Source organism: Pristiophorus japonicus, chromosome 6 (assembly GCF_044704955.1).
Source record: "Pristiophorus japonicus isolate sPriJap1 chromosome 6, sPriJap1.hap1, whole genome shotgun sequence".
In the NCBI taxonomy this organism is placed as follows: Eukaryota; Metazoa; Chordata; class Chondrichthyes; family Pristiophoridae; genus Pristiophorus; species Pristiophorus japonicus.
The window spans coordinates 247,583,353-247,686,079 of NC_091982.1; the positions used below are offsets into that span (position 1 = coordinate 247,583,353).

General features: G+C 47.1%; 1 protein-coding gene and 1 pseudogene across 4 annotated transcripts; one reads left to right on the forward strand and one right to left on the reverse strand.

Annotated features, from left to right (window-relative positions):
- Positions 1–2,858: 2,858 nt before the first annotated feature.
- On the forward strand, positions 2,859–3,096 carry LOC139266416 (U2 spliceosomal RNA; annotated as a pseudogene).
- Positions 3,097–12,091: 8,995 nt separating this feature from the next.
- LOC139266027 (membrane-spanning 4-domains subfamily A member 8-like) lies at positions 12,092–77,305 on the reverse strand. Of its 4 annotated transcripts, none has more exons than XM_070883798.1 (8): positions 77,209–77,305; positions 55,132–55,181; positions 52,733–52,942; positions 47,831–47,950; positions 30,656–30,712; positions 17,597–17,722; positions 17,388–17,507; positions 12,092–15,024 (listed from the first exon to the last, which is right to left on the reverse strand). In XM_070883798.1, exons 2-8 carry the CDS (start codon positions 55,135–55,137, stop codon positions 14,893–14,895), a joined length of 771 nt encoding a protein of 256 aa, XP_070739899.1. In that variant the 5' UTR covers positions 55,138–55,181; positions 77,209–77,305; the 3' UTR covers positions 12,092–14,892. The 4 variants fall into 4 exon arrangements, with proteins under 4 accessions (XP_070739899.1, XP_070739900.1, XP_070739901.1 ...); XM_070883799.1 differs by lacking the exon at positions 77,209–77,305 and adding an exon at positions 56,792–56,815; XM_070883800.1 differs by lacking the exons at positions 55,132–55,181; positions 77,209–77,305 and adding an exon at positions 54,911–55,003.
- Between the last annotated feature and the right edge of the window lie 25,422 nt (positions 77,306–102,727).

A 102,727-nucleotide genomic window follows, 5' to 3' on the forward strand; every position in this document is an offset into this window, starting at 1 on the left:
ATATAACATTTTCTTTTCCCATATGAGACTCCTGAAACCCGGCAGCTCTCGGGGGTTGAGGACAGATTGGGGGGAAAGGTAATTGCCCTTACAGCACTGATGGTGGGCCAGCAGGAGCAGCAGTGCATTCTCCCAGTCTACCAAGTTACCTGCCTCCCTGGCATTAGAACCCCCTACCCCACCATTGCAACCCCCGACCCCACCATTGCAACACCCTACCCCACCATCGCAACACTCTACCCCACCATCGAACACCCTACCCCACCATCGCATCTCCCTACCCCACCATCGCATCCCCCTACCCCACCATCGCAGCCCCCTACCCCACCGTCGCAACACCCCACCCCACCCCACCATCGGAACACCCTAGCTCACCGTCGCAGCCCCCTACCCTACCATCGCAACACCCTACACCACCATCGCAACATCCTATCCCACCATCGCAGCCCAATACCCCACCGTCGCAACATCCTACCCCACCATCGGAACACCCTACCCCAGCATCGCAACACCCTACCCCACCATCGCAGCCCCCTACCCCACCATCGCAGCCCCCTACCCCACCATCGCAACACCCTACCCCACCATCGCAACATCCTACCCCACCATCGCAGCCCCCTACCCCACCATCGGAACATCCTACCCCACCGTCACAACATCCTACCCCACCGTCACAACATCCTACCCCACCGTCGCAACATCCTACCCCACCGTCGCAACATCCTACCCCACCTTCGCAACATCCTACCCTACCATCGCAACACCCTACACCACCATCGCAACATCCTACCCCACCATCGCAGCCCAATACCCCACCGTTGCAACATCCTACCCCACCGTCGCAACACCCTACCCCACCATCGCAGCCCCCTACCCCACCGTTGCAACATCCTACCCCACCATCGGAACCCCTTACCCTACCATCGCAACATCCTACCCTACCATCGCAACATCCTACCCTACCATCACATCACCCTACCCCACCATCGCAACCCCTTACCCCACCATCAGAACCCCTTACACTACCATTGCAACACCCTACCCTACCATCGCATCACCCTACCCCACCATCGCATCACCCTACCCCACCATCGCAACCCCCTACCCACCATCGCAACCCCCTACCCCACCATCGCAACCCCCTACCCCACCATCGGAACCCCCTACCCCACCATCGGAACCCCCTACCCCACCATCGGAACACCCTACACCACCATCACAACACCTTACGCCACCATTGGCTTCTGGGCGGGGATCCTGTTTAATAAAAAGATGCATGCTGTGAAAAACATGGTCTTCTCCACCTCCCTTCTTTACACAACCCGTCTTAGAAAATATTGCGGCCATTGTCTCTGATTTCCAGGTGCTGATTGTCAGATGAGCCACATGCTGAATAGAAGAAACCCTCAGTGGTGAGGGGTCTCGGGGGGAAATTTCACCAATTGATTATAGATTTTTAAAAATTTGTTTACGGGATGTGGGTGTCACTGACAAGGCCGGCATTTATTGGCCATCCCTAATTGCCCTTGAGAAGGTGGTGGTGAGCCGCCTTCTTGAACCACTGCAGTCCGTGTGGCGAAGGTGATCCCACAGTGCTGTTAGGGAGGGAGTTCCAGGATTTTGACCCAGCGACGATGAAGGAACGGTGATATATTTGCAAGTCAGGATGGTGTGTGACTTGGAGTGGAATTTGCAGGAGGCGATGTTCCCATGCGCCTGCTGCCCTTGTCCTTCTAAGCGGTTACAGGTTTGGGAGGTGCTGCTGAAGAAGCCTTGGCGAGTTGCTGCAGTGCATTTGTAGGTGATACGCACTGCAGCCACGGTGCGCCGGTGGTGGAGGGAGTGAATGTTTGAGGTGGTGGATGGGGTGCCAGTTAAGCAGGTTACTTTGTCCTGGATGTTGTCGAGCTTCTTGAGTGTTGTTGAAGCTGCGCTCATCCAGGCAAGTGGAGAATATTCCATCACCCTCCTGACTTGTGCCTTGTAGATGGTGGAAAGGCTTTGGAGAGTCAGGAGATGAGACACTGACCGCAGAATACATCGGTGAGCGGGTGCTTGGTGAGTAAGTGCCACTTGATAGCACTGTCGACGACACCTTCCATCACTTTGCTCATGATTGAGAGCAGACTGATGGGACGGTAATTGGCTGGATTGGATTTGGCCCGCCTTTTGTGGACAGGACATATCTGGGCAATTTTCCACATTGTCGGATAGATACCAGCATTTTAGCAGTATTTGAACAGTTTGGCTAGAGGCGCGGCTCGTTCTGGAGCACAAGACTTCAGCACGATAGCCGGGATGTTGTTGGGGCCCATAGCCTTTGCTGTATCCAGTACGCTCAGTCACTTCTTGATATCATGTGGAATGAATTGGATTGGATGAAGACTAGCTTCTGTGATGGTGGGAACCTCAGAAGGAGGTTAAAATGGATCATCCACTCGGCACTTCCAGTTGAAGGTGGTTGAGAATGCTTCAGCCTTGTCTTCTGCACTTGCGTGCTGGACTCTGCTATCATTGAGGATGGGGATATTTACGGAGCCTCCTCCTCCCGTTAAGTGTCCACAATCATTCACGACTAACTGTGGCAGAACTGCAGAGCTTTGATCAGGTGGGCAGAACAGTAGCAAATGGAATTTAATCCAGAGAAGTGTGACGTAATGCATTTGGGGAGGGCTAACAAGGCAAGGGAATACACATTAAATGGTAGGACATTGAGAAGTGTAAAGGAATAAAGGAACCTGGGATTGCATGTCCGCAGAACCCTGAAGATAGCAGGCCAGGTGGATAAGGTGGTTAAGGAGGCATACGGAATGCTTGCCTTTATTAGCTGAGGCATAGAATATAAGAGCAAGTGGGTATCCGCTTCTCAGCCTTTTGGCTAAGATCATGCGTAACTGACCTGACAGGGGAGTAACCACCATGACCCCAAGGTGGTTCTCCCTGGATCAGGAAGGTATATGGTTGCTTTTTGGAAACAGGAGGTGGGTGGGGTGGCTTGACCCATCCACCTCCACGGAGGTGTGTGGGGGGCCTGACCCATCCACCTCCATGGCACGAACCTGGTATTGCAGTACTTCCAGGAACGGTGCAGTGGCTCTAGGCCTTTTGGCTAAGAGCATTGGCGCAGAGTGATCCTTGATGTGTGCAAGGTGACCTCTAGCGTTTGTGATTTGACAAAGAATTGGAACGATTGGCTACGAATTAAAAAAAAAGTGGGTTATGCTTGAACTGTATAAAACACTGGTTAGGCCACAGCTGGAGTACTGCATTCGGTTCTGGTCATTGCATTACAAGAAGGATGTGATTGCACTGGAGAGGGTACAGAGGAGATTTGCGAGGATGTTGCCGGGAGTGGAAAATCTTAGCTTTGAGGACAGATTGGATAGGCTGGGTTTGTTTTCTTTGGAACAGAGGAGCTGAGGGTAGACCTCATTGAGGTGTATAACGTTATGAGGGGCCTAGATATAGTGGATAGAAAGGGCCTATTTCCCTTAGCAGAGGAGTCAACAACCAGGGGGCATAGATTTAAAGTAATTGGGGGAGGTTTAGAGGGGATTTGAGGGGAAATTTCTTCACCTAGAGGGTGGTGGGGGTCTGGAATTCACTGCCTGAAAGGGTGGTAGAGGCAGAAACCCTCACCACATTTAAAAAGTACTTGGCTGTGCACTCGAAGTGCCAGGGTTACGGACTTAGAGCTGGAAAGTGGGATTAGGCTGGATAGCTCTTTGTTGACCAGCGTGGACACGATGGGCCGAAATGGCCTCCTTCCGTGCTGTAAATTTCTATGGTTCTATGATCTGATCCATTGGTTGTGGGATCACTTAGCTCTGTTTATAGCATGCTGCTCCCGCTGTTTAGAATGCTGTGTAGAGGCAGAACTTTTCTATGTTGATGCTGCAGTAACTTGCTGCTCCAGGCACAATTACACCAGGTTTTGCCTGTAGGCTTGGTACTGAACCCTGGCAAAGTGTTGGTTCTTGACTTTTGTCATTATTTATTTCAGCTTCCAAAGGGCCTTTCCAATCCAGATCCCATTTATGATAGCCTGATTCTCCAAGATACGACCTACACGCCCATGAGTGCTGTTAAAAAGCTGGAAATTTCAACAGTTGCAAAATGAAGAGTACGTAAGAAGAAGAAAAGAAAGACTCGCATTGCTAAAGCGCCTTTCCTGCCTGTAGGATGTCCCAAAGCGCTTTACAGCCAGTGAAGTACTTCTGAAGTCTACTCCCTCTTGTGCTGTAGGAAATGTGGCAGGCAGTTTGTGCACAACAAGCTCCCACAAACAACAATGTTTTAGTGATGTTGGTTGAGGTATAAACATTGGCCAGGACACTGCAGAGATCATCCCTGCTCTTTTAAATAGTGCGCTGCGATCTTTTCCGTCCACCAGAGAGGCCCAGACTTAACTTCACATCCAAAAGATGATGCAACAGACAGTGCAGGACTCCCCCAGTACTGCACTGGAGAGTCAGCCTAGATTTTGTGTCCTGGAGTGGGACCTGAACCCACAACCTTCTGACCCAACAGTATAGAAAGCTAGCCGCTGAGCCACGGCTGACAAGATACAGCTGCCGTCTTTACTATGGCTGTCTTTGCTGACTTCACTCAGCAAATACACGCTATATAAAAGCAGCAATGTTAAAGCCAAGATATTGCTCAGCAGGTCTTAGAAACATAGAAACATAGAAAATAGGTGCAGGAGTAGGCTATTCGGCCCTTTGAGCCTGCACCACCATTCAATAAGATCATGGCTGATCATGCAACTTCAGTACCCCTTTCCTGCTTTCTCTCCATACCCCTTGATCCCTTAAGCCATAAAGACCACATCTAACTCCCTTTTAAATATATGTAATGAACTGGCCTCAACAACTTTCTGTGGTGGAGAATTCCACAGGTTTACAACTCTCTGAGTGAAGACGTTTCTCCTCATCTCAGTCCTAAATGGCTTACCCCTTATCCTTAGACTGTGTCCCCTGCTTTCGGACTTCCCCAACATCAGTAACATTCTTCCTGCATCTAACCTGTCCAATCCCGTCAGAATTTTATATGTTTCGATGAGATCCCCTCTAATTCTTCGAAATTCCAGTGAATATAAGCCTAGTCGACCCAGTCTTTCTTCATATGTCAGTCCTGCCATCCCTGGAATTAGTCTGGTGAACCTTTGCTGCACTCCCTCAATAGCAAGAACGCCCTTCCTCAGATTCGGAGACCAAATTGAACACAATATTCCAGGTGAGACCTCACCAAGGCCCTGTACAACTGCAGTAAGACCTCCCTTCTCCTATACTCAAATTCCCTAGCTATGAAGGCCAACATGCCATGTGCCTTCTTCATCACCTGCTGTACCTGCATGCCAACTTTCAATGACTGATGTACCATGACACCCAGGTCTCGTTGCACCTCCCCTTTTCCTAATCTGCCGCCATTCAGATAATATTCTGCCTTATTACTCGTTGGAATTCAGAAGGATGAGGGGAGATCTTATAGAAACATTTAAAATAATGAAAGGGATAGACAAGATAGAGGCAGAGAGGTTGTTTCCACTGGTCAGGGAGACTAGAACTAGGGGGCACAGCCTCAAAATACGGGGGAGCCAATTTAAAACCGAGTTGAGAAGGAATTTCTTCTCCCAGAGGGTTGTGAATCTGTGGAATTCTCTGCCCAAGGAAGCAGTTAAGGCTAGCTCATTGAATGTATTCCAATCACAGATAGATAGATTTTTAACCAATAAGGGAATTAAGAGTTACGGGGAGCGGGCGCGTAAGTGGAGCTGAGTCCACGGCCAGATCAGTCATGATCTTGTTGAATGGCGGAGCAGGCTCGAGGGGCTAGATGGCTTCCTCCTGTTCCTAATTCTTATGTTCTTATGTTCTTATGCCTTCGTGTTTTTGCCACCAAAGTGGATAACCTCACATTTATCCACATTATACTGCATCTGCCATGGATTTGCCCACTCACCTAACCTGTCCAAGTCACCCTGCAGCTTCTTAGCATCCTCCTCACAGCTCACACCGCCACCCAGCTTAGTGTCATATACAAACTTGGAGATATTATACTCAATTCTTTCATCTAAATCATTGATGTATATTGTAAATAGCTGGGGCCCCAGCACTGAGCCCTGCGGCACCGCACTAGTCACTGCCTGCCATTCTGAAAAGGACCCGTTTATCCCGACTCTCTGCTTCCTGTCTGCCAACCAGTTCTCTATCCACGTTAATACATTACCCCCAATACCATGTGCTTTAATGTTGCACACCAATCTCTTGTATGGGACCTTGTCAAAAGCCTTTTGAAATCCAAATACACCACATCTGCTGGTTCTCCCTTGTCCACTCCACTAGTTACATCCTCAAAAAATTCTAGAAGATTTGTCAAGCATGATTTCCCTTTCATAAATCCACGCTGACTTGGACCGATCCTGCCACTGCTTTCCAAATGCGCTGCTATTTCATCTTTAATAATTGATTTGAACATTTTCCCTACTACTGATGTCAGGCTAACTGGTCTATAATTCCCTGTTTTCTCTCTCCCTCCTTTTTTAAAAAGTGGTGTTACATTAGCTACTCTCCAGTCCATAGGAATTGATCCAGAGTCGATAGACTGTTGGAAAATGATCACCAATGCATCCACTATTTCTAGGGCCACTTCCTTAAGTACTCTGGGATGCAGCCTATGAGTCCCTGGGGATTTATCGGCCTTCAATCCCATCAATTTCCCTAACACAATTTCCCGACTAATAAGGTTATCCTTCAGTTACTCCTTCTCACTAGACCCTCGGTCCCCTAGTATTTCCGGAAGGTTATTTGTGTCTTCCTTCGTGAAGACAGAACCAAAGTGTTTGTTCAACTGGTCTGCCATTTCTTTGTTCCCCATTATAAATTCATCTGATTCTGACTGCAAGGGACCTACGTTTGTCATCACTAATCTTTTTCTCTTCACATATTTATAGAAGCTTTTGCAGTCAGTTTTTATGTTCTCTGCAAGCTTCCTCTCATACTCTATTTTCCCCCTCCTAATTAAACCCTTTGTCCTCCTCTGATGAATTCTAATTTTCTCCCAGTCCTCAGGTTTGCTGATTTTTCTGGACAATTTATATGCCTCTTCCTTGTGTTTAACACTATCCTTAATTTCTCTTGTTAGCCACAGTTGAGCCACCTTCCCCATTTTATTTTTACTCCAGACAGGGATGTACAATTGTTGAAGTTCATCCATGTGATCTGTAAATGTTTTCCATTGGCTATCCACCGCCAACCCTTTAAGTATCATTCGCCAGTCTATCCTAACCAACTCACGTCTCATACCATCGAAGTTACCTTTCCTTAAGTTCAGGACCCTAGTCTCTGAATTAACTGAATGGTGGAAATAGTTGTTTTAACCATTTTTCGGGAGGATCCGGGAGGATCCACTGATCTCTTGCTGGACAATGCCAATGGAATTTGCAAGGCTGCTCAACAAAAGCAGAGCAGCGATCAGTAAAGCAACTGTTAATGTTGGCGATTGAGCTGCGAAGTGGGACAATAGGTCACACTGGACATATCAGACATGGAATAAAGGGTTAAAGTGTGTATGTGCAGAACCAGGGCAGCCATTACAAACTAAACACATAAAGCCAAGGATTAGGTTGAGAACTGTACATCTGTATTTTGTTTGAAAGTTGCTTTTCAGTATATCTTGTCCTAACAGGAGAGGTAAATGGGGGATGGTATGACTCAAACTGACACATCAGTGAAAACAGTACCCAGTACAAGCAACGGTCAAATTGGAGCCAGGCACATAAGTGATAAGATAACATTCCAAGGGATCCTGAGACACAGTAAAATGGAAAGGTACCAGGAAAGGCGGGATAGAAATCATCTTTGCTTTGAGTGACAATGGCTTTTGACCATTCGAACCAATGTATGTATGTCACATGTATTGAATGTCCTGCCATTATAGGCCGAGTAACTGTATAAAAACCCTGTGTGTTCTTTGATCAGAGAGAAACGGGTACAGAGAGTTCAGTAGGGACTGACATATGGCCTGTTTTCTCCCTTGCAAGTAAAACAAACTGACTTGAGTTTGATTCCTAACAGACGCTGTCGGGGTTATTTATTTAATCTCCACTTCAAGCTGCATAGCCAAAACAGTAGATGGTATGTCACAGGAGATAGTGAGCAAACTTCCCACTGCTCTAGTCAGACCGCACCTCAAGTATTGTGTCCAGTTCTGGTCCCAAGAGACAAGAGAGACATTCAAGTACTGGAGGCAGTGCAGAGAAGAGCAACACAGCTGATTGTAAGAATAAAAGAGAATAAAAGTGTTTAGTAATGATAAAATTGATTCTGTTTATATATATGTAAGTGTAGATTATACAAAAAGACAAGTTTGAAGAGACCTTCCCCAAGTTCATGTTTCCTGGCTGGGCAGAGCTCAAGTTACAAAGAAGCATGGCTTTGAAACTCAGCAAACTGGAAAAGATGTTAATTGGAAAGCCATTAACCTAATCAAGGAATGGCACCAGCCCTCCAGACGGACACATGTATGAGGAGAAGCTGGAGTGTCCCCCAGATCGGGGGGCACTTGATTTAATGTTTATTTTTGTCCCCAAAAAAGAGTTGTATGAGGAGAAGCCAATCAGGAACGGCCCTGGAACCAAAACCCAATCCTGAGGCTTTCTGAGAAACTATGGCCTGAAGAGGTATAAAAACTCAACCCATAGATTGCTGTTTTTTTCTTAAGCACGTGGCAAAGCAGGACCTCCCTCTACAGACAAAGGAGCAGGCTGTGTGCTTTGCCAGAGGGAAGTAAAGTATACCTTTTTATACCTTTTTTATTGTAACATCATTGTATCTGTTGTAATTAAGTAGAGTCCGTGGGATAGAACATAAGAACATAAGAATTAGGAACAGGAGTAGGCCATCTAGCCCCTCGAGCCTGCTCCGCCATTCAACAAGATCATGGCTGATCTGGCCGTGGACTCAGCTCCACTTACCCGCCCGCTCCCCGTAACCCTTAATTCCCTGATTGGTTAAAAATCTATCTATCTGTGACTTGAATACATTCAATGAGCTAGCCTCAACTGCTTCCTTGGGCAGAGAATTCCACAGATTCACAACCCTCTGGGAGAAGAAATTCCTTCTCAACTCGGTTTTAAATTGGCTCCCCCGTATTTTGAGGCTGTACCCCCTAGTTCTAGTCTCCCCGACCAGTGGAAACAACCTCTCTGCCTCTATCTTGTCTATTTGCTATTTGCATGTGCGTGTGTTTAATAAACTTATTCCAAATTGTAATAAAAGAATTGGTCGTGCTGTCAATTTAATGCCAGAGATTTAGAAATCTTACATGATTCCTAATGTCTGAGTAAAAGAAAGAAAAACCTATATTTATCTATGAGCCTTGCATGTCCTCAGGATGTTTCAACGTACTTTACAGTTAATTAAGTACGTTTGAATTTTAGTCAGTATTGTAATGTAGGAAACACAGTAGCCAATTTGCGCACAGCAAGCTCCTACAAGCAGCAATGTCATAACAACCAGATGATCTGTTTTAGTGATGTTGGTTGAGGGTGAGAGATGAGGTAGGATACTGGTGAGAACTCCCCTGCTTTTCTTCAATTAGTGCCATGGGATTTTTTTATATCGACCTGAGAGGACAGTCCGGGCCTCAGTTTAACATTTCATCTGAAAGGACGGCACCTCTGACAGCGCAGCACTCCCTCAGTACTGCACTAGGAGTGGTCAGCCTAGATTTTGTGCTCAAGTGTCTGGAGTGGACTTGAACCCACAACCTTCTGTCCTCTGAGGCAAGAGTGCTACCCACTGAGCCACAGCTGACACTTACTGGGGAGCTATGAGGAAAGACTGGAGAAACGTGGGCTTTTCAGCCTGGAAAAGATGTATCTTGGGGCTGATCTTAAGAACGTAAGAATTAGGAGCATTTGGCCCCTTGAGTCTGCTCCGCCATTCAATAAGTTTGTGCCTGATCTTCAATCTCAACTCCACTTTCCCGCCCGATCCCCATATCCCTTGATAACCCTAATCTTATGGAGGTAGACAGGATTGTAGGGGTATAGATAAAGTTAACCCAGAATATTACTTTATTTTAAACTTTGGAGTAGAAATGGACACAGGCTGAAACTAGTAAAAGTAACCTCACTACTGACCTCAGGAACTTTTTGTTCACTCAAAAACGAATCAACATGTGGAATAAACATCCAGATAAAGGGTAGCGGATGTAAAAAAAATCCTGGAATGGTTTAAGAAACAACTGGATGCCACAATGGGGGATGTTAGGATCTCTCTGGATGGATCAACTAAGATGGCCAAATGGACTCTTCGCAATTCATAATTACTTTGTGGTCTTTGGTGTTTAGAAGTAAAGTGGGACGAGCCTCGTGTGGAGCATAAATACCAGCACAAATGGCCTGTTTCTGTGCTGTTAATTCTACCTGAATCACCAGAACATGATCGGGGATTAATGTCTTCTCCAACAATGCAGCACTCTCTCAGTATGGCACTGGCATGTTAACTCAGATTGCACAGGCAATCTAGGAAGAGCAGCGGGGAACTGAAGCATTGAATGGATTTCAGGTGCTGGATACCAGCTAAAGTGCTGTGGGAATAAGGCTGAAATGAGTAAGCAAACATCGCAGATACTAAATGAGTGCACAGATATAGGAAAGGAAACTGGTGCAACCTCTGGACAGAGATAAGGTGAACAGTACAATGATTTATGTCCCCTTGTACCCAAATCTAATCAACCATCAATCACCACTCGCTGAAATTCTGGGGTTTTGTTCAGTACTTTCAAAATACAACAAATGAACTTTGTAGCTTTGAATAGATTTATTATGCAGCAAAGCAATACAGTTACATTAGAAAACCACAAATTTAAGTTGTGTAGGGCTAGATCTAGGTTAGCTGTCAGAAGGTGGTTCTTTTCACAGAGAATAATAGGCCTCTGAAACAAGCTGCTGTCTCATCTGGTGGATGCAGACTCACTGAATTCCTTCAAGCAAAAGATGGATTTGTTTCTGGCTACAAAGGAGATCACCTCTTGCAGAAGGCAGGTACTGCAGGGAATTTAATGGCCAGAGTGATCTGGACCAGTTTCGATCGCCTAGATGGGTCGGAGAGGAATTTCGCAGATTTTTTTCCCCAAGTTGGCCTGGGTTTATTATCTGTTTTTTTGCCTCTCCCAGGAGATCACATGGTTTGGGGGTGGGGTGGAGTGTATATGTTTTGATACACAAGGTGTCACCATTGTGTGAGACAGGTTGAATGGACCAGAGGGTCTTTACCTGTCTGTCTATGTTCGTATGTAACCCTTGACTACCTAATACATAGAGGTAATCTATTGAAGAGGAGGCTCACCATTGGTCTCTATTTTACAATTTGAGACGATTGAAAATAACATTCATTTTTAAACCCTTCCTTTCTCATTTTCCACCTCTGAATACTTTGTCCTTGAAGGGCCGAATCATGATAATGTGGCAAGGTGACGTGAGTTCGGAAGCTAGTGAATCTCAACACTAGCAATCTAATTGATAAATTCACTGAAAAACTCTAGGGTAAAATAACCCGCGTGTAAAGCTCTTCCTGTCTGGTTTATATTCGATTGATTTAATTCACTTGATACACGTCTCCCTGCACTATTTGTTAATGTGCCCATGAAACTGATCTGTGCTGCATTTATTAACATGCTCACATGATTTTGTGTATTATTTACTGACATACTCCGATGATATTTATTAACATCTTCAGATGATTGTAATATGTGGTCGGCGGCAAAGCGAAGGCTTTCGTCGCTGGCCCCGAAGTAAGCTCTGCACAAAGATTTCATGATCCCTGTGGCGAGGATTTCAGACGCATAATTGAAATCAGTGCAAATTAATGGGAATTCCCAGCAAATCAAAAGCAAATCTAAGCAGCCAACCAAAAGGCAGAATTCTCACAGTCAGGGAAACAGGAAGTGGGTAATTCCTGTGATTCTAACTTAAAAAAACAATTGGTTAGAGAGAGCAAAAGAAAGATGGGGGCTCTCACATGGGGAAAAGGCAAACCTGAAATTAAGATGGGGTGGGGGTAAAGGGGTAGGGTGGCAGTAGGTGGTGGCGGGGGGCTGAGCACAGCGCAGCCAGTATTGGTCATTGAAAGACCGCAACTTCAGGATTTCCGTGTTAGCCTGCGTATGCGGCAAATCCTGATGTTGCGGTCAGTTTCAAAGACGAAATGATGGCGAATGCTGCCCAGTTCGCCGCCTTCAGGACCGCAAGTTCCGGGATTCGTTACTTGGGTGCTGTTGGATTTTATATTTGCAGTGTGTTTGGGTGACATTCTGCTATTTGTTGGTGTGTTGAGCTGTCACTGTGTGCCATTCGGCTGAAATTTGTCTGTTACCACAAGTGAGTGAAATCGCTTTTGTGTTATTTCTCAATACATGTGGGTGACCTTAAAATGTGTGCTTTTTTTAAACTTGTTTGCATACCATTTCAGTCTGCTGTTTGCTAACACATTAGCTTTTAATTCCTCACTGATAAAATGTTCAGCTGGCATTTCTGTTGATGCAATTTCTTAACACCTGAGAGTGAAATTGTTGGTACACAATTTTCAACAGACCGCCCTGGAGATGGAAATGAGAATTGGACCGTTTCTGTAATGGATGGCTGATCTTCAGCGCCAGTGTGCCGGACATTGATACTTATTTTGTAACATGGCTAATCAAGTTTAAACAGATTAATAATGGTTCCAAGACGCAGAACTGTCACCTTTAAACATCGGGGTAGACTCTCTTGATTTTGATCTTGATTTTGTGGGACAGTGTGAAACCAGCGATATCGAGCTGGAAGCCCGTTTTACATCTCTCCTGATTTTTATTTCCACTGACTTTGAATCGGGAGAGAAGTAACACAGGCTGCCGACCTGCTATCATTCCGGTGTACACCCCGGTGGAAGACCATCCTAAGTGGAGGAAGAGCATCCAGGAGGGCGCTGAGCACCTCAAGTCTCGTCGCCGAGAGCATGCTGAAAACAAGCGCAGGCAGCGGAAGGAGCGTGCGGCAAACCTGTCCCACCCACCCTTTCCTTCAACCACTGTCTGTCCCACCTGTGACAGAGACTATAATTCCCGTATTGTTCTGTTCAGTCACCTGAGAACTCACTTTTAGAGCGGAAGCAAGTCTTCCTCGATTTCGAGGGACTGCCTACGAAGATGATGATGATGTACACTATCCCAAAGAATCTAGCTCCAAGAGTTAGTGCTCCAGGCATGGGGGTTTGCTCGACTGGTAGACACATGAGACAACCAGGCACGGGTACCAGTAATGCTTTGGATCTGGGCCTGAATTTAACATTCCAGCATGGAAAGTTGCGGAACTGAATTGAATAAATCGAGCAACGAGTGGATTGTCGCCAGAAATAAATCGGCATCTGATGGTTAGAACAGTGCAACTGGTACACTCAGAGAGCCTGCCACGCCTACTTGGTATAGCTGACACGGGACTCTTGACGACTGTAGGTGGTTCACTCTCAATGCCCTCCGAAGCAGCCTCGAATAGAAAAACCATTGCCACCTTCTCAAGGCAATTGGAGTTTGGGCAATAGATTGGGCAATTGGCACCTGTAGGTGAGGGGAGATGAGCATAGCACAGCCAGTGTTGGAGCTGTCATTGACCGACCGCAACTTCAGGATTTCCGCGTTCTGCTGTGTATGCGGCAAATCCTGATGTTGCGGTCAGTTTCAAAAGCGAAATGACGGCAGCCCAAGAACAAAATGAACAGAAAAGATCTGAATCTTTCCAGGCGAACCAGTAATATTGGGCCAAGTTCTGAAAGACAAACACAATTAATTTTTCCGAAGTAGAATTTCAACAGAAAGCCTTTCCATGTCCAAGCAAAGGTAAATGATAGACGGCTGTTTTAGTGAGTGTAATGGCTGTGTCCAGTGGGGTTCCACAGGGCTCAGTGCTGGGTCCCTTGCTTTTTGTGGTATATATCAATGATCTAGACCTCAATGTAAGGGGCATGATTAAGAAGTTTGCAGATGATACAAAAATGGGACGTGTGGTTGATAGTGAGGAATTAAACTGTAGATTGCAGGAGGATATCAATGAACTGGTCAGGTGAGTGGAACAGTGGCAAATGGAATTCAATCCAGAGATGTGTGAAGTAATGCATTAGTGGAGGGCTAACAAGGCAAGGGAATACACAATAAATGGTAAGTCACTGAGAAGTGTAGAGGAACAGAGGGGCCTTGGAGTGCATGTCCACAGATCCCTGAAGGTAGCAGGGCAGGTAAATAAGATGGTTCAGAAGGCATACGGAATACTTATATCCGATTATACTCGGCTAATAAAGACAAGAGCAGGGAGGTTATGCTAGAACTGCAAAAAACACTAGTTAGGCTACAGCTAGAGTACTGCGTACATTTCTGGTCACCACATGACAGGAAAGATGTGATTGCGCTAGAGAGGGTACAGAGGAGATGTACGATGTTGCTAGGACTGGAGAATTTTAGCTACGAGCAAAGATTGGATAAGCTGGGGTTGTTTTCATTGGAACAGAGGAGGCTGAGGGGAATTTAATTCAGGTGTATAAAATTGGAGGGTCCTGGATAGAGTGGATTTCCCTTATCAGAGAAGTCGATCACCAAGGTACATAGAAGAAGGATTAGAGGGGAGTTGAGGAGAATTTTTTTCACCCAGAGAGGGGTGGGGGTGTCGAACCCACTGCCCAAAAGATTGGTAGAGGCAGAAAGTCTCATCGCATTTGAAAAATACTTGGATGTGCCTTGAAGTGCTGTAACCTCGAGGGCTATGGACTAAGAGCTGGAAAGTGGGATTAGGCTGGATAGCTCTTTTTCAGTCAGCACAGACGCGATGGGTCGAATGGCCTCTTCCTGTGCCGTAAACCTCTATGATTCTATAACTTTTTGATACGTATGTTCCATCACTGTCAATGTCACATCATAGGGAGTAGCATTGTCATTGGCCTGAAGGGAGGGATTTGGTTGTGCAGATGGATTGTTGTACACCACAATGATCGGCTGAAACAAAAAGCAATTATATGAATAAATAGGAGCCGAAATTGTCCCTTTCCTTAAGGATTCTTACCCCCCGAAAATCAGCGGCCACGCTGCGGAGTGGCGTGTCCACCGACTTTTCATGGAATGGCTGCTGATAGCCCAACTGCCCTCCCGAGTTTTCCTGGTGATACCCCAAACCCCCCCTGCTGCTGATCATCACCATGTCCTCACCGTGCACACCGCCGATCTACCCCCCCCCCCCCCGCCGACGGCGACATTCCCCTCGGAAAATCTTCAGCCCACCCAGTGGCCCAGTGAGGCTGTGGCCTTCTGCAGTGGCGGTGTGGCTTCCCTTAAAGGGAAGGGCGCACTGCTGCGGCCGCCATGTTTTTTTTTGTCGGCTGACGGTCATGTTGGCCTGACAATTATGCCCCTGGGCCCCCTCCTGGATGCCAGGCCACTGGCCTGGCCGAAACCCTCCCTGGTGGCCCAGTGGCCCGAAGTTTTAAAAGCGCGGAGGCTCTCCCCTTTAAGTGAGAGCCGCGGTGACGTGGCGCCGAGATGATGCCATCGCGGCAGTGACTCCGCTCCGCCCCCAACTTCCGCCCCTCGGGTGTAGTCACCGCTCCCATTTACACCGACATCCGGATCAAAACAAAAAAAACAAAGAGCCGAATGTCACGCAAGAGGCGACCTGACCGCAGCTGCGGTAAAAACCACTGACACGGGGGTGGGGGCGCCCCGTTTCGGGCGGGGGGCAATTTGCACCCCATAGAATTTTTTAAGTTTTAGCGCCGAAGGAGGCCATTCAGCACATCGTGCTCTGCCTCCTATCTGAAACAGTTGGACCCATTCCCCTGTCACTTTCCCCATTTGGACCCTAACGCCTGTGCTGGCTCTCAGCCAGAGCTATCAATATTTGTCCCTCAACTAACATCACCAGATGTCAGATGATCTGGTCATTATCACATTGCCGTTTGTGGGAGCTATCTGTGCGCAAATTGGCTGCCGCTTTTCCTACATTACTGTCGTGACCATACTTCAAAATTGGCTATAATGCGCTTTGGGTCATCCATAGGTCAAGAAACGTGTGAGAGAATTGCAAGTCTTTCTTTAGCTCCATCCTCCTGCCTTTATTCCCTCAAGTATTTATCCATACTCCATTTAAAATATGACCTGGACTCTGCTTCCACCATTGCGTTCGTGGCCTAATAACCAGCTGTGTAAAATAATATCCCAAAGTTCCCCCTTCATTCCTGGTGCTCTACAACTTATGCCCTTTAAGGAGTTACTGACAGTGGAAATCATTTTCCCCAATTTACCTCATCAAAACCCCACACCATTTTGAACATTGCCATCAAAGTTCCTCTTAAACTTCTCCAATATGTGACACTAATTAAAGAGCTCTCGGGTTCAAGGAAGTCTATAGTCTCGGGGAAGGTACTGAAAACTTGAACTATCCAGCGCATAGCAACACCCACAGATAAACACAAAGCCAGTTACATAGTCACAGAAGAAGCAAAATACACATAACTCAGTGAATAGCAACCAGAAGTGGAGAGGTCAGAAAAACATACTTGCATAGGAATTCTGCGCTTAGAAACCATTGTTGATTTCCTTTACAAGGGAATTGGAAAGAAAAAGAAATAACTTGCATTTATATAGTGCCTTTCACAACCTCAGGACATTCCAAAGCACTGATTTGTGCACAGCAAGGTCCCACAAACAGCAATGTGATAATGACCAGCTAACCTGTTTTTGTGATAATCATTAAAGGATAAATATTGGCCAGGACACCGGGGATAACCCCCACCCTGCTCTTCTTCAAAATAGTGCCACGAGATCTTTTACATCCTCCCGAGAGAGCAGACGGTGCCTCGGTTTAACGTCTCATCTGAAAAGACGGCACTTCCAACAGTGCAGCACTCCCTCAGCATTGCATTAGAGTGTCAGCCTAAATTTTGTCCTCAAGTCTCTGGATTGGGGCTTGAACATACACCTTTATGGCTCAGAGAGCAAGAGTGCTACCAACTGAGGCACAGCTAACACCTGAGACTGCGATTTGCAAAACGGGAATATTGCTGAGTATTTGGACCGAGTGGGATTAGACAATGGGAGACAATAAAAATGATGGGAGGTTAATTTGAACTATTCGTGCCGGGCGGAAAGCGAGCACAACACATTGGCTGGTTGTTTCATGCCCTGCCTGGTTTGCCATTCCATTGACTCCAGTCGGGTGGGGCATAAAACAGGTGTCGACACCCTGATGCCCAACAGTTAAAATCGGCCCATGCATGCTTTTCTAAAATTGGAAAGAGAGCTAATATACATGTGTACATACACAGTGGTGATAGAGTCAAAGATCAGTTCATTATTTAGCTTACCACTGGTGATGCATTGCAACAAGTCACAGCTTTACAGTTAAAGCTTGAAATTGCAATGGATATCGCCCCGTTAAGCAGTGCCAGCACTAGAAGTATGGCCAAACATGGAACTGTGCCACTCTGTAAAGTGGAAAACACAAATAAATTACAGAAAGCGTTTAAAAATATTGCTTAGTTATGGCTCGACATCAACATCATTTGACACTCACCTGATCATAGTAGTTTGGCCGTTCATAATAGCAACATGGTTGCATGGAAATGTTTATAGAATACATTATTACAGCTGGTAAGCAGAAAATGGCACTGATGATATTCATCGATAGACAACCTTTGATCTGGAGATAGAAACATTACAGAACACATGAGAAAACATAGAAAGAAAAAGGGCCATTTGGCCCATCAAGCCTACTCCTACTCCAGCCTATTTACAATCTACCCCGATCATTGAACATACACAAACCCATTCAATGTCATACTTAAGGAAAGATGTCAAAGGTTTTGAAAGGCTGCAGAAGAGATTTACCCGAGTGGACTGAGGGACTTCAGTTACAGACTGGAGAAACTGGGGTCGTTCTCCTTGGAGCAGAGAGCTTCAAGGGAGATTTGATAGAGGTGCTTAAAATCAAGAAGGGTTTTGATAGAGTAAATGAGGGGAAACTGTTCCCAATGGCAGAAGGGTTGGAAGCAGAGGGCACAGATTTTGGGTGATTGGCAAACAAATCAGAGGCGACATGAGGAAACATTTCTTTACACAGAGGGTTGTTATGATCTGGAATGCACTGCCTAAAGGGCGGTGGAAGCAGATTCAATAGTGACTTTCACAAGGGAATTGGATAAATACTTGAAGAAAAAATATTGCAGGGATATGGGGAAAGAGCGGGGGGTGGTGGGGGAGGGGGTAGAGTGGGACTGACTGGATTACTCTTCAAAAGAGCCAGCGCTGACTCGATGGGCCAAATGGCCTCCTCCTGTGCTGTACTAGAATTATAGATGTTAGAAGGAATAAATACTGTGAAATTTTGTTTGACTGCCATTGGGGACAGGGGAATATACCTGAAGAGCTTTCCCTCAGGACATAGAATGACATAACCCAGAAGGAGGCCATTCGGCCTATCGTGCCTGTGCTGGCCCTATGAAAGAGCGATCCCATTAGTCTCACATCCTCACTCCGTGTGCACCTAGGCAGGACTGGAACCAATGTCCGAGGAGGAGTGTTTGCTAGTGCTGTTGGAGAGGAGTTAAACTAATATGGCAGGGGGATGGGAACCAATGCAGGGAGACAGAGGGAAACAAAATGGAGACAGAAGCAAAGGACAGAAAGGAGATGAGTAAAAGTGGAGGGCAGAGAAACCCAAGGCAAAAAACAAACAGGGCCACTTTGCAGCAAAATTCTAAAGGGTCAAAGTGTGTTAAAAAGGCAAGTCTGAAGGCTCTGTGCCTCAATGTGAGGAGTATTCGGAATAAGGTGGATAAATTAACTGTGCAGATAGCAGTTAACAGATACGATGTGGTTGGCATCACAGAGACATGACCAAGGCTGGGAACTCAACATCCAGGGGTATTCAATATTTAGGAAGGATAGACAGAAAGGAAAAGGAGGCGGGGTGGCGTTGCTGGTTAAAGAGGAAATTAATGCAATTGTAAGGAAAGACATTAGCTTGGATGATGTGGAATCGGTATGGGTGGAGCTACGGAATGCCAAGGGGCAGAAAACGCTAGTGGGAGTTGTATACAGACCTCCAAACAGTAGTAGTGATGTTGGGGAGGGCATCAACAAGGAAATTAGGGGTGCATGCAATAAAGGTGCAACAGTTATCATGGGTGACTTTAATATGCATATAGATTGGGCTAACCAAACTGAAAACAATACAGTGGAGGAGGATTTCCTGGAGTGCATAAGAGATGGTTTTCTAGACCAATATGTCGAGGAACCAACTAGGGGGAGGCCATCTTAGACTGGGTGTTGTGTAATGAGAGAGGATTACTTAGCAATCTCGTTGTGCGAGGCCCCTTGGGGAAGAGTGAGCATAATATGGTGGAATTCCATATTAGGATGGAGAATGAAGCAGTTAATTCAGAGACCATGGTCCAGAACTTAAAGAAGGGTAACTTTGAAGTTATGAGATGTGAATCAGCTAGGATAGATTGGCGAATGATACTTAAGGGGTTGACAGTGGATGGACAATGGCAGACATTTAGAGACCGCATGGATGAACTACAACAATTGTACATCCCTGTCTGGCGTAAAAATAAAAAAGGGAAGGTGGCTCAACTGTGGCTATCAAGGGAAATCAGGGATAGTATTAAAGCCAAGGAAGTGGCATACAAATTGGCCAGAAATAGCAGCGAATCCGGGAACTGGGAGAAATTTAGAACTCAGCAAAAGAGGACAAAGGGTTTGATTAGGGCACGGAAAATAGAGTACGAGAGGAAGCTTGCAGGGAACTTTAAAATGGACTGCAAAAGCTTCTATAGATATGTAAAGAGAAAAAGGTTAGTAAAGACAAACGTAGGTCCCCTGCAGTCAGAATCAGGGGAAGTCATAATGGGGAACAAAGAAATGGCAGACCAATTGAACAAGTACTTTGGTTCGGTATTCACTAAGGAGGACACAAACAACCTTCCGGATATAAGAGGGGTCAGAGTGTCTAGTAAGAAGGAGGAACTGAGGGAAATCCTTATTAGTCGGGAAATTGTATTGGGGAAATTCATGGGATTGAAGGCCGATAAATCCCCAGGGCCTGATGGTCTGCATCCTAGAGTACTTAAGGAGGTGGCCTTGGAAATAGCGGATGCATTGACAGTCATTTTACAACATTCCATAAACTCTGGATCAGTTCCTATGGAGTAGAGGGTAGCCAATGTAACCCCATTTTTAAAAAAAGGAGGGAGAGAGAAAACAGGGAATTATAGACCGGTCAGCCTGACATCGGTAGTGGGTAAAATGATGGAATCAATTATTAAGGATGTCATAGCAGAGCATTTGGAAAGAGGTGACATGATAGGTCCAAGTCAGCATGGATTTGTGAAAGGGAAATCATGCTTGACAAATCTTCTGGAATTTTTTGAGGATGTTTCCAGTAGAGTGGACAAGGGAGAACCAGTTGATGTGGTGTATTTGGACTTTCAGAAGGCTTTCGACAAGGTCCCACACAAGAGATTAGTGTGCAAAGTTAAAGCACATGGGATTGGGGTAGTGTGCTGACGTGGATTGAGAACTGGTTGGCAGACAGGAAGCAAAGAGTAGGAATAAATGGGTACTTTTCAGAATGGCAGGCAGTGACTAATGGGGTACCGCAAGGTTCTGTGCTGGGGCCCCAGCTGTTTACATTGTACATTAATGATTTAGATGAGGGGATTAAATGTAGTATCTCCAAATTTGCGGATGACACTAAGTTGGGTGGCAGTGTGAGCTGCGAGGAGGATGCTATGAGGCTGCAGAGTGACTTGGATAGGTTAGGTGAGTGGGCAAATGCATAGCAGATGAAGTATAATGTGGTTAAATGTGAGGTTATCCACTTTGGTGGTAAAAACAGAGAGACAGACTATGAATGGTGACAGATTCGGAAAAGGGGAGGTGCAACGAGACCTGGGTGTCATGGTACATCAGTCATTGAAGGTTGGCATGCAGGTACAGCAGGCGGTTAAGAAAGCAAATGGCATGTTTGCCTTCATAGCGAGGGGATTTGAGTACAGCAGCAGGGAAGTGTTACTACAGTTGTACAGGGCCATGGTGAGTCCACACTTGGAGTATTGTGTACAGTTGTGGTCTCCTAACTTGAGGAAGGACGTTCTTGCTATTGAGAGAGTGCAGCGAAGGTTCACCAGACTGATTCCCGGGATGGCGGGACTCACATATCAAGAAAGACTGGATCTACTGGGCTTGTATTCACTGGAGTTCAGAAGAATGAGAGGGGATCTCATAGAAACGTTTAAAATTCTGACGGGTTTAGACAGGTTAGATGCAGGAAGAATGTTCCCAATGTTGGGGAAGTCCAGAACCAGGGATCACAGTCTAAGGATAAGGGGTAAGCCATTTAGGACCAAGATGAGGAGAAACTTCTTCACCCAGAGAGTGGTGAACCTGTGGAATTCGCTACCACAGAAAATTGTTGAGGCCAATTCACTAAATATATTCAAAAAGGAGTTAGATGTAGTCCTTACTACTAGGGGGATCAAGGGGTATGGCGAGAAAGCAGGAATGGGGTACTGAAGTTGCATGTTCAGCCATGAACTCATTGAATGGCGGTGCAGGCTAGAAGCGCCGAATGGCCTGCTCCTGCACCTATTTTCTATGTTTCTATGTTTCTATGTTACTATTCTGTGATTGTATGATTAAAATTGCACAGAATTTTAAAGGAACATGTTAACCTGTACAGTACCAAAGGAAAACAGACAATTGCTGAGGGATCATGATTAGTGTCTGTGAAACACACTTGACTGTTAGGACGAATAAATACTGTGAAATTTTGTTTGACTGCCTTTGGGGACAGGGGAGTATATATGAAGAGCTTTCCATCAGGACAACGCACCAAGGCCACAGAACGTGACGGGACGGAGATGCGGTCGTTTCAGGGACTCTTGAACTACTTTGGTAACTTCTTACCGGGTCTCAGCATCCTACTAGAACCACTACATGTCTTACTACAAAAAGTGGGCGAATGGGTTTGGGGCAAAATCGAAGAAAATGCCTTTGTAAAAGCGAGAAAATTGTTATGCTCAAACAAATTGCTTGAGTTGTATGATCCATGTAAGCGTTTGGTACTAGCATGTGATGCGTCATCATATGGCGTCGGGTGTGTATTGCAACAAGCTAATAATTTCGGGAAACTGCAACTGGTTGATTTTGCATCCAGGAGTCTGTCTAAGGCCGAGAGAGCCCACAGCATGATTGAAAAAGCGTTAGCGTGTGTCTATGGGGTAAAGAAATTGCATCAATACCTGTTTGTGCTAAAATTCGAATTGGAAACTAACTATGAGCCACTTATATTCCTGTTTTCCGATAAATACCAATGCATCGGCCCGCATCCAGAGAGGAGCGTTCACATTGTCCACATACAACTATGCCATCTGCCACAGGCCAGGCACAGAAACTGTGCCGATGCTCTCAGTAGGCTGCCATTGCCCACCACGGAGGTGGAAATGGCACAGCCCACAGATCTAGCCATGGTTATGGAAGCATTTGAGAGTGAGCAATCACCCGTCACTGCCCGGCAGATCAAAACCTGGACAAGCCAGGACCCCTTATTATCTCTAGTCAAAAGCTGTGTGCTTCATGGGAGCTGGTCCAGTGTCCCAGTGGAAATGCAGGAAGAGATAAAGCCGTTCCAGCGGCGCAAAGATGAAATGTCTATGCAGGCAGATTGTCTTCTGTGGGGCAATCGAGTAGTGGTCCCCAAGAAGGGCAGAGACACCTCCATCAATGACCTCCACAGTACCCACCCAGGCATCATAATGATGAAAGCGATAGCCAGATCCCACGTGTGGTGGCCCGGTATCGATGCGGACTTAGAGTCCTGCGTTCACAGATGTAATACATGCTCGCAGTTAAGCAATGTACCCAGGGAGGCGCCGCTAAGTTTATGGTCTTGGCCCTCCAAACCATGGTCTAGGGTACACGTCGACCATGCAGGCCCGAGCTTGGGTAAAATGTTCCTTGTGGTTGTAGACGCTTCAAGTGGATTGAATGTGAGATAATGTCGGCTAGCACGTCCGCTGCCACTACTGAAAGCCTGAGGGCCATGTTTCCCACTCACGGCTTACCCGATGTTCTGGTGAGCGACAACGGGCCATGTTTTACCAGTGCTGAGTTGAAAGAATTCATGACCTGTAACGGGATCAAACATGACACATCTGCCCCGTTTAAACCAGCGTCCAATGGTCAGGCAGAGAGAGCAGTGCAAACCATCAAGCAAGGCTTGAAGAGGGTATCTGAAGGCTCACTGCAGACTCGCCTAACCCGAGTCCTGCTTAGCTACCGCACGAGACCCCACTCACTCACTGGGATCCCAACTGCTCATGAAAAGAGTACTTAAGACAAGACTCTCATAAGTTCACCCTGATCTACATGAACAGGTAGTGAGCAGGCGGCTTCAACAAAGTGCATACCATGATAGCGCAAATGTGTCACGCGAGATTGAAGTCAACGATCCTGTATTTGTATTAAATTATGGACAAGGTCCCAAGTGGCTTCCCGGCACTGTCATGGCCAAAGAGGGGTGCAGGGTGTTTCGGGTCAAACTTTCAAATGGACTAATTCACTGGAAACACTTGGACCAAATCAAACTCAGATTCACGGACTACCCTGAGCAATCCACCTTGGACCCTACCTTTTTTGATCCCCCAACATACACACCAGCGGCAACCAGCACCACGGTTGACCACGAAGCAGAACCCATCATCCACAGCAGCCCTGCAGGGCCCAACACACCAGGCAGCCCAGCAAGGCCAGCTGCACAGCAGCCCAGCGAGGGCCCAACAAATGATTCAACAACACCAGCTTTCACACCGAGACGATCAACCAGGGCAAGAAGGGCCCCAGATCGACTCACATTGTAAATAGTTACACTATTTACTTTGAGGTGGAATGTTGTTATATGTGAGGACTTGTATTTACTCTATACAGCCACCAGAGGGCTCATTCCCCAGAGTCCCAAGGGACCCCATAATCCCTTGGGAGCACAGGTATTTAAGAAGGCTTCACAGGTTGGAGAGGCACTCTGGAGACCTGCAATAAAAGACTAAGGTCACACTTTACTTTGAGCTCACAGTGTTCACTCTGACTCTTTCTCCATACACTACAGAGAGCATGCAGAAACCAAGCGCAGGCAGCAGAAAGAGCATGCGGCAAACCTGTCCCACACTCCCTTACCCTCAACAACTGTCTGTCCCACCTGTAGCAGGGACTGCGGTTCTTGTATTGGACTGTTCAGCCACCAAAGGACTCATTCCAAGAGTGGAAGCAAGTCTTCCTCGATTCCGAGGGACTGCCTATGATGATGATGACCCCGAAAATTACCCGTTTATTCCTATTCTCTGTTTTCTGTCCCTTAACCAATTCTCAATCCATGCTAATATATCATCCCCAATCGCATGAGCCCTAACTTTTTGTGTAATAACCTATTTTGTGGAACCTTATCGAATGCTTTTTGAAAATCCAAATACACCGCATCCACTGGCTCCCCCCTAATTACTCTGCTAGTTACAACCTCACAAAACTCGAACCGCTTTGTCAAACACAATTTCCCTTTCAGAAATCTGTGCTGACTCTGCCCAATCATATTGTGATTTTCTGAGTGCTCTGTTACCGCATACCTAATAATAGATTCTGACATTTTCCCTCATATTGATATCAGACTAACTGGTCTATTGTTCCCTGTTTTCTCTCTCCCTCCTTTCTTGAATAACATCTTTATGTTTGCTACCTGGGCGGTTCCCCTCCTGCCGGCGAGACGCCTAGAGGAAACTGTCACCGAGGGGAGACCGCCTGAAAAACTCGGCGGCAGCCAGCGGCAGTGGGCGGTATGGCCACCAAATTCGGGCCCATAGGATTCCACAAATATACGGCGCAGATACAGGCCATTCGGCCCAACCAGTCCATGCTGTGATTGATGCTCCACTCGAGCCTCCTACCGTCTTTCCTCAGCTAAATCTATCAGCATAACCCACTATTCCCTTCTCCCTCATGCGCTGATCTAGCCTCCCCTTAAATGCAAAGGGACATTTCCAGAATCTAGGGAATTCTGGAACTTCAAAACAAATACATCCACTTTGTAGCTATGTCTTTTAAACCCTAGGATGTAGACCATCAGGTCCAAGGGATTTGTTGGCTTTTAGATCCAATAATTTCTCCAGCACTATTTCTTTACCAATAATAATTTCTTTAAGTTCTTCATTCTCACTAGACTCTTGGATCATACTATTTCTGGAACATTATGTGTGTCTTCCACCGTGTAGACACACAAATAGGACCCGAACTTGGTGAAAGCTAAAGCCCGCCCAAGTGCCACAACGGACCGCCGAGAGACCGAGCGGTACTTTGCCAGGAAGATTCCTCGAAAAGAGATGGCAGTACTACCCGGCGGCAAAAAACCGACTCACGCCGTGAATCTGGGCGGCAGCGGGCGGGAGCTCCCAATCTCGGTGGCAAATGCGATTCTCACCAAAGTGCCACCGAGGATTGAGACGGGCCCAGGGAGGGGGGAGCAGCTAAAATAAAAATTTACACATAAAAAAAACCCAACTGGAACATCTTCAAGGGGACTCCATCCACATAAACCACTGAAGGAAAAAAATTAAAGAAGTTCACTGACCTTTTATTGCAGGTTTTCTTACTTACCGTTGGGGTTAGACCTGCCTCCACACAGCAGTCCTTCTCCCTGCTGCCACCGACTCCCACCTGCACCAAACTAGCAGCTCAGTGGGTGGGAGGTCACTTACACCAGCGGCCGTCAGTGGGCGGTTCCCAGCGGTACACCCCTCCCACCGGCGAGACGCCTAGAGGAAACTCACCAAGGGGAGACCGCCCGAAAAACTTGGCGGCAGCCAGCGGCAGTGGGCGGTATGGCCACCAAGTTCGGGCCCATAGGATTCCACAGGATATATAGCACAGAAACAGGCCATTCGGCCCAACCAGTCCATGCTGCTATTGATGCTCCACTCAAGCCTCCTCCCGTCTTTCCTCATCTAAAACTATCAGCATAACTCTCTATTCCCTTCTCCCTCATGTGCTGATCTAGCCTCCCCTTAAATGCATCTATGCTATTCACTTCAACCGTTCCCTGTGGTAGCGAGTTCCACATTATCATCACTCTCTGGGTAAAGAAGTTTCTTCTGAAATATTTGTTTAATGTCTGCCATTTCCTTATTCCCCAATATAATTTCTCCTGTCTCTGCCTTAAAGGGATCCACGTTTGCTTTCGCTAATCTCTTCCTTTTTACATATCTAAAGAAGCTTTTAAAATCTGTTTTGTGTCTCTTGCTAGTTTACTCTTACATTCTTTTTTCTCTTTCTTTATCAATTTCTTGGTTATTCTTTGCTTCATTCTAAAATCCTCCCAGTCCCCAGGCTTACTACTCTTTTGGCAACATTATAAGCCTCTTCCTTTAATCTAATACTATCTTTAACTTCTCTTGTTAGCCATGGTTGGACCACTAATCCTGTACAGATAAATGATGGAGCTCCTCATCTCACACAACCTCAGGCATGTGACACCTGCCGAGTCAGGATAAATGACAATTGCACATAAAGACACTGTACAAGGAGATGTGTTTCAAGCAAAGTGATCAATATGCCATCAAACATTTGTTGAAGAGAACTTTGAGTTGGGAATGGCTTTGACTAACTGAGCTCCTAACCCCAATGTTTGAGTGTGTAGACATAACGCTTGCTTGTATTACTCGTGTGGGCTGGTTAATAAAATCTTTGCCTAGTTAAGCCAATGCCAAGCTTTCAAACCTTTATTTGTGGAGTGCGGATCACTCCACATTGCAATCATCTCATCCAAGTTTATACATTTCCTTTGTCAATTTTGGAGGCTTCCTCTCTCCAGTGAGTGCTTCAAGAGGCGGTGTAAGGGGAGCCCTGTTATTAACTTTAATACATTGCTGTATAGAAACATAGAAAATAGGTGCAGGAGTAGGCCATTCGGCCCTTCGAACCTGCACCACCATTCAATAAAATCATGGCTGATCATTCCCTCAGTACCCCTTTCCTGCTTTCTCTCCATACCTCTTGATCCCCTTAGCCGTAAGGGCCATATATAACTCCCTCTTGAATATATCCAATGAACTGGCATCAACAACTCTCTGCGGCAGGGAATTCTACAGGTTAACAACTCTCTGAGTGAAGAAGTTTCTCCTCATCTCAGTCCTAAATGGCCTATCCCTTATCCTAAGACTGTGTCCGTTGGTTCTGGACATCCCCAACATCGGGAACATTCTATCCACATCTAACCTGTCCCATCCCGTCAGAATCTTATACGTTTCTATGAGATCCCCTCTCATCCTTCTAAACTTCAATGTATAAAGGCCCAGTTGATCCAATCTCTCCTCATATGTCAGTCCAGCCATCCCAGGAATCAACCTGGTGAACCTTCGCTGCACTCCCTCAATAGCAAGAACGTCCTTGCTCAGATTAGGAGACCAAAACTGAACACAATATTCCAGGTGAGGCCTCACCAAGGCCATGTACAACTGCAGTAAGACCTCCCTGCTCCTAAACTCAAATCCCCTAGCTATGAAGGCCAGCATACCATTTGCCTTCTTCACCGCCTGCTGTACCTGTATGCCAACTTTCAATGACTGATGTACCATGACACCCAGGTCTTGTTGCACCTCCCCTTTTCCTAATCTGCCACCATTCAGATAATATTCTGTCTTCGCGTTTTTGCCACCAAAGTGGATAACCTCACATTTAGCCACATTATACTGCATCTGCCATGCATTTGCCCACTCACCTAACCTGTCCAAGTCACCCTACAGCCTCTTAGCGTCCCCCTCACAGCTCACACCGCCACCCAGTTTAGTGTCATCTGCAAACTTGGAGATATTACACTCAATTCCTTCATCTAAATCATTGATCTATATTGTAAAGAGATGAGGTCCCAGCACTGAGCCCTGCGGCACTCCACTAGTCACTGCCTGCCATTCTGAAAATGACCCGTTTATCCCGACTCTCTGCTTCCTGTCTGCCAACCAGTTCTCTATCCATGTCAGTATATTGCCCCCAATACCATGTGCTTTGATTTTGCACACCAATCTCTTATTTGGGACCTTGTCAAAAGCCTTTTGAAAGTCCAAATACACCACACCCACTGGTTCTCCCTTGTCTACTCTACTAGTTACATCCTCAAAAAATTCCAGAAGATTTGTCAAGCATGATTTCCCCTTCATAAATCCATGCTGACTTGGACTGATCCTGGCACTGCTTTCCAAATGTACCTCCATTTCATCCTTAATAATTGATTCCAACATTGCCCCCACTACTGATATCAGGCTAACTGATCTATAATTATCCCTTTTTCTCTCCCTCCCCTTTTAAAAAGTGGTGTTACATTTGCTACCCTCCGGTCTATAGGAACTGATGCAGAGTCGATAAACTGTTGGAAAATGATTACCAATGCATCCACTATTTCTCGGGCCACTTCGTTAAGTACTAAGTACTCTGGGATGCAGACTATCAGGCCCCGGGGATTTATCAGCCTTCAATCCCATCAATTTCCCTAACACAATTTCCTGCCTAATAAGGATATCCTTCAGTTTCTCCTTCTCACTAGACCCTCGGTCCCCTAGTACTTCCGGAAGGTTATTTGTATCTTCCTTCGTGAAGACAGAACCAAAGTATTTGTTCAATTAGTCTGCCATTTCTTTGTTCCCCATTTCAATTCACCTGAATCTGACTGCAAGGGACCTACGTTTGTCTTCCCTAATCTTTTTCTCTTCACATATCTATAGAAGTTTTTACAGTCAGTTTTTATGTTCCCGGCAAGCTTCTTCTCTTATTCTCTATTTTCCCCCTCTTAATTAAATCCTTTGTCCTCCTCTGCTGAATTCTAAATGTCTCCCAGTATGCTGTAGAGTGAACTTTGCAGGCATGTCTGTCATTGGGTAACTAATCCTTGCAGCAGTGGTGCGCGATCCAGTTATGCTTCTTATATTGTATTTAACTGACCCTTAAAAGGCTTTTAAAATTACTTTTTACCTTTAACTTCATGGCCATGAGATCCATGCTGCTCAGGAAACCTGAGGCAGGACTTCATTGGCCATTGCTCCAGCTGATTACTTGACAGTTTCAAATGGAAAGTAAAAGCTCCCACCTGATAGATCATCACTGTCCTCAGCCACAAGCTGTTTCTCAGTCTATTTCCAGCACCGATTCTGCAGGCTTTCCACTCTCATCCATTCTCACCTCATTGGAAGAGCTCTCTCACCATTGACAGAATGCTTCTCTCATCTCTACTTCACCTGCCATCTATTCCATTCAGCAAAAGTGCCATTTATACTGTCTCACCTTAGAATCCAACCACGATTATCCCCAACACCAGCAGCACCAGGCTCACTAGCAACACCAACAACAACACCAGCCTTCTCCGCAATCACCTGATGCTGCACAGGACACAGGGCATCAGCACCCGACCACACTGCTGCCAGGGATGGCCTCACCATGGCCAGATTTACTTAATTTGACGCTATACAACCTGACTGCCACATGATGCGCCAGGTTGGCACCACCCCACACCAACACCACAAAGCATCTCGACAACGTCCAAGTCATTCCTTTCACATTCCCCACCATGGCGGAGGGTATCCTTATGTCTCACCATTCACTGCAACTCACTACGCAACTTCCAAAGATGCACACAAATCTGTCCAAGAATGGAAAGTGTTGAAAATAAAGGTTTTAATATTTGATAGAAATTTACATGAACATTAGCTAAAACACCCAAGTGGCTACCCTTGTGTGTTGTTAGTTGGTATGATTGCACTAGGATGAGGGTGAGTATGAGGGGTGACTCATGAGATAAGGATATGATAATGTAGATAGAGAGAGAGGTGGAGGTGCAAGGTCGGTTGGTGTGAGTAAGGATGTGCAGGAGTAGGATCGGGAAGGCAGAGTGATGGGGATGTGATGAGAAGCACTGCAGGATAAAGATGAGTGTGGCTTTGTACTAATGTTTCGTGATCTAATGAGATCATTGAAAGCTTTGCGCCACTGCACCCGATGGCATCCCTGATGTACCTTCCTCTGCCTTGTGCAACCAGGCTGTGTTGGTCACCTGGCAAGGTCTCTTCCATCCATGGGAAGGGAAGAGAACCTCCCTGCATGCTCCTACTCCCTCCATAAGCATTTGGAGGGAGCGATGGAGAACCTGGGTGCAGCCGTGCACCTTTGTGCAGTGTTTTCAGCAGCTCAGCAATCAAAATAAAGTTGCCCATTGTCTTTTTAAGGAAACTGGTTGATGACGTGTCATGAATGATGTCACCAGACCTGCTTCCTCTATTTGGGCTGAGAAATGTCCTAGGGAGGTTGAACAAGCCTCATCAATGTAAATTCATTTACCAGAGCAGGATAGAGGCAGCACTCGGGCTGTTACACGCCACTGACACCTGCCCCCCGCACCCCTCCACCCCTCCACACCTCCATCCTGATGAGGTCAGCAAAATCTTAGCCTGAGTGTGATTTAATAACCAATAACAACATCGTGCTAGTTTGTCATCTTGAGTGATGATACTGAATGTCAAGACCATCCTTTTGAGCAAGTACTTACCATACAATCAGTCGGTGACCTCTCAACAGCTACAGCAAGTGACCCTGCAATAATAAACTATAAAAACACATTTCACATTAGAGAGAAAACTTACAAGTGTTTAACAGCCATTGAAATATAGGATTTTTCTTTTCTAAATTCTCATCCCCTCAACATAAGAACATAAGAAATAGGAGCAGGAGTAGGCCACCTGGCCTCTTGAGCCTGCTCCGCCATTCAATAAGATTATAGCTGATCTGATCCTGCTGCTGCCTATGAGCTATGAGCTGATCTGATCTTGGATTCACTTCCCTGCCCGCTCCCCATAACCCTTTACTCCCTTATCGCTCAAAAATCTGTATGTCCCCGCCTTAAATATATTCAATGACCCAGCCTCCACAGCTCTCTGGGGCAGAGAATTCCACAGATTTACAACTCTCTGAGAGAAGAAATTCCTCCACATCTCAGTTTGAAATGGGCGGTCCCTTGTTCTGAGACTATGTCCACTAGTTTTAGTTCCACCTATGAGTGGAAATATCTTCTCTGCATCCACCTTGTCGAGCTCCCTCATTATCTTATATATTTCGATAAGATCACCTCTCATTCTTCTGAACTCCAATGAGTATAGGCCCAACCTACTCAACCTATCCTCATAAGTCAACCCCCTCAGCTCTAGAATCAACCTCGTGAGCCTTCTCTGAACAGTCTCTAATGCAAGTATATCTTTCCTTAAATACGGAGACCAAAACTGTACGCAGTGCTCCAAATGTGGCCTCACCAATACCCTGTACAGTTGTAGCAGGACTTCCCTGCTTTTATACTCCATCCCACTTGCCTTCCTGATCACTTGCTGTACCAGCATACTAACATTTTGTGTTTCATGCACAAGGACCCCCAGGTCCCTCTGTACTGCAGCACTTTGTAATTTTTCTCCATTTAAATTATAATTTGCTTTTCTATTTTTTCTGCCAAAGTGGATAACCTCACATTTTCCCACATTATACTTCATCTGCCAAATCAAGACTTTGGTTAGACTCTTTCTCCATACTCTCTCTCTGCCTCCCTCTGGTTCCACACTCAGATAGCCATTCTTCCTGTTTGAACGTTGAAAGCATGTGAATGGAGGCAATGAATTGGGCCATGGCTGTGGGGGACATCACAGCTGAGACTGACCCTGTTGGTACTTGAATATTTTTCCGGTTGGAGTCGATGAATAATGATCAGAAGGAGGAACCCAAAAGGGTACCTTGGCCAGTGATCAGCGTGTGTCCGCTGTGGCTCAGTGGGCAGCACTCTCATCTCTGTGTCAGAAGCTTGAGGGTTCAATTGCTACTCCTGAGACTTCAGCCCAAAAATCTAGGCTGACACTCAGTGCAGTGCTGAGGGAGCGCTGCACTGTCGGAGGTGCCGTCTTTCAAAGGAGACGTTAAACTGAGGCCACGACTGCTCTCTCAGGTGGATGTAAAAGATCCCATACCACTATTTTGAAGCAGAGCAGGGGAGTTCTCCCCGCTGTACTGGCCAATATTTATTCCTCAATCAACATACCAAAAACAGATTAGCTGGTCATTATCACTTTGCTGTCCGTGCGCAAGTTGGCTGCTGCGTTTCCCACTTTACAACAGTGACTACACTTCAAAAGTACTTTATTTGCTCTAAATCGCTTTGAGACATCCAATGGTCATGAAAGGCGCTATATAAATGCAAGTTTTTCCTTTTTAGATGAATTAATAGCGTAGATAGAAATAAGTGGAATTGATCTAATAGCCATCATGGTGACATGGTTGCAGAGTGACCAAGTTTGTGAGCTATATATTCTATAATTCTTGCCTTCCTTTTAGAAGAGATTGGCAAAATGGAAATGTTGAGGGGAGGGGAGGGGGGGGGGGGGGTTGGGTAGCCCTGATAATAAAAGATGGGATAAAAACAGTAGAGAGAAAGGATCTTTGCTCAGAAAATCAAGATGTACAATCAATTTGGGTGAGGCTAAGAAGCAACAGGGGGCGGAAAACAGTGGTGGGAATAGTTTGTAGGCCCCCTAACAGTAGTTATAGTGTTGGGCAGAGAATAAATCAGGTAATTAGAGGTGAACATAACAAGGGTCACTTGTCATGGGGGAACTAATCAAACCTGTAGTAATAGTGTGGATGAGGAGTTTGTGGAATGAATTTAAAATAGTTTCCTCGATCAGTATGTCGAAGAACCAACTAGAGAACAGACTAGTTTAGATCTAGTATTGTTGAATGAGAAAGGATTAATTAAGGTAGTAAAGGAGCCACTGAGTGCAGTGATCATAACATGATCGTATTTTATATGAGCTTGAGAGTGATTTAGTAAAGTCCAAAACTAGGGTCTTAAATCTGAACAAAGCAAACTACGTAGGTATGAGAGGCAAGTTTCCTAATGTAGATTTGGAAACTAGATTAAAAGATTCAATCATAGATAAGTAATGGCAAACGTTTAAAGAATTAATCTATAATTCGTAACAAATATATATTCCACTAAGGAATAAAAAAAAACATGGGTAAAGTGGTCCAACCGTGGCTAACAAGAGATGTTATAGTATTAAAGGAAAGGGCTTGTAATGGTGCGAAAAAGAGTAGTAAGCCTGAGAATTAGGAGGACTTTAGAATTCAACAAAGAATGACTAAGAAACTGATAAAGAGAAACTAGAATATGAGAGTAAATTAACAAGAGATATAAAAACAGATTGTAAAAGCTTCTATAGGTTTGTAAAAAGGAAAACATTAGTGAAAGTAAACACGGGTTCCTTAGAGGCAGGGACAGGAGAAATTTAAATGGGGAATAGGAAATGGCAGAGACATTGAACAAATACTTTGTATCTGTCTTCATGGTGAAAGGCCACTGCACCCAGAGGCTCTTTTACTACCTCAATACAAGGAGTCTAGGGAATAAGGCAGATGGGTTGAGGGCACAAATAGGCACATGGGAGTAGGATATTGTAGCTATTACTGAGACATAGCTGAAAGAAGGGCAGGAATGGCAGCACAACATTCCTGGTTACAGGGTTTTCAGACGGGATAGAGAGGGGGATAAAAAAGGAGGGTGGTTTGCAGTATTGATTAAAGAAACAATTACAGCTGTGAGGATGGATGATATGTTAGAGGGATCATCAAACGAGGCAATATGGGTTGAACTGAAGAACAAAAAAGAGACAATGACACTGCTGGGCGTGTACTACAGACCCCCAGTCAGAGGGAGATAGAAGAGCAAATGTGTAGACAAATTTATGAGACATGCGAAAACAATAGTAATAGTAGGGGATTTCAACTACCTGAATATTAACTTGGATAGAATTTAGTGAAAGCTATAGAGGGAGCAGAATTCTTACAATGCATTCAGGAAAACTTTTTTTAGCCAGTACGTAGCAAGCCCAACAAGGGAGGGGGCGGTTCTGGATTAGTTTTAAAGAATGAAGCTGGGCAGGTGGAAGGGGTATCAGTGGAAGAGTATTTTGGTGCAAGTGTTCAGAATTCAGTTAGATTTAGGGTAGTTATGGAAAAGGACAAAGTAATAAATAGACTGGGAGTAAAAGTTCTCAACTGGGGAAAAGTCAATTTTACTAAACTGAATTATAATGTAGCCAAAGTGGACTGGAAACAGCTACATGAAGGTAAATTATTGTCAGAGCAGTGGGAGGCATTGAAGGAGGAGATAGTATGGTCCCACAAAGAAAAAGGGCGGGACTAATAAATCTAGAGCCCCCAGGAAAAAGGCAAGGTTATGACAGATACCGAGGGCTCAATACGGCAGAAACCCGCGAGGAGTATAAAAAGTGCAGTGGTGAAATTAAAAAGGAAATGAGGAAAGCAAAGAGAGGGCATGAAAAAATATTGGAAAGTAAAGTCAAAGAAAATGTGATGATGTATTTCATTGGCTGTCAAGCGCTTTGCAACGTCCTGTGGTCGTAAAAGGCGCAATATAAATGCAAGTCTTTCTTTCCTTAAAACTGCCCTCTTTGACCCAGCCTTTGGACAGCTGTCCTTATATCTCCTTCTGTGGCTCGGTGGCAACCTGCTGAATGCTGTAGCAGTCTGCAAATGTTTAGTATTATTGTGAATGCGAGGGGTCGGATTGTGCTCCTGGGATGTTTTACGACATTAAAAAGGCACTATATAAATGCAAGTTGTTGTTGCTTGGCTCTCCTGATCGAACCAGCAGCAAAACGCGACTGAATAAATAAGTAAGTCATCATCATCATAGGCAGTCCCTCGAAGCGAGGATGACTTGCTTCCACGCCAAAAAGGAATGAGTTCACAGGTGTTTCAATGAAGGGCCTAATATTCCAGATCCCGAACTACATCCTGAAGGGTGGAAGATGCCTGTGAATGGATTTTTTTAACGTGTGGTGACCGTTGTACACCAGCCACCACACGGGCTTGACAGAGCTCGGCCTTTATCCAGTGGCAAGGATTACCCAAGATGACTGGAGACCACCTCTGCTGCACAGACCTAGTGCACACACATATCGCAGTGTGGACTGGCCCGTGCTGCTCCTGGACCCTCGGCTCTTCTGGGCCCCCAACTCACGCCTCTCCTGGGCCCCGATCATGTTACTCTACAATCTCTCACTGACACCGGATGAGCAGCAGCGGGGATAAAGGAGCCAGCCCAGCCCCAAGAAACAGCGCCGACCTCCCGACCTGTGAGGGAACACCAGCAGAGGAGCAGCGGGGCTAAGAGCAGCCAGGCCCCCCCACAGGGAGCAGCTCAGAGAGGGTGACAAAGGCAAAGAGAGCCATTCGACATCACAGGATAGCAGGTGAAGTGATTGGTTGGTGAGTTTCTCTCTCTTTTCTTGGGCATTGCTTTAAATTAAGGGTCGGGATTAAAAACTATATCTAATGAATTAAATACATTATAGATGGCGGGGCAGGCAATGTGTCACTGCTGCAATATGTGGAAGTGGTGGATACCATTGAGGTCCACGGCAACCACATCTGCAGCAAGTGTTTGCAGCTCGAAGAATTTTGGTTCCGTGTTGAAGAGCGAGAGTCCGAGCATCAAACACTGCGACACTCAGGGAGGGGGAGAGTTACCCGGATGCTGCATTCCAGGAGGCAGTCACACCCCTTAGATTAATTAATTCAAATTTGGTCCGTGGTCAGGTTCAGGAGGGTGTTAAAAAAACAAGCCTAAAGGCTTTGTGTCTTAATGCAAGGAGTATCCGCAATAAGGTGGATGAATTAACTGTGCAAATAGATGTTAACAAATATGATGTGATTGGGATTACGGAGACGTGGCTCCAGGATGATCAGGGCTGGGAACTCAACATCCAGGGGTATTCAACATTCAGGAAGGATAGAATAAAAGGAAAAGGAGGTGGGGTAGCATTGCTGGTTAAGGAGGAGATTAAGGCAATAGTTAGGAAGGACATTAGCTTGGATGATGTGGAATCTATATGGGTAGAGCTGCAGAACACCAAAGCGCAAAAAACGTTAGTGGGAGTTGTGTACAGACCTCCAAACAGTAGTAGTGATGTTGGGGAGGGCATCAAACATGAAATTAGGGGTGCGTGCAATAAAGGTGCAGCAGTTATAATGGGTGACTTTAATATGCACATAGATTGGGCTAACCAAACTGGAAGCAATACGGTGGAGGAGGATTTTCTGGAGTGCATAAGGGATGGTTTTTTAGACCAATATATCGAGGAACCAACTAGGGGGGAGGCCATCTTAGACTGGGTGTTATGTAATGAGAGAGGATTAATTAACAATCTCGTTGTGCGAGGCCCCTTGGGGAAGAGTGACCATAATATGGTGGAATTCTGCATTGGGATGGAGAATGAAACAGTTAATTCAGAGACCATGGTCCAGAACTTAAAGAAGGCTAACTTTGAAGGTATGAGGCGTGAATTGGCTGGGATGGATTGGCAAATGATACTTAAGGGGTTGACTGTGGATGGGCAATGGCAGACATTTAGAGACCGCATGGATGAACTACAACAATTGTACATTCCTGTCTGGCATAAAAATAAAAAAGGGAAGGTGGCTCAACCGTGGCTATCAAGGGAAATCAGGGATAGTATTAAAGCCAAGGAAGTGGCATACAAATTGGCCAGAAATAGCAGCGAACCTGTGGACTGGGAGAAATTTAGAACTCAGCAGAGGAGGACAAAGGGTTTGATTAGGGCAGGGAAAATGGAGTATGAGAAGAAGCTTGCAGGGAACATTAAGACGGATTGCAAAAGTTTCTATAGATATGTAAAGAGAAAAAGGTTAGTAAAGACAAACGTAGGTCCCCTGCAGTCAGAATCAGGGGAAGTCATAACGGGGAACAAAGAAATGGCGGACCAATTGAACAAGTACTTTGGTTCGGTATTCACGAAGGAGGACACGAACAACCTTCCGGTTATAAAAGGGGTCGGGGGGTCTAGTAAGGAGGAGGAACTGAGGGAAATCCTTATTAGCCGGGAAATTGTGTTGGGGAAATTGATGGGATTGAAGGCCGATAAATCCCCAGGGCCTGATGGACTGCATCCCAGAGTACTTAAGGAAGTGGCCTTGGAAATAGTGGATGCGTTGACAGTCATTTTCCAACATTCCATTGACTCTGGATCAGTTCCTATGGAATGGAGCGTAGCCAATGTAACCCCACTTTTTAAAAAAGGAGGGAGAGAGAAAACAGGGAATTATAGACCGGTCAGCCTGACATCGGTAGTGGGTAAAATGATGGAATCAATTATTAAGGATGTCATAGCAGTGCATTTGGAAAGAGGTGACATGATAGGTCCAAGTCAGCATGGATTTGTGAAAGGGAAATCATGCTTGACAAATCTTCTGGAATTTTTTGAGGATGTTTCCAGTAGAGTGGATAAGGGAGAACCAGTTGATGTGGTATATTTGGACTTTCAGAAGGCGTTCGACAAGGTCCCACACAAGAGATTGATGTGCAAAGTTAGAGCACATGGGATTGGGGGTAGTGTACTGACATGGATTGAGAACTGGTTGTCATACAGGAAGCAAAGAGTAGGAGTAAATGGGTACTTTTCAGAATGGCAGGCAGTGACTAGTGGGGTACCGCAAGGTTCTGTGCTGGGGCCCCAGCTGTTTACACTGTACATTAATGATTTAGACGAGGGGATTAAATGTAGTATCTCCAAATTTGCGGATGACACTAAGTTGGGTGGCAGTGTGAGCTGCAAGGAGGATGCTGTGAGGCTGCAGAGCGACTTGGATAGGTTAGGTGAGTGGGCAAATGCATGGCAGATGAAGTATAATGTGGATAAATGTGAGGTTATCCACTTTGGTGGTAAAAACAGAGAGACAGACTATTATCTGAATGGTGACAGATTAGGAAAAGGGGAGGTGCAAAGAGACCTGGGTGTCATGGTACATCAGTAATTGAAGGTTGGCATGCAGGTGCAGCAGGCGGTTAAGAAAGCAAATGGCATGTTGGCCTTCATAGCAAGGGGATTTGAGTACAGGGGCAGGGAGGTATTGCTACAGTTGTACAGGGCCTTGGTGAGGCCACACCTGGAGTATTGTGTACAGTTTTGGTCTCCTAACCTGAGGAAGGACATTCTTGCTATTGAGGCAGTGCAGCGAAGGTTCACCAGACTGATTCCCGGGATGGCGGGACTGACCTATCAAGAAAGACTGGATCAACTGGGCTTGTATTCACTGGAGTTCAGAAGAATGAGAGGGGACCTCATAGAAACGTTTAAAATTCTGATGGGGTTAGACAGGTTAGATGCAGGAAGAATGTTCCCAATGTTGTGGAAGTCCAGAACCAGAGGTCACAGTCTAAGGATAAGGGGTAAGCCATTTAGGACCGAGATGCGGAGGAACTTCTTCACCCAGAGAGTGGTGAACCTGTGGAATTCTCTACCACAGAAAGTTGTTGAGGCCAATTCACTAAATATATTCAAAAAGGAGTTAGATGAGGTCCTTACTACTAGGGGGATCAAGGGGTATGGCGAGAAAGCAGGAATGGGGTACTGAAGTTGAATGTTCAGCCATGAACTCATTGAATGGCGGTGCAGGCTAGAAGGGCCGAATGGCCTACTCCTGCACCTATTTTCTATGTTTCTATGTTTCTATGTGACTATGAGTGAGGCAAGTATGGGGACCCAGGAATTAGCATTGGAGGAACCTCAGCCTTGCAATTGTCTAACAGATACGAGATTCTTACTCCCTGTGTGGACGAGAGCAGGGACTGCAGGGAGGATGAGCAAACTGACCACAGTACCGTGGTACAGAGGGCAATTCAAGTGGGGGAGTAAAAAGAAATGCTGTAGTGGTAGGGGACAGTATCATTATGGGGATAGATACTGTTCTCTGCAGCCGAGAGCGTGAGTCCCGAAGGCTGTGTTGCCTGCCTGGTGCCAGGGTTAAGGACATCTCCTCGGGGCTGGAGAGGAACTTGGAATGGGAGGGGAAAGATCCAGTTGTCATGGTCCACGTGGGTACCAACGACATAGATAGGACAAAGACATAGGTTCTGCTGAGGAAGTATGAGCAGCTCGGGACCAAATTTTAAAAAAGCAGAACCACAAAGGTAATAATCTCTGGATTACTATCTGCGCCACGAGCAAATTTGCATAGGGTAAATAAACACGTGGCTCAAAGGCTGGTGTGGAAGAAATGGGTTTTGGTTCATGGGACACTGGCACCAGTACTGGGCCAAGAGTGAGCTGTTCTGTTGGGAAGGGCTCCACTTGAATCAGGCTGGGACTAGTGTCCTGGCGAACCGAATAACTAGGGCAGTAGATATGGATTCAAATAATTAGTGGGGGGGAGGTTTCAGGTGAGCGGGAATTCAAAAAGTCAAAGGGCAAGGAGAAGGAAACAGAGGGTAGCACTGGGGGAAATGATAACCAGAGCGTGACAGGAAGGGACAGAATGTATAAATATAAAAGTGTATCAGAAAGTGGGGTCAAAGCAGGAAAAAATGGTAAAAAAACAAAATTAAAAGCTCTTTATCTGAATGCAGGCAACACTTGTAACAAAATAGATGAGTTGACGGCACAAATAGATACAAATGGGTATGATCTGATAGCCATTACAGAGACGTGGTTGCAAGGTGACCAAGATTTGGAACTAAATATTCATGGGTATTTGACAATTCGGAAGGATAGATAGAAAGGAAAAGGAAGTGGGGTAGGTCTGTTAATAAAGGATGAGATCAGTGCATTAGTGAGAAATGATATTGGCTCAGAAGATCAAGATGTAGAATCAGTTTGGGTGGAGATAAGGAATAATAAGGGGAAAAAGTCACTGACGGGTCTAGTTTATACGCCCTCTAACAGTAGCTACACTGTTGGTCAGAGTACAAATCAGGAAATAATGGAGGATTATAAAAAAAGAACGGCAATAATCATGGGCGATTTTAATCTTCATATTGATTGGACAAATCAAATTGGTCAAGGTAGCCTTGACGAAGAGTTCATAGAGTGTATCCGGGATAGTTTCATTGAACAGTACATAGCGGAACATTGGTTGTAATCTACCAAAATTCCCTGGATTTTGGGGAGATCCCAGCGGATTGGAAAGCCACAAATGTAAAGCTCCTATTTAAAAAAGGAGGCAGACAAAAGCAAGAAACTATAGACCAGTTGCTATAGACATCTGCTGTTGGGAAAATGCTGGGTTTATTATTAAGGAAGTAGTAGCAGGACATTTGGAAAAGCATAATTCAGTCAAGCAGAGTCAGCATGGTTTTATGAAGGGTCAATCATGTTTGACAAATTTGATGCAGTTCTTTGAGGATGTAACGAGTAGGGTGGATAGGGGGGAACCAGTGGATGTGGTGTATTTGGATTTCCAGAAGGCATTCAATAAGGTGCCACATAAAAGGTTACTGCACAAGGTAAAAGTTCACGGGATTGGGGGTAATATATTAGCATGGATAGCGGATTGGCGAACTAACAAAAAACAGAGAGTCGTGATAAATGGGTCATTTGCCGGTTGGCAAACAGTAACTAGTGGGATGCCACAGGGATCGGTGCTGGGGCCTCAACTATTTACAATCTATATTAATGACTTGGATGAAGGGACCGAGTGTAATGTAGTCAAGTTTGCTGATGATGCCAAGATAGGTGGGATAGCAAGTTGTGAGGAGGACCCCAAAATCTGCAAAGGGATATAGACAGGCTATGTGAGTGGGCAAAAATTTGGCAGGTGGAGTATAATGTGGGAAAGTGTGAGGTCATCAAATTTGGCAGAGAAAATAAAAAAGCTACTATTATTTGAATGGAGAAAAATTACAAAATGCTGCAGTACAGAGGGACCTGGTGTCCTTGTGCATGAAACACAAAAAGTTAGTATGCAGGTACAGCAATAATCAGGAAGGCAATTGGAATGTTGGCCTTTATTGCAAGAGGGATAGAGTATAAAAGCAGAGATGTCCTGCTGCAACTGTACAAGGTATTGGTGAGGCCACACCTAGAATACTGCGCACAGTTTTGGTCTCCTTATTTAAGGAAGGATATATTTGTATTGGTGGCAGTTCAGAGAAGATTCACTCGGTTGATTCTGGAGATGAGGGGGTTGACTTATGAAGAAAGGTTGAGTAGGTTGGGTCTATACGCATTAGAGTTCAGAAGAATGAGAGCTGATCTTATTGAATCATGTAAGATAATGAGGGGACTCGACAAGGTAAATGCAGAGAGGATATTTCCATTCATGGGAGAATCTAGAACTAGGGGGCATAGTTTCAGAATAAGGGGTCACCCATTTAAAACTAAGATGAGGAGGAATTTCAGTGATCATAGTATCATAAGGTTTAGATTAGCTATGGAAAAGGACAGGGAGCAATTTAGAGTAAAAATACTTAATTGGAGAAAGGCAAATAGCATAGAAACATAGAAACATAGAAAATAGGAGTAGGCCATTCGGCCCTTCGAGTCTGCACCACTATTCAATAAGATCACGGCTGATCATTCACCTCAGTACCCCTTTCCTGTTTTTTCTCCATACCCCTTGATCCCTTTAGCCGTAAGGGTCACATCTAACTCCCTCTTGAATATATCCAATGAACTTGCATCAACAACTCTCTGCAGTAGGGAATTCCACAGGTTAACAACTCTCTGAGTGAAGAAGTTTCTCCTCATCTCAGTCCTAAATGGCTTACCCCTTATCCTTAGACTATGTCCTCTGGTTCTGGACTTCCCCGACATCGGGAACATTTTTCCTGCATCTAACCTGTCCAGTCCCATCAGAATTTTATATGTTTCTATGAGATCACCTCTCATCCTTCTAAACTCCAGTGAATACAGGCCCAGTCGATCCAGTCTCTCCTCATATGTCAGTCCTGCCATCCCGGGAATCAGTCTGGTGAACCTTCGCTGCACTCCCTCAATAGCAAGAACGTCCTTCCTCAGATTAGGAGACCAAAACTGAACACAATATTCCAGGTGAGGCCTCACCAAGGCCCTGTACAACTGCAGTAAGACCTCCCTGCTCCTATACTCAAATCCCCTAGCTATGAAGGCCAACATTTGTACCATTTGCCTTCTTCACCACCTGCTGTACCTGCATGCCAACTTTCAATGACTGATGTACCATGACACCCAGGTCTCCTTGCACCTCCCCTTTTCCTAATCTGCCGCCATTCAGATAACATTCTGCCTTCGTGTTTTTGCCACCAAAGTGGATAACCTCACATTTATCCACATTATACTGCATCTGCCACTCATTTGCCCACTCACCTAACCTGTCCAAGTCACCCTGCAGCCTTTTAGCATCCTCCTCACAGCTCACACCGCCACCCAGTTTAGTGTCATCTGCAAACTTGTAGATATTACACTCAATTCTCTCATCCAAATCATTAATGTATATTGTAAATAGCTGGGGTCCCAGCACTGAGCCATGCGGAACCCCACTAGTCACTGCCTGCCATTCTGAAAAGGACCCGTTTATCCCAACTAAACCAGTTGGATGAGTACGGATTTGGCCCGGGTAAACTGGAATCAAAGATTGGCAAAACTGTCGTGGAACAATGGGCTGCCTTTAAAGAGGAAATAGTTTGGGTACAGTCGAGGTACATTCCCACTAAAGGGAAAGGTAGGGCAACTAAAGTCACATCTCCCTGGATGACAAAAGAGATAGAGGGTAAGATGAGGCAGAAAAAGAGCTTATATGACAGATGTCAGGTCGAGAATACATCTGAGCATCAGGACAAATATAGAAAGTTCAGAGGCAAAGTGAAAAAGAAAATATGAGAGGCAAAGAGAGGGTATGGGAATAGAATGACTGATCTCATAAAAGGTAATCCAAAAGTCTTCTATAGGCATATAAATAGTAAATGGGTAGGTAGTAAGAGGAGGGTTGGGGCCAATTAGGGACCAAAAAGGAGACCTACACATGGAGGCAGAATGTATGGCTGAGGCACTAAATGAGTACTTTGCATCTGACTTCAGCAAGGAAGAAGATGTTGCCATAGACATAGTAAACGAGAAGGTAAAGGAGATACCGGTTGGGATAAGAATTGATAAAGACGAGGTACGAGAAAGGCTGGCCTCACTTAAAGTAGATAAGTCACCAGGACCGGATGGGATGCATCCAAGGACGCTGAGGGAAGTGAAGGAAGAAATCGCGGAGGTACTGGCCATAATCGTCCAATCCTCCTTTGGAGCAAGGGACTGGAGAATTGCAAGCATTACACACTTGTTCAAAAAAGGGTGTAAAGATAAACCCAGCAACTACAGACTGGTCAGTTTAACTTCAGTAGTGGGGAAGTATTTAGAAACAATAATCAGGGAAAAAGTTAATTGTCACTTGGACAAGTGTGGATTAATTAAGGAATGCCAGTGCGGATTTGTTAAAGGCAAACCGTGTTTAACCAACTTGATCAAGTTTTTTGATAGGAATCTTGTGCATAGCCTCAACAGATGGAAGGTAAGTGTAAAGACAGAAATAATGAAGGAAAACCATAAGCTTTCTTGCACATTACCACTTATAAACTTTTGTCTAAGCTGTTTATTTGCATGTGGATCACAGCCGAGCTTGATGGGATTTTCACGCGACATCCAACAGGGGTCAGTGAACAGCATTTAGGGAGCCAGACTGCTGAAGTAGTTTTCTCCCTCTCTTTCCACCCCCTCCCCTGTCCCCAACCTTGCGACACTAAAGATAATTGTAGGACCCTTACTGAGATCTACGACTTCAGTATAGTCCAGACCAGAGATCAAACCTGGTCTGTGTGGCTCAGTTGTTCATTTCCAAGAGCAGGGGAGCCAAACCTGATTTCCCTCCTCGGGTATGCAGTTATTAAATACCACACAGAATGCTATGTGACTTGGCGGAGTGCCAAGCTCTGGAGAGGATGTTGACCAAGAGTATCTGATATTCTTGGCAGCTCCCACTGCAGCAAATATGTTGATGCAAAATGTATGAATAAAAAAATTAAGGTGGGGAAACAGCCTCTGGAATTTTGCTGGCCAGCTTTCTATTTTTACTTCAATTGCCTCAACACTGGAATTCAAGGAATAAGTTGGCACTTGTGATTCCCTAATAAGTTGTCAAACTTCACCTATGTTGCTCAGGAGATGTGAAAAAGTAAATAAAACAAAGTTGTTAATTCAGCATCTGCACTTGACACCAGCTAAAATGTTTTCTGCGTATTATAAAAGAAAACTTTCATTTATACAGTGGCTATCATACTTAAAGCGCTTCACAAGCACCGAATTGCAGTGACTGTTATGTAGCCAAATTCAGCGGCTATTTTTCATATAGCAAGTTCGCACATCATCATCATAGGCAGTCCCTCGGAATCGAGGAAGACTTGCTTCCACTCTTAACATGAGTTCTTAGGTGGCTGTACAGTCCAATATGAGAACCACAGTCTCTGTCACAGGTGGGACAGATAGTCATTGAGGGAAGGGGTGGGTGCTCTTTCTGCTGCCTGCGCTTGATTTCTGCATGCTCTCGGCGACGAGACTCGAGGTGCTCAGCGCCCTCCCCGATGCACATACAGCAATTGAATGTCTAGCTCATCTATTGGGTGAGGGAGGACACCAGGAGAACTCCCTGTGCCACGGGATCTTTAATGTGTACCTGAGCCACAGGAGCAGGCAGATGGGGGCCGTCCAGTTTAGCGTCTTATCTGCAAGACGCACCTTCACTACCTCGCCACTACGCTACAGAAGCTGATGAGCTTGAATCAAGTCTTCTGGCTCCATGTCAGCATTCTTCCAACTGACCCAGCCTCATGCTTCTGGCATTGTGATAATCATCCCTTGCTCCACGTGGAAAACGTCTCCTCTGCTTTGGAATACAAAGTGGGGAAGTGTGAAGATATCAACTTTGGGAGGAAAAACAAAAAAAAAGCAGAATATTTTTTGAATGGCGAGAGAGTGGGAAATATTTGAATTCAGAGGGACCTGGGTGTCCTTGTGCATGAATCACAGAAAGTTAACATGCAGGTACAGCAAGCAATTAGGAAAGTAAATGGTATGTTGGCTTTTGTTACAAAAGGATTAGAGTATAAGCGTAAAGAAGTCTTACTGCAATTAAGCAGGGCATTGGTGAGGCCACACATGGAGTACTGTGTACAGTTCTGCTCTCCTCACTGAAGGAAAGACATACTTGCCTTAGAGGGAGTGCAACAAAGGTTCACTAGACTGGTTCCTGGGATGGGAGAATTGTCCTATGAGGAGAGATTGTGTAGAATAGGCCTATATTCCCTAGACTTTAGAAGAATGAGAGATGATCTAATTGAAACATATAAAATTCTTAAGGGACCTGACAGGGTTGATGTTGAGAAGATGTTTCCCTTGGCTGGAGAATCTAGAAGACGGGGGTCACAGTCTCAAAATAAAGGATCAGCCATTTAGAACTAAGATGAGGAGAAATCTCTTCAACCAAAGGGTTATGAATGTTTGGAATTCTGTACCTCAGAGAACTGTTGATGCTCAGTCATTGAGTACATTCAAGACAGAGGTCGATAATTTTTTGTGAACGAAGGGAATAAATGGATATGGGGTTAATGCGGGAAGGAGAGTTGAGGTCGAAGATCAGCCATGATCTTGTTGAATGGGGAGCAGGCTCGAGGGGCTCCTGTTTCTTATGTAACTGAGAGGTTTGATGAGGGCAATACAGTTGATGTGGTGTACATAGATATCCAAACAGTGTTTGATAAAGTGCCACATAATAGGCTTGCCAGCAAAGTTGAAGTCCATGGAATAAAAGTGGATACGAAATTAGCTAAGTGACAGGAAAGAGAGAGTAGTGGTGAACAGTTGTTTATCGGACTGGAGGAAGGTATATAGTGGTGTTGCCCAGGTGTCAGTACTAGGACCACTGCTTTTCTTGATATATACAAACTGACCCTGGCACCATGGTAAAGGGGATCATTCAAGTGGGGGAGAAGGAAGGAATTTGGCAGTGGTAGGGGACAGTACAGTCAGGGGGGTACTGTTCTCTGCAGCCTGAAAGAGCGTACCGAAGGCTGTGATGCCTGCCTGGTGCCAGGGTTAAGTCACGGCTGGAGAAGACGTTGGAGTGGGAGGTGGAGGATTCCGTTGTCGTGGTCCATGTAGGAACCAATGACATAGGTAGAATTAAGAATTAGGTTCTGCTGAGGGAGTTTGAGGAGCTAGGGTCTAAATTAATAAGCAGAACATCAAGGGCAATACATTCTGGATCACCACCTGAGCCTTGTACAATTTGGCAAAGGCTCAAGCAGATCAGAACGTTCAATGTGTGGCTCAAAGTGTAGAAAGAAAGGGTTTCAATTCATGGGGCACTGGTACCATTACTGGGGAAAGAGGGAGGTGTTCCGTCGGGACGGGCTCCACTTAAATCGGGCTGGGACCAGCGTCCCGGAAAATCGAATAATTAGGGCTGTAGCTCGGGCTTTTCTTCGTAGGACTGCTCCTGGGCACGGCCAAGGGGGCCATCAGCCGGCTCAGGCAGCGGGCAGTCGAGGGGGTCATTCAGCCCGACCGCCTGCCTCTCTTCCGCGGTTACATCCGAGCCAGGGTGTCCATGGAGATAGAGCACACGGTGTGCACCGGTACGCTCGCGGCTTTCCGCAAGAGGTGGGCGACGGAGGGACTGGAGTGCATCACCACCCCCGGCAACCAAATTTTAATTCGATTTTAATGTCTAAAGTTTCATTTGTTTAGGTTGTCGGTTTTAGTGCCCACCCCCCTGTTAGCCAGGAGGCATTTGTATAATTTGTGTTTCTAGCGCCCTCAAAAAACCCCAAGGAAAACAAAAAAAAACAAGGGAGCACTTGAAAAGTTTTTGGAGTGTACCAACCCCCCCCCCCCCGCCTTTAATCAGGGGGTACTTGATTACTGATACAACTTAAAATAGTTGTAGATAGGACTTTTCCTCGTAGGACTGCTCCTGGGCATGGCCAAGGGGGCCATCAACCGGTGCAGGCAGCGGGCGGTCGAGGAGGTCGTCCAGCCCAACTGCCTGCCTCTCTTCCATGGTTACATCCGAGCCAGGGTGTTCCGAGAGATGGAGCACGCGGTGTCCACCGGTACGCTCGCGGCCTTCCACGAGAGGTGGGTGCCGGAGGGACTGGAGTGCATCATCACCCCCAGCAACCAAATTTTGATTTGATTTAAGTTACTGCCAAAGTTTAACTTGTTTATTGTGTCGGGTCTAGTGCCCCCCCGCCTCCCGCCCCTCTTTTAGCCAGGGGGCATTGTATAATTTGAGTTTTTGGTGCCCTCAAAAAAAAAACAAGGGGGCACCGGAATGAAAGTTTCTCGAGTGTGAACCCCCTTTAATCAGGGGGCACTTGATTGGTTACAACTATTTTGTTGCAACCAATGGGCTTCGAGCCCCATTTGAATGTTTTCGCCGAGCGGCTAGCGCCTGAGGCGTCTGCAAGGGATTCGTTTCAGGCCTGTCTCGCTGGCAGAGACATTTAGGTAAGTCTCCGGGGGCAATGGGCGGGTGGCAAGGGTCATTAGGAGTGCTTCTGGAGCGAGGAGAAGCACTGCTGTTCCTCCTGGCTCTATGTTAAGCTACAAAAAAAATGCAATTACCATTTTTTGGTGGCAGTCGTTTGCTCGGCCGCATCGACGACAGGAAGACCTGCTCCAAAACAGGAGCAATGCACTCTCAGTACCATATGCAAGAGCTCTAAAACCTGTTTTACAGACTGACCATCCTTTGTGGAAAGTTGCTGACACATAATTGCTGCCAAATATTTCTACCGACGACATAGAAAGCCCTGAAATTTTCTGTTCTTGTATTCGTCAGTGGTACTTACCAGAACTCCATTCCACCAGGGTGCCCCTGATAGTATGGAAAAGGCATCATAACCTTCATCCAGGCTGACTTGTACTGTTCCAATGATTATGCTGATGATACCCGTCACGATCTCCGTTATCTGCAAGAAAGAGAAAATTGTGTCAAATTATAAGAAGGAAGGTGCGGTCGAGTTTCAACTTGTCACCTTGGCGTGAAACTACGGATCACCCCGCCCGTTCTCTACAGTCTGATTTTTACTTCCAATGATTCCAATCTGCGTGGTTTATCTTGCATGTTCACAACTTGCAAATCCTGAATTTGAAATGATAATGACGAAAGAAAGCAACAGAGCAGAATAATTCATGAATCACTTCCCTCCGTTACAATTAAAGTGCGAATGTAAAGTTAATGCTGTGGCAAAACTAGGAATAAATGTTTGGTAGCCGCTTTCGTTATGGAGGCGAAACTGATCTTTTCAACGAAAAATAAATGTTTGACTTTTCTGTGATACTGTCGCAGATGCTTAGCTTGGTGGAGTGTACAAAGGAAATTCAAGGAAGGAGGATCATACGGCGGTAACAGAACCTGCCTGATTCTCCTGCCATTGAAATTAATGCAAGAAAAATCTGCCAAGTTGTGAAGGGGATGTGTGAGTACACTACTAGGTGTGTTCTATAGGCCACCAAGTAGTGGCCAGGATATAGAGGAGCAAATTTTCAGGGAAATTACAGAGAGGTGCAAGATCTCTAGAGCAGTGATAATGGGGGATTTCAACTATCCTAATATTGACTGTGATTGTAATAATGTAAAGGATAGAGATGGGGAAGAATTTCTGAAGTGTGTTCAGGAGAACTTTCTTGATCAGTACGTTTCCAGTCCAACGAGGGGGGAGGCATTTCAGGATCTGGTTCTGGGGAATGATGTGGGTCAGGTGTCAGTAGGGGAACATTTAGGGAACAGTGATCATAGTATCACAAAGATTAGATTAGCTTTGGAAAAGGACATGGAGCAATCTAGAATAAAAATATTTAATTTGAGGAAGGCCAATTTCAGAGAACGGATCTGGCCCGGATAAATTGGAATCAAAGATTGTCAGGCAAACTGTAATGGAACAATGGGCTGCCTTTAAAGAGGAGATAGTTTAAAGTGGGTACAGTCGAGTTATGTTCCCATGAGGCAGAAAGGTAGGGCACCTAAAGTCAGAGCTCCCTGGATGACGAAAGTGAGAGAGAGTAAGATGAAACAGAATAAGAGTGTGTTTGACAGATGTCAGGTTGAGAATACAAGTGAGAACCTGGCTCAATACAGAAAGTTCAGAGGGGAAGTGAAAAATTAAATAAGGGGGCAGAGAGTATGAGAATAGATTGGAAGCTGACATAAAAGGGAAATTAAAAGTCTTCTATAGGCATATAAATAGTAAACAGGTTGTAAGATGAGGGGTGGGACCAAAAAGGAGACCTAGGCATGGAGGTAGAAGGCATGGCTGAGGTACTAAATGTGTATTTTGCCTCTGTCTTTACCAAGTAAGAGGATGCTGCCAAAGTCATAGAGAAAGAGGAGGTAGTGGAGATACTGGATCAGATAAAAATTGATAAAGAAGAGGTACTAGAAAGATTGGCAGTACTTAAAGTAGATAAGTCACCAGGACCAGATGGGATGCATCTGGGGAAGTTAAGGTGGTAATCGCAGAGGGACTGGCCATAATTTTTCAATCCTCCTTAGATATGGAGGTGGTGCCAGAGGACTGGAAAGTTGTAAATGTTACACCATTGTCCACAAAAGGGAGTAAGGATAAACGCAGCAACTACAGACCGGTCAGCTTAACCTTGGTAGCGGGGAAACTTTTAGAAACAATAATCAGCAACAAAATTAACAGTCATTTGGGCAAATGTGGATTAATTAAGGAAAGCCAGCATGGATTTGTTAAAGGCAAATCGTGTTTAACTCACTTGATCGCGTTTTTTGATGAGGTAACAGAGATGAGGGCAATGCGGTTGATGTGGTGCACATGGACGTCCAAAGAAGCCCATGGAATAAAAGCAACAGTGGCAGCATGGATATGAAATTGGCTAAGTGACAGGAAACAGAGAGTAGTGGCGAGCGGTTGTTTGTCAGACTGGAAGAAGGTATACAGTGGTGTTCCCCAGGGTTTAGAAGTATAATTAACAGTGAGGAGGATAGTGATAGACTTCAAGAGGACATAGAAATGCTGGTGAAATGGACGGACACATGGCAGATGAAATTTAACACAGAAAAGTGCAAAGTGATATATTTTGGTAGGAAGAAGGAGGAGAGGCGATATAAACTAAAGGGTATCATTTTAAATTAGTTGCACGAACAGAGAAACAGAGATTTGTGCACAAATCACCGAAGGTGGAAGGGCAGGTTGAGAAAGCGGTGAAAAAAACATATGGGATCCTGGGCTTCATAAACAGAGGCATTACAAAAGCAAGGAAGTTGTGGTGAGCCTTTATAAAGAACTGGTTCGACCTCAACTGAAGTATTGTGTCCAATTCTGTGCACCGCACTTGAGGAAGGATGTGAAGGCCTTACAGAAGGTGCAGAAGATTCACGAGAATTATTCCGGGGATGAGAGAATTCAATTACGTGGATGGATTGGAGAAGCTGGGGTTGTTCTCCTTACAGCAGAGAAGGTTGAGTGGAGATTTGATAGAGGGGTTCAAAATCATGAGCGGTCTAGACAGAGTAGATCGAGAGAAACTGTTCCCATTGGCAGAAGGGTCGAGAAAAAGTGATTGGCAAAAGAAGCGGAGGTAACATGAGGGAAAGAATTTTTATGCAGTGAGTTGTTAGGATCTGGATCTGGCACTGCCTGAAAGGGGGGTAGAAGTGGATTAATTTTGGCTTTCAGAAAGGAATTGGATAAGTACCTGAAGGAAAAAAAATTGAAGTTCTTCGGGGAAAGGACGGGAGAGTGGGACTAGCTGAAATGCTCTTGCAGAGAGCCGGCACAGGCTTGACGGGCTGAATGGCCGCCTTCTGTGCTGTAACCATTCTATGATTCTGTGATTCTCTCTACCAGGTTTTCCTGGCAATGTGTAATGCGCAGCTGGTAATGATGAACATTTGACTTACTGTGTGTTTTATTACAGAGTTATGGAGTCACAAAGCAACAGAAGGAGGCCATTCGGCCCATCGTGCCTGTGCCAACTCTTTGAAAGAGCGATCCAATTAGCCCCACTTGCCCAGCTCTTTCCCCTGCAATTTTTTTCATGTATATATCCAACTGTCTTTTCACATTAGTATTAAATTTCCTTCCACCGCCCTTTCAGGCAGTGCATTCCAGATTGTAACAAGATGTGAACACGTTAATGGGCTAGAATTTACGGTGGGTAATAACATCGAACAAACTGCGTTGTTACCCTTTTGAAACTGACCGCAACTTCAGAATGTAGCGCATGCGTATACAGGTTGAACCTCCCTTTTCTCGAACTCCCTTATGCAGAACCACCCCTCGTCCAGAACCATTCCCAGCCACCGGGTGGCGCATGCGCAGAACTCCGACATGAACAAATTGGAAGTCCTTCCTCGCTGCCAACTCACGCAATCACTGGCCTGAGCCCACGATCCACCGCCCCCCCCTCCACCCCCCACCCCATGATCTCTCTGCCATATTCCCCGCCCAAGCCAGCCAGCCCCGATATCTCAGTACCTGTACCATCCAATTTAATGTGACCACCCCTCATCCAGAAAAATCCCTTATCCAGAACGAGGGTTCCGGATAAGGGAGATTCAACCTGTACTAACGCGGAGATCCTGACGTTGCAATCAGTTATTCACTGCTCTGTCCCCCCCAGCCCCACCCCGCTCCACTGAGCCAGCAATCGGTTTAATCAGGGAAATCAGTGAAACAGATGGATGCTTTTCCGCGGTAATACCGCTGTTAAATACCCCATTAAATGTTAGACCTTGTTGGAATTGGTGTAACTGGGCCTGTAACAGTGTACTGACTGCTAAAGAAACTTTACGGATCTGAAAAACTAATTTTAATTTTGTGGAGTGTCAAAATTCTCCATAATGATGAAAATTACAATTCTTAAGAAACCTTAAAGAGTGTTATATTTTTAAAATGTTTGTTCATATTTATTTCAGGTTCACCATTTCCCCATGTGAGAGCTTTGATCTTTCTTTTGTTTTGTGGAACATTTTTTAAAAGTCTGAACATAAGCAACCTCTTCATTTCCTGGATCGCTGTCTTGGAGAATCCTGCATTGTGATTGGCTGCTTAGACAGCTTCTTGACGGCACAGTAGCTCACACGAGGGATTCCCCCACTATTCTACACTGGCCAGACTTGAACGTCGAGAAAGGCAAACTTCTCTGTGGCAGTTTTCTTTGGGGCCAGGGGCCAGCCAGAAATTCCATTCTAAGTTATATTGGAGATGCAAAATTTTGAAAATGTACTTGTCAGAATTTGGTTCTCTAATCTTCACTTCTTACAACACCCCAATTGACATTCATGTGATCCATGTGACTGCCCTTCATGTATCGAGCAAGACAGTAACTGAAGCCAAGCTATTCGCCCATGGTGGTGTCACAGCCAAGCCCAATCATGACTCTACATGCATATTGGCACATCTCAAAATGGCCACCTGGTTTTCTCTCTTAGCTGAGAATGTGTTGCCCTGTCAGAGCCTACCTGTTGCCATTCTAGCTGAGGACAGCTAACACATCATGGAGCACAGGTACCGAACCTGGAACCTTTCTGCTCTCTACAGCCGGGTAATGCCCTGTCTTACATCAAATAACAAATCCATCCAAATTACACCAGCCCTCTCTCTTATATTGCTACATTACCCCTTGTAATCGTTATTTGACTGCTTGGGTGGCCAATTTTTTTTTTTCTGAACTGTATTTAACTAAAATATAATCCATAGTTTCTATTTGGACAACACGCTTACACCCAGGGCCTTGAATTTTCCTTTAAGCATCTCCTGTACACCAGCCTTATTTTGAACAACGTTTGCAGCCATGTATTGGATCAGTTGGTCATTTCCCAAGTATTGCGTCATTCCCAAAATGCTGGGCAGCGGCTGTGGTGCTGGGAGCTGGTTTGGTGCAAGAGCAAGTCCACCATTCTTATTCAAGTCAGCCATTGTCGTTGCGATTGTCTGAAAGGCAAAACCGAGTAAAATGAGTTTTTTCTGATTTGTAAACCAATCACCTATTATAAATCTCAATTCACATTCGATAACTGCAGTAGTGACATCTTGTGCAATAATTGGTGTACAATATGTTTTTATATTCATTCTCAGGATGTGGGCATTGCTGGCAAGGCCGGCATTTATTGCCCATCTCTAATTGCTCTTGAGAAAGTGGTGGTGAGCCGCCTTCTTGAACCGCTGCAGTGCGTGTAGTGAAGGTGCTCCCATAGTGCGGTTACGAAGGGAGTTCCAAAAATTTGACCCAGTGACGCTGAAGGAATGACAATAAATTTCCAAATCAGGATGGTGTGCAACTGGAAGGGGAACTTGGAGGTGATCGTGTTCCCATATGCCTGCTGCCCTTGTTCTTCTAGGTGGTAGAGATAGTTGGTTTGGGAGGTGCTGTCAAAGAAGCCTTGGCGAGTTGCTGCAATGCATCTTGTAGATGGTACACACTGCAGCCACGGTGCGCCGGTGGTGGAGGGAGTGAATGTTGAAGGTGGTGGATGAGGTGCCAATCAAGCGGGCTGCTTTGTCTTGGATGGTGTCAAACTTCTTGAGTGTTGTTGGAGCTGCACTCACCCAGGCAAGTGGACAGTATTCCATCATACTCCTGACTCGTGCCTTGTAGATGGTGGAAAGACTTTGGGGAGTCAGGAGGTGCGACATTCACTACAGAATACCCAGCCTCTGACCTGCTCTTGTTGCCACAATATTTATATGGTTGGTCCAGTTGAGTTTCTGTTCAATGGTGACCCCCCAGGATGTTGATGGTGCATTACGTAGAGACCCTGGATCCAGGAGGTAGTTATAAAAGTCACTTACCTCCTGCATCCAGCATTCCCCACCTTGCTGTAAGTGCCCGTTTTATGAATTGTGTGAAACCCGTCCACATGCAGTTAAAAACAAAATGGTTTCCAGCATCATTATAATATTTAAATTGACATCCCGCCTCCTGGCAGCAGGTTGGCTGCCTGCATCATCCCGCCTCCGTTAAAACCGTAAGTGGGCAGGTTCAGATCGGAAATCCAATTTTTAAGAATTTTACTTACCCCACGCTCCAAACCCAGCCATTTCTTTTGCGTAATATTCCCCCCCCCCCACCAGCGTGTGGGCAGGACATTGGAACTCAATCCCTGGCCCCTCTTCACAGTGAACCTGGATCCTGTCCTCACTCTACATCTGCTCATTTGCTGCGTGTAAAGTATGCACCTGTGAGTATGCTCACGTGTTTGTAGACTTCTCCTGGGCATGGCCAAGGGGGCCATCAGCCGGATCAGGCAGCGGGCCGTCGAGGGGGTCATTCAGCCCGACTGCCTGCCTCTCTTCCGCGGCTACATCCGAGCCAGGGTATCCCTGGAGATGGAGCACGTGGTGTCCACCGGTACACTCGCAGCCTTCCACGAGAGGTGGGTGCTGGAGGGATTGAAGTGCATTATCACCCCCAGCAACTAAATTTTAATTTGCTTTTATGTCTAAATGTTAATTAGTTTAATTTGTCGGTTTTCGTCCCCCGCCCCCCACAGACACACACCTGTGGCCAGGGGGCACTTGTATAATTTCTATTTCAGTGCCCTCAAAAAAAAAAAACAGAACAAAAAAAAACAAGGGGGCTCTTGAAAAGCTTTTTTTTGGAGTGTGCCCCCCTCCCTCTCCCTTTAATCAGGGGGCACTTTTGATTACTGATACAACTCAAAATAGTTGCAGAGCTGTTGCATTGTGAGTGGCTTAGCCAGTCACGTGATGTTCACAAGACTCAATAAAACCCCAGTCAGTTGAGTCTTGGTCATTCACGATGAGGTATGCAGTTGTGAGCCCAGGGGATGAACTGTCAACGTGTAGTGTGATTGTTAAATCTTTGTTAAGAAACCAATAAGTTTTTAATAGCAATGCGCTGCTATTAATTCTTAAGCAAACAACCCATGAAGCAAATACATTACACAAGGGTCACTGTACGGCCATCGGAAGGGCAAACTCCCTCTGCCAGACGCAGTTAGTTACGCCAGTTGTAACGCCTCCTGCTGGCTGAAATGAGCTTGTTCCGCAAACTGGGACTGGATCTGATGAATTTCCTTTTGCCCAGCTACTCACTGGATCAATTTACATGTTGATAGCTTCATGCCAAAGACTTGAAATCAAACAGAAGGCTTACTGACCTTCATTGGATCTTATAATGACTGACAGCGTTCGAGTATCCTGGAGCGCTCTGCAGGTGAAATAAGATCATAAGAGAATAAGAATTAGGAGCAGGAGCATTCCAAACAACCCCTCAAGCCTGCTCCGCCATCCAATCTTGGCTTAACATCAATCTCAACTCCACTTTCCCGCCCAATCTCCATATCCCTTGATTCCCCTCGAGTCCAACAATCTATCTCAGATTGAATATACTCAAAGAGTTAGCATCCACAGCCCTCTGGGGTAGAGAATTTCAAAGACTCACCACCCTCTGAGTGAAGAAATTCGTCCTCATCTCAGTCCTAAATGGCCAACCCCTTATCCTGAGACTGAGCCCCCTAGTTCGAGACACCCCAGCCCAGGAAACAACCTCTCAGCATCGACCCTGTCAATCCCCTTCAGAATCTTTTATGTCTCATTCTTCTAATCTCCAGAGAGTATAGACCCAATCTGCTTAATCTCTCCTGATAGGACAACCCTCTCATCGCAGTAATAAATCTAGTGAATCTTTATTGCACCACCTCAAAGGCCAGTACATCCTTCCTTAGATAAGGAGACCGAAACTGTGCACAGTACTCCAGGTGTGGTCTCACGAAGGCCCTGTACAATTGTAGCAAGACTTCCTTACTCATATACTCCTACCCCTTGCAATAAAGGCCAACATGCCATTTGCCTCCCTTATTGCTTGGTGTACCTGCATGCTAACTTTCTGACTTTCTTGCATGAGGGCACCCAAATCTCTCTGAGCACCAACATTTAAAAGTTTGTCACCATTTAAAAAAATATTCTGATTTTCTAGTTTTCCTCCCAAAGTAAATAACCTCACATTTCCCTACAGTATACTCCATCTGCCACCTTACTGCCCACTCACTTAACCTGTCAATATCCTTTTGCAGGCTCTTTCTGACCTCTTCACAGCTTATAGTCCCACCTTGATTTGTATCATCTGCAAACTTGGATACATTACATTTGATCTCTTCATCTAGGTCATTAATATAGATTGAAAAAAGCTGAGGCCCCAGCACTCATTCTTACGGCACATCGTTTGTTACAGCCTGCAAACTGAAAAAGACCCCTTTATCCCTACTCTCTGTTTTCTGTCCAGTAACCAATCCTCTATCCATGCTATTATATTACACTCAACCCCATAAGCCCTTATTTTGAGTAATAACCTTTTATGTGGCACTGTATCGAATGCCTTTTGGAAAACCAGATATGCTACATCCACTGGTTCTCCTTTATCTACCCTGCTGGTTAAATCTTCAAAAATCTCTAATAAATTTGTCAAACACGATTCCCTTTTATAAGACCACGTTGACTCTGCCTAATCATGTTATGATTTTCTAAGTGTCCTGATACCATTTCTTTAGTAATGGATTCCAGTATTTTCCCAATGACTAACTGGTCTGTAGTTCCCTGTTTTCTCTCTCCCTCCTTTCTTGAATTTGCTACTTTCCAAACCGCTGGGACTGTTCTAGAATCTAGGGGATTTTGGAAGATTAAAATCAATGTATCTACTATCCACTGCAGCCACCTCTTTTAGAAACCTAGGATGTAGGCCATCAGGTCCAGGGGATTTTTCGTCTTTTAGTTTCTCTAGTGCTTTTTCTCTACTTATATTAATTACATTACGTTCCTCACCTTCATTAGCCCCTTGGTTCCCCATCATATTTAGAATGCTTTTTGTGTCTTCTACTGTGAAGACAGATACAAAATATTTGTTTAATGTTTCTACCATTCCCTTATTCCCCATAATAATTTCTCTTGTCTCAGCCTCTAAGGAACCAACAATTAATGTTGCCACTCTCTTCATTTTTATATATTTGTAGAAGCTCTTACAATCTGTTTTCATATTTCTTTCTAGTTTTCTCTCTGATTCTATTTTTTGCCCTTTTTATCAATTTTTGGTCATCCTTTGCTGATTTCTGAAACTCACGATCCTGAGGCTTACTACTATTCTTCATAACATTATAAGCTTCTTTCAATCTAATGCTATCTTTAATTTCTTTAGCCACGGATGGATCACTTTCCCTGTGAAGTTTCTGTTTCTCAATGGAATGTATTTTTGTTGAGAAATATGAAATATTTCTTTAACTGCTAGCCACTGCTTGTCTACCATCATAACTTTTAATCTATTTTTCCAAGCTACCTTGGCCAACTTGCCCCTCATCTATGAAATTGGCTTTATTTAAGTTTAAAACTCTAGTTTCAGACTTAGGCGAGTCACTCTGAAACTTAACATGAAATTCGAACATATTATGATTACTCTGCCTCACAGGAGCCTTTACTATGATATTGCTAATTAACCCTGTCTCATTACACAATATGAATCTTTCAATATATTTGATACATAACACAAGGAATTAAATTGTCCCTTTAGTTCTGGTGAATCATATAAAATTATTTGTGACTTCAGTAGATATGGGTTACATCAAGATTTGAGTCAGCGACCTCTCTCAACAGGAGCCGTTACCCGAGGCATTCCTCCATTGAGGTAAATGTGTCTCTGAAGGAAGCAGATCAAATTGGTTTGACACTTTTTTCTCTATTATTATGCAGAATGTTTAGTAGTAAAAGTGTCACATCCACTGACAGTTAAGTAAAATCCATGTGACATTGCTAACTGTGATCCACTCGTACATATTCTTCAGAATAAAGGGTAGCCCAAGTCCTATAGTTAACTAAATGCAATCCCCTTCCCACGACACCTTTCCGTGTAAGCGCAGAAGATGCAACACCTGCCCCTTTCACCTCCTCCCTTCCCACTTTCCAGGGCCCCAAATACTCCTTCCAGGTGAAACAACGATTTAGTTGTACCTCTTTCAATTTAGTACACTGTATTTGCTGCTCGCGATGTGGTCTCCTCTACATTGAGGAGACCAAAAGCAGATTGGTTGACCGGTTTGCAAAACACCTCCATTCAGTCCATTAGCATGACCCCGAGCTTCCAGTCGCCTGTAACTTTAAAGCTCAGGCGATATATTTCACAGAATCGTACAACACATAAGGAGGCCATTCGGCCCATTTTGCCTGTGCCGGCTCTTTGAAAGAGCGATCCAATTAGTGCTGCTCCCTCACTCTCTCCCCACTATCACTGGGAATACTGGCAGTGCATATTGGATGGAGGACTATATGATGGACATCTTCAGCATTCACTGGGAATAGGAAGATAGGAACATGGAAACAGGAGGAGGCCATTTAGCCACTCGGGCCTGCTCTGCCATTCAATTAGATCATGGCTGATCTGCACCTCAACTACATTTTCCCACCTTTGCTCCATATCCCTTGATACCTATGGCTACAAGAGCAGGTCAGAGGCTGGTTATTCTGCGACGAGTGTCTCACTTCATGACTCCTCAAAGCCTTTCCACCATCTACAAGGCACAAGTTAAGAGTGTGATGGAATACTCTCCACTTGCCTGGATGAGTACAGCTCCAACAACACTCAAGAAGCTCGACACCATCCAGGACAAAGCAGCCGGCTTGATTGGCACCCCATCCATCCTCTTAAATATTTACTCCCTCCACTACTGGTGCACTGTGGCTGCAGTGTGTACAATCAACTGCACTGCAGCAATTTGCCAAAGCTTCTTCGACAGCACCTCCCAAACCCACGACCTCTACCACCTAGAAGAACAAGAGCAGCAGACGCATGGGAACACCACCACCACCATGTCTCCCTTCAAGTCACACACCATCCTGACTTGGAAATATATCGGCCATTTCTTCATAGTTGTTGGGTTAAAATTCTTGAACTCCCTCCCTAATAGCACTGTGGGAGTACCTTCGCCACACGGACTGCTGCGGGTTTAAGAAGGTGGCTCACCACCATCTTCTCAAGGGTGATCATGGATGAGCAATAAATACTGGCCTTGCCAGCGATGCCCACATCCCAGGAATAAATAAAAATCAAAAATCTATCTATATCAGCCTGGAATGCACCAATTGACACAATGTAAAAAATCGTGGATTGGAAGAAGTCATAGATTGGAAGAAATAACTTGAGATATAAAAGTCTCTTCTGACTGGTGTTTGAATAACTGGATAGATGCTTAGAATTCACTTTTATATTTTTGATTCCCTGCAGATGTTAGAACATTCTGCACCATGGCGGTGACCTTGTTTCCAGGCTAGCTGTCTACTATTTGTGTGTTAGAAAGGTTGTTGACTGTATCTTTGATTTGGCCAACCTTGGTTGGATAAGCACGAGAGAGATAGTTGGAAATCTGAAGGATGAGCCTTCAGAAAGTATAAATAGGAAAGAAATGTGAAGGGGAGTGTTTTTCATCTCAAAGTTGAAACAAAGAACTCGACCTGCCATTGGGCACCTATTTTTAAGGGGAACCTCCATAGGTTTAATGATACTATCCATCTTCTACCATAGGCCCGCCCCTAAAAAGAGAATAACAAAAGATTTAGAGGGTGTTTTTGCACTGACAATGAATAAAAGAGCTGTTTGCGCATGCCAGCTGTCTGACCGATCGGGACCGATACCAGTTACTTGTCACAGTCATATGTCTACTATGTCTATGCTGATTTTGTGTTGTCTCTGACTATATTTGAACTAGCACTCCTTAATAAAAATGCCTTATGACTCCTAAGACGCTTTGGGTAATCTGTATGTGACCTGTGATCCAAATCTTACACCAGCATCCACAATTTATTAAGGGAAATAGTTCCAAAGTTCTACTGTCCCTTTTGTGAGAAAGTGCTTCCTGATTGAACTCTTGAATGGCCTAGCTCTAATCTTAACTTTGTCATCTTGATCTAGATCCACACCATGGGAAATAATTTTTCTGTATCTACCTTATCAAATCATTTTAACGTTTTAAACAATTTGATCAGATTATCCCTCAGTCTCCTATATTTCAAGGAATGAAAGCCCAGTTTATGCAACCTGTCCTGATAATCTAACCCTCTAACCCTGGTATCATTCTGATGAATCTGTGCAGCTCTCCTTCCAAGGCCAATATATTCTTCCTGAGAAGCAGTTCCCAACACTGAACACAGTATTGAAGATGGGGTCTGAGCAAGGCTCTATGTAACTGAAACATAACTTCCTCCCATTTGTATTCCAGCCCCATTGAGATAAAGGCCAACATTCCATTGACCATTTGATTGCTTTTTGTTCCCATCTCTGGAATTCTCTACCGCAGAGAGTTGCTGATGCCAGTTTGTTAGATATATTAAAGAGGGAGTTAGATTTGGCTCTGACGGCTAAAGGGATCAAGGGGTATGGAGAGAAAATAGGAAAGGGGTACTGAGGTGACTGATCAGCCATGATCTTATTGAATGGTGGTGCGGGCTCGAAGGGCCGAATGGCCTAATCCTACACCTATTTTCTATGTTTCTATGTTTTTATGTCTAGTGATTTTTAAAGGTCTGTGTACTTGGACTCCTGAACCTCTTTCCTCCTCTACAGATCCTAGTTACTCACCATTTAGAAAATACTCCAATTTATCTTTCTTGAGTCCAATGTGGATGACCTTACACTTCCCCACATTGAATTCCATTTGCCATAGTTTTACCTACTTGCTTAATCTGACTGTCCTTTTGCAACTTCCTACCTTTATTTGCATTACTTATTTCCCCTCCTAATTTAGTGCCATCTGCCAACTTGGATATACAACTCCCTATTCCTTCATCCAAATCATTAATAAATATGGTGAAAAGTTGAGGCCCCAGAATAGATCCCGGAGGAACTCCACTTGCCACATCCAGCCAATCAGAGTACCTACCCTTTCTCTCCAATCTCTGTCTTCTCCTTCCCAAGCAATTGTCAATCTAAATGTAAAGGCTCTCTCCAATTCTGTACAATCTCTTGCATGGAACCTTATCAACAGCCTACTGGAAGTCCATATAGATAACATCCATAGACACTTTCTTAGGAGAGTGCAGCCAGATCCAAGATCACAGCACCATGGGTGGCTCAGCTGTACAGTGGGGAGGAGCAAGGTCAAGAGAGCGATAGTTATAGGGGATTCTATAGTCAGGGGAGCAGACAAGCATTTCTGTAACTACAGTCATGATTCCAGGATGGTATGTTGCCTCCCTGGTGCCAGGGTCAAGGATATCACTGAGTGACTGCAAAACAGTCTAAAGGGGGAGGGGGAACAGCCAGAGGTCGTGGTCCATATCAGTCCGATGACATGGGTAGAAAGAGGGATGAGGTCCTTCAGGCAAATTTTAGGGAATTATGGAAGAGATTAAGAAGCAGGACTTCAAAGGTAGTAATCTCAGTGCCACGTGCTAGTGAGTACAGAAATAGGAGGATAAAGCAAATTAATGCGTAGCTGGAGAGATGATGCAGGAGGGAGGGCTTCAGCTTCAATGGGAGCACTGGGACTGATTCTGGGGAAGGTGGGACCTGTCCAAGCCAGATGAGTTGCACCTCAATAGGGCTGGGACCAATATCCTCATGAGGGCGGTTGCTAGTTGGAGAGGGTTTAAACTAGCTTGGCAGGGGGATGGGAAGCTGAGCATAGATTCAAATAGGGGAAAAACAGAGCTAGAGATGGAAGGTAGAAGAGTAGTAAGAGAGTTTGGAAGGCAGAGCAAACAAATGTTGGAAAATAGATAAAAACGGAGTTTGGGCTGTGTTTAATGGTATATACTATTTACAATCTATATTAACAACTTGGAAGATGGGACCGAGTGTAACGTAGCCAAGCTTGCTGACGATACAAAGATGGGAGGAAAAGCAATGTGTGAGGAGGACACAAAAAATCTGCATAAGGAAATAGACAAGCTAAGTGAGTGGGCAAAAATTTGGCAGATGGAGTATAATGTTGGAAAGTGTGAGATTATGCACTTTGGCAGAAAAAATTAAAGAGCAAGTTATTATTTAAATGGAGAAAGATTGCAAAGTGCTGCAGTACAGCAGGACCCGGGGGTAGTTGTGCATGAGGCACAAAAGATTAATGTGCAGGTACAGCAAGTGATCAGGTTGGCCTTTATTGCAAAGGGGATGGAGTATAAAAGCAGGGAAGTCTTGCTACAGCTATACAGGGTATTGGTGAGGCCACACCTAGAATACTGCGTGCAGTTTTGGTTTTCATATTTACGAAAGGATATACTTGCTTTGGAGGCAGTTCAGAGAAGGTTCACTCGGTTGATTCCGGGGATGAGGGGGTTGACTTATGAGGAAAGGTTGAGTAGGTTGGGCCTCTACTCATTGGAATTCAGAAGAATGAGAGGTGATTGTTAAGCTCATAATGAAATAATGTAACTGAGTATTGTAGACATGAGTAAGTGTGATCTTAGCTCCTTTATTCAAACTCCAGAGTGTTGGTACAGTGTAGGAGGCCTGCTTATATACAGTGCTCCCAAGGGATGCTGGGATCCCTTGGGACTCCAACAGGTATGCCCTCTGGTGGCGATATGATACAGGTTGCCTAAGGTTGCATACATAACATCCTTCCCTCCCAAATTCAATAGTACACTTATTTGCATTGTGAGACGATCTGGGGCTTTTCGTTCCCTTGTCGATCGTCTCGGTGCAAGTGCAGGTGTGGGTGAGTTGGTTGGTTCTTCGCTGGGCTGCTGGGCAGCTGGCCTTGCTGGGCTGCTGGGGATGATGAGGTCAGCTTCGTGGTCGACCGTGATGTCAGTTGCTACTTGTGTGTGTGTTGGAGGTCGAAGTTGGTGATGTCCTCTTCGGGTTGCTCGTGGCTGTTTGTGAATCGCAGTTTGGTTTGGTCCAAATGCTTTCTGCAAGTTAGTCCATTAGCAAGTTTGACCAGAAACACCCTACTCCCTTCTTTGGCTATGATGGTGCCAGCAAGCTATTTGAGATCGTGTCCATAGCTGAGTACACATACAGGGCCATTGACTTCAATATCGCGTGACAAGTTTGCGCGATCATGCTATATGCTTTGTTGATGCCGCCTGTCCTCAACGTGATCATGGAGATTAGGGTGGACAAGAGAGAGCCTTGTTTTGAGTGCCCTTTTCATGAGCAGCTCGGCTGGGCGAGCCCCGGTGAGCGAGTGGGGTATGGTGCAGTATCTGAGCAGGACTCGGGACAGGCTGGTCTGCAGGGAGCCTTCCAACACACGTTTCAAGCTTTGCTTCATGGTTTGAACTGCCCGTTCTGCCTGGCCGTTGAATGCGGGCTTGAATGGGGCTGATGTGACGTCCTTGATCCCATTGCGGGTCATGAATTCCTTGAATTCAGCACTGGTGAAGCACGGCCTATTGTCGCTGACAAGGACACCAGGCAGGCCGTGCGTGGCGAACATGGCTCGTAGGTTTTCGATGGTGGCAGTGGACATGCTTACAGCCATTATTACACACTGAATCCATTTTGAATAAGTATCCATAACAACCAAAAACATTTTGCCTAGAAACAGGCCCGCAAAGTCAATGTGGATCCTAGACTACGGTTTGGAGGGCCATGACCACAAACTTAGCGGTGCCTCTCTGGGTGCATTGCTCAGTTGAGAGCAAGAGTTGCATTGGTGCACGCATGACTCCACGTCTGAGTCGTTGCCGGGCCACCACACATGGGATCTGGCTATAGCTTTCATCATTACTATGACAGCGTGGGTACTGTGTAGGTCGCATATGAATGTTTCCCTGCCTTTCTTAGGCAAAACCACACGATTTCACCACAAAAGACAGTCCGCCTGTATGGACATTTTGTCTTTGCGCCGCTGGAACGGCTTGATCTCTTCATGCATCGCCGCTGGGACGCTGGACCAGCTCCCATGGAGGACACAGTTTTTTACAAGGGACAGTAAAGGATCCTGGCTGGTCCAGGTCCTGATCTGGTAGGCCGTAATGGGTGACTTTTTGTTTTCAAATGCATCCATCACCAAGAGCAAGTCTGCAGGCTGTGCCATTTCCACCCCAGTGGTGGGCAATGGTAGCCGACTGAGAGCATCAGCGCAGTTCTCTGTGCCTCGTCTGTGGCGGATTAAATAGTTATATGCAGACAACATGAGCGCCCATCTTTGGATGTGGGCAGAGGCATTGATAGTAATCCCTTTGCTCTCTGAGAATAGCGATATGAACGGCTTATGGTCAGTTTCTAGCTCAAACTTGAGACCAAACAGAAAGTGGTGCATTTTTTTCACCCCGTAAACACATGCCAGAGCTTCTTTTTTAATCATGCTGTAGGCCCTTTCGGCCTTGGACAAACTCCTGGATGCATAGGCGACCGGTTGCAATGTTCCCGATTCATTTGCTTATTTTAACACACACCCGACCCCGTATGAAGACGCATCGCAAGCTAGCATTAAACGTTTACATGGGTTATACAGAACATGCAGTTTGTTGGAACATAACAGATTTTTGGCTTTCTCAAAAGCAGCTTCTTGTGATTTCTCCCATATCCAGTCATCTCCCTTGCGTAGCAGCACATGTAGGGGTTCTAGAAAGGTGCTTAACCTGGGTAAGAAATTACCAAAATAGGTGAGGAGTCCCAGGAATGACCGCAGCTCCGTCACGTTCTGTGGTCTCAGCGCGTTCTTGATGGCCTCTGTCTTGGCGTCGATGGGTCTGATGCCATCTGCCGCGAATCTTCTCCCCAAGAACTCGACCTCTGGCGCCAGGAAAACATACTTCGAGCGTTTCAACCTGAGTCCCACGCGATCTAGCCGACTTAGAACCTCTTCCAGGTTCTTCAAGTGTTCGATGGTGTCCCGACCTATGACCAGAATGTCGTCCTGGAAAACCACAGTGCACGGAACCGACTTTAGCAGGCTCTCCATGTTCCTTTGAAAGATTGCCGCGGCTGATCGAATCCCAAATGGGCATCTATTGTAGATGAACAGACCTTTGTGCGTGTTGATGCAGGTGAGGCCTTTCAAAGATTCCTCCAGCTCCTGCGTCCTGTAGGCCGAGGTCAAGTCCAACTTGGCGAATGTCTTTCCTCCAGCCAGGGTCACAAATAGGTCGTCTGCCTTTGGTAGCGGGTACCGGTCCTGTAGCAAAAAACGGTTAATCGTTACTTTGTAGTCCCCATAAATTCTGACCGTGCCATCGCCTTTGAGAACCGGAACAATCAGACTGGCCCACTCGTTGAACTCCACCGGCGCGATGATGCTTTCTCGCTGCAGCCTGTTCAGCTCAATTTCCACTTTCTCTCGCATCATATGCCTTGTAGTGGATGGGTCATGTACCGGGAACCAAGTGGATCTCTACCTTTGCCGCCTAGAAACTTCCGATGCCTGGCTCAAACAACAATGGGAACTTGCTCAGAATCTGGGCACATTTAGCATTGTCGATGGACGAAAGCGCTCGGATGTCGTCCCAGTTCCAGCGGATCTTTCCCAGCCAGCTTCTGCCGAACAGTGTGGGGCCATCTCCTGGTACAATCCATAGTAGGAGCTCATGCACTACTCCATCATAGGAGACTTTTACTGCTGCGCTGCCAATAACAGGGATCAGCTCTTTAGTGTAAGTTCTTCGCTTGGTATGAATGGGGCTAAGCTTGGGCCTGTGTGCCTTATTGCACCACAGCCTGTCAAAGGCCTTTTTGCTCATGATAGACTGATTCGCACCTGTGTCCAGTTCCATGGATACTGGAATTCCGTCCAGTTCGACTTTTAGCATGATCGGTGGACATTTCGTGGTGAACCCCGTACACTTCTGCCTCCTCGGTTTGAGTCTCTAGTTCACAGCCTGATCCACCATGGATCGATTCTCCTCTGCAACATGGTGGTTTGCAGGGTTTGCAGCTTGTCTGCACATTCGCTGGAGGTGGCCCATTGTTCCGCAGTCTTTGCACACATAGTGTTTGAAGCAGCATTGATGGGCTCGATGATCACCTCCGCAGTGCCAAGAAGGTGTTAACTGCCTCGCATTAACATTTGATGGCAGACTCTAGGTCATCTGAGGTCATGCAGCTGCAGGTATATACGTTCTGCCATATGCATTCCTGCCTAAAAACGACATTACTTTGTGTACAGTACTTGCCGAAACCTCTTTATGCTGTGAAATTTGTTTGGTGTTATCGCTGGTGGACATAAATGCCTGGGCTATCGTTATGGCTTTGCTCAGGTTCGGTGTTTCAACAGTCAATAGTTTGCGAAGGATAACCTCATGGCCTATGCCAAGCACAAAGAAGTTTCTTAGCATTTATTCAAGGAATCTATCGAATTCGCAATGTTCTGCAAGGCGCCTTAGTTCGGCGACGTAGCTCGCCACTTCCTGGCCTTCAAACCGTTGACACTTGTAAAATCGATACCTTGCCATCAGAACGTTTTCCTTTGGATTTAGGTGCTCCCGGACCAGTGTACACAATTCTTCATACGATTTGGTTGTTGGTTTCACTGGAGCTAGAAGATTCTTCATGAGGCCATAGGTTGTTGCCCCACAGACGGTGAGGAGGATCGCCCTTTGTTTGGCAGTGTTCTCGTTGCCTTCAGCTCATTGGCCATGAAGTATTGGTCGAGTCACTTCACGAAGGCCTCCCAGTCGTCCTCTTGTGAGAATGTCTCCAGGATACCAACAATTCTCTGCATTTTTGCGTGATTGTTCATTATCTCATCGTCAGTTGTTAAGCCCATAATAAAGCAATGTAACTGAGTACTGTAGGCATGAGTAAGTGTGACCTTAGCTCCTTTATTCAAAACCAGAGTGTTGGTACAGAGTTGGAGGCCTGCTTATATACAGTGCTCCCAAGGGATGCTGGGATCCCTTGGGACTCCAACAGGTATGCTCTCTGGTGGCGGTATGATATAGGTTACCTAAGGTTGCATACATAACAGTGATCTTATCGAAACGTAAGACTATGAGGGGGCTTGACAAGGTGGAAGTTGAGAGGATGTTTCCACTGATGGGGGGGGGGGGGGGGGAACTAGAACTAGAGGGCATGATCTTAGAATAAGGGGTCGCCCATTTAAAACTGAGATGAGGAGAAATTTCTTCTCTGAGGGTTGTAAATCTGTGGAATTCGCTGCCTCAGAGAGCTGTGGAAGCTGGGACATTGTATAAATTTAAGACAGAAATAGACAGTTTCTTAAACGATAAGGGGATAAGGGGTTATGGGCAGCGGGCAGGGAAGTGGAGCTGAGTCCATGATTAGATCAGCCATAATCTTATTGAATGGTGGAGCAGGCTCATAGAAACATAGAAACATAGAAAATAGGTGCAGGAGTAGGCCATTCGGCCCTTTGAGTCTGCACCGCCATTCAACAAGATCATGGCTGAACACCCACCCCCGACCCCCCCAGCCGCAAGAACCATATCCAACTCCCTCCCGAACACATCCAATGAACTAGCATCAACAATTCTCCGGGGCAGGGAACCCCACAGGCCAACAACTCCCCGAATGAAGAAGTCTCTCCCCATCCCAGCCCCAAACTACCCATCCCCCATCCCAAGACAGTGCCCCCCCCCCCCTCCCCGCCCGGCTCCGGACCCACCCAACACCGGGAACACTCCCCTCTCACCCAACCAGCCCCGTCCTATCAGAATCCTTCCCAAATGCCGAACACCCCTGGATGTTGAGCCCCCAGTCCCGGCCACCCCGGAGCCACGCCCCCGCGACACCAACCACACCAATCCACCAACCGCCATCTGCGCAGTCAACCCGTCCACCCCACTCTGAACACTCCCCGCACCGAGGCACAGAGCCCCCAGGCCTACCCCTCCAACACACTTCGCCCCCCCCCCCCCCCCAGACCTCCGCTGCAATGTGGCCCCTCCCGTCCCCCGCCCTGGGTTTCTCCGCCCCCCACCTCCACCACTCTCCCCTCCATCCCCCGCCCCCGTCTCCCCTCCACTTCCCTTTGCCTCCCCGCACAGGCTCCCATCTTGGGGGCAGTAACCTTCTGGGGCTGGGAATTTTAGCCCCCAGCGTGGAAGTCCTGCTCCCGCCGCAGAATTGGCCTTACCACCCCTCAATGGAAGCGGAGTGCAATTTCCCACACTCCATTTCCTTTGGGGGCAGTTACCGGGGCATGACTGGATGCTCCTGTGACAGTTTGAACTGGTGCTCTCCACTCTTTGTCCTGTGACAGTTTGAACTGGTGCTCTCCACTTTCTCTCCTGTGACAGTTTGAACTGGTGCTCTCCACTCTCCCGTCCTGTGACAGTTTGAACTGGTGCTCTCCACTCTCCCGTCCTGTGACAGTGGGAACTGGTGCTCTCCACTCTCTGTCCTGTGACAGTTTGAACTGGTGTTCTCCACTCTCTGTCCTGTGACAGTGGGAACTGGTGCTCTCCACTCTCCCGTCCTGTGACAGTTTGAACTGGTGCTCTCCACTCTCTGTCCTGTGACAGTTTGAACTGGTGTTTTCCACTCTCTGTCCTGTGACAGTTTGAACTGGTGCTCTCCACTTTCTCTCCTGTGACAGTTTGAACTGGTGCTCTCCACTCTCCATATGCTCGAGGGGCCATATGGCCTACTCCTGTTCCTATTTCTTATGTTCTTATATTCTTATACCTAAATGCAAGGAGTATAGTGAATAAGGCAGATGAGCTGAGGGCACAGATAGACATGTGGAAGTATGATATCTTAGCGATTACTGAAACATGGCTTAAAGAGGGGCAGGACTGGCAGCTCAACGTTCCTGGTTATAGGGTATTCAGATGAAATAGAGAGAGGGTTAAAAAAGTAGGGGAATGGCAATATTGGTTAAAGAAACAATTATAGTTGTGGGAAGGGATGATATGTTAGAAGGATAATCAAATGAGGCCATATGGGTTGAAGTGAAGACCAAAAAAGGGGACATCACACTGCTGAGAGTGTATTATATACCCCCAAACAGTCTGAGGGAGATGGAAGAGCAAATTCTAAGCAAATTTCTGACACGTGCAAAAACAATAGGGCAGTAATAGTGGGGGATTTTAATTACTATAATATTAACTGGGATACAATCAGTATAAAAGTTATAGAGTGCATAGAATTTATAAATTGCATTCAGGCCAACATTTTTATCCAGTAAGTAGCAAGCCCAACAAGGGTGGGGGTGGTTTTGGATCTAGTTTCAGGGAATGAAACTGGGCAGGTGGAAGGAGTATCAGTGGGAGAGCATTTTTGTGGTAGTGATCATAATGCAGTTAGTTTCAGCATAGTTATGGATAAGGACAAAGATAAAAGGTACTAAATTGGAGGAAGGCCAATTTTACTAGGTTGAGAAGTGATTTAACAAAAGTGGACTGGAACCAGCTACATGTAGGTAAATCAGTGTCAGAGCAGTGGGAGGCATTCAAGAGGGAGGAACAAGATGTTCAGGGTTAACATGTTCCCACAAAAAAAGGGTAGAACTTCCAAATTTAGAGCTCACTGGATGATGACATGGTGCATACAGTGTAAGATAAGGCAAAAAAGGGAAGCTTATATCAGACATCAATATTGTAGCAAGCCTAGAAGAATATAGAAAGTGTAGGGGTGAAGTTAAAAAGGAAATTAGGAAAGCAAATAGAGGGCATGAAAACATTCTGGCAATTAGAATCAAAGAAAACCCAAAGATGTTTTATAATTACATGAAGAGCAAGAGAATAACTTAGGAAAGAGTAGAGTCTCTTAGGGACCAAAAATGGTAACCTATGTGTGAAGGCAGAGGATGTGGGTAAGGTACATAATGAATACTTTGTGGCTGTCTTCACAAAAGAGGGGGGCAAAGCCAACGTTGAAGTTAAGGAGGAAGAGAGTGAAATATTGCATGGGATAGACATAGTAAGGCAGGAAGTATTAAGGGATTTAGCATCTTTGAAAGTAGGTAAATCACCAGGACTGGATGAACTATATCCTAAGCTATTAAAAGAGGCAAGGGAGGAAATTGTGGAGGCTCTGACCATTATTTTCCAATCCACCTTGGCTACAGGAGTGGTGCCAGAGGATTGGAGAACTGTTAACATTGTACCATTGTTTAAAAAGGGAGGAAGGGATAAAATGAGTAATTACAGGCCAGTTAGTTTAACCTTGGTGCTGAGCAAATTATTGGAATGAATTCTGAGGGACAGTATAAACCTTTATTTAGAAAGACACAGTTTAATCAAGGACAATCCACATGGATTTGTTACAGGAATGTCGTGGCTGACTAACTTGATTGAATTTTTTGAGGAGGGTTGAAGAGGACAATGCATTTGATGTAGTGTACATGGATTTTAGCAAGACTTTTGAAAAGGTCCCAAATGACAAGCTGATCAAAAAATTAAAAGCCCATAGGATCCAAGGGAGAGTGGCAAGTTGGATCCAAAATTGGCTCGGGGCAGGAAGCAAAGGATAATGGTTGATGGGTGTTTTTTTGTGAATGGGAGGCTGTTTCCAGTGGGGTTCCACAGGGCTCAGTGGCTAGTCCTTTGCTTTTTGTAGTATAAATGAATGATTTAGATTTAAATGTAGGGAGCATGATAAAGAAGTATGCAGATGATACAAAATTTGGCTGTGTGGTTGATAGTGAGGAGGAAAGATTTAGACTGCAGGAAGATATCGATGAACTGGTCAGTTGGGCAGAAAAATGGAAAATGGAATTCAATCTGGAGAAGTATGAGGTAATGCATTTGGGGAGGGGCAACAAGGCAAGGGAATACACAATAAATGGGGGGATATTGCGAGGTGTGGTGGAACAGAGGGACCTTGATGTGTATGTCCACAGATCCTTAAAGGTAGCAGGACAGGTCGATAAGATAGTTAAAGCTGCATACTGAATGCTTTCCTTTATTAGCCGAGTCATATAATATCCACAGCAGGGAAGTTATGCTAGAACTGTATACAACACTAGTTAGGCCACAGCTTGAATACTGCATTCAGTTCTAGTCAGCACATTACAGGAAATATGTGATTGCACTAGAAAGAGTACAGAGGAGATTTACGAGGATGTTGCTAGGACTGGAAAATGTTAGCTATGAGGAAAGATTGGATAGACTGGGGTTGTTTTCTTTGGAACAGAGGAAGCTGAGGGGAGATTTAATTGAGGTGTATAAAATTAAGAGGGGCCTGGACAGAGTGGGTAGGAAAGACCCATTTCCCTTGTCAGAGGGGTCAATAACCAGGGGGCCTAGATTTAAAGTAGTTGGTAGAAGGATTAGAGGGGAGATGAGGAAAAAAGAAATTCACCCAGAGGGTGGTGGGAGTCTGAAACTCACTGCCTGAAATGGTGGTAGAGGCAGAAATCCTCATCATGTTTAAAAAGTACTTGGATGTGCACTTGAAGAGCCGTAACCTACAGGGCTATGGAACTAGTGCTGGAAGGTGGGATTAGGTTGGGTAGCTCTTTTTCGGCTGGCACAGACACAATGGGCTGAATGGCCTCCTTCTGTGTCATAATTCTTCTATGATTCTATGAATCTTATCTACCTTGTTAGTGACCTCAGCAAAGAATTCAACTATATTAGTGAGATATGGCTTACCATTAACAAATTAACAAATTCATGTTGGTTCTCTCTGATTAACTGATATTTGTTCAAGTGCTCAGTGCTCATTCACTCTGTCCCTAATGATCGATTATAGTAGCCTCCCCACAACTGACACTAACCTGACAGACATGGTTTCTATCCCACCCTACTTAAATAATGTAGTATTATTAGAAAATTTCCCATCGAATGGCACAATTCTCAAATCAAGGTAGCTTTGAAAGATGATGGCTGATGCTTCTGCAATTCCCCAACCTACTACTTTTAACATCCTGGACTGGAAACCATAAGGTCCTGGAGCTTCGTCGGTTTTAAATCCCACTATTTTGTCCATTACCATTTTGATACTTATATTGAATCCAATAAGTTATTTCCTTTGATTTATTTTCAGTTTCCCTTCTATCATTGGTATTGTATCCTCTTCCTCTGCTGTGAAAATGAATTCAAAGTGCTCGATCATCTTATCTTACCATATCACTTGTAGAATCATAGAATGATAGAATGGTTACAGCACTGAAGGCGGCCATTTGGCCCGTCGAGCACATGCCGGCTCACTGCAAGAGCACTCCAGCTCAACCCACTCCCCCACCCTTTCCTGTAGCTCTGAATTTTTTTCCCATCAGGTACTTATCTAATCTTCTTCTTAGGCAGTCCCTCAGACTCGAGGATGACTTATCTAATACCCTTTTGAAAGCCACAATTAAATCTGCCTCCACCGTGCTTTGAGGCAGTGCATTCCAGATCCTAACCACTCGCTGCGTAAACACGTTTTTCCTCATGTGGCCTTTGGATCTTCTGACAATCATCTTAAATCTGTGCCCTCAGGTTCTCAACTCTTCAGCCAATGGGAACAGTTTTTCTATTTACTCTGTCTAGACCCTTCATGATTTTGAACATCTCTGTCAAATATAATTTCAATCTTCTCTGCTCTAAGGAGAACAAGCCAAGCCTCTCCAGTCTATTCACATAACTGAAGTCGTTCATCACTTGAACCATTCTCGTAAATCTTTTCTGTACCCTCTCCAAAGACTTCACATCCGTGCGGTGCCCAGAATTGGACACAATACTCCAGTTGTGGCCAAACCAGTGTTTCAGAAATGTTAATCATAGCATCCTTTCTTTTGTACTCTATGCCTCTATTTATGAAACCCAGGATCCCATATGCGTTTTTAGCCACTTTCTCAAGCTATCCTGCCACCTTCAATGATTTGTGCACATATAACCCCCGTGGCTTCCTTTAATGGGCACATATCTCTCTGAGCTACTCTTATTATAGTTATATATTTTATTATTAGCCTCTAAATTACTTGTAAGTGTTATTGTATTTCTTTTCCTTAATATTTTCTTTATGTTCATGTGTTGTTTTCCATATTTCTCCCAGCCAGCTGGCTTGCCACTATTTTGGCATTGCTGTAAGCCACTTGCTTAGTTTTATACTGCACCTTGCCATATATGTTGACCATGGTTACTTGACTGCACAAAGCAGCTATTCTCTTTAGGTGTGTGCACCGATTTTATACTAAACACTTCCTTGAATATCTCAGGTTACCTGTTGACAGTTCAGCCCAGATTAACGTGTTCAGGTAATGGGTCATTGCTTCTATGTTAGCCTTACATAAGTTTAAAAACTTGGTTTGAGAGTGATCTTTCTCCTTCTCAAACGTAACGTCAAACACCATCATAGAAACATAGAAACATAGAAAATAGGTGCAGGAGTAGGCCATTCGGCCCTTCGAGCCTGCACCACCATTCAATAAGATCATGGCTGATCATTCCCTCAGGACCCCTTTCCTGCTTTCTCTCCATACCCCTTGATCCCTTTAGCCGTGAGGGCCATATCTAAATCCCTCTTGAATATATCCAATGAACTGGCATCAACAACTCTCTGAGTGAAGACATTTCTCCTCATCTCAGTCCTAAATGGCCTACCCCTTATCCTAAGGCTGTGTCCCCTGGTTCTGGACTTCTCCCAACATCGGGAACATTCTTCCTGCATCTAACCTGTCCGGTCATAATCTTATAAGTTTCTATGAGATCACCTTTCATCCTTCTAAACTCCAGTGTATAAAGGCCCAGTTGATCCAGTCTCTCCTCATATGTCAGTCCCACCATCCCAGGAATCAGTCTGGTGAACCTTCGCTGCACTCCCTCAATAGCAAGAATGTCCTTCCTCAGATTAGGAGACCAAAACTGAACACAATATTCCAGGTGAGGCCTCACCAAGGCCCTGTACAACTGCAGTAAGACCTCCCTGCTCCTATACTCAAATCCCCTAGCTATGAAGGCCAACATACCATTTCCCTTCTTCACTGCCTGCTATACCTGCATGCCAACTTTCAATGACTGATGAACCATGACACCCAGGTCTCATTGCACCTCCCCCTTTCCTAATCTGCCGCCATTCAGATAATATTCTACCTTCGTGTTTTTGCCCCCAAAGTGGATAACTTCACATTTATCCACATTATACTGCATCTGCCATGCATTTGCCCACTCACCTAACCTGTCCAAGTCACCCTGCAGCCTTTTAGCATCCTCCTCACAGCTCACACTGCCACCCAGTTTAGTGTCATCTGCAAACTTGGAGATATTACACTCAATTACTTCATCTAAATCATTAATGTACATGGTAAATAGCTGGGGTCCCAGCACTGAACCCTGCAGCACTCCACTAGTCACTGCCTGCCATTCTGAAAGGGACCCGTTTATCCCGACTCTCTGCTTCCTGTTTGCCAACCAGTTCTCTATCCATGTCAGTACATTAACCCCAATACCATATGCTTTGATTTTGTACACCAATCTCTTGTGTGGGACCTTGTCAAAAGCCTTTTGAAAGTCCAAATACACCACATCCACTGGTTCTCCCTTGTCCACTCTACTAGTTACATCCTCAAAAAATTCTAGAAGATTTGTCAGGCATGATTTCCCTTTCATAAATCCATGCTGTCTTGAACCGATCCTGTCACTGTTTTCCAAATGCGATGCTATTACATCTTTAATCATTCATTCCAGCATTTTCCCCACTACCGATGTCAGGCTAACCGGTCTATAATTCCCTGTTTTCTCTCCCTCCTTTTTAAAAAAGTGCGGTTACATTAGCTACCCTCCAATCCATAGGAACTGATTCCAGAGTCCATGAAATGTTGGAAAATGACCACCAATGCATCCACTATTTCTAGGGCCACTTCCTTAAGTACTCTGGGATGCAGACTATCAGGCCCCGGGGATTTATCGGCCTTCAATCCCATCAATTTCCCCAACACCATCTCCTGACTAATAAGGATATCCTTCAGTTCATCCTTCTCACTGGACCCTCGGTCCCCTAGTATTTCCGGAAGGTCATCCTTGATGAAAACAGAAACAAAGTATTTGTTTAACTGGTCCACCACTTTGTTCCCCATTATAAATTCACCTGAATCAGACTGCAAGGGACCTACATTTGTTTTCACTAATCTTTTTCTCTTCACATATCTATAGAAGATTTTGCAGTCAGTTTTTATGTTCCCAGCAAGATTCCCCTCATACTCTATTTTTCCCTTCCTAATTAAACCTTTTGTCCTCCTCTGCTGTATTACATAATTCTCCTAGCCCTCAGTTTTGTTGCTTTTTCTGGCCAATTTATATGCCTCTTCCTGGATTTAACACTATCTTTAATTTCCCTTGTTAGCCACGATTGAGCCACCTTCCCCATTTTATTTTTACTCCAGACAGGGATGTACAATTGTTGAAGTTCATCCAGGTGATCTTTAAATGTTTGCTATTGCCAATCCACCGTCAACCCTTTATGTATCATTTGCCAGTCTATTCTAGCCAATTCACGTCTCATACCATCAAAGTTACCTTTCCCCAAGTATAGGACCCTAGTCTCGGAATTAACTGCGTCACTCTCCATCTTAATAAAGAATTCTACCATATCATGGTCACTCTTCCCCAAGGTGCCTCGCACAACAAGATTGTTAATTAGTCCTTTCTCATTACACATCACCCAGTCTAGGATGGCCAGCCCTCTAGTTGGTTCCTCGACATATTGGTCTAGAAAACCATCCCTAATACACTCCAGGAAATCCTCCTCCACTGCATTGCTACCAGTTTTGTTAGCCCAGTCAATATGTAGATTAAAGTCGCCCATGATAACTGCTGTATCTTTATTGCACACATCTCTAATTTCTTGTTTGATGCTGTCCCCATCCTCATTACTACTGTTTGGTGGTCTGTACACAACTCCCACTAGCGTTTTCTGCCCTTTGATATTCCGTAGCTCCACCCATACAGATTCCACATCATCCAAGCTAATGTCCTTCCTTACTATCACATTAATTTCCTCTTTAACCAACAACGCCAGCCTGCCTCCTTTTCCTTTCTATCTATCCTTCCTAAATGTTGAATACCCCTGGATGTTGAGTTCCCAGCCTTGGTCACCCTGGAGCCATATCTCCGTGGTGCCAATTACATCATATCCGTTAACTGCTATCTGCGCAGTTAATTCGTCCACTTTATTCCGAATATTCCTCGCATTGAGCCACAGAGTCTTCAGGCTTGTCTTTTTAACATCCTTTGTCCCTTTAGGATTTTTCTGTAATGTGGCCCTTTTTGCTTTTTGCCTTGGTTTTCTCTGCCCTTCACGTTTACTTTTCTTCTTTCTATCTTTTGCTTCTGCCCTCATTCTACTTCCCTCTGTTTCCCTGCATAGGTTTCCATCCCCCTGCCATATTAGTTTAACCCCTCCCCAACAGCACTAGCAAACACTCCCCCTAGGACTTTGGTTCCGTTCCTGCCCAGGTGCAAACCGTCCGGTTTGTACTGGTCCTACCTCTCCAAGAACCACTTACAATGTCCCAGGAATTTGAATCCCTCCCTTCTGCACCACTCCTCAAGCCACGTATTCATCTGAGCTATCCTGCGCTTCCTACTCTGACTAGCATGTGACACTGGTAGTAATCCTGAGATTACTACTTTTGAGGTCCTACTTTTTCATTTAGCTCCTAGCTCCCTAAATTCATCTTGTAATACCTCAACCCATTTTTTACCTATATCGTTGGTACCTATATGTACCACGACAACTGGCTGTTTACCCTCCCCCTTCAAAATGTCCTGCACCCACTCCAAGACATCCTTGACCCTTGCACCAGGGAGGCAACATACCATCCTGGAGTCTCGGTTGCGGCCGCAGAAATGTCTATCTATTCTCGTTACAATAGAATCCCCTATCACTATCGCTCTCCCACTCTTTTTCCTGCCCTCCTGTGCAGCAGAGCCACCCACGGTGCCATGAACTTGGCTGCTGCTGCCCTCCCCTGATGAGTCATCCCCCTCAACAATACCCAAAGCGGTGTATCTGTTTTGCAGGGGGACGACCGCAGGGGACGACCGCAGGGGACCCCGCACTACCTTCCTTCCACTGCTCTTCCTGTTAGTCACCCATCCCCTATCTGGCTGGGTAACCTTTACCTGCGGTAAGGCCAACTCACTCAACGTGCTATTCATGTCATTCTCAGCATCATGGCTGCTCCAGAGTGAATCCACCCGCAGCTCCAGTGCCGCAATGCGCTCTGTCAGGAGCTGTTAAGATCATCGTGTTATGATCACTGTTTGTCAGATTCCCTTAACTGTTAAGTTATTAATTATTAATTCTGGTTCCTTACTCACTGCTACCTCCAGTGTAGTGCAAATGCTCCGGTGAACAAGAGCCCCTTCAAGAGAAGTGGATACCGGTAACCAACAGAAAGAGTTAGAAACTATCTTAATCTTACCTGAGTGCCACCAATCTTTCTCGGGCGCCAGTGGTCCGGGTTTTTATGCTGGGCAGAGTTGCCAGCTCAGTCTGATGTCAGTGTGTTGCAAACAAATCATTGTCGTGAGTAAGCATTTTTCCACCAGTCAGTAAGTTAATTATATTACTTGCTGGTAATATATAGCCAATCAAATCTCACTCCCTCCTCCAAGTCCAATGGTTGCTCCAAGGTCGTGTTTTGATTTAGGATTCTTTCCTCACACAAGGAAGTTGCATTCCTTGCTTAAGTTGGTGGAACTGGATTATTTCCCCACGTTTCCTTATGACGTTATGGAAATTTTTTAAAGCCAACAGAGAACAACTGAAAAAATGATTGAGAGGGAAGATAGATTATGAAAGTAAACTAGCACGAAATATAAAAACAGATAGTAAGAGTTTCTATAGGTATGTAAAAAGGAAAAGAGTGGCTAAAGTAAATGTTGGTCCCCTGGAGGATGAGTCTGGGGAATTAATAATGGAGAACAGTGAAATGGCAGAGACATTGAATAAATATTTTGTATCCGTCTTTACGATAGAAGACAATAAAAACATCCCAATAGTGGATAATCAAGGGGCTATAGGGAGCGAGAAACTTAATACAATCACTATCACTAATGCAGTAGTACTAGGTAAAATAATGAGACTAAAGGCGGACAAGTCCACTGGACCGGATGCCTTACATTCTAGGGTCTTAAGAGAAGTGGCTGCAGAGAGAGTGGATGCATTGGTTGTAATCTACCAAAATTCCCTGAATTCTGGGGCAGTGCCAGCAAATTGGAAAACCGTAAATATTACTCTCCTATTTAAAAAATGAGGCAGAAAAAATGCAGGAAACTATAGACAAGTTAATCTAACAGCTGTCGTTGAGCAGGCCAACATCCCTAGCACTGAAGCACTGACCACACTTGATCAGCTCCGCTGGGCAGGCCACATCGTTCGCATGCCAAACACGAGACTCCCAAAGCAAGCGCTCTACTTGGAACTCCTTCACGGCAAACGAGCCAAAGGTAGGCAGAGGAAACATTACCCTCAAAGCCTCCCTGAAAAAGTGCACCTAGGAGTCCCTGGCCAAAGATCGCCCTAAGAGGAGGAAGTGCATCCGGGAGGGCACTGAGCACCTCGAGTCTCATCGCCGACAGCATGGCAGGCTGCGGAAAGAGCATGCGGCAAACCTGTCCCAACCAGCCTTTCCCTCAACGACTATCTGTCCCCCTGTGACAGGGACTATGGTTCTCATATTGGACTGTTCAGCCACCTAAGGACTCATTTAAGAGTGGAAGCATATCTTCCTCAATTCCAAAGGAATGCCTATGATGATGATGACATTGAGAAAATGCTGGAGTCAATTATAAGGAAGCATAGCGGGACATTTGGAAAAGCATGATTCAATCAAGCAGAGTCAGCATGGTTTCATGAAAGGGAAATCATGTTTGACAAATTTGCTGGAGTTCTTTGAGGATGTATCGAGCAGGGTGGATAAGGGGGAACCAGTGGATGTAGTGTGTTTGGATTTGCAGAAGGCATTCGATAAGGTGCCACATAAGAGGTTACTGCAGAAGGTAAATGCTCATGGGGTTGGGGTTAATATATTAACATGGATAGAGCATTAGTTAACTCACAGAAAACAGAGAGTTGGGATAAATGAGTCATTTTCTGGTTGGCAAACGGTAATTACTGGGGTGCCGCAGGGATCAGTGCTAGGTCCTCAACCATTTACAAGCTATATTAAGGACTTAGTTGAAGGGACCGAGTGTAATGTAGCCATGTTTGCTAATGATACAAAGATGGGTCGGAAAGAAAATTGAGAAGGACACAAAAAATCTGCAAAGGGATATGGTCTAAGTGAGTGGGCAAAAATTTGGCAGATGGAGTATAATGTGGGAAAATGTGAGGTTATCCACTTTTGCAGAAATAATAGAAAAGCAAATTATAAATTAAATGGAGAAAAATTGCAAAGTACTGCAGTACAGAGAGACCTGGGGTCCTTGTGCATGAAACACAAAAAGTTAGTATGCAGGTACAGCAAGTAATCAGGAAGGCAAATGGAATGTTGGCCTTGATTGCAAGGGGGATAGAGTATAAAAACATAAGAACATAAGAAATAGGAGCAGGAGTAGGCCATACGGCTCCTCGAGCCTGCTCCGCCATTCAATACGATCATGGCTGACCCGATCATGGACTCAGGTCCACTTACCTGCATAACCCCTTATTCCCTTATCGTTTAAGAAATTATCTATTTCTGTCTTAAATTTACTCAATGTCCCAGCTTCCACAGCTCTGTGAGGTAGCAAATTCCACAGATCTACAATCCTCTGAGAGAAGACATTTCTCCTCATCTCAGTTTTAAATGAGCGGCCCCTTATTCTAAGATTATGCCCTCTAGTTCTAGTCTCCTCTATCAGTGGAAACATCCTCCCTGCATCCACCTTGTCAAGCCCCCTCATAACCATATAGGTTTCGATAAGATCACTTCTCATTCTTCTGATTTCCAATGTGTAGAGGCCCAACCTACTCAACCTTTCCTCATAAGTCAACCCCCTCAGTTCCAGAATCAACCTAGTGAACCTTCTCTGAACTGCCTCCAAAGCAAGTATACCCTTTCATAAATATGGAAATCAAAACTGCACGCAGTATTCCAGGTGTGGCCTCACCAATACCCTATACAACTGTAGCAAGACTTCCCGGCTTTTATACTCCATCCCCTTTGCAATAAAGGCCAAGATTTCATTGGCCTTCCTGATCACTTGCTGTACCTGCATACTAACCTTTTGTGTTTCATGCACAAGTACCCCCAGGTCCTGCTGTACTGCAGTACTTTGCAATCGTTCACCATTTAAATAATAACTTGCACATTGATTTTTTTCTGCCAAAGTACATGACCTCACACTTTCCAACATTATACTCCATCTGCCAAATTTTTGCCCACTCACTTAGCCTGTCTATGTCCTTTTGCAGATTTTTTGTGTCCTCCTCACACATTGTTTTTCCTCCCATCTTTGTATCGTCAGCAAACTTGGCTACATTACACTCGGTCCCTTCTTCCAAATAGCTAATATAGATTATAACTAGTTGGGGTCACAGCACTGATCCCTGCGGCACCCCACTGGTTACTGATTGCCAACCTGAGAATGAACCATTTATCCCCACTCTGTTTTCTGTTCGTTAGCCAATCCTCTATCCATGCTAATATATTACCCCCAAGCCCGTGAACTTTTATCTTGTGCAGTAACCTTTTATGTAGCACCTTGTCAAATGCCTTTGGAAGTCCAAACACACCACATCCACTGGTATCCACTGGTTCCCCTTTATCCACGCTGTTCGTTACATCCTCAAAGAATTCCAGAAAATTTGTCAAGCAGAAAAGTCCTGCTACAACTGTACAGCGTATTGGTGAGGTAAACCTGCAGTACTGTGTTCAGTTTTGGTCTTCGTATTTAAGGAAGGATATACTTGCATTGGAGGCTGTTCAGTGAAGGTTCACTTGGTTGATTCCGGAGATGAGGGGCTTGACTGATGAGGGTAGGTTGAGTAGGTTGGGCCTATACATATTGGAGTTCAGAAGAATGAGTGGTGATCTTATTGAAACTTATAAAAAAAATGAGGAGGCTCATCAAGGTGGATGCAGAGTGGATATTTCCACTCAAAGGGGAAAATAAAACTAGGGGACTTAGTCTTAGAATAAGGCGCCACCCATTTAAAACTGAGATGAGGAGAAATTTCTTCTCTCAGAGGGTTGTAAATCTGTGGAATTCTCTGTCCCAGATAGCTGTGGAGGCTGGGTCATTGAATATATTTAAGGCGGAGATAGACAGATTTTTGAGCAATAAGGGAGTGAAGGGTTATGGGGAGCGGGCAGGGAAGTAGAGCCCATGATCAGATCAGCCATTATATTACTGAATGGCGGAGCAGGCTCGAGGTGCCAAATGGCCTACTCTTGCTCCTATTTCTTATGTTCTTATGTTCTTATGACCGCACGTTCCAACTTCAGCTGCTGCCCAATGTTTGTGGCCAGCCACAATCGCCTCACCTCCTCAGGGTGATGACGGGAAGGTTTTAATTAACCCGAGAGAACATTTTTATTTACAACAAGAACACAAGAGTTCACGTGTGGTACCTCTGGCTGTCCTGCGCTTTCTCTGCGAGTCCTGAGCCTAAACAGAACAAATGGAATAAAATTAACCAGAGTGAAGACATAGTCCACCGCTTTGTTTAACTATTGGACACTACACAAAACGAGGCATCCCAGGGCTGGGGAAACTAACCAAACAGATCATGATCTAGGAGGTGTTGTCCCAGACCCCAAAGCTTATCAATCATAGAATTATAGAAATGTACTGCACAGAAGGAGGCCATTCGACCCATCGTGTCTGAGTCAGCCGAAAAAGAGCTATCCAGCCTAATCCCACTTTCCAGCTCTTGGTCTGTCGCCCTGTAAGTTACGGCACTTCAAGTGCACATCCAGGTATTTTTCAAATGCTTTGAGGGGTCTGAGCACTACGGAACTTTACTGAAAACAGCCTTCTAGTCAAAAAATACCAATCGACCATTACTCTTTGCTTCCTGCCACTGAGCCACTTATCCTTGAATCCCTTTTACTTTTCTGATCTGTATGTGGGAGCTTGTTAAAAGCCTTGCTAAAATCAATGCAGGCTATGTCAGCTTTGCTACTCTCATCGACCCTCCTTGTTACCACCTCAAAAATTCCTTGTATGTATGGCCCCTAGTTTTGGATTCTCCCACAAGTGGAAACATTCTCTCTACATCTACCCTGTCCAACCCATTCATATTTTTAATGACCTCTAACAGGTTACCTCTAAATCTTTGAAAGAAAAAGCCCTGCCTCATTCAATCTTTCCCAATAGCTGCAATCTCTCCGTTCTGGTACTATCGTTGCAAATCTTGCAAATCCTTTTTGCTCTTTCTCCAGTATTTCTATGTCCTTTTTATAGTATGAAGACCAGACTGTGCACAAAGCTCCAAGTGCAGCCTGGCCAGGGTCCATTACATGTGTAACATATCTTCTCTACTTTTGAATATACCCCTAGAAATAAATCCCAATGCTTTGTTCGTATTTTTAATCGCACTGACCTGCCATGCTGCTTTTAATGATTTCTTCGGCCATTAAAGCTTCCTCTAACAAGCCCGATAGAAAGGAAAAGATAAAAGACAAATCAAAAATGGGCATGAAATATAAAGGTTCCACTGAAAATCGAATATGTATAAAATTTGGCTTCGATCTTTCCAATTGCCTGATTAAGCTTCGAAGTACACTGTAGACCAAGATAGAGTCAGGCATGACGAAATCCAGTGAGACCGAAACAAAGGCAGGATGACTCAAATCGCTCAGCAGATAATAAATGTTGATAGTTCAACTTTAATGCTCCTGTTACTGGGACCGCTGAACTTGGCATAAGATAAGGTACAGCAGCATTATATACATATAGGACTGTAATGCAGAAATTTATAAAGGAAGTAGAAAGAAAGAAGAACAACAGACTTGCATTTATATAGCACCGGATGTCTCAACGGGCTTTTCAGCCAATGAAGTACTTTTGGAGTATAGTCACTGTTGCAATGTGGGAAACAGTCAGTTCAGTACTTATGGAGTGTTTGAATCAGACATTAGTAGCACTGTAACCTAGATTTGATGTGTCCTCAGAGAGTTTGCAGATCAATAAACACGTTAAGAATGTCGAGAATAAAAGGAAACGACTTAAAAGGGAAAAACGTTTCAAGATTGTTTAGAGACCCGAGTACTGAACTTTGGACTTTGCCTTTGGCAAAAAAAAAACCTTATCATTTATAAGATTAATGCACTCTGGATAACTTTTTTAATCTCAAAGCTCAAAGCTCTATCACAGTTAATGTATAATTATACACTGACAAAGGAGTTAATTTTTAACTTCACCACCTGGCCAGTAATGTGAAGAAGCGGACTACCCATTCCTAAAGAAAGAAAGACTTGCACCTTCCACAAATTCTGTAAGTGTCGAAGTGCTTTACAGCCAATGAAGTACTTTTTGAAGCACTTGTAATGTAGAAAACGTGTCAGCCAAACTTGCGCACAGCAAACTCCCACAAAGAGCATCGTGATTGTCATATATGTATACTCTGTTTATATACTATTCTGGTACCACTAGAGGGTGCAACTGTGGAAGGCCCGGCAGGAGCTGTATAAAAGGTTGGTCACCACGTGGTGAAGGCACGCTGCAGTTACAATAAAGGTCACAGCAGTTCAAGCACAGCACTAGGCCTTGTGGAGTTATTCTACAGATAAGCAGAGACCTATTAACTGGCGACGAGTACAGATCATGGACTTACATGCAGAGATGGCTGCCGTTGGTAGTTTTAAAAAGTTTACAGAGGGTGAAGCCTTTACTTGGGTTTCGCTGGTCAGGTATCGCTTCTACACACACCGCTGCACCGAGGGCCAAGATTTAGCGGAATATGTCACAGACCTACGAAGGCTCGTGGAACCATGCGAATTTGGTGAACTCCTGAACAATGTATTGCGGGACGTTTTTGCGACGGGACGGGACATGAAGCGGACCATCACCTTAAGCCAGGCGTTCACGACCTCAACGTTGGGATTCTCCCAGATTCAAAACTCACTGGCAAGTACTGTGCAGAAAATAACTGTTGATCAAAGAATTAGTCCGACTCAGAGTCCGCCAAGAGGTGTAAATGTGAATCGTTTAACATGCTGGCATTGTGGGGGTAACCATCGGGCCCGTCTGCGTCGATTCAGACACTATGTGTGCAAAGGCTGTGGCCAAAAGGGCCACCCACAGCGAATGTGCAGAAGAACTGCGACTCAAAACGTGGCAGAGGAGTTGGCAGGAGGTTTGCGATCCAGCAAGGATCATATAGTACAAGCTAAAGAGGCGACTCAGCCTGAGGAAGCAATGCACGGGGTGCACACCTTCACTACCAAAAGTCCCCCCATGATGATGAAAGTCAAGATAAATGGCATTCCTGTTTCGTGGAGTTGGACACGGGGGCAAGTCAGTCACTTTTGACCCAGAAGGCATTTGAGAAGCTGTGGGACATCAAAGAACAAAGACCCAAGCTGAGCCCGATTCAAACAAAGCTGCGCACTTACACCAAGGAACTGATCCCAGTTATCAGCAGTACGAACGTAAAAGTATCCTATGGTGGAGAGATACACGAATTGCCACTGTGGACTGTACCAGGCGACGGACCAACGCTGCTTGGCAGAAGCTGGATGGGGAAGATTCGGTGGAACTGGAAAGACGTCAAAGCTCTATCTTCAGTGGACGATGCTTCCTGTGCTCAAGTGCTGAGCAAGTTCCCATCCTCATTTGAACCAAGCATCGGCAAATTCACAGGCGCCAAAGTGCAGATCCACGGCCTGTTCATCACAAGGCTCGAGTGGTCTCTTACATGATGAGGGAGATCGAATTGGACAGACTTCAACGCGAGGAAATCATATCACCAGTTGAATTCAATGAGTGGGCCAGCCCGATTGTTCCGGTACTAAAGAGCGATGGCACGGTCAGAATCTGCGGCGACTACAAGGTAACGATCAACCGAGTTTCATTACAGGACCAGTACCCGCTACCCAAAGCCGATGATCTCTTTGCGACATTAGCAGGGGGAAAGGCGTTCACCAAGCTGGATCTAACCTCCACTTACATGACCCAGGAGCTGGCTGAGTTATCAAAAATGTTACGTGCATTAACACACACAAAGGACTGTTTTTGTATCACAGTTGCCCATTCGGGATCTGTTCGGCTGCAACCATCTACCAAAGAAACATGAAGATCTGTTGAAATTGGTTCCACGCACCATTGTATTTCAGGATGACATCCTAATCACTGGTCGCGACACCACCGAACACTTGCACAACCCGCAAGAGATTTTAAGTCGACTAAATAGAGTCGAACTCGGCTGAAATGATCCAAGTGTGTCTTCCTGGCGCCAGAGGTAGAATTTCTGGGGAGGACGATTGCGGCAGACGGCATCAGGCCCACAGAGTCGAAGACAGAGGCCATCAAGAATGCACCCAGACCACGAAATGTAACAGAGCTGCGCTCGTTCCTGGGACTCCTCAACTATTTCGGTAACTTTCTTCCAGGGTTGAGCATCTTGTTCGAACTGTTGCACAAGTTGCTACGTGAGGGAGATGACTGGGTTTGGAGTCAAAATCAAGAGGCCGCCTTCAAAAAGGCCAGAAACTTGCTGTGTTTGAACAAGTTGCTTGTATTATATGACCCAGGTAAACGTCTAGTTTTAGCATGAGATGCGTCGTCGTATGGTGTCGGGTGTGTTTTACAGCAAGCAAAGGTAGCGGGCAAACTCCAACCGGTTGCATATGCATCTAGAAGTCTATCCAAGGCCGAAAGAGCTTGCAGTATGGTCGAGAAGGAGGCTTTGGCCTGAGTCTATGGGGTAAAAAAAAAATGCACCAGTATTTGTTTGGACTCCGGTTCAAGTTAGAAACCGATCACAAACCCCTAACCTCACTGTTTTCGGAAAGCAAAAGCATAAACACCAATGCTTTGTCGTGAATCCAAAGACTAACACAGTCGGCCTGCGCTTATACACTCTGCCACAGACCAAGCACTGAGAACTGTGCCGATGTCCTCAGCCGGCTACCGTTGCCCACCACCGGGGTAGAAATGGCGCAGCCCGCAGACTTGTGCCCGGTCATGGACGTCTTCGAAAGTGAAGGGTCACCTGTAACGGCCCGCCAGATCAGGACCTGGACCAACCAGGATCCTATGTTATCTCTTGTAAAAAGTTGCATCCTCAATGGGGAATGGTCAGCGGTCCCAAGAGAAATGCAAGACGAGATAAAGCCGTTTCACCGTAGTAAAGATGAAATGTCCATCCAATCGGATTGACTCTTATGGGGCGAACACGTTGCCCTGCCAAAAAAAGATAGGGCAACCTTCATACGCGACCTAAACAGTGTCCACCCAGACATAGTCATGATGAACACTATCACCAGGTCCCACGTGTGGTGGCCCAGCATTGACTCGGACTTGGAGTCGTGCGTGCGCCAGTGTAACACTTGCTCACAATTGAGCAATGCTCCCAGGGAGACTCCATTTAGTCTGTGCTCCTGGTCCTCAAAACCTTGGTCCAGGATCCACGTAGATTATGTGGGTCCCTTTCTCGGAAAAATGTTCTTCGTTGTAGTGGACGCCTACCCTAAGTGGATCAAATGTGTAATAATGGCAGCCAGCACGTCCACCGCCACCATTGAAAGCCTCAGGGCCATGTTCGCCACCCATGGCTTGCCCGACATTCTGGTCAACGACAATGGTCCGTGTTTCACCAGCTCGGAATTCAATGAATTGATGACCCGCAATGGCATCAAGCATGTCAGGTTGGCCAACAGCCAAGCGGAGCGGGCAGTCCACACCATATAGCAGAGCTTGAAACGTGTCAAGGAAGGCTCCTTACAAACCCACCTATCCCGGGTGCTGATCAATTACAGGACACAACCCCACTCGCTTACCGGGGTTCCTCCTGCGGAGCTACTAATGAAACGTGCACTCAAAACCAGGCTCTCATTAGTCCACCCTGACCTCAACGATCAGGTGGAATCCAGGCATTATCGGCAAAACATGTACCATGATCACACGGCTCTATCACGCGACATCACTGTAAATGACCCGATGTTTGTGCTGAATCACGGTCATGGCCGCAAATAAGTCGCTGGCACTGTTTTAGCCAAGGAGGAGAACAGAGTGTTTGTTGTCAAACTGCTCAATGGACAAACGTGTAGAAAGCATTTGGACCAGACCAAATTGCGATTTACAAGTAACCAGGAAATACTGGGAGAGGACCTTACCTTCAGTGATCCACCTACACACACCCAATCAGCAACAGACCTAGCTGTCAACCACGAGGATGATCCCACCATCTCCAACAGTCCAGTCAGATCAACAGCGCTGCAAGACAGCAGTGGCCCGACCAACTCACCCATGCCAGAAGTGACACTCAGACGATCAACCAGGAAGCGCAGAGTTCCGGATCGCCTCAATCTGTAACTAACTCGCATCAAAGACTTTGGGGGAGAATGTTGTCATATATGTATACTCTATATATACTCTGCTGGAACCACTAGAGGGTGCAACTGTGGGAGGCCCAGGCAGGAGCTGCATAAAAGGCTGGTCACACGCAGTGAAGGCACTCTGCAGTTACAATAAAGAGACTAAGGTCACAGCAGTTCAAGCACAGCACTAGGTCTCATGGAGTTATTCTACAGATAAGTAGAGACATATTGGTGATAATGAGCAGATCATTTGTTTTAATGTTGTTGGTTGAGGGATAAATATTGGTCAGGACACTGCGGAGAACTCCCCTGTTCTTCTTCTACTACCCATTTAGGTTCACCAGAAAGGTAGACGGGCATCGGTTTAATATCTCATCCGAAAGAAGGCATCTCCGACAAAGCAGCACTTGTTTGGTTTTCATTGTTAACCAGATATCTTACATTTGACTTTGTAGATACTGAGCACTCTCTCCCCATGAAAACTCTCCAAAATATCACAGCTCTAGAGGGCTTCGGCAGAGGTTAGCAGTGCCAAGCCTTAGATGGAAATGGAAAGTTGGGCTGGATTTATAACTGGCGCCGGACCTGCCCCACCATCATAGGCAGTCCCTCGGAATCAAGGAAGACTTGCTTCCACTCTTAAAATGAGTTCTTAGGTGGCTGGACAGTCCGATATAAGAACAACTGACTCTGTCACAGGTGCGACAGACAGTCGTTGAGGGAAGGGGAGAGTGAGACAGGTTTGCCGCACACTCTTTCCGCTGCCTGCGCTTGATTTCTGCGTGCTCTCGAGATGCTCAGCGCCCTCCCGGATGCACTTCCTCCACTTAGGGTGGTCTTTGGCCAGGGACTCCCAGGTGTCAGTGGGGTTGTCACCCTTTATCAGGGAGGCTTTGAGGGTATCCGTGTAATGCTTCTGCTGCCCACCTTTGGCTCGTTTGCAGTGAAGGAGTTCCGAGTAGAGCATTTGCTTTGGGAGTCTCGTGTCTGGCATGCGATCTATGTGGCCTGCCCAGTGGAACTAATCAAGTGGAGCTTCAATGCTGGGGATGTTGGCCTGGTCGACGATGCTAATGTTGGTGCGTCTGTCCTCCTAGGGGATTTGTAGGATCTTGCGGAGACATCGTTGGTGGTATTTCTCCAGCAACTTGAGGTATCTACTGTACATGGTCCACATCTCTGAGCCATACAGGAGGGCGGGTATTACTACAGCCCTGTAGATCATGAGCTTGGTGGCAGTTTTGAGGCCTGGTCTTCAAACACTCTTTTCCTCAGGCGGCCGAAGGCTACACTGGCGCACTGGAGGTGGTGTTAGATCTCGTCATCAATGCCTGCTCTTGTTGATAGGAGGCTCCCGAGATATGGGAAGTGGTCCACGTTGTCCAGGCCGCGCCGTGGATCTTGATGACTGGATGACTAGCTCAGTACTACCCCAAGAGTAGACATTTCCCAAGGGAGCACCCCTACTAAACAACTCTCATCCTCTGCTATCGGCAACTTCCCACCCTTAACTTCCCCTCTCCCGCTGTCTAAACTTCCCCTAGCCCTAATAGGGGGCCCTAAACATGTAAATCCTTACCCTAGGCCCATCCCTGCGAGTCCCACGGGTTCGGGCCTACCTCAGGCTTCCCACCACATCACCTATTGGCGACGGTAACTGAGCCTCCGGCGATGACTGGACCTCCTGCGAAGTCTGGGCTTCCTGCGGTGAATGGGCCTCCTGCGAAGACTGCACCTCCTGCGGCGATGGTGACTGGGCCTCCGATGACGGTGACTGGGCCTCCGATGACGGTGATTGGGCCTCCGGCGACGGTGACTGGGCCTCCGCCGAAGACGGTACCTCTGGCAAAGACGGGACCTCCTCCGGCGAAGATTGGGCCTCCGGCAAAGACTGGGCCTCCTGTGAAAACTGGGCCTCCGGAGGCGACGACTTGGACCTGGCTGTTGGGCGTCCACCCCCCACCCCCCCCCCCCCCCATCAACTGCAATCAGAACACCTCCAGCGATAGCAGATCAGCCTCTCCTCCATAACGGAGTCTGGGCCTCCTCGACGACAGGCGACCTCCTCCTCAACAGTGACCGGGTCCTCCTCCTCCTACGACGGCGACTGGGCCTCTCCTTTCCCACTGGTGACCTGGCCTCTTCTCCTCCTCCAACACGTGGTGAGTACCATGGCTGTGACCCCGCTGCCCTCCCAATCTGAACCCCAGTGGGCCACTGTCCCTCCCAATGCCTGCCCCCAACCAAGCCTCAGGCCACTTACCATCAAGAGCGCTACCCAGCACCCGAGCCTGCGGCCAACATCTTGCCGTAGGTAACTAGGCTCATACAGCAGTGCCTGGTCTCCAGTGATCTTGGACCCCCCCTTGCCACTGGACCAAGACCTCGCTCAGATAAGCCCGTGTGGTAGCCGGTGTGAAATGACCACCCCACGTTAAAAGAACTCACGCACAGACATCTTCCACTCCTCTAACATGAAGTTCTGGACCTGGACAACCCCAACAGTGACAGGCCGGAACACCGCACCGCCATAGTTGCCCGGGAACTTAAAAGCGTTGATATCGACATCGCCGCCCTAAGCGAGTCCCGACGGGCAGGGGAAGGCCAGCTCAAAGAACAAGATGGAGGTTACACCTTCTTCTGGAACGGGAAACCAGAGGAAGAACGCCGCCTCCACAGAGTTGGCTTTGCCATCAAAAACGAGCTGGTCAACCGCCTCAAAGACTCACCCTGCGGGGCTAATGAACGCCTCATGACTCTTCAACTCACCTGCCCCACCAATTTGGTGCTGAAGGACGTGTTGCGGCAGAGCGACTTAGGAGCGCAAATATATCCCGGGTCAATCTGGTCTCGCACGATAGGGGGAAATGGATCATAGCCAAGCGGCAGCCCATTTTACAGACCAAATTTCCTTTCCCATTGACTTCAAAAGCAGGTGGCGATTGGCTGTCAGTGGGTTTGCGCTACAGCTGAAGATCAATATCACCTCGATGAGGTAGGTGACATGGTCTGACGACAGGAAAACTGCACTAAATGACCAAACAGTTTACAATACGGTAGGATTTATTTTTGAGGGAGGGGGGTGGCAGGACCTTGTGATCAAGATTATGATAAAGTTGTTCCCACAACCCATCCGGGGCAAGGTAAATCATAGAATCTTACAGCACAGGAGGAGGCCATTCGGCCCATCGTGCCTATGCCGGCTCTTTGAAAGTGCTAGCCAATTAGTCCCACTCCCCCCATGATCTTTCCCCACAGCCCTGCTTTTGTTTTTCCTTTTCAATTATATATCCATTTGTCTTTTGAATGTTACTATTGAATCCACTTCCGCCACACTTTTCGGGCAGTGCTATTTTATTTCACCTTGTGGTATTAGTGTAGGATTTCACCCTGGATATTAAACGAGATTGAGGAGATATTTTCAGTCAATAGACAATGGGGTCGATCTTGACTCTAAAACGGGCGATAGCGAGTGGTTAGCTCGTTTTACATCTGGCCCAGGTGTGATTTATCTTGGGGTTCACATTGTCGAACAAATTCAAGATCCACCCCGGTGGTTTTCAAAGCAACAGTTTTAATGGGCCGTGTTATTCTGCAACGGTTGACCGACCTGCAGAGGTTAAGCATTGTTCCTGAATCTGAGGCGTCTTGTGATGGATTACTTGTCGACAACAAAATGCCATTCGGAATGCAGCCATGCCCGCAGAGATCTGTGGAAATACAGAAGTCCCAGATACCCGCAAGACGGCAGGTAGCCGCCGTTCAAATTTATTTCAGATCCGCCGAGCTGAGATTAATAACGATTCCGAAACATTAAAAAAATGGTTAACCTGCTTTCTTATGTTAGACTTTGTAGATACCGAGCACTCTCTCCGCATGAAAACACTCGAAACATCACAACTCTAAAGGTCTTCGGCACAGGTGAGCAGAGCCATGCCTTCGATGGAAACGAAAATCGGGAGAGATGTTTAACGGGAAGCTGATCTGGAACCGACCGTCTTACACCATCACCCCCAAAGTCAAAGATAACCCCCAGCCCACCTTGGGCCACATTTACAGTGACACAATGGGTCATTAATAATTAATATAGAATCATAGAAAATTACCACACAAAACGAGTCCATTTGACCCATCTTGTCCGCAACAGTCGCAAAAAGAGTTATGCCTAATCTCACCTTTCAGCTCTTGGTCCGTAGCCCTGGCACTTCAAGTGCATATGCAAATAATTTTTAAATGTGATGAGGGTTTCTGCCTTTATCACTTTTTCAGGTAGAGAGTTCCAGACCCCCACAACTCTCTGCGTGAAATTGTTTATCCTCATCTCCCCTCTAATCCTCCTACCAATTGCTTTAAATCTATGCCCCCTGGTTGTTGACCTATCTGCTAAGGGAACTATGTCCTTCCTGTCCACTGTATCTAAGCCCCTTATAATTTTATACACCTCAATCGGATCTCCCCTCAGCCTCCCCTGTTCTGAAGAAAACAACCCCAGCCTATCCCATCTTTCCTCATTGCTAATCTTTTCCAGTCCAGGCAACATCCTCATCAAGTTCCTCTCCACACTCTAGTGCAATCATATATTGCCTGTAACATCTGATGGATGGCACTAGATCGCACACTTGAAGCACGATTTAAACATTTTCCTTTGAACAGACTCGACAATCAGTAAATTGAGAATGTTTGTGTTGTTCTCAATGCCTGATATAAAATGTGTTGCCGTTATTTCTCAGCTAGCCGGCAAGTTGGTGAACCTCATCATCATAGGCAGTCCCTTGGAATCGAGGAAGACTTGCTTCCACTCTAAATATGAGTCCTTAAGTGGCTGAGCAGTCCAATATGAGAACCACAGTCCCTGTCACAGGAGGGGCAGATAGTTGTTGAGGGAAAGGGTGGGTGGGATTGGTTTCCGCTGCCTGCGCTTGGTTTTTGCATGCTCTCGGCGATGAGACTCGAGGTGCTCGGCGCCCTCCCAGATGCACTTCCTCCACTTAGGGAGGTCTTTGGCCAGGGTCCCCCAGGTGTCAGTGGGGATGTTGCATTTTATCAGGGAGGCTTTGAGGGTGTCCTTGTAATGGTTCCTCTGCACATCTTTGGCTCATTTGCCATAAAAGAGTTCCGAGTAGAGCGCTTCCTTTGGGAGTCTCATGTCTGGCATGCGAACAATGTGGCCTGCCCAGCGGAGCTGATCAAGTGTGGTCAGTGCTTCAATGCTGGGGATGTTGGCCTGGCCAAGGACGCTAACGTTGGTGCATCTGTCCTCCCTGGAGATTTGCAGAATCTGGCGAAGACATCATTGGTGGTATTTCTCCAGTGACTTGAGGTGCCTACTATACATTGTCCATGTCTCTGAGCCATACAGGAGGGCGGGTATTACTACAGCCCTGTGGACCATGAGCTTAGTGGCAGATTTAAGGGCCTTTCTGCTGTGGATATTAGACAGGCCAATGCCCTTTCACAGACTAGTCCCATTCTCTGAGTTTAGATGGGTTAATGCCCACTCACAGATGTCCAAAGATAGCAAGCAGGAACATAGTTAAAAAGAAATAAAGAACAATAGAACTTGCTGGATGCATTTATTTGTACTATTAAAATGGCCTCCCCTTTTCTCTGATTGTTCCCCTTGGGGGATAAGCCACACCCTGAAGTTTCCCTGGAATGTATAACTGGAACTGCCCAGCCCAAGTTTTCCCTGACTTCGCAAATTGTAACTCCATCCACTTTAACTTCCAGAGGCCACAGAGGACAGATCACCTCTGAAGCCACCAAGTGCCAACCGAAGTCTCTTACCCCAGCACAAGTGCTTCCTCCAACCCCACCCCCCACCCCGCTGTTCATAGATGGGGAATTGTGTGCAGATTATTAACAGGTTTATTGGGTATGAAGTGAATAATGATAGTGTCGTGACTTTTGGATTGGAAGAAACTCTCTCCCCTCCAATTCCCCGCCCTGTCTCTCTCTACCATGCCCCCCTCACCTCCCCCGCCCACTCTTGGCTCCCTCTCTTTCCGCCAAGCACTCTCTTTCTCTCTTCCACCCCCACAAGCTCTCTCTCTCTCTTCCCCCCTCCCCCACGCCAAGCTCTCTCTCTCTCTCTCTCTCCCCCCCCAAGATCTCTCACCCCCTCAAGCTCTCTCTCTCCCCCCCCAATCTCTCTCTCCCCCCCAATCTCTCTCTCTCCCCCCCAAGCTCTTTCTCCCCACCAAGCTCGCTCTCTCCCCCAAGCTCTCTCTCCCCACCAAGCTCTCTCTGTCCCCCAAGCTCTCTCTCTCCCCACCCAAACTCTCCCTCCAAGGTCTCTCCGCCCCCACCAAAGCTCTCTCTCTCCCGCCAAAACTCTCTCTCTCCCCCCCAAAGATCTCTCTCACCCCCCCAAAGATCTCTCTCTCCCCTCCAAAGATATCTCTCTCCCCCCAAGCTCTCTCTCTCCCCCCAAGCTCTCTCTCTCCCACCAAGCTCTCTCTCTCTGTCCCCCAAGATCTCTCTCCCACCACCCTAATTCTCTCTCCCGCCCCCCCCAAACTCTCCCCCAAGCTCTTTCTCTCTCCCGCCAAGCGTTCTCTTTCCCCACAAGCTCTCTCTCTCCCCCCAAACTCTCTCTCCCCCCACCAGCTCAATCTCGCCCCGAAGCTCTCTCTCTCTTACCCCAAGCTCGCTCTCTGTCTCCCCACAAGCTCTCTTTCTCTTTTCCCCAAGCTCGCTCTCTGTCTCCCCCCAAGCCCTCTCTCTCCCCCCAAGCCCTCTCTCTCCCCCCAAGCTCTCTCTCTCCCCCCAAGCTCTCTCTCTCCCCCCAAGCTCTCTCTCTCCCCCCAAGTTCTCTCTCTCCCCCCAAGCTCTCTCTCTCCCCCCAAGCTTTCTCTCTCTCCCCCCAAGCTCTCTCTCTCCCCCCCAAGCTCTCTCTCTCTCCCGCCAAGCTCTCTCTCTCCCCCCTCAAGCTCTCTCTCTCACACCAAGCTCTCTCTCTGTCCCCAAGCTCTCTCTCTCCCCCCAAGCTCTCTCTCTCCCCCCAAGCTCTCTCTCTCACACCAAGCTCTCTCTCTGTCCCCCAAGCTCTCTCTCCCACCCCCCAAATTCTCTCTCCCGCCCCCCCCAAACTCTTCCCCAAGCTCTTTCTCTCTCCCCACAAGTTTTAACTGTCCCGACAAGCTCTCTCTCCCCCAAACTCTCTCTCTCCCCCACCAGTTCAATCTCGCCAACAAGCTCTCTCTCTCTTACCCCAAGCTCGCTCTCTGTCTCCCCCCGAAGCTCTCTCTCTCTTAACCCAAGCTCTCTCTCTCTTACCCCAAGCTCTCTCTCCCACCCCCCAAATTATCCCCCCAAGCTCTCTCTCTACCCCAAAGCTCTCTCTCCCCCAAGCTCTCTCTCCCCCCCAAGCTCTCTCTCCCCCCAAACACTCCCCACACCAGTCTCTCTTTCTCACTCCCCACAAGCGCGCTCTCTTCCTCCCCACAATGCTCTCTCTCTCCCCCACATGCTCTCTCTCTCCACCCCAAGCTCTCTCTCTATCCCCACCAAGCGCTCTCACTCCCTCCCGCCCCCGCAAGCTCTCTCTCCCTGCAAAGCTCCTTCTCCTCCTCAAGCTCTCTCTCCCACCAAGCTCTCCCTCTCTGCCCCCAAGCTCTCTCTATACCCCCAAGCTTTCTCTCTCACCCCAAGCTCGCTCTCTCTCTATCTCACCCCAAGCTCGCTCTCACTCTCCTCCCAAGCTCGCTCTGTCTCTCGCCCCAAGCTCACTCTCTCTCTCCCCCCAAGCTCACTCTCTCTCTCCCCCCAAGCTCGTTCTCTCTCTCGCCCCAAGCTCGCTCTCTCTCTCTCGCCCCAAGCTCGCTCTCTCTCTCTCGCCCCAAGCTCGCTCTCTCTCTCGCCCCAAGCTCGCTCTCTCTCTCTCCCCGCAAGCTCGCTCTCTCTCTCTAGCCCCAAGCTCGCTCTCTCTCTCTCGCCCCAAGTTCGATCTCTCTCTCCCCGCAAGCTCGCTCGCTCTCTCTCGCCCCAAGCTCGCTCTCTCTCTCCCCCCAAGCTCGCTCTCTCTCTCCCCCCAAGCTCGCTCTCTCTCCCCAAGCTCTCTCTCTCCCCCCAAGCCCTCTCTCTCTCCCCAAGCTCTCTCTCTCCCCCCAAGCTCTCTCACTCTCCCCCCAAGCTCTCTCTCTCCCCCAAGCTCTCTCTCTCTCCCCAAGCTCTCTCTCTCTCTCCCCAAGCTCTCGCTCTCGCCCCAAGCTCTCTCCCTCCCCCCAAGCTCTCTCCCTCCCCCCAAGCTCTCGCTCTCCCCCCAAGCTCTCGCTCTCCCCCCAAGCCCTCGCTCTCCCCCCAAGCTCTCGCTCTCCCCCAAGCTCTCGCTCTCCCCCCAAGCTCTCGCTCTCCCCCCAAGCTCTCGCTCTCCCCCCAAGCTCTCGCTCTCCCCCCAAGCTCTCGCTCTCCCCCCAAGCTCTCGCTCTCCCCCCAAGCTCTCGCTCTCCCCCCAAGCTCTCGCTCTCCCCCCAAGCTCTCGCTCTCCCCCCAAGCTCTCGCTCTCCCTCCAAGCTCTCGCTCTCCCCCCAAGCTCTCGCTCTCCCCCCAAGCTCTCGCTCTCCCCCCAAGCTCTCGCTCTCCCCCCAAGCTCTCGCTCTCCCCCCAAGCTCTCTCTCTCCCCCCAAGCTCTCTCTCCCACCCAATCTCTCTCTCTCCCCCCAAGCTCTCTCTCCCCCCAAGCTCTCTCTCCCCCCAAGCTCTCTCTCCCCCCAAGCTCTCTCTCCCCCCAAGCTCTCTCTCCCCCCCCAAGCTCTCTCTCTCCCCCCAAGCTCTCTCTCTCCCCCCAAGCTCTCTCTCTCCCTCCAAGCTCTCTCTCTCTCCCTCCAAGCTCTCTCTCTCCCCACATGCTCTCTCTCTCCCCCCAAGCTCTCTCTCTCCCCCCAAGCTCTCTCTCTCCCCCTAAGCTCTCTCTCTCCCCCCAAGCTCTCTCTCTCCCCCCAAGCTCTCTCTCTCCCCCCAAGCTCTCTCTCTCCCCCCAAGCTCTCTCTCTCCCCGCAAGCTCTCTCTCTCCCCCCAAGCTCTCGCTCTCCCCCCAACTCTCTCTCTCCCCCAAGCTCTCTCTCTCCCCCAAGCTCTCTCCCCCCCACAAGCTCTCACTCTCCCCCCCCCAATTCTCACTCTCCCCTCCCAACTCTCTCTCTTTCCCCCCTGCAAGGCCTATCTCTCCCCCATGCTCTCACTCTCTCCCCGCAAGCTCTCTCTCTCTGCCCCCGAAGCTCTTGCTCTCCGCCCCGACCCAAGATCTCTCTCTCCCCTCCGATCCAAGCTCCTTCTCTCCCCCCCAAGCTCTCTCTATCACCCCGAAGCTGTCTCTCTCCTCCCCAAAGATATCTCTCTCCCCCCAAAGCTCTCTCTGTCGCCCCCAAGCTCATTCTCTTCCCCCCCAAGCTCGCTCTCTCGCCCCAAGCTCGCTCTCTCCTCCCAAGCTCTCTCTCTCTCTTTCCCCCCAAGTTCTCTCTCTCTCCCCAAGCTGTCTCTCTCTCTCTCTCTCTCTCCCCCAAGTTCACTCTCTCCCCCCAAGCTCTCTCTCTCACCCCAAGCTCTCTCTCTCCCCCCAAGCTCTCTCTCTCCCCCCTAGCTCTCTCTCTCCCCCCAAGCTCTCTCTCTCCCCCCAAGCTCTCTCTCTCCCCCCAAGCTCTCTCTCTCTCCCCAAGCTCTCTCTCTCCCCCCAAGCTCTCTCTCTCCCCCCAAGCTCTCTCTCTCCCCCCCCCAAGCTCTCTCTCTCCCCCCAAGCTCTCTCTCCCCCCAAGCTCTCTCTCTCCCCCAAGCTCTCTCTCTCCCCCAAGCTCTCTCTCTCCCCCAAGCTCTCTCTCTCCCCCCAAGCTCTCTCTCTCCCCCCAAGCTCTCTCTCTCCCCCCAAGCTCTCTCTCTCCCCCCAAGCTCTCTCTCTCCCCCCAAGCTCTCTCTCTCCCCCCAAGCTCTCTCTCTCCCCCCAAGCTCTCTCTCTCCCCCCAAGCTCTCTCTCTCCCCCCAAGCTCTCTCTCTCCCCCCAAGCTCTCTCTCTCCCCCCAAGCTCTCTCTCTCCCCCCAAGCTCTCTCTCTCCCCCCAAGCTCTCTCTCTCCCCCCAAGCTCTCTCTCTCCCCCCAAGCTCTCTCTCTCCCCCCAAGCTCTCTCTCTCCCCCCAAGCTCTCTCTCTCCCCCCAAGCTCTCTCTCTCCCCCCAAGCTCTCTCTCTCCCCCCAAGCTCTCTTTCTCCACCCAAGTTCTCTCTCTCCCCCTCAAGCTCTCTCTCTCCCCAAGCTCTCTCTCTCCCTCCAAGCTCTCTCTCTCTCTCTCTCCCTCTAAGCTCTCTCTCTCTCTTCAAGCTCTCTCTCTCCGCAAGCTCTCTCTCTCCCCCCAAGCTCTCTCTCTGCCCCCAAGCTCTCTCTCTCCCCCCAAGCTCTCTCTCTCCCCCCAAGCTCTCTCTCTACCCCAAAGCTCTCACTCCACCCCCGCAAGCTCTCTCTCTCCCCCCAAGCTCTACCTCTCCCTCCTAGCTCTCTCTCTCCCTCCAAGCTCTCTCTCTCCCTCCAAGCACTCTCTCTCTCCCCCCAACCTCTCTCTCTCCCCCCAAGCTCTCTCTCTCTCCCTCCAAGCGCTCTCTCTACCCGCAAGCACTCTCTCGCCCTCCAAGCTCTCTCTCCCTCCCCCCGAGCTCTCTCTATCCCCCCAAGCTCTCTCTCCCCCCCGCCAAGTACTCACTCTCCCCTCCCAACTCTCTCTCTTTCCCCACTGCAAGGCCTATCTCTCCCCCATGCTCTCACTCTCTCCCCCAAGCTCTCTCTCTCTCTGCCCCCCAAGCTCTCGCTCTCCCCCCGACCGAAGATCTCTCTCTCCCCTCCGACCCAAGCTCCTTCTCTCCCCTCCAAGCTCTCTCTCCCCCCGAAACTGTCTCTATCCTCCCCAAAGATATCACTCTTCCCCCAAAGCTCTCTCTCTCCACCCAAGCTCTCTCTCTCCCCCCCAAAGCTCTCTCTGCCCAAGCACTCTCTCTCACCCCCAAGCTCACTCTCTTCCCCGGCCCCCCAAGCTCTCTCTCTCGCCCCAAGCTCTCGCTCTCCCAACCAAGCTCTCTCTCTCTCCACTTCCAAGTTCTCTCTCTCTCTCCCCCCAATCTCTCTCTTCCCCCCCCAAACTCTCTCTCCCCCCAAGCTCTCTCTCTCCCCCAAGCACTCTCTCTCCCCCCAAGCTCTCTCTCTCCCCCCAAGCTCTCTCTCTCCCCCCAAGCTCTCTCTCTCCCCCCAAGCTCTCTCTCTCCCCCCAAGCTCTCTCTCTCCCCCCAAGCTCTCTCTCTCCCCCCAAGCTCTCTCTCTCCCCCCAAGCTCTCTCTCTCCCCCCAAGCTCTCTCTCTCCCCCCAAGCTCTCTCTCTCCCCCCAAGCTCTCTCTCTCCCCCCAAGCTCTCTCTCTCCCCCCAAGCTCTCTCTCTCCCCCCAAGCTCTCTCTCTCCCCCCAAGCTCTCTCTCTCCCCCCAAGCTCTCTCTCTCCCCGCAAGCTCTCTCTCTCCCCACAAGCTCTCTCTCTCCCCCAAGCTCTCTCTCTACCTGCCAAGCTCTCTCTCTCTCTCCCCCCAAGCTCTCTCTCTCCCCACAAGCTCTCTCTCACCCCCCAAGCTCTCTCTCTCTCTCCCCCCAAGCTCTCTCTCTCCCCCCAAGCTCTCTCTCTCCCCCCAAGCTCTCTCTCTCCCCCCAAGCTCTCTCTCTCCCCCCAAGCTCTCTCTCTCCCCCCAAGCTCTCTCTCTCCCCACAAGCTCTCTCTCTCTCTCCCCCCAAGCTCGCTCTGTCTCTCTCTCTCTCTCTCCACCCAAGCTCTCTCTCTCCCCCCAAGCTCTCTCTCTCCCCCCAAGCTCTCTCTCTCCCCCCAAGCTCTCTCTCTCCCCCCAAGCTCTCTCTCTCCCCCCAAGCTCTCTCTCTCCCCCCAAGCTCTCTCTCTCCACTCAAGCTCTCTCTCTCCCCCCAAGCTCTCTCTCTCCCCACAAGCTCTCTCTCTCCCCGCAACCTCTCTCTCTCCCCCAAGCTCTCTCTCTACCTGCCAAGCTCTCTCTCTCTCTCCCCCCAAGCTCTCTCTCTCCCCCCAAGTTCTCTCTCTCCCCCCAAGCTCGCTCTCTCTCTCTCTCCACCCAAGCTCTCTCTCTCCCCCAACCTCTCTCTCTCTCCCCCCAAGCTCTCTCTCCCTCCCCCCAAGCTCTCTCCCTCCCCCCAAGCTCTCGCTCTCACCCCAAGCTCTCGCTCTCCCCCCAAGCTCTCGCTCTCCCCCCAAGCTCTCGCTCTCCCCCCAAGCTCTCGCTCTCTCCCTCCCCCCAAGCTCTCTCTCTCCCCCCCAAAGATATCTCTCTTACCCCAAAGCTCTCTCTCTCCACCCAAAGCTCTCTCTCTCCCCCCAAAGCTCTCTCTGCCCAAGCTCTCTCTCTCGCCCCCAAGCTCATTCTCTTTCCCCCCCCCCAAGCTCGCTCTCTCCCCCCAAGCTCGCTCTCTCCCCCCAAGCTCGCTCTCTCCCCCCAAGCTCTCTCTCTCTCTTTCCCCCCAAGTTCTCTCTCTCTCCCCAAGCTGTCTCTCTCTCTCTCTCTCTCTCTCTCTCCCCAAGTTCACTCTCTCCCCCCAAGCTCTCTCTCTCCCCCCAAGCTCTCTATCTCCCCCCAGCTCTCTCTCTCCCCCCAAGCTCTCTCTCTCTCTTTCCCCCCAAGTTCTCTCTCTCTCCCCAAGCTGTCTCTCTCTCTCTCTCTCTCTCTCTCTCTCCCCAAGTTCACTCTCTCCCCCCAAGCTCTCTCTCTCCCCCCAAGCTCTCTATCTCCCCCCAGCTCTCTCTCTCCCCCCAAGCTCTCTCTCTCCCCCCCAAGCTCTCTCTCTCCCCCCAAGCTCTCTCTCTCCCCCCAAGCTCGCTATCTCCCCCCAAGCTCTCTCTCTCCCCCCAAGCTCTCTCTCTCCCCTCCAAGCTCTCTCTCCCCCCGAAACTGTCTCTATCCTCCCCAAAGATATCACTCTTCCCCCAAAGCTCTCTCTCTCCACCCAAGCTCTCTCTCTCCCCCCCAAAGCTCTCTCTGCCCAAGCACTCTCTCTCACCCCCAAGCTCACTCTCTTCCCCGGCCCCCCAAGCTCTCTCTCTCGCCCCAAACTCTCGCTCTCCCAACCAAGCTCTCTCTCTCTCCACTTCCAAGTTCTCTCTCTCTCTCCCCCCAATCTCTCTCTCCCCCCCAAACTCTCTCTCCCCCCAAGCTCTCTCTCTCCCCCCAAGCACTCTCTCTCCCCCCAAGCTCGCTCTCTCCCCCCAAGCTCTCTCTCTCCCCCCAAGCTCTCTCTCTCCCCCCAAGCTCTCTCTCTCCCCCCAAGCTCTCTCTCTCCCCCCAAGCTCTCTCTCTCCCCCCAAGCTCTCTCTCTCCCCCCAAGCTCTCTCTCTCCCCCCAAGCTCTCTCTCTCCCCCCAAGCTCTCTCTCTCCCCCCAAGCTCTCTCTCTCCCCCCAAGCTCTCTCTCTCCCCCCACTCTCTCTCTCTCCCCCCAAGCTCTCTCTCTCCCCCCAAGCTCTCTCTCTCCCCCCAAGCTCTCTCTCTCCCCCAAGCTCTCTCTCTCCCCCCAAGCTCTCTCTCTCCCCCCAAGCTCTCTCTCTCCACTCAAGCTCTCTCTCTCCCCCCAAGCTCTCTCTCTCCCCGCAAGCTCTCTCTCTCCCCGCAAGCTCTCTCTCTCCCCCAAGCTCTCTCTCTACCTGCCAAGCTCTCTCTCTCTCTCTCCCCCCAAGCTCTCTCTCTCCCCACAAGCTCTCTCTCACCCCCCAAGCTCTCTCTCTCTCTCCCCCCAAGCTCTCTCTCTCCCCCCAAGCTCTCTCTCTCTCCCCAAGCTCTCTCTCTCCCCCCAAGCTCTCTCTCTCCCCCCAAGCTCTCGCTCTCCCCACAAGCTCTCTCTCTCTCCCCCCAAGCTCGCTCTCTCTCTCTCTCTCTCTCCACCCAAGCTCTCTCTCTCCCCCAACCTCTCTCTCTCCCCCCAAGATCTCTCTCTCCCCCCAAGCTCTCTCTCTCCCCCCAAGCTCTCTCTCTCCCCCCAAGCTCTCTCTCTCCACTCAAGCTCTCTCTCTCCCCCCAAGCTCTCTCTCTCCCCGCAAGCTCTCTCTCTCCCCGCAAGCTCTCTCTCTCCCCCAAGCTCTCTCTCTACCTGCCAAGCTCTCTCTCTCTCTCTCCCCCCAAGCTCTCTCTCTCCCCCCAAGCTCTCTCTCTCCCCCCAAGCTCGCTCTCTCTCTCTCTCCACCCAAGCTCTCTCTCCCTCCCCCAAGCTCTCGCTCTCACCCCAAGCTCTCGCTCTCCCCCCAAGCTCTCGCTCTCCCCCCAAGCTCTCGCTCTCCCCCCAAGCTCTCGCTCTCCCCCTCCCCCCAAGCTCTCTCTCTCCCCCCTAAAGATATCTCTCTTCCCCCAAAGCTCTCTCTCTCCACCCAAAGCTCTCTCTCTCCCCCCAAAGCTCTCTCTGCCCAAGCTCTCTCTCTCGCCCCCAAGCTCACTCTCTTTCCCCCCCCCAAGCTCGCTCTCTCCCCCCAAGCTCGCTCTCTCCCCCCAAGCTCTCTCTCTCTCTTTCCCCCCAAGTTCTCTCTCTCTCCCCAAGCTGTCTCTCTCTCTCTCTCTCTCTCTCTCTCTCTCCCCAAGTTCACTCTCTCCCCCCAAGCTCTCTCTCTCCCCCCCAAGCTCTCTCTCTCCCCCCCAAGCTCTCTCTCTCCCCCCAAGCTCTCTATCTCCCCCCAGCTCTCTCTCTCCCCCCAAGCTCTCTCTCTCCCCCCCAAGCTCTCTCTCTCCCCCCAAGCTCGCTATCTCCCCCCAAGCTCGCTATCTCCCCCCAAGCTCTCTCTCTCCCCCCAAGCTCTCTCTCTCCCCCCAAGCTCTCTCTCTCCCCCCAAGCTCTCTCTCTCCCCCCCAAGCTCTCTCTCTCCCCCCAAGCTCTCTCTCTCCCCCAAGCTCTCTCTCTCCCCCAAGCTCTCTCTCTCCCCCAAGCTCTCTCTCTCCCCCCAAGCTCTCTCTCTCCCCCCAAGCTCTCTCTCTCCCCCCAAGCTCTCTCTCTCCCCCCAAGCTCTCTCTCTCCCCCCAAGCTCTCTCTCTCTCCCCAAGCTCTCTCTCTCTCCCCAAGCTCTCTCTCTCTCCCCAAGCTCTCTCTCTCTCCCCAAGCTCTCTCTCTCCCCCCAAGCTCTCTCTCTCCCCCCAAGCTCTCTCTCTCCCCCAAGCTCTCTCTCTCCCCCAAGCTCTCTCTCTCCCCCCAAGCTCTCTCTCTCCCCCCAAGCTCTCTCTCTCCCCCCAAGCTCTCTCTCTCCCCCCAAGCTCTCTCTCTCCCCCCAACTCTCTCTCTCCCCCCCAAAGCTCTCTCTCTCCCCCCAAGCTCTCTCTCTCCCCCCAAGCTCTCTCTCTCCCCCCAAGCTCTCTCTCTCCCCCCAAGCTCTCTCTCTCCCCCCAAGCTCTCTCTCTCCCCCCAAGCTCTCTCTCTCCCCCCAAGCTCTCTCTCTCCCCCCAAGCTCTCTCTCTCCCCCCA

Excerpts from the sequence above, each read along its gene's own strand:
- LOC139266027 (XM_070883798.1), bottom strand. Across the intron at positions 30,713-47,830 it reads CCTGGTGGAATGGAGTTCTG|TTTATTATTGCAGGGTCACT; the intron begins GTAAGTACCACT and ends GTGTTTTTATAG. Across the intron at positions 15,025-17,387 it reads GTTGCAATGCATCACCAGTG|CCGATCATTGTGGTGTACAA; the intron begins GTAAGCTAAATA and ends TTTTTGTTTCAG.